General features: G+C 37.5%; 20 protein-coding genes across 27 annotated transcripts; 11 read left to right on the top strand and 9 right to left on the bottom strand.

Moving 5' to 3' along the window:
- The first annotated feature begins 3,827 nt into the window (after positions 1–3,827).
- On the top strand, positions 3,828–7,697 carry LOC113773287 (probable protein phosphatase 2C 27). Its single transcript, XM_027317900.1, has 4 exons — positions 3,828–4,268; positions 5,014–5,214; positions 6,148–6,359; positions 6,844–7,697. Exons 1-4 carry the CDS (start codon positions 4,077–4,079, stop codon positions 7,397–7,399), a joined length of 1,161 nt encoding a protein of 386 aa, XP_027173701.1. The 5' UTR covers positions 3,828–4,076; the 3' UTR covers positions 7,400–7,697.
- A 1,008-nt stretch (positions 7,698–8,705) lies between these two features.
- On the bottom strand, positions 8,706–11,289 carry LOC113774928 (putative glycerol-3-phosphate transporter 5). The gene is made up of 2 exons (XM_027319588.1): positions 10,039–11,289; positions 8,706–9,552 (listed from the first exon to the last, which is right to left on the bottom strand). Exons 1-2 carry the CDS (start codon positions 11,066–11,068, stop codon positions 9,008–9,010), a joined length of 1,575 nt encoding a protein of 524 aa, XP_027175389.1. The 5' UTR covers positions 11,069–11,289; the 3' UTR covers positions 8,706–9,007.
- A 6,832-nt stretch (positions 11,290–18,121) lies between these two features.
- On the top strand, positions 18,122–23,041 carry LOC113776346. Of its 3 annotated transcripts, none has more exons than XM_027321480.1 (6): positions 18,122–18,412; positions 19,771–20,721; positions 21,004–21,180; positions 21,934–22,076; positions 22,599–22,709; positions 22,821–23,041. In XM_027321480.1, exons 1-6 carry the CDS (start codon positions 18,257–18,259, stop codon positions 22,906–22,908), a joined length of 1,626 nt encoding a protein of 541 aa, XP_027177281.1. In that variant the 5' UTR covers positions 18,122–18,256; the 3' UTR covers positions 22,909–23,041. The 3 variants fall into 3 exon arrangements, with proteins under 3 accessions (XP_027177281.1, XP_027177280.1, XP_027177282.1); XM_027321479.1 differs by having other exon boundaries at positions 18,122–18,424; XM_027321481.1 differs by having other exon boundaries at positions 18,122–18,424; positions 22,796–23,041.
- A 291-nt stretch (positions 23,042–23,332) lies between these two features.
- Positions 23,333–26,064, bottom strand: LOC113774996. 2 transcript variants are annotated; one of them, XM_027319678.1, is made up of 6 exons: positions 25,593–26,064; positions 24,511–25,329; positions 24,326–24,405; positions 24,142–24,213; positions 23,655–23,965; positions 23,333–23,509 (listed from the first exon to the last, which is right to left on the bottom strand). In XM_027319678.1, exons 1-5 carry the CDS (start codon positions 25,923–25,925, stop codon positions 23,677–23,679), a joined length of 1,593 nt encoding a protein of 530 aa, XP_027175479.1. In that variant the 5' UTR covers positions 25,926–26,064; the 3' UTR covers positions 23,333–23,509; positions 23,655–23,676. The 2 variants fall into 2 exon arrangements, with proteins under 2 accessions (XP_027175479.1, XP_027175478.1); XM_027319677.1 differs by having other exon boundaries at positions 23,333–23,965.
- A 1,405-nt stretch (positions 26,065–27,469) lies between these two features.
- LOC113774997 (E3 ubiquitin-protein ligase RLIM-like) lies at positions 27,470–28,767 on the bottom strand. Its single transcript, XM_027319680.1, has 3 exons — positions 28,372–28,767; positions 28,156–28,271; positions 27,470–28,004 (listed from the first exon to the last, which is right to left on the bottom strand). The coding sequence occupies exons 1-3, from the start codon at positions 28,546–28,548 to the stop codon at positions 27,710–27,712; spliced, it is 588 nt and encodes a 195-aa protein (XP_027175481.1). The 5' UTR covers positions 28,549–28,767; the 3' UTR covers positions 27,470–27,709.
- Positions 28,768–36,978: 8,211 nt separating this feature from the next.
- LOC113775193 lies at positions 36,979–37,932 on the top strand. The gene has a single exon (XM_027319962.1). The coding sequence runs from the start codon at positions 37,012–37,014 to the stop codon at positions 37,627–37,629; it is 618 nt and encodes a 205-aa protein (XP_027175763.1). The 5' UTR covers positions 36,979–37,011; the 3' UTR covers positions 37,630–37,932.
- Positions 37,933–43,823: 5,891 nt separating this feature from the next.
- LOC113775695 lies at positions 43,824–44,701 on the top strand. The gene has a single exon (XM_027320675.1). It carries the CDS (start codon positions 44,091–44,093, stop codon positions 44,565–44,567), a length of 477 nt encoding a protein of 158 aa, XP_027176476.1. The 5' UTR covers positions 43,824–44,090; the 3' UTR covers positions 44,568–44,701.
- Positions 44,702–45,327: 626 nt separating this feature from the next.
- Positions 45,328–50,570, bottom strand: LOC113776070 (homeobox protein knotted-1-like 11). 4 transcript variants are annotated; one of them, XM_027321140.1, is made up of 6 exons: positions 49,649–50,570; positions 47,670–47,790; positions 46,954–47,147; positions 46,736–46,867; positions 46,512–46,648; positions 45,328–46,434 (listed from the first exon to the last, which is right to left on the bottom strand). In XM_027321140.1, exons 1-6 carry the CDS (start codon positions 50,333–50,335, stop codon positions 46,395–46,397), a joined length of 1,311 nt encoding a protein of 436 aa, XP_027176941.1. In that variant the 5' UTR covers positions 50,336–50,570; the 3' UTR covers positions 45,328–46,394. The 4 variants fall into 4 exon arrangements, with proteins under 4 accessions (XP_027176941.1, XP_027176944.1, XP_027176943.1 ...); XM_027321143.1 differs by having other exon boundaries at positions 45,328–46,426; XM_027321142.1 differs by having other exon boundaries at positions 45,328–46,342.
- An 8,523-nt stretch (positions 50,571–59,093) lies between these two features.
- Positions 59,094–61,614, bottom strand: LOC113774697 (peptidyl-prolyl cis-trans isomerase CYP28, chloroplastic). The gene is made up of 2 exons (XM_027319299.1): positions 60,849–61,614; positions 59,094–59,687 (listed from the first exon to the last, which is right to left on the bottom strand). Exons 1-2 carry the CDS (start codon positions 61,522–61,524, stop codon positions 59,479–59,481), a joined length of 885 nt encoding a protein of 294 aa, XP_027175100.1. The 5' UTR covers positions 61,525–61,614; the 3' UTR covers positions 59,094–59,478.
- An 11,040-nt stretch (positions 61,615–72,654) lies between these two features.
- LOC113774989 lies at positions 72,655–73,658 on the bottom strand. The gene has a single exon (XM_027319670.1). It carries the CDS (start codon positions 73,349–73,351, stop codon positions 73,016–73,018), a length of 336 nt encoding a protein of 111 aa, XP_027175471.1. The 5' UTR covers positions 73,352–73,658; the 3' UTR covers positions 72,655–73,015.
- A 453-nt stretch (positions 73,659–74,111) lies between these two features.
- LOC113773469 (uncharacterized PE-PGRS family protein PE_PGRS46-like) lies at positions 74,112–76,600 on the bottom strand. The gene is made up of 3 exons (XM_027318116.1): positions 76,587–76,600; positions 75,159–75,563; positions 74,112–74,415 (listed from the first exon to the last, which is right to left on the bottom strand). The coding sequence occupies exons 1-3, from the start codon at positions 76,598–76,600 to the stop codon at positions 74,112–74,114; spliced, it is 723 nt and encodes a 240-aa protein (XP_027173917.1).
- Positions 76,601–81,837: 5,237 nt separating this feature from the next.
- On the top strand, positions 81,838–87,979 carry LOC113775196. Its single transcript, XM_027319966.1, has 8 exons — positions 81,838–82,150; positions 82,272–82,450; positions 83,062–84,013; positions 85,144–85,235; positions 85,768–85,842; positions 86,612–86,673; positions 86,875–86,944; positions 87,036–87,979. The coding sequence occupies exons 1-8, from the start codon at positions 81,997–81,999 to the stop codon at positions 87,762–87,764; spliced, it is 2,313 nt and encodes a 770-aa protein (XP_027175767.1). The 5' UTR covers positions 81,838–81,996; the 3' UTR covers positions 87,765–87,979.
- A 1,597-nt stretch (positions 87,980–89,576) lies between these two features.
- On the top strand, positions 89,577–92,314 carry LOC113774836 (transmembrane 9 superfamily member 11). The gene has a single exon (XM_027319469.1). The coding sequence runs from the start codon at positions 89,973–89,975 to the stop codon at positions 91,941–91,943; it is 1,971 nt and encodes a 656-aa protein (XP_027175270.1). The 5' UTR covers positions 89,577–89,972; the 3' UTR covers positions 91,944–92,314.
- Positions 92,315–93,787: 1,473 nt separating this feature from the next.
- On the top strand, positions 93,788–101,174 carry LOC113774946 (adenylate kinase 5, chloroplastic). Of its 2 annotated transcripts, XM_027319611.1 has the most exons (19): positions 93,792–94,131; positions 94,600–94,701; positions 94,792–94,920; positions 95,015–95,149; positions 95,243–95,389; positions 95,947–96,021; positions 96,119–96,209; positions 97,098–97,141; positions 97,264–97,392; positions 97,540–97,575; positions 97,644–97,724; positions 97,823–97,961; positions 98,652–98,731; positions 98,834–98,899; positions 99,664–99,693; positions 99,770–99,879; positions 100,516–100,653; positions 100,757–100,786; positions 100,874–101,174. In XM_027319611.1, exons 1-19 carry the CDS (start codon positions 93,928–93,930, stop codon positions 100,896–100,898), a joined length of 1,791 nt encoding a protein of 596 aa, XP_027175412.1. In that variant the 5' UTR covers positions 93,792–93,927; the 3' UTR covers positions 100,899–101,174. The 2 variants fall into 2 exon arrangements, with proteins under 2 accessions (XP_027175413.1, XP_027175412.1); XM_027319612.1 differs by lacking the exons at positions 100,757–100,786; positions 100,874–101,174 and having other exon boundaries at positions 93,788–94,131; positions 100,502–100,647.
- Positions 101,175–102,224: 1,050 nt separating this feature from the next.
- Positions 102,225–105,203, top strand: LOC113773243 (sugar carrier protein A-like). The gene is made up of 4 exons (XM_027317842.1): positions 102,225–102,764; positions 103,300–103,619; positions 103,718–104,344; positions 104,646–105,203. Exons 1-4 carry the CDS (start codon positions 102,620–102,622, stop codon positions 105,081–105,083), a joined length of 1,530 nt encoding a protein of 509 aa, XP_027173643.1. The 5' UTR covers positions 102,225–102,619; the 3' UTR covers positions 105,084–105,203.
- Positions 105,204–107,423: 2,220 nt separating this feature from the next.
- LOC113773048 (sugar transport protein 7-like) lies at positions 107,424–111,383 on the top strand. The gene is made up of 4 exons (XM_027317568.1): positions 107,424–107,945; positions 108,647–108,966; positions 109,293–109,919; positions 110,661–111,383. Exons 1-4 carry the CDS (start codon positions 107,801–107,803, stop codon positions 111,099–111,101), a joined length of 1,533 nt encoding a protein of 510 aa, XP_027173369.1. The 5' UTR covers positions 107,424–107,800; the 3' UTR covers positions 111,102–111,383.
- Positions 111,384–112,414: 1,031 nt separating this feature from the next.
- LOC113773260 lies at positions 112,415–113,770 on the bottom strand. Its single transcript, XM_027317867.1, has one exon. It carries the CDS (start codon positions 113,611–113,613, stop codon positions 113,014–113,016), a length of 600 nt encoding a protein of 199 aa, XP_027173668.1. The 5' UTR covers positions 113,614–113,770; the 3' UTR covers positions 112,415–113,013.
- A 2,450-nt stretch (positions 113,771–116,220) lies between these two features.
- On the bottom strand, positions 116,221–117,844 carry LOC113773468. The gene is made up of 6 exons (XM_027318115.1): positions 117,511–117,844; positions 117,324–117,368; positions 116,990–117,139; positions 116,757–116,898; positions 116,409–116,581; positions 116,221–116,306 (listed from the first exon to the last, which is right to left on the bottom strand). The coding sequence occupies exons 1-6, from the start codon at positions 117,842–117,844 to the stop codon at positions 116,221–116,223; spliced, it is 930 nt and encodes a 309-aa protein (XP_027173916.1).
- Positions 117,845–120,228: 2,384 nt separating this feature from the next.
- LOC113776466 (protein ENHANCED DISEASE RESISTANCE 2) lies at positions 120,229–133,683 on the top strand. Its single transcript, XM_027321638.1, has 22 exons — positions 120,229–120,577; positions 121,786–121,860; positions 122,121–122,174; positions 122,255–122,320; positions 122,539–122,597; positions 123,026–123,102; positions 123,588–123,713; positions 124,424–124,458; positions 125,070–125,170; positions 125,241–125,336; positions 126,207–126,271; positions 126,860–126,931; positions 127,525–127,695; positions 128,433–128,635; positions 128,722–128,788; positions 128,897–129,072; positions 130,108–130,209; positions 131,073–131,120; positions 131,763–131,906; positions 131,993–132,088; positions 133,046–133,147; positions 133,395–133,683. Exons 1-22 carry the CDS (start codon positions 120,329–120,331, stop codon positions 133,485–133,487), a joined length of 2,277 nt encoding a protein of 758 aa, XP_027177439.1. The 5' UTR covers positions 120,229–120,328; the 3' UTR covers positions 133,488–133,683.
- Positions 133,684–135,285: 1,602 nt separating this feature from the next.
- Positions 135,286–136,206, top strand: LOC113776310 (putative B3 domain-containing protein At4g03170). Its single transcript, XM_027321440.1, has one exon. It carries the CDS (start codon positions 135,485–135,487, stop codon positions 136,139–136,141), a length of 657 nt encoding a protein of 218 aa, XP_027177241.1. The 5' UTR covers positions 135,286–135,484; the 3' UTR covers positions 136,142–136,206.
- The last annotated feature ends 1,896 nt before the right edge of the window (positions 136,207–138,102 follow it).

The following is a 138,102-nucleotide window of genomic DNA, read 5'->3' as shown; positions in this document are numbered from 1 at the left end:
TAGGCTTAATGGGTAGTAGTTTCCATATAGGAGTCAAAGTCCTCTTAGGGTTCGGAGTCCTTCTAGGGTTTCATATGACACCCCTAAAGATCCGGAGGCGGCGGCCCATCAGGCCCACTTCATGGAGAGGCGGCGGCTACGGCCGAACTGACCTCCCTCTACTCCGAGCTGCTCTGCCCGAGCTGCCATATCACAGTATCCGTAGATTGGTTGGCCGAGCTGACAGGTCATCATGTCCGAACTGACACGTGGCTACTGGGAAATTTGCCCCACTACACTAGCCCCCCTTTGAGTCTAGAGTCATCGAAAAGTCGCATGAGTCTGGACCAAGTTCCTTGGCGAAGAGTCAGTTCGGTATGAGACCCATGATTCCACGATTGCGGCCCTTGCTCGAATAACTCGTAAGACCGAACTGAGTAGGACCAGTTCGTTTTTTGTATGAACTCCTCCTTTGTAAGTAGACTCTTGTCGAATGAATAGATCTTTGTTTCTTCTATACTTAGCAAAATTTTTCATTCATGTCTTTCTTATCATGCTATTTAAATACACTTGCGCGAGCAGACCCTGGGTTAGCGCACGAACTGACTTCCAAATAGTTCATATATTTGCACGAAAAGATAGGACCATGCGCGACCAAACAACTTAGGTTATGTATGGACAGAGTGAGAGTTTTAATGAAAGAGCTTCATACTCGGACTCGTTATTGGAAGCCCTGAAGTCGAACCTCAAGGCGCAAGCCAATTCTTCCTCCGTAGGGCTGATTAGGAGGGGTCTGACTCCACACCCTTGCTTGATGCTCTATCAATATACGATGTCTAGGTTGGGATGGCCTGTCCAGCAACCTACCTGGCTTCTTCGACCTGTACGACCTGTTTGGCCTCGACAGCTTCTCCGACCTGCTCGGCCTCAGCTGTGTCTCTGGCCAGCTCGACCTCGTCGGCTCTTACGGCCAGTATGACCTCGGCAACTTCTCCGGCCTGCACGGCTTCAGCTGCGTCTCTGGCCAGCTCGGCCTCGACAACTCGTGCGACCTGTACGACCTCGGCAGCTTCTCCGACCTGTTCGGTCTCGGCAGCTTCTCCGACCTGCTTGGCCTCAGCTGCGTCTCTGACCAGCTCGACCTCAGCTGCGTCTCAGGTCAGCCCGGCCTCGACAAGTCTTGTGGCCTGTACGACCTCGGCAGCTTCTCCGACCTGTTCGGTCTCGGCAGCTTCTCCGACCTGCTTGGCCTCAGCTGCGTCTCTAACCAACTCGGCCTCAGCTGCGTCTCAGGTCAGCTCGGCCTCGGCGACCCTTGCGGCCCATACGACCTCGGCTCGCGCAGGAGCCTCTCTGGCCTGTTGGGCCTCAGCTCGGCCTCAGCTCGCGCAGAAGCTTCTTTGGCCTATTTGGCCTCAGCTAGCTCAACGCGAGCCTCTCCGACCTCTCTTGTGCGCTTTTCAAGCGATTGGCTTCCTCTGCATTAGCTTTCTCGTAAGCTCGATTCAGCATCTCCCGAACTGACCTGGGAGGTCTCTCTACGAATTCGGTGTATAGTTTCTGCTTGCGCAGTCCGTTGATGAAGGCGGCCATGACGACCTTATCGTCCCGATCCCGGACCTGGAGGGACTCGTTGTTGAATCGGACCATGTACTCGCGCAGCGATTCCTCGGACCTTTGCTGAACTGTCATCAGGTGAGCAGTACTCTTGGAAAAGGCTCGCGACGAAATGAACTGAGCTGAGAACAATCGCGCGAGCTGGCTGAAGGACCGAACTGACCTGGGGGGTAGTCCCTGGAACCACTGGCGTGCCTTTCCCTCCAGGAACATTGGAAAGGTCTTACATCTAACTGCATCGGCGGCCGTTTGTAGGCGCATTTGTGTCAAGAATGTGAACAGATGATCTTCCGGATCCGTAGTCGCGTCGTAGGATTTCATGGTCGGTATTTTGAACTTCGCAGGCAGCGGGTAGTTCTCAATGTCAAGGACAAAGGGAGAGGCGATGTACCTGTCCGCCTCAGAATCCAACAGCAGGTCCAGCTCGTCCCGCACCTGGTGCGGCTCTCTCCGCTGGGAGAGCTCTCCTCTTGAATACATTCGGAAGAGCTCCGGGTGCTCAGGTCGGGAGTGTTTGTGAGAAGGCTCCACGACGTCGACCTGTTCACGCGTGAGCTCCCGGCACACCCGCTTGGGCCGGGGGTTAGGGCTCCCTGTTCGGGATTCTGACAGCCCTACCCCTTCCTCTCCTTGGGACTTGAGCCCCGGATCATGATGACCTCCCATCTGCCCCTTGAGGTAATTCATGATTGCCTCAAAGGTAGGTAGGTTTTTCGCCACCGTCTGAACCAGTTGTTCAGGCGGGATCCGTGAGAGCTCAAGCCTTTCATTCTCCAAGATTGGATCTTGACGGGGGTGCGGTGGATTACTCTGTTCGTTCCCCTTAGATCCGTCCACATTCCTCTGAGATCTAGTTTTCGGCATGTTTTCGCAAAAGAGAATACTTGCTTCCCACAGACGGCGCCAATTGATGCGGCTGCCAAAAACAAGATCCGAGCTGAGCTGCGACGGGTTGAGCGAGCTGAGTGGGAGCGAGCTGGCGAGCTGGTTAGGTGAACGAGCCGACCTGGAAATGGGCAGACGGGGCTAGTTCCCCGAGCTGGCCAGCTGATGCCGAGCTGGTCGGGAGCTGCTGAGCTGACAGGGGAAGACCGAGCAGCCTGAGCTGCGAAGGGTTGAGCGAGCTGGCGAGCTAGCCTGTGAGCTGCCAAGGATGCAACCCGAGCTGAGCTGTTATGAACCAAGCTGGCTGAGTGTAGCCGAGTTGAGAAGAGAAACCGAACTGACTATCCTGCGAAGAAAGAACAACGGCGGGACTAGAGTCCCCGGAATAACTCCGATGGTCAAGTCAGTAGAGCTCAAGAGTAGAACAACAGTAGAGAGAACTGTAGATGGTGTACCTTGTGTCGTCTTATGGTGCTGTATATATAGGCTTAATGGGTAGTAGTTTCCATATAGGAGTCAAAGTCCCCTTAGGGTTCGGAGTCCTTCTAGGGTTTCATATGACACCCCTAAAGATCCGGAGGCGGCGGCCCATCAGGCCCACTTCATGGAGAGGCGGCGGCTACGGCCGAACTGCCCTCCCTCTACTCCGAGCTGCTCTGCCCGAGCTGCCATATCACAGTATCCGTAGATTGGTTGGCCGAGCTGACAGGTCATCATGCCCGAACTGACACGTGGCTACTGGGAAATTTGCCCCACTACAGTAAACATCATAAATCATTAAAACCTATTGTCTAAAAGTCCTTTTAAAGTACAAGGACAACGTGAGTACTTACCTTTTCAAGTTGTAATCTACATTTGGGGTAGTTCTTAAATATGATCAAACTACTATTTCCTTTAAAAAAATTATCCAAGGAATGTATGTCTTAAATTTTTTAAACAAAAAATAGACACTTAAATGACGCATGAGGATGACAATCTTTACGTTTTAATTTTCTTTTAAATAAGAAAGAAGTAAGATTTAAGAAATAGAGACGAGACAGAGGATTTGAATCTTCCATTTCTAATTTGTAACGCCTCAACTTTGTTGTGTTTGATGACTAGAACTCATAAAGATAAAAATAAATTCAGAGATGCATTCCCTACGAAGAGGGAAAATAGAAGGGGGACGAAAAAAATGAAGGCAGTTTGCCGAAAGAGAAAGCAATGAGCGAGAGAAAGCGTAGGACCGACAACATGGAAAAATATCAGCATCCCAGCCCTCGGTAAACACCTGCTCACGTACAGGCTACAGGGGAGAGGAGCCTTTGTTCTTTTAATTAGCCTCTTTTTTTTTTTTTTTAAAGAATTAATCCTCAACAAAAACATATTCTGGGAATCTTCTCTTGAGTCCCATAGTCTATCAATTTTCAGATATATTCTCACATATCTCTGTACCCTTTTCATCTCTTCTTCTCAAGAACCCAATCCTTCCTAGCCCAACCAACAACTTGCATTCACAAGACAGTGCAGCAAGTAGTCTACAGCTTACCATTCTATTTCGGCACAAAGTGCATTTCTCACTACAACTAGAATAATTAACTTCCAATACTATTAACATGTGTGTTCAAGATTCAGAGCAAGTTAGGGACGGAATGGAGAACTGTTCCGAGAATCAGGAAAATTCCAAGGCTTGGCCTTTGCATTCTCCTTTGGTATTTTCTCCCAGTGAAGATGATACCTCACCCCAGATTGACAATTGGGAGAAAGGCACAATTTTGGATCATGTTCCGCTGAGGAATTCCTTTCCAGTAAGAATTAAGAAATGGGATTTGTTTTCAAATCGACGTCTCATATTTCGCATTCTTTTGTTTCATTTTCTGTTAGTATTGTTTGTATGCGTACTGAATTTTATCTTTAAGTCCATTTCTGGGTTGTACGATTTCTTCAATTGAATTTTAGTCTGCGGCTTTATTACTCTCTCTCTCTCTCTCTCTCTCCCTCTCTCTCTTTTGTGGTTATTGCTTGATATGAGAGGTCTAGACTTTTGGTGAGTATAGAATTTGTTTTTATATTCCTTTCTACTATCTGAGCTATTATAAATCATGAGGATGATACGAGGACTTGTATATTTCTCGTCGGTAACTGTTTTTTTGTATGGTGAATAGGATAGGGAAGGCTAATTTTTACTAGACTGAAATTTAGCTTTTTTAAGGCTACTGGATTTAAGATCACAAGGATTTTTCTTTTTTAACCCCTTTAGGAAGATACCCTGATATTCTTAATCGCCCAAAGTTCTTGACTTTATGATTTAGAGAAATGATGAACTAACCAATTAGATTTATTGTTCTGGATAACTGAAGCAGCAGAATTTCAGAAAAAGGTCCCTTATGTTAAGGTATGTAAAGAATTTTCATTTTCCCAGATGAACAAGAACGAACATAAGCTTGTTTAGGGCCGTGTTCATTGCTGTAACTGGAGAATAAATTAGTGTCCTCTTTGAAACTTCAAACATCCTATGTATTCCCTCTCATGCGTTTCTCTCTTTTGTGTCAGCTGGAAAGCATTGGTGAGGATACCGCTTTTACAGAAAGAAAACAGATCTCCATGAATAACTTTTTTCCTGCTCTTCGGTCAGGAGAGTTCTCTGACATTGGACGTCGTCCTGATATGGAGGACACTCACATCTGCATTGAGGACCTAGCTAAGAAATTTGGATGCCAGAAAATTGGTGAGGAAGCTATCTCCTTGTATGGTGTAAGTTCTTTGACCTCAATGAATTAATGTCTGCCTGCAACATCACTTGTAGAAAAAATGAGGCAGTTGACTGGAATTTGAGCTTTAGCTTTGGTTTAAAATATAGATTTTCAATTGTAGGTCACGTCTGCCATTGTAGTTTTAAACATTCATTGGTTGGAAAAGCAATACCATGTGTCTAGTGTAGCCATTTTAGATTGAATGTACACAATTGCTGGAGTAGTTTGGTACAATCCTACTTTTTGAAATGTTTTCAAGTTTTAGATGATTGATTTGTGGGGTTAAAAGTTAAAATGAGCTTTATATTAGTCAAGTGCAAACTTTCCATCTTCTGAAAGTGAATGTGTTTTAGGATTGAGGGAAACAGTCGAATGATACTGAATTGAAATGTTGGGAGCATCGTATGAAAAATTAGAATGCTTACGTTAAGAAACTGCTGGGCTGGTCCCTACTCTTTAGTTTACCTTATTTATGTAAATGTTGAAATATATATAGTGTACTGGACACTGGTAAGCCCTTGAGGGCTTTGCTTGGCTCATGACAAGGGCCTCTAATCCCTCCTGCCCCAAAATTTCCTCCCTCTTATGTACGTACTTATCTTCTAGTCAAGTGAAATTATAGCTTCTAGAACATACTTATCTTTCTATATACTATAGTTATCTATAGGTGTATGGGCTTTTGTGTTTAGAGTACAAGTAGATGAGTTAGCCAAAGATTTATTTTGTTGTGGTCTATGTGGTGCTGAATGGCTGTGTGTCATCTAAGTACCCCCATCATATTAACATCCTATTTAGTTTGTCTGGTTGTTTTGTAGAGCTCAATTAGTAGTCATCATGTCTCCCTCTTGTCCACTTGTCCATTGTCTACTCTTTGTGGATGCTCCTGCCTTTTCTTTTTAACTTGAGATACCTGATGCAGTTGCACTAAAGACAGGTATTTGATGGACACGATGGGAAGGATGCAGCACAATTTGTACGTGACCAGTTACCAAGGGTTATTGTGGAAGATGCAGATTTTCCTTTAGAACTTGAGAAAGTGGTTACAAGGTCTTTCTTGAAAACAGATGCTGCATTTGCAAATTCATGCTTTCTTAAGCCTTCCCAGTCCTCTGGCACAACTGCACTCACTGCAATGATATTTGGGAGGTGAGTTGATATACTTAATGACTAATTGTCTAAACATTTTATAGCATTAACAAGTAACTCACAGTCCTCTTTTACTGCTTAATCTTGAACCTGCTGAGTGGGTTTCATGTGCTATTGGGTTCAAGTAAATGGCTTGACTTCAGTTTTTGCCACCACATAACATGGTATCTCACCATGATCGGCTTCAAAGATGGTTATCCATCCAGGCTTTCACATGATAACATATTTGATAGCATAAAATCAAGTACATTGTACTTCCTTCTTCATGTGGTCGTAATTTGATAATGATGCTCACATGGCTGATATTCAAAAATAGGGTAGGGCTGTAGGACTAAAGTAGAAGTATTATATCAATATGAATAAAGCTTTTGCACAAACTAGACTGATCTGACCACCTATTTTCCGGTTAAATTCGTCTTTCATGCTGAAAATTATGCTAGTAAAATCACGCTTTCATTGTTTGCATTGTGGGGGTTTTCTGCAGATCATTGTTAGTAGCGAATGCTGGAGATTGTAGAGCTGTTCTTTCTCGTCGTGGAGTGGCTATAGAGATGTCAAAGGATCATAGACCTTGTTGCATGAATGAAAGGATGCGAATCGAGTCTTTGGGGGGGTATATTGTTGATGATTATTTGAATGGGTCATTAGGTGTAACTCGAGCATTGGGTGATTGGCACAAAGGTCTGAAGGAAGGTGACAAGGGTGGTCCATTGACTGCAGAACCAGAACTCAAGTTGTTGACACTGACTAAAGAAGATGAGTTCCTGATAATCGGTAGTGATGGTATATGGGATGATTTTAGAAGCCAGAATGCAGTAGATTTTGTGAGGAGGAGATTGCAAGAACATAATAATGTGAAACAGTGCTGCATGGAAATGGTGAATGAAGCAAAAAAAAGGGGGGCCATAGACAACTTGACAGTAGTAATTGTTTGCTTTCACTTGGAGCCCCCACCTTCAATAACAGTGCAAAGGACTAGATTCAGGCGGAGCATTTCGGCGGAGGGGATTCAGAATCTTAAAATTCTGCTAGAAGGGTAGAGCCACTAGCTTCTAACCGTCTGATTGATTAGAGGTCCATCATACCCAATATATTACGGTGCTGTTGCTGATGATGATGATGATGATGATGATGATAAAATAATTGCATCTGTAAATACATTTTTACTAGATAGGTACTTTAGTATCGGTAAAGTTCTAGGAAAAGAGTGAATGACATTATGGGGAGATGACTTCTCTCGTGTAGATGAGACAACCATTGAGATGTACACGAGTCCAACGATTCTTCAACTTTACTGTCCTCTAATCATGTCAATTTCCTACGCGTGCCTTGGATTTCTTCTTGTCGTGTGCATTGAATGAACAACATTACCATATGGTATTTTATCATAAAACTGTACATTACCATATGGTGCCTTCGAAACTCCAAATTTGACGTGTTATTAGTAGACCTTCTGCTTCTGCTTCAATCATAAGCGCACAAGTTAGACCACCTGCTTCAATCATGAGCACACAAGTGGATCAGGTTTTTTGTGGTCACCAGTAGTGATGGTGGGGTGCAGTGCAGACACTAACTATAGTAGAGACGCCAACTCAAGAAATGTAGATATTAGCACAATAAAATGAAAAAATATAATAATTTTTTTTTTCATACATTGAAATTGGTACTCAGCATTTAATCTCCCATCCAATTCAAAAATACCTCATTTTCACCATGAAAAGTAAACCAGTGACAGCAGAGAACCCTGATCCGACGAAATTGGAGCCGGATTAAAGAAGCTGAGACGAGGCTCTAAACGCTTTGGAACACACTGCATGTCACGATGCGCCGACCAGCTTCGTGGCTAGTTGCACTGAATTTTGGGACACTGGGGGGGATTTTCTTCAATTATTCTTTTTGATGGACCAATGTTACATGTTGAAAGTCTGAGCAGTAATCAGGAATTTCATCCTGTTTCCTATCATATATACACAGATACTGACAGTGTGAAGAATTACAATTGCAATCCTCTTGTTTCCATTTCTCGATACACCTATAGGGCTACAATCAGCGACAAAATCTAAACTAGCAACGGATGGATTGAAAACAGGCATTAGCCATCTTACCCAAGAAAAGCCAAGAGCCGCTTCTTCCCTTGATCCACTTTTTGGTTTCCAATCTCATCATTTTCAGTCTTTTTTCTTATCAATGATAAGTTGGAAAGATTAGCTTTTGTGAAACAAACAATTGCCTTATAGCTAGGCAAGAGTAGTTCCGTTTATCTTCGAAGCAAAATCAGAATTAAAGAACCAACATGGTAACAAAAGAAGTCAACCATGTGCATTCTTCTAAAAAATGGGGTACGAATTACAAAGTACAACATTTCTCTAAAAAAGGTAACAAAATTTCATCTCATAGATTTCTATACTCTTCCGCCAATACTACAATATGATACAAAGGAACGACCAAATGGTAGCTCAAGAATGCAAAATCATAGTACAAGAATCATATGATTTATCCGGCATACTAGTATACAATGTAGGAATCCTTTCTCTGGTAAGATACACGAACTATCACCGGAGTAACCGTAGTCTCAATGGCAATAAACAATCCTGTCTCTCACATAATAGACGATAAATGTGTATAATACTGTAGACTAGAGTTTATAGTTAATGAGTAATCACATGGAACCAAAGCCATTTTCCCTCATTCAGCTTTCCTTTAATCTCATTCTTTACAAGATGAATCAATAACAAGCTTGCCAAGAATATTGAAACAATGAGCATAAAAAACACGCTGTTCCATCCTCCAGTTGATATGTAACCAGCCAGAAGGGGCCCAATTGCTGCCCCAACAGAACCAGTACCATCTATGATTGCAGACACCGTGGCTAAGGCACGAGAGTTACCTTTAATCACACTCTGGGTACCAAGATCAGTGGCAACAGCTGTGGTAATTAGCGAGTACGGCCCATTGACCAGCAACCCAGAAACAAACATTAATGCAATATTCCATACCATAGACACACTTCCATAAATGCGATACAAAACAAGGGCTGGAATCGATAACAAGAAGAATAGAAGAGAGCTAACAGCTTGAGCTTCAATTAGGTCAGATATGAATCCAGCCAGAATGCCACCAGCAACACCTCCAATATCAAAAATCGTTGAAAGGATGCCAGCAGTTCTGTGAGACACGTGCACCCCGCCAATGGCTTCAAAACAAGACCAAACATATCGTTGTGAATATCAAACAGTTTGATCAGACAAGTAGATGAACTGAACAACATCAGCTCCAGGAACACAAATTCCAATATTGAAAAAAAAAAAGTTAACATAATGCATATTTAAGTCGAACGATTAGGATTTTCTACTTTATAAATTGTCTGAAAGTTCTCTTTCCCACACAATAAATATGGAATCTAATTTCTATAAGATTCAGACACTACGCAATGCATTTCTCTTTGTGTAGCATATAAAACTTAAGCAGCTATAAATGGCAATGTAACAAGTAACATAATCTGCGATCTCATTTGATAGTCATTTGAACGGAAAATCATTTAAAGCTCTAGTACTCTCAGCTCTGGATAAAACCATAAGCTAGACATACAAATAAAAAGACACTTTTTCTTCCCCTTTGGGTTACGTTCAAAAATCAAAATTTGCATAACAAATTGAAAATATGAGGATTAGACAATTACCTGTGTGCCTTAGGTAAAAAGGCAACCAATAAAGAAAGGTATAAGCAACAAGCTTGGAGAAGAACAGGGAGAAAGCATAAGGGGCCACTCCCGGCAACCTCCAAGCTTCCAGGAATCCAATTGCAACTGAAACACCCTCATCCACAGAACCAACAAATCCCTCTTCTCCTGATTCAACTTTTTCTGAATCCACCAACGCAACTGCCTCCACACTCATCTCAATCTCCATTTCCGGAAACTCAAATCCAACATTTTCAGGACTGACAACAAGAAACAAATACACCAGAACTGCCACAATTATAATCAAAGTCCCAGGTAAGACGAAACACCAACCCCACCCAAATCCCAGCACTGAAGAAGCTACTACTGAACCAATAATGTTACCAACCGAGGCCTGAGAATTCCATATCCCCATGATCAACCCTCTTTTGGACTTCTCAAACCAATTGCCTACCACTGCAACCACACAAGGCCAACCAATGGACTGAAACAATCCACACAAAATCTGAACAATCACGAAAAATGCGAAAGAATGCACGTCAAGAAAGTAGCCTAACCCGAAAAATATCACTAAACAGCCACTGCCCACCATTCCTATAGTCAAGAACAGCCTCAAATCAAAGCTATCACCAATGTGGCCAGCGAAATACATCCCAACAGAATAGGCCAATAGGAATGAAAGATCCAGCTCCCCCAGACGGTGGGTTCCACGTAGGTCATTAAACGGAGCCCACCCAGTGGCATTTTTACCTAGGTTTTGGCTGGATTGAAATGGGTCGGAGTTAAACACCGAAGCCACGACGTGGATCGTGGTGTTTGCAGTTTGGACTTCGGGGCCAAGTATGGATTTGACAATACTTGGAGGTTTACGGGAGGCATGAAAGGAAGAGTAGGCAGTGAAGGTGAGGAAGAGGACCAGAAATTGGTGGAAAGGTAGGGTCCTATGCGGGGGTTTGAGGTTGGGGAAGACGGTAAATCCCGGTGGCCATGGTGGTGGTGGCGGATCTAGGGTTTTAACTTGCATCATCATTTCAGGATATGTATACGAGTATACATAGTTTTCTTTTCCTTGTTTGTTGCACAACCATCTATTCACAGGAGGACGTCTTTCACCGATCTATTGTCTGATCCATACAGTAGCAATTTGTCGTACAAGCCTGCAAGGAAGAAGACGAATAGTGCGGCCTGAAAAAATGCAGCGGTCTTTCGCAGACACAAGAACATCTAGGCAACAAGTTTTCGGCCTAATTTGATAATGTTATAAGTTGTCTGACTTTTTTCTTTAGCTTTTTCTGTGTACTTAGACCTGTCTAGAAGCATGAAGCAATAACCAACATTGCTTTAAAATCCTTCCAAAAAAAATTTTGAAAATGAAAAACTAAATAGAAAAGAAGGAAAATTTCACACTAAACGACTTTATACTACAACACTTCGTGATTTAAATTTGAATGACATCCCACCACCTTGATTTATGGAGTTTTTATATACGTATCTATCATGCAGACACAAGCACGTCCTGAGTTTCTATCCTTGTTTTTTTTTCAAAGGTAAACTTAGAAGAGTAACATCCTTAATGTGAAGAATAACCAATGTTATTAAACTCAAACTGAATAGTGACTCGGCTAAACTATTGGGTCAGGGGGTCAACTAGTTAGATTGGTCGAACCGTTCTTAAAAGTCCGATGATGTCAGTATGATATTATAATTATTTTATATTTTTATAAGTTTCAGAAATATTAAAATTAAATTCTCGGTTATATTTGGCCAATTATGAAAAATGTTCCAAAAATTATTAGACTTGTAATCAAATATATATACCTATTAATCATATATAAAAGTGTAAATTCATAGTTAAAATATGTACATTCTCCAAAATTACTTGAAAAATTAAATTAAAACAAATTAATACAAGTTCGAATAACTGATGCTAAATTAATGAGATCATAGGAATGAAAATATCTTGATTTAGAGATCATTTAGGAAAACGAGTGATTTTGATATTTACACTAAATGGGTGACGTTTTCTTATTCCGATTAATAAATGAAAGTGTTATAATTTAGATAACTCAGATTATGTTTGGGAAAAAAAAGAAAGAAAGTTTGAGAACCGGATCAACTAGTCGAATCAGGTCATTAGTTTAGCCGATTTTGGATGATTTTGAGTGGTTTTTTACCAAAGTAATTTTATATTACAAACTAGGGCCCCGTTTGGCAAGTGAATTTTTTCGGTGTTTGTCTAAAATTTTAATGTAATTTACTATAGAAATTGTATAAAAATTTTTGGGAAAATGACCTGTTTCATCCCTTACATTTCGCAAAAATATTCTTTTCGTCCCTCACTTTTAAAATGAAGCAAATTCGTCCTTGATATTTAAAAATTAAAACTATTACATTTCTGAACCTAATTTTCAATCTAAATCAAACCATCCAATAACCCAGCAATAAATTTCGAAAATAGAATTGATAGATCATTCGGTCAACTTCATCATATTCACATGACATTTATTAAACCAAAAAAATAAAAATTATAACATAAAAGGCCATTCTTTGTCTTGGAATAGTAGAATTTTTTTTTTGATAAATCTTTTTATGCACCGTTAGTATATCCGCTTGCGAATCTAGATATGTATTATAAATATAAAATTTGGTGTTTAAATTTAAATTAAAATGATATGACAGTACATAAAACCGTCAGTGTAAACAATGATAATGTAGAAAAGATTAATCTTTATTTTTAGGCTCATTAAATTTCACATGAATATCAAGTTGAGTTAACCAAGTGATTTTTCAATTACACCCCCAAAATTTGTAATCAGGTTGATTGGTGATTTGATTCAAGTTGAAATTTAGGTTTAGGGATGTAATAATTTCAATTTTTAAATGTCAAGGATGAAATTGCTTCATTTCAAAAGTGAGGGACGGAAAGAATATTTTTGTGAAATGTAAAGGATGAAACCGATCATTTTCCCAAAAATTTTTGAAATGTGTGAATTTTTGAATATTTTGAAATGCATAGTTTAAAATTTTTGAGAAATTTTTTGAGATTACTATAGTTAAAGTTGTTAAAAAACTTGTAACTGACAAACTTGACAAAAAATTTGCTTACCAAACAAAGCCTAGATTGGAAAGAAGGCCGATTCACGGTTAGACTGATCGAGCCAGCCGATCCGGTCTGGGTCTAACAACATTGAGAATAACACGTTAGTTCAAAGCTAAATTCAAAAGAGTTCAACAATTTTATTTTTCTTGTTTAAGAATAGACCGCTGGATCCTGATATTTTTATCTAATGAACGAGAAAACTTACCCCTCACAAGTAATGCGACTGATTCCGTAATCTGATAGTTATCAGCAAGTCTCGTAATTTACCTCTATGTGCTACCTTGCTGTTTATCTTTGAGAATAAACTCTATACAATTTTAGGAAATTAGTCTGGCCGAAAGGTTTGAATACCCCTGAGTTAAAAAAAAAAAAAGAAAACTTGGTTTAATTGCACACATTTTTCTATCATTTATTGATTTCAATCAAAATTTGCCAATGTGATTACTTTTATATTGCTAGCCTTTAATATGTTTTGCAATAATTATTACTCTTTTTTTTCATATATCAATTGTCAACTTCTATCCCTATTTAGGACTATTAATAGTGTTGGATCAGTCCGAACTTAGCCCATTTTGCTCAAAAGAAAAGGGGTCATGCCTGTTATAATTCTAGACAAGTAGAGTTTGGGCCTAAATTTAAAGTTCAATTAAAATGTGAGCCAAATTCGAGCCTCTATGGTTCAATTCGATAAAAGCTTGGCCCATTATATATATTTATATATATATATATACACACACACACATTCACACACACATATATATAATATGAGTAAATTTTATATATACTGACAGTGTATACACTATTACCGTTGGATTCATGACATGTGTGCAAAAGTTGAATTTCAAATTCAAATTTTATATAGTTGTCATTTATCCAACGTTATACACTGTCAGTGTAGGAAAGATTAATCCATATAATATATCAATATTTTGATATATAATTATATATATGCACCCTAATATATGTAACTATAAATGTATTATTTTTAAATATGTAATGTATAATTAAAATACGGTAATTAATAGAAAAAGAATTATTTTCATTAAATAAATATATTTTTCATGTATTATTATTATTTTTCATGTATTTTAAATGAAATAGATACAATAGTATTTTTAATGAGCTTTTTACTAGTTTATGTGTAATTATAATGTCGTAGATTTCAAATTAACTTTACTACTTAATGGTTATAATAATTATATTAAGAAAATTAAGTAGTAATAAATGAGTTTAGGATAAACTCGAATTAGATTCAAAAGCCGAATATATTGTGAGTCAAGTATGAGTTTCACATATATTACTCCAAGACTCATGGTTAGAAATTCAAAAATTTTACTAAGTTAGACGGGATTGAACTTATTAAAACTTGTCGCAAATGGGCCGACTGTCAATTGCACTCTAACTTGTGCTAGAGGAAGGCCCAATTGGCCTAAAGGAAACTAGAATAAAAGAATCTCACTCGTGCACTACTACACGCGCGTGGACACACACGTGTGCATGTGTGTATATATATATGAGATTTAAGAATTGCTGATTTAAAAAATATATGAATAAAATCTTCAAAGAAGATATTCTAAAAAGAAACTTATTTCAAAATTGAATGGGTACAAAAGAGAGACATAGCTTGAAAACTTTATTTAAGAGGAGAGAATCATTAATGAATTTGACTATTAGAGTTGAAATTTGAATAGTCCATCTTTCATAAAAATAATTTTAAAGAATTTTTTCAACATATTTTGTAATTAATTTTCATCTCAAATACATCATATTTTAGAACATATTTTTTCTTTTTAAATACTTTTAAAGAACATGGCTATGAAAATTTGCACCAGATGGTTCAAAATCATCCTATACTTCCGTCATGTGAGTTTGGATCATGATGAGCAAAGAAGCAACAATCTTGATTCTTAACGCTGAAATCTAGACATATGAACAGGAAACTCCATCTTCCGGGTGTTAAAAATTTTCAAGCATGAAAACTTATGATTTCTTCAGTTCTTTGGTAGCTAAGCACTTTCCAGCTTTGGTTGTTAAAAGGACTGTTTCCTGCGTCCAGGTTTGACATGAGTTCTGTGTTGGTAGCAAAAGCAAGAACTGAATAAATGTTGCTTCTGCATCAGAGTTTTATTGTAATAGTTCTAAAAAACAAAAAAGCATCCATAACTTTTCTTTTTATTTTTTATTTTCAAGTACATATTATTACACAGAAGTAGATGCTTCACGCCCAGGCGGCTAAGGAGCAGCTGGTGGAGCGGTTGCAAACCTTAAACATCATAAACAGTAGTGGTAAAAGTAGTAAAACGTTCGCATTAGGTTCTAGATAGAAGTAGCTAGCTAGCATCGTCAGTGGTGATGATGTCCAGGAGGAGCAGGGGGTGATCCATGGGGCGGAGCGTGACCATGATGGGGTGGACGTGGTTCGTTGTGTGGAGGACCGGGTGGGGGTGGTGCATGTGGCTTCGGAGGTGGTTCATGAGGGGGCGGGGGGTGATGGTGATGGCCAGGAGGAGGAGGAGTCGGTTCGTGGTGTGGAGGAGGATGCGTGTTTGGCGGTGGCGGCGGCGGCGGATCGCGCATACTGATGGGCTACTGCTGAAGGACAAGCGGAATGGTAGATGTAAGATGTCGTAGTAGCTTAGTAGGGAATTTGAGGAAACGAACGTTGAGCAAGAGTAGTATTTATAGGTCGAATTCTGAAAATCTGGAATTGTGTTTGAATTGTTTTACGTGGGATGAGATTGGATATTCACAGCTAACTGCCGGTCAGACCTCAAGCTACGAGCGTTAGGTTTCTAACCAACATTCACAGAAAATGATTACTACTATCTACAAATCAAGATTCCGATGTTGAACGTTCAATGAAACAATCTTCCCTTTGTCCTATTCTTCCATTGACGATTGATCTGGCAACCACAGATGCTGAGAATGCAAATGGCTTAGATATTAACTGTCCAATTCAGTGAAAAGCAATTCTAAACACACACGCAACGGCCATTGTAATGTAATGTAATGTGGGCTAAATCTTGAAAATCCCGAGTGTGGCATGGTGAGTGCAGGACCAATGTGTGTTCTGCACTGTCCACTGAATGGTGTTGGTTTGAATCTTCAAATGGCTCCAAACAATAAAATATAAACCCTCTACTGAGTTTGGAATCCTTGCAAAGTTTTTTTTAAAAAAAATAAAATCCAAAACCTCCTACTTATAAATTAGGGATAATTTCAGAAACCTCCCCTGACTTTTGTAACAATTTCATTGAGCTCCTTTGAGGTTTTCAATATTATACTTACCTCTCTTGATGATAGACAATAACTATAATAACCTTCATAATTTTTTCAAAAACAAGTCATTGATAAAAAAGATAACCAAAAAAAAAGAAAAAACAATTCTTCTTGACCAAGTCACATATTGTGACCAAACTGTTTCACCCATGTCCATTAAATTATAACCTTCTATCACTCACAAAAGGAAGAATTTGGTAATTGAGGGGCTTGGCTATATGAGTGGGAAAAAGATGAGAATTGTGAATTTTATGACTGACAGTTTGGTCGGCAGTATATGGAAGAAACCTATAAAGATGTAAAGATTATAAAGGTAAAAATTATGATGGTGAATTTTGGCATTTAAAATAAAGAGTTTGTTCGGAAAAAGAAAAAGTGATAAGAGTTTGAAAATTTGTGTGGATGTAGAAAACCATGGGATGGAAAACATCAGGACATTGACTAAGTAATAAAACTCATAATTTTGTAGTATACAAGTGTATTCATAATTTTTAAAAAATTTTAATGACTATTCATATTTTGAAAATTAGATGAGGGCAATTTTGGGCGTTCATATACTTTTTTGGTCTTACATTATTGAGGTGAAACCCAAACCTATGTTCTAGAGAAAGTACGTGTAATTTTCAAAACGTAAGGGGATCGGAGTTGTCTGCAATTGTCAAAAATCTCAGGGAAAGTTTCTAAAATTACTCTTATAAATTATAATCTCTCCCATCTTATTAACCAATTCAGTCTTTTTTCAAATCTTCGACAGTTGTCACATAATACGGGAGCAAAAACATAGGCCGTGCTTTACTCCTAAAGATATGCTAACAATATATTGTATATATGTAACCCGATATTATGATACTATCATTCACAATTCATCATAAAACAAAATAAATGGGGAAAAAAAAAATCTAACAATGGTATTGCAACGATTGTCAATGGCACTCCATCTCGCTTGTACTCTTATGCAGAATTACATGCAAAAGAAAAAAACAAACGAAGTTTCATTAATAAATAATTTAAATGCCATTAACATTTACTCTATCCAATTCTGTCATGTGCAAGATTTTGTTATATTTTGACACAATCCCTTTCAACTATCAACAAGACCATCCTAACCTACTAAAATCTGGTTAAAAGCTTAGATGGAAAGTCTATATCGAAAAGACAATTAACCCTCAAGTATCATCCTAAAATTTGGTCACTTTCCGCAGTCATGTGAAAGCAACGAGATGGAGAAATATCGCTACCAAACACATACTCCAACTATTTACTATTTAGTTCAGTTATCACGCAACTAAGGTTCGTTTGGGGTTGTGATATTTTTTTTTTTAAAATAGCATTTTTAGGTGTTAAAAGCATTTTTAATACATTTGATAAATATCATTTCATAAAATTAAGAATGGTGTTTTTTTGTGTTAAAAACACTTTTCATAAAAGCTCAAATTTGATATTTTTAGAATAATTTTTGTGATTTAAAAAATAAAATATTAAATTGAATCATTTTATTTTACATTATAAATTAAATAAAGAGATAAATATATTTAAAATTTTTTAAAATTATATATTATCGTACTTAGTGAACTTTTCAATTCGTTTTCAAAACAATGGAAAAAAGGAAAAAATAAAAATGAAGCAAAAGAGACATCTCACCCGTACACCTTGCCACTGACTCAGCCCTCCAATTTCATTTATCACCACCGTCCCCTCTAAGAATCTGAAAAATACAGAAAACAAGAAAAGTTTAGAATGAAAAATGTTAGAATAATTTCACATCGTCCCTCTCTTCCCTCAGGATTTCATGATGGGAGAAGAGAGTTTTCATTTGATTACCAATTTTGATCGATAAAAATGGGTTCCAGTGGTAGCCGTCTAGGGGGCTCTCGCCCACCCCCTTCTCGGCTCCCTCAGCATCATCATCGTCGTCGTCATCGTCCCAGCTTCAAACGCGTCCTCTCTTCGCTCTTCATTTGTGGTGCCTTGCCTTCCTCTCGCCATCCTCATGAGGTGTCTCCACAGGTTTTATGTAATATGAATCATTTTCTTTTATACATGGATTTTGGTACTTCATATTTCAGGATTTCAGGATTTTTTTTGGTTATTTTAATTTTTAACTTAAAACCGTTGGAAAGTGATTGGCATGTGGTGCATTTCTTGATTGGTTTATATTCTAGCTGATAAAATCATGCATTTTTAATAAGGCCCATAAAAATTACATAGGTTGCTTAGTTGAGTTCCTCTTCAACGGTAAAGAGCTTTTCCGGGTGGGGGTGGTGACAAATGTTGTTGGTGACGGCTGATTTAGGATGATGAGCGCGGGGAAGAATTACTTTTTGGTTTATTTTATGGGTCTAAGAGTCTATTAGATTCTGATCGGAAAATTATAGTGAAAAAGAAAAATTGATTTTCGGAACAAAAGAGGAGTTTGGGCATTTTTTTATTGTAGAAAACTTGAAATGGCTGGATATATTACTTGCACATTTGGAATGCAATGCTATCTTTGCATATTCTGTTCGTGGAATTAAATGATTGGCGTGCGAAACTAAACGTTGTTTGTTGAGGAGCTTGTAATTTTTTTTTTCTGGTGAAGTTGTTAGGTTGTAGTGAATTGAGCTTCTTCTCAGTATGGGAGCTTGAATTCAGAACTTGATACTGAAATAACAGTGAAACTGAGGGAAGAGGAGAGGAAATGTTACTATTTTGAGTAAACCTGAGAGTGAAAGAGGAATCGGTTTTTTATTATTATTTTTTTATTTACTTCTTATTTACTCTATTAGGTGTATGAGCAGATACTAATATACGATAGCAATGTCTGGTTCATTTGCAACTTCTGAGATCTGTATGCTTGATTTGAAGATAATTCTTGTACGTGCTGCCTTTCCTTCCAGATTGGAGCATGCAAAAGTATTGTGTGGATTGGGGCAAGTTTGTTTGAAACCCTCTCTGCTCTTCTGGCTTTCTGCCAAACCTTTCTTGCGGAAATATTATTTTAATTAGTGATTTGATGTATTTGTCTTCTGGAAGAGCCATGTGAGGTGTAAATCTCATATGCAGTTCTGTAACAGGAAAAGGAGAGCAATATTATCATCAACTGTGATTATTTAACTCTCGAGTACAGCTGATAAAACCAACTGCAGTCAAAGCATGGTTTTACGTTTGTTTGCCGGTGTGGTTGGTGTGTTTACTTGTGGCCTTTTTGTGTCAATATCATTTAAATTTGCTGAATTATTTTTTTGTTTTGTTTGGAGCAAAGAAAGACTTCCATGCTTTGTTGGATTGCATTTTTTTGAATAAAGTTTTGAAATGGGCTAGGTAGGTTAGGTATTGAAGTTTAAGTTTTTTTTATTGGCCATTGTTTTCTGTAGATGGAAGATGATCCAGCTGAAAAACTGGTAAATTCTGCTGAAGACGATGGTCTGGAGAAGATCCAAATTCCACCTAAGAGTTCTTCTTTTCACAGTGGTACTGAACATCCAATTCCTACAACTGAAACTGGAGCTGGATCTCAAAGAGGCACATTGCCTGGCGATAGCTCTTCTAGAGAAGATTCTCCTGGAAATGTTGAGGCAATTGATAAAGGGAAAAGGTTGTATGAGAATAAGGAATTAGCGTTTAATTCTCAATCACTTCTTACTTGTAGAAGCTATGATGCTAGTACATCCTATGAAGATGAACCTTCTACAGAAACAGAATCTGCAAATGCCAGGGCGAATGCAGATGCTCTTAACCGGGGTAACAATGTGATGAATGAGAATGTGCCTCATAGTTGTGCTGGCTTTATGCTTTCTAATTGTCCATCTTCTGTTGGACTTGGAGAATCTTCATCAGATGAAGTATCAGTTGAAAATTGTGCAAATGAACTGATGCTTTTCCACGACTGTGATTCTGGTTCAGCATCTGTTCTTTCTGAATCTCCAGTGGGTGATACTTCTCAGCAGATTACTCCTTCGAGTCTAGGATTCCTGTTGACAGAGAGAGATCTGGGTCATACAGACAGGAATGTACTTCAAGTTGACATGGTGAGTGTCTCCTCCAATATGTCACCTAGTAGTTCTGCTGGATTGAGCAATCATGAAGCAAGACATAATAGCAGAAGACTTTTCTGGGATGCTTTCTCAAGACGCAGTTCTAGAAGGAATGCAGAGTCCAGATCGCATCTTTTTACAACAGATGACTCCGATGGACTTGAATCTCATGACAGATGGCTTCTTGATTTTAATGGCGATTTCTTTGAGGATGGGATTGGAGGTGATTCACGACCACATCCAAGTAGCAACCAGAATACCAATGAACGTCGGTGGGATTCCAGTTCTGAGGTTATTGCTCAGATACTACTGGTCTTCCATTTATCAGAATACTTCTAGCTACAATTAATTTGTTTTGTAGTTACGACACTATGTTTTCCATCATATCATGTAGATTGCGCCTCTATCCTATTGGTTCCATTAGTCTATGTGCCAGTCCTCCTCAGCGTTAAAAGTGATCTAGAATCTAAGTTAGATTTTGACTGCATGTCTTGATTTCACTGTTAATTTACTAGTAGTATCCCATCTGCATGGTTAAATCTTACTTTATCAAGCACCATTATTCCCTAACAGATATGGGAACGATTTCGTGATGTTGGTCGAAGTGGGACTGATCGACGGGCAGCCACCTGTCCAGCAGGAATTCACCCTGATGGTGCATGCTCATGTGGTTTGATGTTAAGGGCTGAGGAGTCTGGTGCTCGTGCAAGCATTTCACGAATAGTCATGCTTGCTGAAGCATTGTTTGAGGTAATTTACCCTTTCATCTTGGGCTGGTTCCCCCCCCCCCCCCCCCCCGGCGGATTTTGAGTTATCCAAATTAACTGTCAAGAATTTAAGTCAAGTTCCTGAAATACCTTTCCATTAATTTGCCACTAATTTTGGTTGTGCTTATTGTGCTGAATGCATGTTTGGGAGTTGAAGAGGTCCTTTTGTTTTTTGAAAAGTATGCTATGTCTTTTAAAGAATTACCATACCTCTGCAGGTCACTGGAATTGACAAATTTCAATTAGGATGCTGTAAAAGATTTAGCTGTAACAGAAGGATGGTATATTTCCTGACATTACCTTGGCACCAGACTCATGGAGAGTGAAAAATGTACCAAGTCATAGAATTAGATCTTAGGCTGTAGGCTGTAGTTAAGTTAATGAATTTTAGGCCAAGAACAACCTGATAAATATGGAATAAGAAACAAGTTAACCAAGGTATTGCTGTAGTATTGGGACGTACTCTTTCAAGAATTGAGGGCTCTTAAAAATGTTTTATGGAGACTCAGTGCTTTTCTTAGTGTTCTAAAACAAATTTTGCTGATATTCCATGACTTTACTTGAAAAAGTTTCTTTGATCACAGGCACAGAAATAACTTTGTTTTATTTCTTTATTGTTCAACATGCTCATATCTTACCATCTCCTAGAATTTTTTTTTTAAATTTTTTTCTAGCAAGGGAAGGGCTATCTCCTAGAAGTTGCTAATGACTTGTCATTTTATTTTGAAATATCCAGGTACTAGATGAAATACATAGACAACCCATGTCACTACCCTTGTCTGTGGTCTCAGTTCCAGCTCCAGAGACAGTTGTTGACTCTCTACCTGTGAAGATTCATAGGAAGCCAGAAAGACTGGAAAGTGGAGATGATGTTATACAGTAAGTTTCCCTGACTATTTTATGCATGTTTACTTTGATGTTGGAGTTTGCACACTAGAGGTTTGCTGATGGGAATATGGAAGGACAGTAATGAATAACTTTATTGTATATAGAAAGTTCTGAGAAGGTAGAAAATCTTGTCTTCTCTCTGGCAATTCCCCCACTAAAGTCCGAGCAAATGATGTTCAAACCAGAAACTTTGCATTTTGTCCTGCTAAATAACTCTTTCCTTGTATGCTGAAGTAAAAGCTACTTAATTTCCAACTGAAGCGGGATAAATTAACATGGATTTTTTGTCGCATAGCCTTCTTTGTATCTTTCACTTTGGGCTTCTGCAAACAGAACTGTTTTCTGAAAGTGGTTAATACCTAGATATTTAGTTAACTATTGCAGTTAATGGCTACACATACCGTAGTATAAAGTTTATTGTATGTTTACAGACTTTTTAGTTGTTCCATGTATGCCATGCAGTCCCTCTTAGCTGGTACTTTACATGCTGATACCCATTCCTGTTTTGTCTAGGTGTTATATTTGCTTGGCAGAGTACGAAGAGGGGGACAAAATAAGAATTCTCCCTTGCCACCATGAGTATCATGTGGCCTGTATTGATAAATGGCTTAAAGAAATACATGGGTACGTACCATCTGTTTTCCTGCAAAATCTTCCATTCATTTCTTTTTCTGTTTCAACTTAGCTCCGTATTACTTGCGTTTACTCAGCATTGTTTCTACTCTAACACTCCAGCGTATGCCCCCTCTGTCGACGAGATGTTCGTGAGGGTTTAAGCTTGACAGGAGGTGCTATTTCAACCTCTGGAGTTCCTTCTTTTTGAGAGGTTTTCTATGTACACATGTACATAAGCCAATTTTGTTCTTGAGCTGTTGTTGCATGTAGCCTTTCGAGAAATATGTACCTCACTTAAAATTTATTGGACCATTGCTTTGATTCAAGGCAAATTTCTTATATATTTCAGTTAAATTCATAAACAAATCCTTCTAGGTCTTCTTTAAGAGTTAATTTTCGTCAAGTATAGGGTCTGGCATGGATAGTTCGCGCGTGCTACAAAGGGAAGCAAAGCGTGTTTTCAATAAATGTAGCAAGCAGAATTCAACTCTAACCGGTATCGACAGATTATAGAAAACTTTGCCAGAAGTTATAACCGTCCTTGCGGTACACAATGCTAAAATTCTCGCTCTTATCAAGAACTAAAATTTGGTATTTGTATTCATGGCTGCGGGTTTACCAAGACAGTGATAGACAGCGTCAACTGCTGTAGATGCGATTTTCGACTTTCATCATACAGATCTGGTTGCGTCACATATATTACAGATTCAGAACTACCGACAGTTCTACATTCAATCAACAAGTTGAGGTTTCTTAATGAAGAATTCTATTAATAGTTGATTATCACAACAGGATCACAAACTGTAACTATACTAGTACCAGAAATACATAACAAGATAGTGCCTGTCTTTTAGCAAGGGCTTTGGAAGGAGCCCAGCTGCCTCTCCAGTGAGAGTCCAGAGAGGATTCTGGCCTCAGAACAAAGCTGAAGAAGGTGATGGTTATAAAACTTCTCTTTTATTAATTTGAAGCAGGCCTAAATATCAAAGAAGGGATTATATTTGAAGCCTTTCTCAATACTGCTGTTGGCAGCAGCAGCAGCATACAGATGATCCTTCTTCAAAGCATTGGATTTGTCTTGCTTCATGTGGAAGAAGTTTTCCTCTGGAGCAAAGAGATTGGGGTGACAATTTTCATCATCATCAAATGTTGTCCATCTCTTGGAGCTGTGCTTTTCCCTACCAACACTCACTTGTCCAACATGGTCCTTGAATTCCTTCCTCACCACATCCAAAACGACATCACCGTACTGATCGCACCATGACCTAAAACAGCCAAAAAGAGAACAAAGATTTGCATAATTACCTAAATTGCAAACAGAGTTATCTTTACCTCCAAATTTACTGGAAGTTATTTCAATTCTCTGAGTGTCATAGCTTCCATCATGTGAAAGGGGAAAAAAGCATTGTGTGAAGAGAACTATACAAAAGGTGAGTCTTACTTGGGAAAGAACTGTTTTAGATCAGCCTTGTCAACTGGAAGCCTAGTAGAAACTGCTTCAATTTGGTCATCTCTGATCATCACATAAAAGAATCTATCAGACGCCATCCCATACAATACGATTAACTGAAGATGAAGAAGCGCATTGCATAAACATCATCAAGGACTAGGAATGAACTGCTTACGACAAATGAACATTATGATTTTTGGCATCAAGTTCTGATCGAATTTGCGACAGCTTCTTTTTTATATTATCTTCCAAAACCTAAAATAACCAGAAAAGCAATTAGATCAACAATAAACCTCCAAAGAGAGCCTTTTGACTTTCTTAGTTCGTTGGCCAAGAAAAGAATTACGCGATATACTACACCTTATCAACAAAGAAATCTGAAGGTGCACCATCTGGGTGCAGCTTCCTCTTAATTTGCTTGGTGTCTGGTCCCTCGCCAACGGGGCTTTGGACAAGTTGTGAATTATAAATTCCACAATTTGACTTCTCATTTAGTGCCAATGGAGCAGTTTCGTCATCAGAGTCATTTTTCTTCCATTTCTTGAATCCTTCAAATCCCCATTGCTTCTTTCCTGATTTGGTTTTTTCCTCAGAACCACAGCCATTATCCCCGTTAGTGCTCACATGTCCCTCTTTTTGCTCTCTCTGAAATAGAGTTCTGAAGGGTTTTCTTTTCCCTTTGTCACCTCCACTTTGCTTCTCAACTTTTTCGGATTCATTTGGCAAACTCTCTGACATGAGAATAGATTTTGTTTCACTTTCTTTCTCCCTGAACTGACTATTCCAGAAAGGATTCTCCGTAGAAAGTTCAACTTCATACCTTCTATCAGCTGGTCTACTGTTTTCACCACCCGGAGCAGTTAAACCCTTATCTTCCTTAGTTGTTGCACCTTTATTTGACGATCCAAAGCCCATTACAGATACAGCCCCCCCTTTGATTTGCTTCATCGCTGAACCTTGCTTTTGTTTTTTCTTCAAATTTGAGCCTTCTTTGCCAACAATACACTTCTCGTCTTTCAAATCTATCACAGACCACACTTCATCTGAACTCTCTTTCTGAGCACCAACAATTATATCTCTTGCCTCAATTTCAGCTCCTTGAACTGCTAACCTCTGTAACAAAGGCCTTTTCGACGAATGATACTCATCTTCTGATATGCATTTTGCATACAGTAGCTCCTAGAAAGATAAAGGAACACTTTTTATTGGGGTGCATTGTGCATTAATTTTCCATTTTCTAATCAGATATAGTATCTAATCGTCAGGCTTCACATCTTTTGTTTTTGGATATCCAATTTTTGAAAAGCAATCATCCCTGTCTGTCTAAGGATTCAAAAGTGTCACCATATGAATCTAAATGGGCATTAAAAGAAGAACCAAAAGCATTGCAATTCAATCAAGCTATCAAGACTTAGAGGGGAAAAACAGCAATAAGAACTGACCTGCAAGAAGAGCAATTTATCCCTCAAAATTGAAGAATGTTCATGGTCAAGTGGTGAAGCAATAAGGGTATCTAATAGATGTGATCTAAAAGCAGAGACCTCTGTTTCGGGCAAAATCCCTTCCTTGCAGAGGCCCATTAATTTGAGTATCTGGTGGAATGAATCTTGCTGCCATTTCAAGTTGTCAGCCTGCTGCTTTGATAGCCTCTGCTCAGCTGCAGCGATTGCAGGCAACCGCCTTTTCTTGAAAGAAAATGGAAGGATATTTTTGCACAAAGAGGCTATTGAATCTTGGAGTGAACTGTAATATGTAGGAGTGTATGTGTAAACCATTTTGGAATGATTATCTGTTGCAGATTTTGTAGAGAAATTTGAGACGGATTTTTTGGCTGAATGTTTGTTCTTGAGCTGAGGATTTTGTTTATAATTTTTAGGGATTTAATTTGTGGGGGCGTATTTTTTTCAAATGTCTGAAGAGAAATGCTTTTTCTTGTGAATTTCATGGGGAGGTCGCGCTTTGAATTATTGGTTTCAAAACGGTCATTCTATAAACTAGCCGTTGGATTTTAAACGTTAATTTAGTGAGAAACGACGACGCAGAACGTCAGTCGCCCACCGGTGGTGGGTCGTCTGTTTTATACATCATCAATTGGGCTGCATACCATCGTTGACTCGCAGAAAATTTTCGATCACTGGGGTACGAAGAGGCCTGATTTCAGAAAGGCCAATAATGAAGTTGGGCTCTCAAACTTGAGAGGTCCATTCCCATGAAGGCGATTAAACTTGGACTTAACTCATCAGAGCGGCAGTGAAAGTCAAAGCCCTCTTGAACTGAAAAGGCCAAAAATAAGCACATAGTACATAACAAAGCGTAAAAATAATCCCGTGCTAACTCATAGTAGTGATCGATTCATTCAAACTTTTATATATGAAAGGGAAAAAAAAAAATCAAGGATCCAAAAAGTTATCCTTGGAACTCAAAGATCAAAGAAATACAAACATCAAGAAGAGGCATTTATTTGCCAATAGCAAATTTTCCTAGTTTTAAACACGATTATAATAACAATCGGGTGGGTGGATATATATATATATATTTTTTTACTTCTGGGCGATTAAGCAAAAAACGCACATCGGATATGCATAGTGGAAATGGTGAGATGGAATCCACTTTATAAAAGTAGGCACAATCTTTTTTGAATCAATAAATTAACTCTTTTTTGGAGTTTGGTTTTCGAAAGGCTGCAATTAGCTAGTACTACAAGACACAAGGAGAATAGAAAGTAAAAGCAGCAGCATCCACAGATGCAGATGATGGTTTATCCTTAGTAGGTAGGTGACCTGTTCCTGTTCTAATAGCAATTCATACAAATAATGGCGAACCGAGCAAGTTAATGATAAGAACTTGTATTTTCCTCGAAATAGTAGTGAAACTAGAGGATTAAACTTGAATTGTTAACTATTCCCACCAAACATTTGATTCATATTTTGTTAAACCAGAAGCTGAAATTGGAGACAGCGCATCATGAACCGACAGAAACCAATAATAGAATGTCATCTTTCATTCAGGGGAAATATGTACAAGGAATTTTGGGCCCATCAGAGACAAGAACTGATGCATATTGTTTCAATTTTCCTATCATGACAGCGCAGAATCAATCACGGACGGTGATCTATGGAGCAACTCAATTCACTTGTTTCGATCCTCAGCTGCTACCCATCAATTCATCAACAGCTTTAGGGACAAAATTTATGATCGACTCTTGCACTGAAAGTGAACCTACCGAGGTGAAAGGTTTTCCCATTTATGATTTACTACTATTTCACTCCTGAAAGCAAGCGAGATTGATTTGACAATAAAGGGAAAGAAAGAAAGGCAATAAAAAAAAAATCCCTAGTATATGGAAGAGCATCTTTAAATTGTTTGTTCAGATGTACGATACAGAACCAAAAAAAGAGAGAGTATTGTTCGGATGCACGACAGTAGTGAATGAATCTATGTAGGTTACAGTAGTGATTGTTCAACCTCAAACTTTCATCAAGAAGTTGGGCTGCTAGAAGCTAAAACTAATGATTGATAGTAGTTCATGCCCTTTATTGACTGACTACCCTCCCACTAGTTATAGGACAATTTCCGTTCTGCAACAAGGACAGTGGGCATTGTTCTCGAGCCATGGCACCAAACATCCTGAATGGAACCTGTGGGCGCAGGCTAACTGCATTAGCTTCTCCTCTGCCCTAAATTCCTCCAAACACACAGCACATTCGTCCTGTTCAGATGACTTCCAGCTTAGCTTCACCCAACTGAACCTCTTCGATCCGCTTTTCTTTACCCCCGACACCTCTGTTTGCAACTCTCTTACCTCTGTAGGCCTGTTTTCCGATTGTCTTGATCTTTGTCGGCCGCTATGACCCCTGAACATGATCACAAATTTTGAGAAACGAGGGGAAAACAATATTCCGGTGAAATTCCACACACACAAAAAAAAGAGCTAGTACTAATACATTTTGCACATGAATGTGTGACTGGGATTATTTCTTTTCCCGAATTTGGAAAAAAAAATACCTTTTGGTTTCTGATTTCCATTGTGCTCTTAGCCTCCCATCCAACCTTTGTTTGGCTTCTCTGGCTGCATCATTCAGCTTCTGATCACAGTATGCCTGGCTTATTGAGCTCCTGGGCTGCAAGCAATTTCATGTATTACGAAGTTATATATGGCTCTGATATTCAAGAACTCATGCATTCATACAACCAGACATCCAAAATTTAGGAGGTACCAACCACAATAGATGTGCTTGAGCTGAGAGGGGATTCATGGTTGCTGACATATAGACAAAAAGAAGACCTTCTAGTTGAACAATGACCAGAAGGTGAAGCACTGGAAGAATCAAGCCATCCTCCACTTTGATGAAACCTCCTCCTCCTTGCAACTTCTACTCCAGGAAGCATCCCAGCCATCTTCAATAATCTTGACCAAAGATTTTGCAGTTTCTTTTGAGTGATTGAATCTGGATACTTGTTTCAGGTCTCCAAAGATGAGATGGCACCGAAGAAAAAACGGTATGCAAAAGGGGGCACGAGTCTTAATACTATTTATACGAGAGAATAGTATGACCGTCAAGCGGAAGTTTCTGTGAACGAGTGCATAAGCTGATAAAATGACCTCTGAAGCCCTGATCAGATTGAAGCTTTTCATTTTTTTTTTTTTCGACAATCAGATTGAAGCTTTTCCTTTTCCGAAAGAAAAACTATTACGTTCTCGTCAACCACTTTTTTAATTCACATACGTTAAATTGCTATAATTATATACTTTCTTTAAATAAAAATTTTAAAAAATAGCAATTCAAAGATAAATATCATTGGACTGTCACCCGTGTAAATAAATTACTTAATAGACAATCAGGAATGGGGAATTACTTAATAAATTACTTAATGAAGTTTCAAAAAATAGCAATATAATGTGAGGCAAAATCAGGAACGGGGGACGGACCCCGGACCCCACAGGGTGGTGGTGATTCCATAAGTCACTTTCCTTTCGTACCCTACCATTCTCAGCTTCCTTGCAATGTTAAGAGTTTACGCCATTAAATAATGCACTTAATCAAAGTACGAAGATACAGAGCAAATGCCAGGAAGGAGATGAGAAATTTCCTGCATGGCACCTTCGGCCTGCTGATTTTAGAGGATACCAGGAACAAGCTATTAGTTTTTTTTCAGAGAAGCTACTAGGATGTTATACTGCACTTAGTAATTAATAAATCACATAGTAAAAATTTAAGACTACAAGATTTTCAGTTCGATCGAACTCATCAACATGTGAAATCGTAATAGAATAAAAGGAGGAGAAAGAAATGAGGAACTGAATCGCATTATATATATATATAGATGATACAGTTAGTAACAGAGAACAAAAACAAATCGTTTCTTTTCTATTGAAGAAAATAATGGCAAAAAGAAACTATGCCGACCATGCATAGTATTATTAGGAAAATGTTTGGTAATGCTGAAATATTTGGCTTACACCAAGGTTGCACGTTGGAGTTTTGGCACCAGCACTCTTTCCATTCCCATCTCTTGACTCGATAGTGCATAATTTATCACAAAAGAGAAAATAAATAAAGATAGCTGTTAAAAATTGTACTCTTAGTTAATTTTTTTCAATTTTCAGATGAAAAAATTGTACACTTAAAAAGAAAAGTTGGTATTCCAGTTTACTTTAATTCCATCAGTGGCTAATATTAGGGGCTAGAGGATGAAGGGAATATATGAAGAGAAAGATTGCAAGACTGACATGACAAAGTCACGAAGTAGAGGAGAAATAAAGGCAGAGGCAGAAATCAAATCATGGCTTAATAAAGTTGTTTTGCCCAACTGTCTCTCTTTCCCAAACTTTTCTCTGCTACTCCTTTTCTTTGAATTCCTTCCGCTTCCTCTTCAAGAGAAGAAAATTCCTTCCGCTTCCTCTTCAAGAGAGAGACCACCATAGTCTAGTCTCCCTGATCTCTCTCTCTCATATATTTTATTTTTGTTATTTTTCTAATAAAGTCTCCCTCAATTTTCTTAGTGGGAGATCTCTGTTTCTTTTAGGGCTTCTAGTGAGAATTTTTGTTCTCCTAAAAGTTCCTAGTGAGATTTTGTGTTATTTTTCCTTGTTTTGTTATTTAAATTTGAATTCACTTCAGATCTAGTCGTCAGACCTAAATTTATTTCAGATTTGGGTTTATGTCGGCAGATTTCATCATTTTTATTGGAATTTACAACTGTTAATTAGCAAATCTGACGATTGTAACATGCACAAAGTGGGTTGCAGCGATTTATTTTATAAGGAGATGATTTTAAAATTGATGATATTTTTTTAAATCTATTCTTAATTTCCCAAGTCTTTTGTGTCTATTAAATTACAAATCTATAATTTTAGTGCATATTTTATCTACCTTTAGGATAACGATATATATCAACAATTGTGCGAAACAATTTTCAGCAATCCGTTAATAATATATGTTTCGTTATAAAAAAAAAAAAGGTAGAGGTAGAGGTTGAATTAAAAGTGCAGAGACAGTGGATTTGCGGGTGGGGGAAGTGGAAGGGAGGAAAGGAATTAGGTGAGTGGCATGATTGATGAAGTGAAATTGGAAAAGTATTAGCAGGGCCACACAGCATGGGAGCTGGATTGGGTGTGCAAGGTTCGAGGTTTGTTATATTGGTGCATTATGTGATTAATAATGAATATTGTAACGACTCTTCTTAAGAATTGAGGAGGACAGGACAGGCGTTATAACTTCAAAAGTTAGTCCAATCATTATCATTTTCTAAACGAATAATAATTATGTAAAAGTTGAATATACATGTTATGAATGAATCAAACTGATAATGTGTAGATACGGATGGCTACCATTACATACACATGTCATGAACCAACAACCCATGGCTACCACCAAGTCCTTAAGACTTGATTGGACAGGAGATCAATGGTTCAAATTTTGTCTCCTACCAATTGTCATAATATGTGATTTCTGTAAAAAAATTTATACGAGTGCGTAGTGCACCTATCTGATCTAATGGTGGTTTAGTCCCCATCGGTCTCCCGTACGTTCAATTGAACATCCCCTTTACATTAGGATAGAATAGGATAATATAAATAAAGTGACGATAACAAAAAAAAAACTAATAGTGTATATATGTATAATTTACTTTAATAATAATAATAATAGTAATGTAATACTTCGAGGCATACCCCGCTATACATCTGTCTACGGAAGATTTGATAAACCAATCATAGAATCAAGGACCTAACACAACCCTGGATTCTGGATCTGCAATTATGAATAAAGAAATTAAAGAAAAGATCGCTGCGTAATCAAAACAATTCGCTTTAACTTCCAACATGATATATATATTTTTTTTTTTTTTTGAAAAGTGGTTTAGTGGAAAGGGTTGGAAAGTTCGTGGAGAAGTCTGAAGCATACACAAAAGTCAAGAGTTCGGCTTATCTATCCCCCTCTCTTCTCTTCACTTATCAAATCTCATCCCTCTCTGCTAAAAAAAAATTTTTTTTTTTAAGTTCAGCTGATCCTATGAGTCTTGAATTTGACAAGCAATTGAGAAACTTTCGTCCATATTAGTAAATAAATTATCACAAAAAAAAAGAAAGATATTCAAGGATAAAATTAGTTTGAATTGGAAGCCTATATATGGCGGTATTATTGAAATAGATATCCGAAGCTGGAAGGTTAGGTTGTCTTGTGGAGTTCTGGTGACCTAGTAAAACATTTGCTTCTACTTTTTTTTTTTTTGGTGTCAAACTTCTTCTTGCAGATAATTTCGTGGAAATGCCACATGAATGACTATGACCAAACCTGACATTAACATCTAGTAGTAATAAGTAGGCCAATTTCAGATGACTGTGATAGCTACTTAATTATTTAGCTGGGAAAAAGAAAAAGCAAGAGAACCATGACCCTGTACAAAACGATGCACTCCTAAAATCTAACAGCCGTTTCGAAATTTTTTAACAAGGAATTAGTTATTTGATGGAAAAAAAAATATATATATATATATATATAAAAGAAAGAAAGAAAGAAAGACTATAATTACATCTTGGATTAGAAAGACCCAAGTCTAAAGTAGTTGCTTCGTCTGAACTTTACCTACGAATCTTGAATCGTGGAACGTGGAAGTCATGCACACAGAGTTTGGGATTAAAGTGGAAGCTACAACACACATTCACAGAAGATGCATAAACCATTAAATTAAGACAGTTAATTAATTGCGTACGTTGAATTGGATATTTCCTAATTCCTAGTCCGTCCACGGTTTGGAACATTTTCTTTACAAACAAAACATGAAAACCCGAAATGACTGAGAAGCTGCACGGTGTTGGAGAGAAGAAACAAAGAAGGAGAATACTTGATTTTCAGAATAATAAGTATAACTATGGAAATTCTAGCAGACGACATGACCCCGAATGACGAAACAATTGTGGGATGGAGGAGGGGTTGGAACGGTTGTCAGAGACAACCGTTCCGGAAGGTTCACGGCCATGATTAGGCCAAAAAAATTTGTGCGGCTCAGATCACTTCTTGTAACTCGATTTTCACGCCGTGTGGGACCCACAAAAATGTTGTTTTGGTGTTACTCGCTGTTGTTCTATTGTTACACCTTGTACAGATGATGTTACACCGTGTGCAAATGATGTGTGCAAATGATGTTACACCTTCCGGAACCCCGAATCCGGGTGGGATTAATGAATGGTATTGGTATTGATGTCAGTCCCCATGTGGGATTATGGAGGTTTTGTGTTGGTGATTGATTATGAATAATGTGTTTGAGGTTCCTTATGTATCAGACACCTATCACTGGAATGGAATAATGCTTTATTTGTTACGTTCAATAATTGGACACAAAATGAAAACTTGGATTTCAAAATGTCCTAACTAAGAATATCACTATGAATTCTGTCTTTGCGCCAAGGTTTTGTAATTCTTTTTTCTTTCTTGATTTAGTAATGCTACTATAACTTTGTAGATCAAGATTCCCTTTTGTTGCATTTCCATCCAATAATTGATGGAGTTTAAATTTGGTTTCTTGTCATGGTAGTCCCAGTTATTCTGCTATCGACATAGTCGATGAATCGACAGATTTGGGCTCTATACGAGCATAGGAGTATCCATCGCATAGTGGGCTACCGGCTACCGGCCAAGTCCAGAGTTTTCTAACGGGCCAATTTTCGAGTTTGATCTTGCATCCAGAATCTTGTACTTACTATCCCTCCTCCCTTACAATTCAACCCAACTTGTTCGTCAGGAAACAAACTGTACGAATGAATTAGTATGCAAAAACTCTACATCAAAATTCAAGCTGCTCACCTTTAGTGAAAAGATTCTGTACCGAACTTTTGATGCTTGACGAATTCAATCTTGACATGCGAAATTGGACGAACTGTCGTTTTGGTCTAAACTCTTCGATGTTGGCCCGAACCTTGATATCCTTTACATCCGCCTGAGGCTGAGGCCCGTTTAAGCTGCAAATTTGGGGTTGTGAGCCGAAAGACAATAATGAGACTCTGCTTTGTCGTTTTAGGCAGCAACTCTGGTATTGTGCAAATAAAACGATCATCATATCATCGATATGGCTAGTCAACCCAAAAGGGTAAGTAGCCCGCTGCCGATTGCCATCCGTTTGCTTCTAGCATCAGAATTTTCTTGTTCCTATTTCATTTTTTTTTTTTGAAACGATTGATTATACTGATAGATAGTATCACGCATCGAAATTGTTGAATTGAGGAAATCTATTACAGCTTCGTTGCTTCTTGAATCGAAAATAGATATTAGTAAGGATTCAAAATGGAAGCATAATTGGTCGGGACTTTCCCTACGCTGGAGATGTAGAACCAGACAACCAGTACAGCTTTTTATAATAGAAGCTGCATTCTATATGAATTGCAAGCGCCGTGAACTTTATGCCGGCGGCTGAAGCTTTAGCAGTTTTGAGTTGGAATCTTTGATTTCTCTCTTTTCGCTTCTTAAATTTCATTCTTCTTTTGTTAAAAAAAAAAAAAAAAAATTATACAAACACTATAAGCTACAACTATTGCATGCCATCCCAAATAATCCAATCCGAAGCCGACAACACTATCCAAAGAATCCAATCAAACGTATGATAATCCTCAATGAATAAACCCAAAGCATGCACAAAGAAAAGGTGAAAAATCGTCAATGAAGCCTTGATCAGTTGTTCACATTCTCACTTTACCAACTTTCAGTATGTGATCTTTATAAGTAGAAAAAAAAATATTTTTTTAGTAAAATGAGCAAAATGTATATTTTTAAAGTCGAGACTCATAGTAGTAAAATGTGATCATCCTAAATGTTCAAGGGGCTAAGTATTATTAACCCTTTTTCTTTTGCGACTTGGTGTATTTGTTTAAAATCGAAAGGATCATGCAATTAGTTGAATGTGATTACTTGGATTCCATAAGTAACAAGAGACTTGTTTTCTTAAACAAAACTAACATCGTTAAATTAGAAACGTTCAAAATTTTGAATCAGGAATGTCTTACAACTATTATTTTGTTTTGACTGAGAATCAGTCTAGGTTAAAACTACTAATGAATCCCTAGAAGATCTCAAAAAAATCCCCTCCTATTCGGATAGGATAGGGATAATATAGAAACCTCCCCTGAGATTTTTCTTAATATCACCTGACATTTCTAAGTTTTAAAAATATCACTTACCTCTCTTACTTTTGTTATTTGTGTAACAAAATTTTTGAAAACCCTAAATTACCCTTCTACTTACTAAAAAAAAAAAATGCTCCGACATCACTTTGTTTACTTCAAGAAAACCATCATTTAAAAAATAATGCCTAGTGGTACTATCACATCATAATACTATAGGGTCCGTTTGGATTAGCTGTTTTTGGGGTTGTTTTTCAAAAATAATACTGTAGCATTTCGTTTTTCAAATATAAGTCCGTTTGTATTAGTTGTTTTTTGGGTTGTTTTTTAAAAACTATATGAAAAACTTTTACTGTAGATGTTTTATGGATTATTTTTAGATGTATTTTTAAAACATATTTTCGATTATTTTTATAATTTATAATTTTTATTTTTTTATAACAATATACATTTATAAATATATTTATATTATGTATTATATATAATATAATACATTTATATTTTTTTATATAAATATATTTATAAATGAATGTAAATGAATATTTATATATTTATATAAAAATATATAAATGTATTATATTATATATAATACATAATATAAATATATTTATAAATGTATAAATGTATATTATTATAAATGTATAAATTATAAATGAATATTATATAAATGTATAAATGAATAAATTTTATATTTTTATATTTATATACATTTATGCATTTATAATACATTTATAAATAAATATATTTATATATTTATATATAAATATATAAATGTATTATATTATATATAATGCATAATATAAATATATTTATAAATGTATAAATGTAAATTATTATAAATGTATAAATTATAAATGTATATTATAATTTATAATTTTTATATTTTTATATTTTTATATTTATATACATTTATGCATTTACATTACATTTATAAATATTTATAAATAAATATATTTATACATTTATAAATATATATATATATAAATGTATTATATTATATATAATACATAATATAAATATATTTATAAATGTATACATTTATATTATTATAAATGTGTATAAATTATAAATGAATATTATATAAATGTATAAATTAATATATTATAAATATATATTCATATTATGTATAAATGTATTAATATAATAAATATAAATGTATTAATATTATGTATATTAATATAAATGTATAAATGTATTATATTATATATAATACATAATATAAATGTATATTATAAATATACATAAATATATATTATGTATAAATGTACATTTATATAAATGTATAATATATATAATATATATTATGTATATATTAAATATTAAATATTTAATATTTATATAAATGTATAATTACATATTTATATTATATATAATTTATATAATATATAATATATATATATTTATAATATATTTATATAAAATAAAATATTTATAATATGTATAAATAAATATATTTAAATTAATATAATATATATATATTCTATACATAATTGAAATATACAAATTGAAATAAACATATTAAATATGTATTTGGAGTTGTTTTTGATATATTGTTTGGATATGGTGTTTTGGGAGTTGTTTTTGAAATACGCATTTACTGTTGTATTTGGAATGTGAAAACAGTTTTTCAAAAACAGACCCAAAAACAAGGAATCCAAACGGAGCCATAGTCCATAAAAATATATATTTAAAAAATAAAAAAGATATTTACAAAGAAATACAATTGACTAATTTAATTCTACATGCTAAAAACTGATTTCTTATGAACTTTATCTTTTTTTCCCAACTTCTTCTCAACTCGTATCCAAACTTTTAAAATGTACTAATCATTATAAAAAAATAACTTAAAATAAACAAATAAATTATACTCCACTCTATCACAATTATGAAAAGTAAAAGATAACAAATTTCAATTTATTATAGTTTACAAATAGAAAATTGCATGGTCATCCAAAAAATGAGTAAAAGAGAATATTGGAAAAAAGGGAAAGTGAAGAAAGTGACTTTTGTTTCTTTTTTTTTTTTTTTTTTTTAGCTCCATATGTGAATTATGTTTAGTGAGGATTAATATAATCTTTTTATAATTATTAGAGGAGGTAAGTTATATTTTTAAAACTTAAGGAGAGCTAGGTGATATTAGGAGAAACCTCAAGGAGGTTTATGATATTATCCCATTGGGATACAACTAAAACCGCTTTTCCACCTCCATCCCCACGTTCTGCACTCGGTTGAATTAGCGCCGCGGTATGCCAACCTCTCCTCGTCTTTTTTCACTTCCTCACTCTCCAGACTACACGTATCTCTCCCTCCCAGTATATCAGCATCGCCACCGCAACCTCTCTAGCTGCATTTTTACACACACTCACACACTAGAAGAGAAAATAAAGGAAAGAAATTCTAGACTAATGGAATTGGATGACGATCACAACCCAGCCTCTCCACATTCACTCAAATCCAAGCTCAAAGACTCGCTCTGCTTCTACTGCTGCTTCCGCCGCCACCACCACGGCCATCGCCAGGTTCTAGACTCTCCAACGGGACCGCCAACACCTCCTCTGCCGTCAGATGACAAGCCCACTTTGCTCTGGCTGAAAACAAGGAAGGCCCATGATTTGAAAGACGATATAAAGGACAAGTGCATGATGGTTTTCGGCCGCGTTGGAAATGGAATCAACAGGCATCATAAAAGACACCCGTCTGCTGAATTCAGATACGACCCGCTGAGTTATTCGCTGAATTTCGAAGATGGGTTCGACGAGGACGATGAATATCCGTTGAGGAATTTCTCCGCCAGGCTTCCTCCTTCCCAGCCTGTTGAAGCCTTGCCTGCTGTAAGAGAAATCGCAGCTATTAGCTGCAGATGAAATACTAGCAGTACAGAGTAAAAAATTTATGTTTCTTTTTCTGCTCATGGAAACATCAGAGTGTTTAATATATTGAATTTGATAGATATTTCTGTTTCCTACTAAATTCTTTCTTCGGTGTTTTGGTAGTCGGTTTTCATTTATGGTCAGGCTCAGCATCAAAAAGTCCCAAAAAACAAAAAACAAAAAAAAATTGGGCAGGCTGGGTATGCCGTACACACCTGTACGGAATGTTCTGTTCGACATTCCTTCGTTTTAGTAGCTTTCTGTAGATTTATGGCGTTGCTGGTGAAGTTTTTGGGATCCGGGTTCTTCTCCAACTTCCAAATTTTGGATTGCGAGTTTCAACAAGCCTTATACGTGCGTGTGTGTGTGTGTGTGTGTGTGTTTTTTTTTTTGATTCAGATAGGAAGTGTTAAGGCCATTGGTAAGTGGTCACTGGCCAGCCCTTTGCTGGAAATAGAGTACACAGGAGAATGAAAGTGCTGGTGTAGTGCATATAATTTTGCTTGTAGTTGTTTATGAGCCAATTGGTGAAATTTAAAAGATCAGCTGTATTTGTAAATCTGTCGAGCTGGAGCCGACCGCCAGTTTCTTGCGGATCTAAGGACATAAATGGTTCTGAGCTGTAGGATTTAGTATTCAAAGCCGGGAACCATGATCAGTTTGTGTGAATCTAGTCCTTCAGCAGTCTTATCTGGAATGACGATCTTGGCCGGGGCTGCTTAGCTCAAATTTGAAACTCGGACAGATAACAATGCAGAAAGATTCATCGCAAGGAGGCTAAGTGGCTGTACAAAGTAGTGTTGGACAAAGTATCAGGTGATCCTACTGGCTTCAGTTTGGCATGAACATCTCGTGAAATAAAAAAGTGTTAGAATACAGGATGCATTAAATGTGGTCGGTCGGTCAATTCACTTGTTGAGTTAGTTCTAGACTAGTTTAATTGTGTATTAAACACTCGTAACAAAAATCCTATGTACTGTGTATTATTAGAGGTGAATTTTAGTACGATTACTTTTTAAATTTTTCTCATAAACTAATAAAAAAAAAAAGTGTTTTCCTAAAGAAAAAGAATACTTGGTGCGAGTTGCCAAGTAGGTGTAACAAAAGGTTGTAGCAAAAATGGCAAGTCTAAGACTCTTTTAAGTTAGCTAGCTGACTGTATAATTAACATTATACTTGGATTTGGATCATGTACAAAGATATTATTTGTACAAAGATACAGATTTACCGACCAATGCGAACCAAGTCACCGACACCAATGTTCAATAAACCAAATGTTGTTTAAAGTAGCATATCTTATAAGATAACCCTCCTGATTTCTTAGTAGAAATAAAAAAAAAAATAATAATAATAACAAAAAAAGGTGATAAGTCTTGTTCCAACAAAGATCAAAATTCACGCAAGCAAAAGACACTTACTACTGCTTGAAAAGTAGTCAAATTTCCATGACTTCATCTCGGCAGCAAAAAGATATTATTGTGACTTTTTGAATTTGGGGTTTTGTTTTGTATCCTAGTACTATTATTTTGTCATCCAACCTTTATCCATTTCCAAACAAAAGAAGAAGTGACATCATCGTCATACAATGGACGGTACTTCAATTAAAAGTAAAACTGCTTTAAGCCATAATTACTATATAATATTCCTGGAGTGGAAAAGCAGCAATATTAATATATTAATTAGAAGAAGATATGGAGCCTAAAAGCCACATGGTAAAATGGGATTGGAAAAGTTTGCTTGTAAGCTCAGCACGAGTTGGTGGCGGCACTAAATAGGTAATTTTCAGAGAATGGGAAGTGGACAAGGAAAGGGAGGCAAGGATATGAATCATGGATGAGCAGCATGGTTTTTTTTTTTGGTGAATCGTCACTTTTTATGTAGTATATCTTACTCTTCTAATCTAATCAAGAGGGAAGTGCAACGGAGCCTATCGGAGGCGATCGAAACAGAATTACCGCCGGACGGACCAGATGGGCATAATACACCCATATCATATGATGAAGAACCATTTAATGGCTTGAGTACGATGTGAATAAGCATATTCGAGCCTATCGACGATGGCCGCGTGGGTTCAGTGTGTGTGGTGTGTGCGTCCCGTCGTTTTTGTGGTGTTGTCATCAGCAGTGGAAAAGAGTGCAGGGACAGATGGCCCCCTCATTCACATAATACCAGCAGCTAAGATGTCCGCCCCTTCCACCGAGTAGCTAAGAGCGCAATCCCTTGTTCAGCTTCTGCTCTTCTTCATCGATCCCTAGCTCCCCACCTACCTGTCAATGTGCTCATTTCTGCGTCTGTAACTCTCAAGCAATTCATCTCATCCACCTAAAACAAACAATGAGAATACTATTAGATTTCAAAGCAAACAATTAATTGTGACAGAATTTAAGACATACACACACCAATATCTCCACTTAAAAAGAGGGATTTTGCCTTTCTCGGCCCCCAATGTAACTTCCCCGCTGTAAAATGGCATTATTGTCCCTCCAGCACAACACCATCCATTTGTATTTCGATGTTATGGGATGTTGCCGCTGGTGATGGACTTTCACCATACCAATTTTGATTCTTCCATACGCACAACTCTTTTAAGTACTTATTATTACGAGTGGCTAATTGTGTTCTTCCATTACTGCCAGCTGAAGAGTGTGAGTTTAATAATTAAAGTGCAATCATCATTACTAAAGAACTTCACCCAGTTGTGCTCTTCACGTAAAGGTGAATTGTTTACTGGATTGTGATTTTTGTCAAAAAAAAAAAAAATTTTACATTTTTCGTGAACATATTTTTCAAATTTTTTTTTGTTTTTTTGGTCTCAAAGTTATACTCTGAATAACTGTAATTTTATTTATTTTTTGAGGTGAAAATTATAATACTAGAACGCATTTTCACTGAGGTATTACGCGGACCACAATTCCCGCGGGAACGATATTCAATCTGAAATTGTTCATGTAAAGGTACGTAACTGGAGTAAATGCAATTAGAAATTCCGCAATCCACATGCTTCTTGGTTGGCCTCTAGCCGAACTTAGATAGTGGGCTCATCACTCATCAGCAATGCAAACCATTGTGGTGCTCCATAATCCAATTGAAACAAAAGCTCGCAACTTGTTTTCCAGGCCCATCCTAAATAGTAAATAGGCCATCTGCATCTAATGTGGAATCAATCACACACAGGCGAAGTATCCACGGTCGTCCAGGCAATGTACTTACTGAACTTTCTTTTTTGTCTTTTGCCTTCTCAAAATGTCGTCTTTGCTACAAAATTAGGTTACTTTCAACTTTGATATGCATTTCTTTTTTATAGGTTAGTGAGAAAGGATCAGGAAATTCCGGGTCCAATTGGTATGTATATCCTTGGTGTTCTTTTCTGGCAATATGTAGAGTGTTAATGGCAACTACCGTACAACTTCAGCCGAATATCATGCATGGATATGATTGCTAGTGCGGAAGGTGGTGGGAATAAAATTTGCATTTTTTTTTTGTGCCTTTCATTTGGCGAATAATAGCCTTCAGCACATCTAGTCTGGCATGTCTTGCTTTGTACATCACTCTAGATGTTTGAAACGTGGCTTTCAAATGTATAGATGCAGTTCGCTGACTGCTGTTATTGAACAAGGGTTAGGACGTACATGAATAACTTTGCTGTCATATCATGTAACTGCTGTTTTGAGTACGTAACATGAATATTTGTCGAAATTCATTGTGGGTTGCGTATAATCGCCATTATTAGTGGACATATGGTCCTTTTGTTCTGAGATTTTAGAAGTGGGGTGCCTTGCTTAGATTTGCCATTCAATTGCAGCCCACAGGTCGAAGTGTTGGGGCTCAGATTATTATTGGAGAAAGGCTGTGCTGCTGCTCTTCGGATTCCAAGAATTTTTGGAGTTGCAACAGCTGCGTTATGGAGGATTATATATACGGAACCAAGTCTCCGAAATAAGTTGCTTTAAGTGACCAAGAATACTGAGGAAACTTCAGGATCAGTGGCACAAACAAGAATTATGTCACATTGCAAATCTGCCACAAGATTGTGGTAGTAAAGTAAACTGCGATACTTGGCACTTTTGAGACTTCTTGTCAGGATTTTCAAATCCCCGTTTCTCCTCACAGCTTCTTAAATTCTATCCTCATCTGCTAGAAATTTTTTTTGTTTTTAATTTTAAAAACAAACCTTACATTGAGCAAGCAAACAACAATATATTTCATACCAGAGACCCCTGCTAATCTGAGAAAGCCCTGATTCTTGTGTATTACTAGTAGATGTTGATGTAAAGACTGGTCCTGTTGCCTGCTAAGCTAAGGCAAAAAGTTGTTTATGGTTTCGTTCAAAGTTTTGATTATTCATGCGAAAGGAACCTGTTACCTGCTAGCTAGCAATTTCTAGCCTCCTTCCATGACTAAACCCAGAAATTGATTATGTCTTTTAGTGGATGTTTCAACATTCAGCCACATAATTTAAGTCAATCCTAATTCCACACTCGTCCGCATGCGTTGACGTCAAGTAAGGTTTTGCTGGTAGGCCTTTTTTTTTTTTCCTTTTTTTTCAAAGGGCAGCAGGCAGCTTTCAATTTTTAATCTCCACTTGATTAAACTAATAAGTAATGATGACAAGATAATTTTATCTTAGTGATTTCTCAGGATTTCTCAAGGTTTCTAAACTCTACCAGTCTAGAACTACTGATTAACAATAATAGCTCTGAAGCCGTTAAGCAGTCGGATTTAATCACCAGAAATTTTTTTTAAAAAAATGTAGAGTCTCTCTTGAGCCAAAAAAAAAAAAAAAGATGCGTTCTATAAAGTCCTCCAAAATTTGTTGCTAAGCTCATCTGAATTATTAATATTTTACCAATCAAATTCTCTCTGAGCATTGAACGTCTTAATTAGCATCCACTAATTGAAATATGTTCTTTATGTTCCCTCTGATATAGAAGATCAGGTTGATTTGACCTACGGTATGAGAGAAAACAAGAAACGTATTCGGATATTTGAAGGCTAATTTTTTAGGGCTAAATTTAACACAAAACTGAAATATTGTGGAGGCAAGGAATGAATGTCAGTGGTCTTTCCAGTCATATTCGAAGTAATCACATGAGAAGGATCCAGGTAAGGGAACAGACCTATTGATTTGTAAACATTCATTCACATATTCAAACACTTTTTAGCATGATGCATATGGACGTGTTATCTCAGCAGCAGCAGCTAAGATTTTCTCTCTTCTTCTTGCAATTTTCGTGTTAATTTTTAACGCGTCGCAGTCATATCAAACACGACCTTATTACTTAACAATTCAATAATTTAATAATTTTAAATTTCAGACTTTAATTTTAAAAAAACTTCAGATTTTTATCAAATGCACGCACCCTAAGACGTGTAAGATTTTATTTATTTAAAAGTTAATTTTTTTTTTGTGTCGGATAAGACGTGGAACTTGTCAAATGAAAATCAAAATATGAATACATATCCTCCCACGCATCGCAAAAGCAGGTGGCAGCAGCCTGTACTAAAATTATATATATCTTCGCTTGGAAGATAAATTGGGTAATGCGCCGGCCTCCGCCAGTGGTATATATTGGAATTATTATGGATGAGGGATCACGCCATGGATGTAAATGAAGGAAATATACAAAGACTTCTAATCTGGGATTAATTAACTCCGTTGAAATATATGATCAGTTAAGCAACAGTATTTGAGAATTGCTACTATACATGGAATGTATCCAAAAACGGATGTTGATGCAAGCAAAAGGGACTTGCATCCCTTAATCTTGAAATTTCAGGTTCAAAACTCATGGAAATGGAAGAGACAATATGTTGAGAGAGCTTCCCCTGCAAGAGACTCGACGCGGATCGAACAGAATTAGTCACAGATCATATAACGGATGTGAATTCCTGTGGATTATTAAAAAAAAAAAAAAAACTATCATTAAACTCTAGTTAATCCTTATCCAGTCGTGAACGGAGCCAGTTTTACTTTCTTTTTTATTTTTTTTTAATAATGAGCCAGTTTTACTTATGCGCGCTTACATTCTTAAAATAAATAAATACATTTATTGACTATTGACTACTGTATGATTGTTGTGTCCCTATCTCGTAGAAGAGTCGCATTTACTAGTCAACGCCCGCTTCTCAATTCATTTAGTTCCATTTCTGAAGTTCTCTTCCCTGGCGCGGTTGCTTCCTTGTAGTGCCATTGAAATTAAATTTCCAAAAGGCAAGTTAGAGATGGATATTTATTTGCCGGCCCTTAGCTAACGCACAAATCACACGCATGACACGGCCACAACTACGAACCACATGCAAAACTTAAAACGTATATATTCTCAGGTCCTCCTCCTCCTCACATCCGACCATCGGATATCAGCTACAAACTAGCTTCATTGTGATCAAATTCTCAATCACAAGGACAAGAAGCCCAAAAAAAAAAAAGAAGAAGAAGAGTAGCTAGAGTTTTATATATGGCCAGAGCTGAGCAGAAACAGGCCTTTACTAGCTCATATTCAGCGATAAGAGAGCATGAACAAGAAGGCCTGCATCATGACCGGGTGGAGGAGGAGGTAGCTTCCCCAAGTGGATGCTGCTGCTGCTGCTGCTTTGGATTTGGAGGTTGGAAAAGAAGCAATCAAGAGAGCAAATATTTGCTGCGAGAGAATAGCGGCCATGAGGAATCCTGGTTCGTGGACAAGCTGAAGAACATGAAGGAATATTCAGAGGTTGTGGCGGGACCTAAGTGGAAGAACATTGTCAGGAAGATCGGAAAGTACGTCAAGCCCAAGAAATCTACGACTCAATCCATGTACACCCCAAACAGCTATGCACTCAACTTTGATGATGGCGAAGAGGAGGAGGAGGAGGATGATTTGTTCGTCAGTTTTTCATCAAGATTTTCTGCTCCTTTATCTAGCAATCAACAGAGAACGTCTGCGAGTCCTTGATGATCATCAAATGTGCGTGTGAAATATTATTGTATTTAATTATATTACTGTCTTACAGAAATGCAGCTTCTTCTCTTTTGTGATCGTTGGTTATTTAGTGGTTGCTGGTTTTCTGTTAACTCATTGATTGATAAGAGTTCCCTTCAATTCACGTATCCTTTCCTTTTTCCGTCCCTTCCATTCCAGCAAAGGTATCTACAATTTGTGTTTTCTTCAAATTTTTATCAGATGATAATGGTGCCATCGCGAATAGTAAAAGATTCCTGGTGCCTGTCTTGGAATGTTAGTAGCATTAGAGATCCTCACGTTTTATTGTCTGTCCGAGTCGATTTTAGCGCTCCTGGGCCCAGACCAGACATAATTAACATATGCGTTGCAGCCGCCTTGTTTGGACCGGTCCAAGGTCTCCCTCCAGTTGTCTCCAGCTAATAAATTGTTTGGCCAAATCCACGGCGCCCACTAAACCCATTTTTTATTTTTACACGGCAAGAAAGTAGAAGTCGACGGCCCCTGCCCAAAAAATAATATATATATAAGAAAGAAGAAGAAGACGTAAATTGACAAGCAACCATAGTCTTGGCGGCATATGCCACAAGACGCATCATCAAGGAAGCTTGGCCCTGGTGGGGAACGTGGTGACAAAGAAAGGCATAAGTAGGTTATCCAATCAGCCATAAACAAAAAAGGACATATCCTGGTATCAAAAGTACGTTTATCTTGTCTCAGGTTTTAGTAGTATTATTATTACTCATGATTCATGAAGACAGATAAATAATTTATTTGGAAGCGAGAACAGTAGCATCGAAGCAACTAGTACAAAACAAGCTTTGCTTAGTCAGTCCCTCAAACTGGGGACTTCTCGTCAGATTTGATTGATTTGCGCACGCTGTAAAGGTTACTAGCTTTTTGAGCGACCAGCGTCTTGTGAAATAGTTGGATTCTCCCGGCAGAGATTCCATCATCCACAGTTGACGCTCTCATATTCCGTGTTTAATACTGACAATTTTTTTGCAGCTGCCTTCGAGATCCTGTCTTGTTTGGGATCGCTGTTGCCTAACATGTTACGTAAAAAATTCAATCCAAAACTACTAGTATTCTACGAAGTCCTCCGTCCTCCTCCACGGCAGCCTAGTCACGGTCAAGAATTGCAATAGACATGCACATCACATGGCAACCTAGAAATTCCGGGCTTCTAGCAGTTAGCTTGCAAAAGCACGCCAGACCGCAGCGGATTTAACTGAAACAATGAAAATTCAGTGCAAAAACCTTTGGGGGTTTAACCATTCCGTCGCTTCCTGATTATGTCCCCCGGCCCTGCATCTAATTCTTGAATAATTCATAGCATGATCTTGAACAAGCTCAAGACTCCGGTGGTAAAAGTCAGATTATTTCGTACAAGCGCCTTTTTGTGCCAGCTGACTTATAATCTACACGAAACCTCCCGCAATTTCTATTCACAACCATCACGAGCTGGAGCAAAATCACAGTGCCACCACTACGTGGTACAAAGAAAACAAAACTGATCTGAATTGAAACTGTACGTCTACAAGAGACACAACGTTCACCTACGCAACCTCCAAAAAGATAAATGCTACAACAGAGAGCATGTGCCCCGGTACCTGTATTCCTATCTCATATTTCACGTCGTCGATCACTACTGAGTTCTATCAGCTTGCTATGCTTGTATAATCCTGAACAGCTTCAGACATATGGTCAATTGGATCAGCTCTTCAATTCAAAGCTGGCTATCTGCTGGAGCAATTTAGTCGATCAACCTGCTAGGGCGAAAAGATGCAACATTTTTTTCTTCAATACGAATTCCTTGGTTCACATAAATTGCTCGTTGCTGGATTTTTCACCTGCACTACTTTTCCAGATACAAGGTTTGACAAGGCGACCTAAGAAGCATGAACTATGTAAAAGGATGAAAGTCAATCGGTGTACCTCTTGCGCTTGCTCTTTTGAGAAGAGGATGAAGAAGGGTTGCTATGCCAATTCCTTTTCCTTTGGTTGATGAACCAATTATTTATCTGCTTTAGTTGCAACCCAGTTTCCTGCACTAGCCTGGCTTTGTCTTCCTCCTACAAGAATATTATAAAGTCTCAGAGCATTGCCCAATAGACCATGGTTTTCAAATTCATAGCCAGGAGAGGTTTTGCAATCCATACTGTTGGATAAGGCCATTTGGAATGCGATTGCCACCAAGCTTTTAAGAGGGATGTGGTGTCACCAGGCAGCTTTCCCGCCCTTCTTTTACGTAAAATTTCTTCTCTGATGTCCACGATCTTCTCCTTGTATCCCTGTGAAGCAAATAATTGTTTGGTGGCAGCCAACTAGGTAAAGCTAAAGTATGACAATGGCAAATCAATGTACTCCACCATTTCACCTGTTTGAGTTCATGTTTCAGTTCTTGTCTAACTCGCTCCATCAGAGACCTTTCACTTTCAGTAGGCGTAAGAGGACCAAATCCCATGCTGTCTTGGCCATCTAAACTTCCCTCAAACAAATTTGTGTCGCTATCTGCCTGATCATCATCATCATCAGACATAGTAGCTCCCGTACCTTCACTGGGCGCCACCCCTATGCATTGCATGTTTTATGTCAAGACCACCCAGTAAAGATTCAAAAGCAGCTTTTCTGATGTTCTCAACACAGAACATAGAATGAAGGAACATCAAGAAGAACATAGCATAATTGGGCAATATAAATGATCAAAAAACCAGAGACTTCGCTAACTAGATTGGCATAGCTTGAGGACCGAACTAATGAATACCTGGATTTGCTAGTTCTAAGTCGAAAGATTCATTTTGAAGGGTATGAGGTATTGCCCTCCTCACCCAACTTTCAAAATGGAAAATTGGTGGAAATGCAGGTAGATGCCATTTGCTACTTTGCATCATAATTTATGGCATACAGGATCTGGTGAATATAAGATTGTTTCCAGTGCAAAAATTACAGTAGAAAGGATCACAGAATGAAGTTTAAAGGCAAACCTCACACATAGTTGAAAGCTGATAAAGCGTCTTTTGGTAAAACCTCATATTGGGATGAGTCAACGATTACAGGTAAACAATGAGGAAAAGAACCTTAAATAAATCATACCTGTTAAGCTTTGCAAAGATTGCTCAAGCTCCCAACAAGCCATGACTGCTTCCATTGCATGAACACGGACATGTTGTTGCAGTTGTTCTTTGAAGGAAGAGAGCAACAGAACATAATGTGTCTACATCAGAAGAAATCAAAGAAAACGAAAAAAAAAAGAACGTGAAGGTTCATAAAGAACAAATCAGACATGAATTAAAACATAAAGTAGATACCCAAGGCCAGAGGACATGTGAAAACCATAAATTGATTCCTGGAAACATAAAACACCAAATAATAGTGGGGTATGGCAGAACATCAATGTATGAAATGATATAGGTGGTGGAGCAGAAAGAAGAAGATAAAGAAAGCAGATAAAACCAGGAGATTTCTAAATTTAAATTAGCAGCTTAATTTGCATATTCTGGTCATTCATCTTTGCGCTACATTCTTGTTGGTTATCATTGGAAAACATCACAAATTATTCTTAGACTTTTCACATTATCAAACAAAACAGAGATATTTACAGATTATTTACATTTACACTTTTTGGGTAGTTTGGTCTTTAAAAACATGATTCCATCTGGAAGTATGGCATTTACATCATAGGAGAAATTCAGTAATCTAGAATGAATTTCATACTTGAATCTATCCATCTGTTAAATTTTGTGACGGAAATGCTTTCCATATGATAGTTCTCCTTGTAGATATTTCGTGCTGTCCATTTTCAGATTTCAAACGATTTAAAACAACTTGCACAATACAATAAATGCAAGACAGGAACATAACTGACAAATTACATCAACAAAGAGATTCCCATAACACTGCCAAAATGAAGCTTCAATTATTGTTGTACTGAGAACAACGTGATTCCTCTTTTGATGCGACACTTAGATATTCCAATTGGTGTCACAACTAAAACCAGTAATATTCCGACGGCAATCTTTTACTCCCATGAATATCTTTCATAGCATAAACCATAACCATCATAAGTAACTTCAACCTTACCCAGAATTTGTTCTCCCACACACTTATTAGGTCTCTCCCCCCCCCCCCCACCCCACCCCCACCAAAAAAAAAATCAACAGAAAATGATAGAAAGCAAGAAAGAAAAGGAAACGGCCCACATGCTGAGCAGTCACAAACAGAATTGCGGACATAAGAAGATAATTATGCAACATTATACATACTAATACTAGGACTAGAACCAATACAGAGGAACCCAATAAAAAATGAAAACTTTACAAGTTTTTCACCTGAATCTGAAAGACTCCACGATACAGAAATTCCAATTCTCCTACTCGTGTTATCCTAAATGAAAAGGTAATACTACCTAGATAGTTAGTCCATTACTAAGCTCACTAAATACGAAGGCGCTCGTTATAACAATCAATGGACGGACGACAATCTCAACTCTTTGAAAACCAACATACTAGTAAATCTCCAGAAATTAGGAGCTTCCAATCATTCAATTATGCCTGTTTTCCAGACCACAACCGTGCTACAATTCAACAGAAGACTAAAAACTAAATTCAGAAGGAAAAAGTTCTACCAAAGATCAAAATTTTACCAGTTAGTTCTAATCATTAGGATCACAAATTAACAAAATTATGTGTGCGTAGTAAATCTGTTTCTCTCACCTAATCAGATGCATGCAACCAAAAACTCAAGTTATGATGATCAATCACACAACATCTGCAACCTATAACAACTCGAATAACATAATGGAAAAAGAAAATTAGGCCTTTAATCACCCCTCTGCCCCGGCCGAGCAGAAGGAGGAGGAGGGCGGGCTTAAGGGAAGAAAAAATCTCTTTTTCGAACTTTAATGAAATTCAAATTCTTGAAGAATAACTTGGCAAGAATACCGAGAGTTATTTGAAATCTTAATCCAAAACAGAAAAGTTATGTTTAAATTTAGACAGTCCAGTGTCCACATAGAAGAGACATGGGTCAACGAAGAAGAAAGGGGGGAAGGAGGAATGGAGCATGGAGTGTACCATGAAGTGATCGAGGTCTTTATCATCAAGAGCCTGTTGGTGAGGATCGTGACCCCGGAGCACCGACGAGTACTTAGCGACGACGTGCTGGGACTGAGCGAGCTGAGCGTCGATCCTGGGGAGCTGGTCGACCGGGGTAGCGATCCTCAAGCACGACACGTGGGCGGAAAGCAACTGATCATACAAGGGATGGTTCAATATCTCGGCCTTACACTTGTCCTTCTCCCACTCATCATTCACCATTACTGCCGGGGCTTGATGATCGCTGCCGTTGTTATTGTTAGCGTGATTATCCTTGAGCCGCTTGTGTACCATGCTCATGGCGGCCGTGGGGCTGTGGTCGAGGTGAGAGACGTCGTCGTTGGAGGCCTGAAGCTGGTGGAGGAAATTACTGGTGGCGGCAGCGTCGGGCTGTTGCTGCGAGGGGTGATGGTGCGGCCCCCTGAGAATCGAGGAGTTGAGGAGCCAGGAAGGGGGAGGAGGAGGGTTGCCGGCTACAGCGGCGGAGGTAGGGGTGTCGGGAGGGGAGTGGATGGAAGAGCGTAGGACGGAGGAGGCGGTGGGATGGTGATGGTGATGGTGGTGGTGGGGGTCGGTTGTGGTGGTACTAGTTGTAAAGTGGTGGAAGTGGTGGAGAGCCATTTCTTCTTGAGAAGAATGGGAGAGGTGGTGGTCCTCGTACGCCATTTGTACATTACAATTATTACTCTTTCTTCTTTTTTCTTTCTTCAGAGTCCAATTCCCCTCAGCTACCTGCTCCTGCTCGTTGCTTCCTCTATTTTAATTACTGAAGTTCTTTTTTTTATTTGCTGCTGCTATTATGGCAGTCGTAGAAATAGGTAGTACAGGAGTTTGTAGTTGTAGTAGTTTCTTTTTCCTTTTCACCTCTCCAGCACCTCCTCCCTCCCCTGGTTATATACATTCACACACTGTTAATGGATGGGATGGGGTGGAGGGGGGTGGGGGCCTATACATATACATGTATTCATGTTTTCTACTGTTTATTGCAACGCAATACTTTAGCTTAGACGTGGACGTAGGGATTAAGACAGCTTTCTTACAAAAAAGAAAGACTTTGGTAGTACTTTCCCGGAAATTTATTCATATTGCAGCAATTACCAAAAAAAAAAAAAAAAAGGTAGAAACTGCAGTCTTAAATGTGTACTGTTGTTTGGCACAGCATAAGGGGAGACAAAAAAAAGGGGTTAGTAGTCTCTTATATACAAACACATTTAGTTGCATGTTACGTGCAAAAAAAATGAAGTTTAAATTCAAATTAAAATTGACTAGTATAAATCTGAAGATGTGAATAAATACAGTTTAAGTTCAAATTAAAATTAAGTGGATGACGTGAATCCAAATATGTTGATATATATACTGTTAATATATATAAGATTAATTTTTCAGAAAAAAAAAAGAGAAAGTTTCATGAAGTATCATGCTCTCCGAAATATTAGTAATTATTAGGGTTTAGAATTTCTCTATTTATATGGAAAAACGTAATTTTTTGACGTGATTTGTATGGCTAGTTAGACATTATTGTTATACTAGTATTTTTTACGATAATCATCAATTTTGTAATTGTGAAGGTTCTTTGCCTCCATCGTTGGATCCAAAAAACTACAAGTCAAATCTAGTAAAATATCATTAGAATGATTGATGGTCTCGTCATTCCGTATGATCAAATGCCAAACAACAAATTTTGCCACTTGGTCTACTGTGGTGAATTTTGTTGCCAGTTTTATGCATGTTTTTCGGTTCAAAATTTATGTGCAGGTCTTCTTATAGGGAGTAAATGAATATAATCATATCAAACTTCCTCGCATTCATGTTTGTGTGTTCCATCAATTTGTCAAATCGAGTACTAAATTCTAATTTGAACTCGAGTTTTTACATAGAAATATCAAATTTTATCTCAATCAAGTTGAGTTTCAAAATATTTCAAATACGACAAACATGTTTTTCATGTTTAGTTTGATTAATTTACGAATTAAATTTGGACGAACTCTTGTCAAACTTCGACCTATTAGAGTATTAATTAGTTTGATTTGTCGTTCAATCATAATGTGTTATTAATGATTCTTAAAATTTTTATTTATGGGTATCTAAATTTGCTCAAAGAATTAGTAATTTTTGTAAAACATTCTGTAATTACGTATCCAACTTTTAACCTTTTCTTTTTTCTTTGCATTCCTATCCTTGAGCTCCTTTTTTTTTTTTTTTTTGAATGGTCGCTCTTTCCGTTGTCTTTGGAAATTAAGATAAAAGTTGGGGGCTTTTGGTTTTGGGGGGACAAAGATTATAGGGAAGGTCTTCCATATTCACATAATTATTAATTTGTGACATCAATTACTGGCGAGGGACACGGGTAGGACTTTGGAGTTAACAAGCGTGGATTGTTGAGAAGGAGGGCGGATTAACGCCACGTGGGGTTTGTAGTAATTTCCTGATAATTTTATTTAAATGGTTGTTTGGTGCGGGGATGGGGTCGACATTTCCGTGTTTCTTTTCGATGGTTTCGGAGATGCAAGAATGAGACAAAAATTGATCATTGATGAGGGTGGGAGAATGTACGCGTGAATGTCCCCGCCTTTGCGCTTTGACATTTGTAATTTTCTTTTGTCTCTAATTTTTTGGATCCTTGTCTCTCGCACCAGATTTGGTGGTGTGTTGTACGTTTGGATCGGAGATTATTTGAATAAATTATTTCAAATGACACCACTGTTGTATATTTTATAATACGGTATATGTAAAACAATAATAATAATTTAATATACAAAAAGATGATTAAAAATAATCTACTGTATAAAATTTTGATAGTAGATTATTTCAAATAATTTTTTAAAAAAATATTGTAACGCTTTTTTGATGTAATATATGTAAAATAAAAAATGGTCAGAAAATATATTGATATGCAAGCAAATAAACCGCTATCCAAACAAAACTATTAATTAAACAAGTTAATATGGAAAAAGTTGCATTTATAGCTAGATCTTGAAGTTGATATCAAAATTGACTTTTTAACATGACGTAGGCATGTTTGAATAGGAGATTATTTGAAATAAATTTTGAAAAAAAAAATTTGTAACGTTTTTTTAAATATAATGTAAATGAAATAAAATAGTTGAAAATGTGAGTATGATGCAAACAAATAAATTTATACAAATAATACACCGTCCAAAGAGAAGAAGAAAAGAGGTTGTGATTGTATGTTTATTATCCACACCAAATATAGATGATCATTGATTGTAGCTAAAACTAATAGTCAATCCATAAATAGCAACCCATAATGAGTGTGTTTCAATAGCACTTATATACCAGAATATTATTTACTTGCATTATAAACATATCTTTTAATACATATTTTTATCTTTTTAATTACCTTTTTATTTCGTATACATCATAACACAAAAATGATATAATTATTATTTTAAATAATATTCTGCGCAATCTACCACCCAAACACACTGACTAGCGTTATTGTAACTTGAAACACCAATAATATCTTTTATTTGAATTAATTGTACGGCTGCAATTTTTAGTTTAAGGAAGCTCGATTGTTATGCACATAAATTATGTAAAACCGAATTCAAAGGTAAGATTTGCTAGCACATTCATATCTTGTTATTTTAACAATATATTAATGTTAAGAACATTAGGGTCAAACATTTCAGGAAATGGACAGCAATGGTTGTATTGTCAATGTAGTGGTTCCTGAACAGTGTAATCTATTGCACAAGTAGTTACATTATTTAGGAATCAAAGGATTCTTCCGTACAACCATTTCCACTCCTGCCCCAAATATTTCTACGTGTATGCAGTGTTTGAAGTAGGTTGCACATAAGTCGAGCAAATCGAGTTAGAATTCGATTCAAGCTCAATCATCATTGAGTTTGAGTCGAACTCGAGAAAATTGTTGTTATAAGCGAGTCGAGCTTGAGTGATACTTTCGTAGGCTCGATAATTCGATGAACTCGATCAGTTTGAGTTCATATGAAATTACATAATTGACCTCTATCAATTATCATTTACAATAATTCCTATTTTCTAAATACAAATTGGGGCTGACTTCGAACTGCTCTCGATTCAGAAAATTACGTGTAATTCAAGCTGTTCAAGAGTCAGAAATCTAGTTTTAGTTCGCGAACCTTGTCGACTCGAGTTTGAACCTGCATTTTCCTTGATTAAGTCGAGCTCAAACTCCAATTTCTTGACTCGTTGATCTTGAAACCTAACTTGAGCCCACACAAAAAACAAGTCGAGTTATGTGCGATAAATTTAAAACTCGACTTGATTCGAGTCGTTTTTTTGGTGCATGTGATTTATATTAAAACTTACTACTATTTAAATACACATAGTCGCATTCATTTATTTTTTTCCACTTTGTTTAGATACTGTTTCGATTTAATTTCACTTTGTCCTCGTAGGAAAAGGACCAAAAAAGAAAAGGTGAAAAAGCACGGGTTCAGCTGATGTTCCAATTTCCTGAATTCATTAAAAATGAAAAAAATTATTTTCTTTTTTTCAGTAAAAGGAATTGGTTGGTAAATAAATTGCTGAGTGTAGTAGTGGATGAAAAAGTAGAAGAACCTAGGAAGATGAGAGGGACAGAGGCGGGAAACAGCGATAATACTGAGGAGACTGGAATACGGCACAGGAGAGCGAGGGAGCGTACAAGAACAAGAGTAATGGGGGCCCGGGGAAGGGGTGGGGCGGTGCCCGCTGGCGCTGGCCATTGTTCTATTCTGCCGTAGTGCTGGGCTCTGCTCTCCTCTCTTTCCGCCAGACGTTAGCAACCTTGACAATGACATCAACTCCGTACCCTTTCTCCACGAGTCGCCCTCTCCTTTCATGGACCACGGCACTCCCATCATCTCCACGTAGTAGGGACCACGTTGAATCACGCGCCAGGACAATTAATTCGTTTTCAGCAGGGACAGCCAAGTCAGCCAAGACACCCCCCTCCCCCAGAAAACTCCCAGCCACCAGGGGCCCACACACACCTCCCAGCTGGCTGTAAATTGTGGGCCACCGCGTCTGAACAACCTCGCCGTGGGGACTCGCCTACGACTTTTTTGGCTGTCGTCTCGTCTTGTGTGCTGAGAAGGAAGGAAGGGGGGGTAGCGCCGGCGGCTGGCTAAAGTTACTTTGGCGGAGGGGGAACGGTCGGTACCTGCTGCTGCTGTTCAGTTTTCTTTCGCCTATTCTCTTCGACCTCGAGCCCACACACAATGGTAATAAAGTAATTTTCTTTTTTTAAAAGGGAGGGATGTAGTGGTAGTCAGTGGGCCTAACAAAGCTTTTCTTTTTTCGGTATTGCTTTGGGTTTGAGGTTAGCCCAGTTCTGGTCCTGCACGTCGTCGGTCTCACCACGTGTCGCGACTTGCTTTGGTCCCCCACCTATTCACTCCACGTACCATATGCCTTGCCGTCACCCCGACGGCAATTCTTTTATGCTTTCTTTACTTTTACTTCCATTTATTATTTGGTTGTCGTATCATTTTTTCTCTTTTGGGTAACATTTTATTAATCGTGATACTTTTTCTTGGATGCCCATGAAGTTAACTGCTTCTTCTTACTTTTAATTTAATTGTTGTTCTTGATATAAGGTTCACGTATCCAGTAATCACTCGTTCACTCAAAATGGTGATTTTTTTAGGATAGAAAAAAGTCAATTCAGGTAAACATAAGTCCCGTTTGGCAAATGAGTTTTTCGGATATTTATTTAAAATTTTACTGTAATTTACTGTAAAAGTTGTAGAAAAAACTTTTGAAATGTATAATTTAAAATTTTTGAGAAGTTTTTTGAGTTACTGTAGTTAAAATTGTTAAAAAACTTGTAGCAGACAAATTTAACAAAAAACTTGTTTACCAAACAGTAAAAGCTAAAAAATAATATACTATCGTAATAAAATCAAGGGGTGATATAATAAAATTGCTTTTTTTATTTATTTTGTTAGTGATAACTTGTAAATTGAAATTTTATAAAATAATAACTTTATGTAAAAAGGGTAATCATTCTAAACTATCCGAATGAAGGTTGGTATAATAAAATATCGAATGGTAATTTTAATAATAATAATTAATATGGTAATAATATATAATAATTAAAATAATAAAATAATAAATAATAATATTAAATAAAATAATAATATAAAATAATAAAACCAATAATAATAAATTAAAAATAATAATAAAAATATAATTAATAATAATAATAATAATAATAATAATAATAATAATAAATAATAATAAATAATAATAATAATAAAAAAATAAAAAATAATAATAATAATAATAATAATAATAATAATAATAATAATAATAATAATAATAATAATAATAATAATAATAATAATAAAAATAAAATAAAATAATAATAATAATAATAATAATAATAATAATAATAATGGCTTGCCCAGCAGCAAAAAGACTGAATGAATTTCAAAAGCCTCCAATTTGATCCTTCGATTCTTTATTACCAAACTGCCTGGTACCTTCGCCTCATGCAATCTGTTCTATTCGCGGAGCGAGCTGTGGACTCTTGACAAGACTCTGCATAACTAATTAAATTACTTCTCAATCTGCAAGAACAAAAGGTCTTTTTATTAACAGTTATAACCGTCAAAGAAAAATGGTTGGGGGAGGAAAGTGATGGAGAGAGTCTGGTTCAATTCATTTGTTTTAGTACCTTTCAATTTTGAGCGCTATGTGTTCCGCTTATATATATATATATATATATATATATATATATATATCTCTCTTTAGGAGTAAGCTGATTAAGGCGTACTTTGACCGATTCTACGCGAAAATGTAGAACGATTAGCTCAGCCTGGAAATTTGTCATCTTCTTGGTGTCCTTAATTTTTGTTTGGTTGAGATTTGTGGGGTTACAGAGGATCAAAAATAATGCTTGATACTTCGTCATTATCTACTTATTCTACACCTATATTGGTTGAATTAGTAACCTACATTTTCCCTTGCCTTTCATTTTAATTTGGTGACAGATCTCATGCGCGATGGTGACGCACAACTTCGAACGTAGAGATAATTTTTACTTAAAAAGAAAAAAAAAGGGGAGGGAAGATAATTTGTCTGGAAAGCTATCTTTCCTAGTTAAGAATCGTGATGATGGAATCCTTACGATGAAACATTTGTTTATGTAATATGGCAGCAGCACCCCATGCATGGCCGAACTATACAGATCGTAGATTATTGTGTAGCATATGCGCTAATGAACAGTTATTTTCAATAACAAAATATCTTCTAGGCGTAGGGCATTTGTGTTCTATTTTTCTTTTTCTTTTTCTTTTTTTTTTCAGACGCAGGGGTATCCCGGCCTTGGACCCGACTAATCCCCTGCGATCCGAGAGGAGATGCCCCAACCCCTCGAACACGGTCATCATGAGACGCGAATCCTGGTGGGACTGGACAACGGTTCCTAAGGAGGCTTTCGTGACCAACCGAGCTGTCCATAAGGGGCACAGGACATTTGTGTTTTAGATCAAGCCAAATTTGTTGTATAAGACTGGAAAATTGGGCCCATGTGAGGAGGAAGTTATGCACTTAATACCGGTACCGTGATTTTGTTACTACAATCGCTGAGTAAGACCCGTTGCTTGACTGCTTGCATGTTTTCTAGTATAACACTACCATAACCTATGAACGATGTTGAGACAGGGTCATGGTTCAAGTTTAAATCGTAAATGAAACCTGGTGCTGGGTGGGAGTCGAAGGTTTCAGAACCGTCGTAACTGTAACCATTCTTGTAATGCTCGGTTCTGGTTCTACCTTTTAAAGAAATCAAAACAAGCAATTTTCGAACCGGAATCGGTGGCCTAACAAAAGAAAAGAAAACTATGATAGATTTTCTCCTGGGATAAAAGAATTCAGCAATCATATTACGACGAAGAGGTTGGTCTATCCGGACCATAACAACATCCGGGGAAAAAAAAAATGAAAACCAGCCGTTCAAACCAATCTTTTTTTTTTTTTTGGCGGAAAGATAAATTAATATTTAAGCATGGTCATACCATCTCCCAGAAAAGTATAATTAGCCCTTTGATGTCATCTTGAGTTAAATTAATGAAAAAACCAAGAAAAATAAAAGATATATTATAGGAGACGGCTTAAATGAAACAAGCAGTATCAACTGAAACCACTATCTAACAAATGTCAGTTAAAATTTTGGATCTCCTCTCTCATAATTTCCCAACTGTCATCAAAGCCTTCATTCTCCCACTGTTGAAAAAAAATTTTGAGAACAGTTAAAGCTTCTAGTGAAACCTGTGTTGCCCTTCATCAAATGCCAGTTTGATGCAACTAATAAATTGGTGAGCACTTGGCGATTCCTGATCGTCCTCGTTTATAACGATCGCCTTTACCTTTTTAGACATATCTAGCAAGGCCCCGTTTGGCAATGTGTCAGTGGTCCCCTTCTTGTACTTTCTGAATCTTATCTGCTCATCAATTACTCATCCAAACTTTCATCTTCTTCTTCTTCTTCTTCTTCTTTTTTTTTTTTTGTTGGAGGGGGAGGGTCGGTGGAGCCCCCTGTTAGTATTTTCTACAGACTCACAAGGTCGCGTGGCAATGGTCACAACTCCACAGGTGTTAGACCAGTGTTGGGCTTATTGGGCTACATATTTAAATCAAACAAGAACTGAATGTATTTTCTTCACCGTCTATTCTCTTGATTCTAAATCTACCGTCAGATCACTTTCATATCAAAATCTGTAACGATAACTAACTAAGGGTAATTATAAGAAATCTAAGCCATAACCATAAAGAGCCAAAACTGGAACCGTGAAGAAGTAGAATCGAAATGGAAACCGCAATAAGGGGTTCTGAAACTGTAAACAAGAGCCGTCCTATGAGAGATGTCATAATCAATAATTCTAGGACTGTAATGGTTCTACCCTTCCAAAGAATCGCACCTGCAATTCTAGAATTGTCGCCTGTGTCTACCTCACAGTGCCTTGGTTAACGTTCCTACCAAATAAGTTAGGTTTTCGGGACCAGTTGGACATTGTCACGGGCACATATTTTCTCGCTTGAGGGGCCAATTTTGTTTCAGAAGCTACAAACTTCGTTTTAATGCACTTATTTCTCTGCTTCAAAGTCCGCTACCATTAACAGCAGACTAGGCCCGCCAGTCCAGTCCAGGAATGGACGTGACGCAGATGGACGGTGTTAAATTTGACTTGGATGCCTTCAGCACCTCCACTACTCAATGGCAACCACAAAGAAAAGATGGTCAGAATAAAGAAGATAATGTAGCAGCTTATCTTTGGACTTGTCAACTCCTGGTTCAAAGTTGCGGTTACGGTTGCCATCGCGGTCCGAATCGTTCCACGTCAATTTCGGTATATCAGTCGCAGTTTTGGTGATATGCAAATTTTGAATCATTTAACATTCTAAAAATTGTGAATAATATAAAATAATATGCTAAACAAAAATAATAAAAAATTAGCAAAAGAAACAAAATAATATAAACAAAATGTGCTAAACTCGGGGTGATTCGACTGTTTCTATCCGTGTTGGAAACTTTTTGACCGAGTTCTCAGTGATTCGGCCGAATTCTCGGCGATCCATGTATCTTGCAGTCATCTTGTCTTGGTATCGGAATGGAGAGCTCCATTCTGATGATTGACTCGGCCGAGTTCGTCTTTGAACCATGGTCAACTCAAAGAGTCTCCTAGATTTACATTATATTCTTCATTCTGTGAATTGTAATGTACAATGAATTTGATTGAGCAGAGAGTATTAACAACGAATGAGAAATGCGTACTCTGCATGCAAGAATGGAGACAGACCAAATAAACAATGTGCTAAGGAAGACTACGGAAAAGGGTAGGCTTAGTGACATTGAGTTCTCCACAGTCACTGATATAAAGGGTCTTCAGGGGTCTATTCCAGATTGCACGAGCAATCTTTGCTCTTTCATCTCCAAGGAACTGCGCAAGATCATTGTATTGTCGGATTCTTTCAGCTGGTTTATATGTAGGGATTGCTGATATTGTTGTCACCACATCCAACCCTAGCATGAAACTCAACCACTTAAGCTGAAGCAATAGAATTTTGGGGTCGTAGTTCATTAAGTGACTACGTTCACTATTTTCAATCCACAGACAAGAAGTACGCATAATCTTCTAGTGAGCAGGAAACATGATGAGAAAATAGTTCATTCGGGAAGAAAATGGTAATGCATAATGGCATATTACTTCCAATCCTTCTCAATAATACAAAACCTTTGTGAACAAATAACACAAATATTTATGACTAAACAGGAAAATTGATAAGAATCAGTGTATTAGCTTTATACAGACTACTCTAGGCAAAACTACTGACCAAATTACAGAAAAGATTGGAAAACTGTTATGCATTTTCTACCTCCGAATTCTTGGCATTAGTATACACAAATTAACCAATAAGGCATGATCCCACGAAACCAAATACAATGTGAAATAAGCCTTGCAATTAAACATGGTATTCGACTCAAAACTCCACAGTCCACAGATAGAGACTTCATTGCTTTCCTCATACCTTGTATGGGGGACTAATGCAGAGCAGGAATAAACTCTAGTCTCTAGAAGGATCACAAATCACGTAGATGAGTCTTGATAATTTCATCAGTGCGGAGGGAGTCCTAGTATCTTTTTAAGGATTACAAGGATTCAAGCAATATGCCTTCATATGCTACTGCATTGTTTAAACCGAAGTAGCGCATATCTGCTTCTTCCCAAGTTATTAGCAATTGGATGTTAATCAAAAGCATCCCTCCCCACTCCCTTCAATATCATATTTCGACAGCACTGGGGTTAACGGACGAGCAGTGTAACAGTACTCATGCAGGCTCGAATATATCTCAAAACAAAGTAGCACCTAAATAAAATAGCCCATGCCACAATTTCATATTGGAAACTAAAATTAGATCCCTCAAATTTAGTCATTTTTTCAAATAATAATATACTGTACTAGTAATATATAAACTGCCTACAGCAAAATGTCACAAGCACTGCAAAGTAGTTAGTAGCCCATGCCACAATTTCCACAAAAGCAGAACATGCATGCACACCTAAAAATTCCTTTTATCCCAGCATTATACTAGTACTGATCATGCAGGCTTGATTATATCTCAAGACAATTGAACGTTCAGACCAATGGATTGAAGAATAAGAGATAGAGATTGAGAACTGACCTTCAAGCACAGCTCCAAATACAATGTTCTTGTAATCAAGCTGAGGGCAAGGTCCAGGTCCGGTAGTAATCATAAACTCAACATTGTGATAATTGGGGTCCAGCTTAATATCATCCTCCTCGTCGTTCTCGGACAAGCACAATGACAAAATACCAGGTCTCGTATGTTCCAACGTGAAAGCCTTGGACTCAACTGTTTCAGTATTCCTAGTCAACTCCAGAGGCGGCTTGACCTCCCCTTTATCTTTCCGGCCTTGCTTCCCTGCAAGAAAGAATTGTCCCGGGAATATCTTTTGGACTAAAGTGCCCTTGTAGCTCGAGCCGCAGGAGCCGGTGCACATGGCTTTGAAGTTTGAGACGGTTATGGGAACGTGATTGCCGTAGAGGCCGAGGACAAGGCGGCCCACTGGCTCGGCGTCGGTGCAAAGTGAGAGCTCGTCGCCCAGATTTCGGTTGAGGAAGTAAGAGGGGCATATGCTGAAGTCCATGAAGACTCTGTCGGTGATGGTGGTGTCAGGTGGCGGTGGAGGGGAGGTGGAAGAAGAAGAGAGGGGTGTTGGAAGGGATAGAGAGGTGGAGAGGAAGAGGAGGGAGCGCCGGTGGAGTTTGTTGACGGTGGGTTGGTGGTGGTGGTGGGGAGGGAGAGGTGAGGAAGAGAGAGTGGTGGAGCAGCCCATGATGACGACGGTGCTGCATGGTGGGATTGAAAATGTGGGAGGTGGAGGGATGCGAAGGAGAGGAAGAGAGAGGGACTATGTGGAGGGTCTTGATGCCACAGAATTGGTTGAGGTGGGGACTACAATGGTGATCTTCTCCTTCTTCGGATGAAGTTTTGGATAAGGGAATTTGGTGAATTATGATATGGCTCTCTATGCTAGAAAAAATCCCGAAAAAGAAAAAGAAAAAACTAAGATTTAATTTGACTCGTGAAGGAAACGTTGGATTATTCTGCGAATTGAGCTCATTTGAGTAATTTAAATGCTTTAACAATGATTTTCCAATGTTGCCAATCAAATTTCGTAACAATTTGGCTCTATTATCATGATTTATAGTGTTGCGAAGCTAATTAATATCAATTAGCCCACTCTTTAATCTCGCAATGCTGTCCCAGAAGTTTTTTATTTTTAATAATAAATATTGGGAAGTTGCTCGCTGCTGCGATGCAGAACGAGCCCATTTTGGTAATTCGATGTCGGTAAATGGTTCAAGGCCAGTAGCTGATACAGAGCTGTCTTTTTTCTTTTTTTTTCTTTTAAAAGCCGGAACCGCTTTGATAGTGTGTTAGTGTGGACTACGTTGTGCGAGAAATGTAGTCAGACCTGGACCTGACTATGCTGATCCCATTAGCTAAAGCTTTCAACTTCTGATGCGTTTGGGCTCCTCTTTAAAGGTCAAACGATTGATTTTAGACCTTCAATAGTTCTTGACACGAGTTTGATTTAAACAACAAATGCAAATGTTATTACCAGAAATCAGAATAAGTTTACACAAACTGGCAATTGCCTTTCTGGATATGATTTCGCAAATCAGAATCTCAAGGAGCGCCTAGCTAGTTAAAGAACTGGACAAAGACTCGAGACTTCCACTGAAACCAGCTTCTTCCTTCCTACTCTCCTTTCCCAATAGCGCAATATAATCCAGGCTGTACTTGTTCTTCTTCAGATGACTTCGTTAACTTCATGTCTGTTCTTAATTGATCTGACCCTGAGAGACCTATCAGAAAGAGCTTTGGTAGCTTCTACAGATAAGTTGCATTGGCTCCAAGAGTTCTTTCTTGGAAATGTTGCGTGATCACATTTGGGACAGATATTCACATTTTCATGCTTCAACTTGTGCAATGCACAACTGCAATTCCGATGGTACGGTCTCCTCTCAATCTCCATGCTGTACGCTGGTATGCTCAAGGTGCACTGAAGCATCGTCTTAGTCAGCCTCAGCCTCACTGAGCTAGGAGAGGTGCGCGAGGTATGAATTTGGCGAAGTGGTGAGCAATCACCCCAAATTTATATATCGTTGAGATTGATGTGACTGTATATGGAGCAGGAATTTGAGGGGCTTATATTCCAAATTTAGGTTCCAAGAAATATGATGTTGCCATCTTTACTTCCACAATAAGGTGTAGAGCAGTAGTATGCAAGTCTCATTTTCTTTGAATACCATTTAATCCAGGGGAGCCAGGTGGCTTCATTAGGCTTGTTTTTGTTCCGACTCCAGTACGGCTTGGATTTTGCTGCAGATGGCTTTAGACTTCAAACCTAGTTTTTGCAGGAAGACTGTTCTCAGATAGTTTTCAACCCAATATTCCTGGTACTGACCTTATCTTTCATTTATTTGACTGGCCATCTTCCACTAACTAGCCGTCAGTCAACTGTTTTGTTATGCACGAAGAGCAAATGACCTTTTTCTATAGAACAAAAGATCTGATATGAATCGCATGAAGCTCACAAAAAATGCAAGTCATGATTCCATTTCACTGGCTCCATCCATTTGGCGATTTGAATCAGCAGTCCATATCATTTGCCGCTTGTTCAGTCTAATTTTTTTTTCGACAATTGACAATAGTTTATTCTACACCTACTCTGGCCTATTCTAATGGGGAACCCAATTGGACCAATAGAGGGATCGACGAGAAATGAATCACCATCGGACCAAACGAGTGTACTACACACCCGTCTGAATTTTTTGAAGAGCTACATAATGTGGCAATCAAACCTTGCCTTCCACCCCACCAAGCAGGCCACCAGCCAGCCCAAAGGCTGGTGGTTTGTTCAGTCTAATTTACTTGGCAAAGACACAATCGGAACACCGGTGTAATTATGCGTACTGGTGTCAGGTTCTTACACTCAAAAACACATTTTAATAATTGAATATACTTGAGTAGTTACCATCTCCCCGACTGTTTTTAATATTTGCTTCTTCAAAATCACGATATATAACTCTCTGGAACTAAATATTGTGAAGAGGATTTAACGTACTCTTCTACAAACTTTGCAGAAACAAAAATTCTCTTGCACGTTCAGAAGTACTTGAAAGTTTCAGTGGATCAGAAGTGGTATTCAGCTTTTGATCCACAGAGGACAATCCAAATATAACCACCATCACAAATTAATTATAGCATTTTTTCCTTTTAATAGTGCACTGGATATGCATTCACTGCAGCAATTGTGTGATCAAGTGCAACCTTTAGTTAGTGCAGAAAAAGCTCGGTACCACAGACCATTAGCAAAAGCTCTACATGCAGGGATTGGCATTTTCTAAGATTCAGTTTTGACTCTACATCGTGACATTGGAATGGAAAACTATCTTTACGGACATCTTTGTCCAAGTCCTGTAGCTCTGTGCTTTAGATATCAAATGTTCTGCAACTATTATAGCTTGTTACAGAAAAGGCTACAATAACTGTTGGTTCGGGTAACCTTTTGCGGTGAACTGCCTTTTAGAATTCAATTACTACATCTAATCTCTTTTGCTTACTTTCATCTTCACTTCTCTGCATCTCCAAGCCATAATTCCAAACTATAATTCATGGTCTTGCATTATAGTTGGAATACTTGTGATGGCGCTCTCCTGACGTAATTCACGAATAGAAATGCAAAAGCTTGTAAACTCAAGTACGAATAATTTCCTACAGTTCCTTGTACCAATCTACTGAACTTATCATAGATACCATTCTGTAAAAGATGTTCCTCGAGATCTTTTGTCATCTTACAACCAGACTCTCGAAAGGCAATTTTCAGCTCTGAACTTTTTATGGCTTGCAGTTAGAGAAAATGTTAGATGTAGCATTTAGTTTCAACTAATGAATCTAGAATCATTTGCACAACAAACATATTATTACTACTATTCATCTATGACATGTATCTTTACAAGACAACGATGATTCCAAACCAAACTGTTACATGTCTGTAATTTTATAGGCCTCATATCAAACCTCTGAATTATCTCTTTGGCAAAGCTCCAAATCTCATTCTGCCATATCAAACTTTGGTGCTAATTATCTTTATTTTTACCCAACAGACGGCTAGCCAGAAAAGGTTGAGGAGACAGCTTTGGGGCTGAAAGGGACAAGGAACATTTACTCCATGATATTCTTCTCAAGAATGAAATGTTCCTGTGCAGACAACAGGCGTTTGGAAAAGCCCTTTTCAAGTTGTGCAGTGCACAGCTGCAGTTACGGTGGTATGGCCTCCGCCGAAATTCCGTCTGGTAAATTGATACACTTCCAGCTATAGCACACCAAAGTAAGATGCCAATGGCTCCAATTGTCATATCTCTGGCTTCCCTTTTCGTCTCCTCTATTTTCCTGAATGCTGGTGTTGTAGGGGCTGCCGCTCGGTCTACCTGTATCTGTGCATCTTGGAGATTGAGAAGTACCCTTTGTTGATAGTGGTCAAAGGGGTTAAATATGTGGAGGTCGCTTGTATACATCTTTTCTGTCAACAGTTGGTAAAAATAACAAAAAAGGATCTTAGCAATCATCGTTTAGGCACGATTGCTTCTCGAAACACTTGGAATAAATTAGCCAACTTTGTAGTTTAGACTACGGAGGTTTACGATGGTTTCAAGAAATCCTTTCCATACTAAATCTCCATGGATTTGGGGTGATATCATGTAACCAACAGAAATTTCAAGAAATTGGCATTGTTCTAGCTGGCGTTCTGTTGCGTTGAGCGGTGGTCTCTGTGACAGCCCCACCTCCCCCTAAGGCGAACCAGAGGGTTCGGCGGGCCGCCTGCCCGGCTCTCGCCGGGACTCAGTCGTTCACTAAAGTCCTCAAATAAATTGCAATATAAATCTCAAATATTACATCACATTCTCCAATAATTACATATCACAAACCCACTCAAGTCCAAACATTCATACAATCACTACTAATAGCTATTACACAAGAGGCAATCCAAAAATCAAACCGTACAAGATATAATCCATTCATTCACATGAATAAGCACTACAATCCTTTCCTTCGCCTTGAGACCTGTGGAGGGGAATAAAACATTTTGGGGTGAGCTAAAAGCTCAGCGAGTAACCAGAAAATCAGTAAGCAAATCAGTTTCACAGTCGTTCATTTCAGTGATGTCATGATTCCAAGATCAAATATACATTTATTGCTCTCGTGAGCCAGTGTAATCGTTGTACTTAAACACCCAACGCTCCAAACAAACATTTAACAGTAAACAGTCAGAGGGGGAGCCATTTGCTCCAGATGAACAGTACACAGAGGTGGAGACGTTGGTGTTCAGCACAAGACTTTCCCAGAACTCATTGAAGCCAAATCATGTCATGAATTCACATGCAAGCACGCATGAGATGCAATCGAGTACATAATGCAAGAAACATTTCACAAGTACTTTGGAAATAGTTTAGGGTCACTCACCTCCACGGCTCATAATCCTCGTCCAATATAGCCAATTTCATCATTCAAGTCCAAGCCCTAAAGCACAAACGCAAAGCAACCAAGTCCTTTAAAAGTTCGGACAGCACTTCCCCTGAATTTGCTTACTTTTCCAGCCGTCATGGCTTCATGATTTCCTCATTCCAACCCAAAGGTACACACACAACAACAAGTTCATCCAATAGCCATTCAGCAAACTCCAAGTAGTACAAAGACAAGTCAAGCTAGGGAAAAGTCCGGCAATGAAAGTTAAACGCAAAACCAGAAAAACAGTTTTGACGTAATTTTGCGGTAATGGTGCCAAAAGCACTACGATGGTCGGATGAAGGTGCAAGACCCACCGTTTCGAAGCTAAGAACCAGGGCTACAATAATGTAGAAGGCCACTCAGTCCAAATCCTAGCACAACTAGGTCAAAAATGCAGAAAACCAAGCCAGAACCGTAATTGCAGGTTCCCAAATCACACAAAACTGTAATCAATCCAAGTCAGTCTATACAGGTCCAAATGCAGAAATTCCAAAGGCATATGGTAGCTAGGACATCAAGCTACATTTCATCAGAAGACACTAACATCCAACTCCAAAGCAATTCCAGTCAAAACAGACGATTACAATCACAGTTCGCACATTCTGATCACCCAGAACAGCAACAGTAAAAATGACATATCTCACTCTACAACACTCCAAATGACCTGAAATTTTGTAGGCACCTTTAAAATGTTATTCCCTACAACTTTCATGTTCTGAGCTAAGGCCAATTCGGCCTCCATCTAGGACTAAAATTTCGGACAGAATGTTCATCACAAAACCCTTACTTTTCAATTTTTTGGTCCAAAACAGAAATTGGTTGCAATTACCAATCATTTACATCCACTAGAGTCATAACCCCTCATTACCAACCATCATAAATAACCACAACATCATGATCACATTAAACCAGAAAATTCCTCAATAAAATAAAAACTTCACCAATTCATCTCAAACCAAGAAACAAATCACAAATTTCAGCACTTTAGCCACCACTAGGCACAAATTAAGCATCATTAGGTGTAGGAGAAAGTTCATATACCACTCACCTAGTAAACAAGAGAGGGAGAGTTGTAGGACACCTTAGCTTCTCCAAAAAAACTTCACCAAATCACTCACTAGCACCAAATGGAAGGATTGTATGGAGTAGAAACAAATTTCAGCACTTGGGTTGGATGATTTGAGCTAGATGTTAGCTAAAATGGTGAAGAGATCTCTTCCTTTCTTCCTTAAGGTTGGTCGGCCAAAGAAGAGAAAGAAATGGTGATTTTTGTGGCAAATTTGAGATATTTAATCAACAATTAGTAAGAAAGGTCAAAAGTCAAACAAGTCAAATAAGTGGCAACCTCTCTTAAAGTGACACATGTCACTTCATTAATGCAACTCTATCCTTTTGTCTCTCCAATAAAAATATCTTAACACTTTGTAAAATAATATCACTTAATACAAAATTCCAACAAGTGGTTAAAAATATAATGCATTTACCGCACTAGCGGGTCCCACGTCCAAAATACGCTTTTAATTTCTCAAAAACTAACCGATACTAGAAAAATCATCCCAAAACTATATCTGCTCCTTAAAAATATCTAGAAAATTTCCCTACTAAAGAAAACGCAGAAAACAAGCCATTAAATAAATAAAACCCTAGAAAATTAGAAAATTTCCGGGTTCTCAAACTCATTTTTTTTTCGGGGCATCACAGTCTCTATGCAAAGAGAATCCCTGTATCGAATCATGTTGCCAACTGCATATTTCTACTCATCATTTAGAAAGTTTTTTTTTTTTTTTTTTTTGGTTTTCGGATTGAAGAAATAATTTTTGTTTTGACGATAGATGATTAGGAAATGGATTTGTGACATCGTGCCTTTTAGAACGCATCGAGACTTTGAATGGTCATTGGACATTCATTCGCAATAAACTAGGAAAAGTGCATCAAGGAGAAGACTGAAAAGTCCCAAGATTGTGAATTTTGTGACGGTATTGCTGCACTGATGTTGTGAAGGTTTCAATTTCCCTTGTGTGATCTTATTGGAATTCTATCAGAATTAGGCAATCTTAGAAGAATATTTGTAATCATTGGAAGATTAGAAGTGAGTTCCTTCCCGCCTCCCCCTCCCCCGGCGGCGCCGGCGCCGGCGCCCCCTTTTCCTTTTATTGGTGGTGATCTTAGTGAAATTCTCCTAAAATTAGGCTTTCTAGAAAGAGTGCGAGTGTCTTGGTGTGCAGGTAGAAACACGTTTTGACTGGAACTTGTTCTGTCGATTGCATAAACGCGACCCTCATTTTAACAGCGTAGGCCCGAAGGCCTTCACTGAGACACTTAGAGGCCGACTTGTAGACCCCCAAGACTTCTTTCTAGCTTTGCGACCAAATGGGGCCCACTGCCCGCTGCTTTGGCATCCAGACGACCTTGGGCGGCCCATTTAAGCCGTGTGTTTGTGTGTGTGTTTTTTTTTCCCTAAATTCTAAGAAGACATCATGTTGCGTTTTTTAAACAGAGATGGTAAAAATGTTTGAATTAACTTAAATGTGATAGTGTATATATTGTTAGAGTAAATTATATATATATATATATTGACAATGTGTATAGTATCTTCATTGGATCCATGATTTATATGTAAAAGTTGAATTTCAAATTTCAATTTTGCATAGTTGTTATTTACCATTAGATCCATGATATATGTGCAAAAATTGTATTTCAAATTCAAATTTTGCATAGTTATTATCTATCCAACGCTAACAATATATATACTGTCAGTATAGAAAAAATTAATCCATATTATTGATGTATAAAAAATTGAGTAAATCTTATATACACTGACAGTACCGTTTGATTCATAATACATGTGTAAAAGTTAAATTTTAAATTCGAGTTTTGCATAGTTGTCATTCATCCAATACACTGTATGTTTTAGAAAGATTAATCCTAAAAAATGTTCACCTTGCGTAATTTGTTAGACAGCCAAAGCAATAAGTTAGTGCTGAAAGAGTTAAAAGAAAAGAAAAAAAAATTAGTGCTCAAAGACTCCACTAAACCTAATTTAGTGTAAAGGGCTTTTCTGAGTATGGGATGGGATTAGGGATGTACGCGAGCCGAGCTACTCGCGAGTAGCTCGGTCAACGACTCGGCTCGAACTCGGGTTGACCGAGTTCGAGCCGAGTTTCGAGTAACTCGAATGAAAATCGAGTCGAGTTTCGAGTTGAAATAGCCCAACTCGAGTCGAGTCGAGTAGCTCGACGAGCCGAAGTTATTTAAATAATATATTTATAATTTAAATAATATATATGTATTATAATTATAAAATGACCATTATGGGTATAAGTTATATGAAATTTACAATATATCCTTCTTTATAATAAAATCCTATAATGGCAAAAAAGTAATAACATAATTGTAAAAAGACCTAAAATGAAAAAAAATTTCGAGCCTCGAGCCTAAAGGAAATTTTTCGAGTCGAGTCTCGAGTATCGATTTTTTGGGCTCGCTCGAGCTCGAGTCGAGCTCGAGCTTTGGTGTATATGAGTCGAGTCGAGCTCGAGTATAGCAATACTCGAGCTCGACTCGGCTCGATTACACTCCTAGATGGGATGCGACCTTAACTGAAGGATAACTGGGATGAAGGAATATATTAAAAGAAGATTTAAAAAAGGTGAAAAAAAAAAGAAAGAGAAACTACTCAATGCTCAACGTGTTTATATTTCTGCCTCTTTTTTCTTTGAAGATCATGCCTTCATCACATTCTTTGGATCAAATTGGTCTGCCATGTCCTGCTTTTGAATGCAATGTGAAGAAGTAGCATCCGTTCCCTGGATCTTTTCACTCCCATTTATTACCCAACTGTTTTTGAAGCTTCGCTCGTTGTTAGTAGTCTTTCAATTCTGATGTGTGATGGATGCCTGACATTTGGACGCTTTATTGGGCCATCAAGGCACCCCATTCTAGCAGTACTCTTCCTTACCTATGCAGCAAAGACGCTTCAATTTGTAACACACAGCACAAAGTCACTGAAAATACATTCTCAGAGGTTTTCTTGTTTCCCTTCGAAAGCAATTTTTCCTAGGAGAACGCAGCTCTAGACACTCTAGACTCTAGAGCACACTTGCACCACTCGTTTCCACCATGTGCTAACAGATAAGACGAGGCTTGGGAAATGAAGAGAGCGTACTTAATGACTGTACTTTATGAATCCCTCTTTACTTGTTACCTTTTTTTTTTTTGGCTATATATACTAAATATGATATTACTGTCATACTTTATAGTATACCATTGTATTATCTAACTCCTTGATTACTTTTATCCTGTCTAACACATTAATCGGTCGAACTCTCCCTGAAATTTATCCTTCATGAACCCTGAATCCAAATCACTACCTTAAAACAAGAGGTATTGAAGTTGTACGGGTGTGAGCCATGATATATCCCTCAATCAAGGCCAAAAAAAAAAAAGCAAGAAAAAAAGAGATAGTATGCTGCTTTATGTACTAAACATGACCAATCAACGAGAAAGCAAAAATATTTTTAATCCCCGGGCACAGAAGGAGAAGGCAAACTCTATAGTAGATTTATCAAACACTGCACTTGATGGTGTCTAGTGTAAAAGATAATGAAAATGGGCTCTTTCTATCGATCATTTCTGGTCAAACAATCAAGCCTAGGCAGATATCCAATCCTAAAAGAGGAGGCATCTTCGTCAATTGATATCATTCTTGCTTAAGTTATTGAAATGAGGGTCGCGTTTTGAATTGGATTTTGGAGAATAGACTTCCACAAGAAAACTACAGTTTCCAGTGGGTAAGTCAATATGATAGGTTTGAAATCCATTTCATGGGTAAAAGACTTCTTCAATTGAGACTTGAGAGGGTTTCAGCTAGGTAGCTGTTTGGCATGTCTACAGCTTTGGTTCTAACCTCTGAACATGGCTTCCAAATGGCAGTAGTAATATATATGGCGGTTGACTTTTCTTTCTGTTCATTCCTTTCATTTTGCTCCCTTTTTTTTTTCTGTTTTTCTGTCTATAGTATTTTGGAAAAATGGCACGGTATAACATTTTTTTTTTTTTGCAAATGTACTATTCTTTTTTGGGTATGCGGGTGTAACTTTTTTGGGCCAGTAGATTATTCAGTCTAATTCGTTTGGATTTTTTTTTTAGTTTTCGTAGCAAAAGTAATGCAACGATCTGATATATATATATATATATATAAGGTAACAAAATAATTAAAAAATATATTCATAAAAAATATAAATTTTTTTGTAGAAAATAACAAACCAAACAAGGCGCTGCACCCATTTGGATTGCATTTTTCTGGAGAGTTTTCGGAAGATAATAACTATAACACTTTTTAAAGATATATTATATATGTAAAGTAAAAAAAAAATAATTAAAAATTAGGTTGAAAGAATATTCACGGAAAATGATGAAATTTTTTCGCAAGAAAAACACAATCCAGTCTACCCCAGCAATCTAAGTAGTGTCGCTAATCAGGGACCATCATCTTATAAAGGCCTCATAATAGTCGAAAAGAGAGCTTTAAGAGAGATACCCGTCAATCTAATAACCGTGGAAAGAGTGATGACCATCATTATTACCATGATTAAGTTTTAAACGGGACCCATGGTAGGTTGGCTGCTGATAAACAAATCGGGACAATTTAATAATTTATGTGTTCGGTTTCAGTAAAAGGGCAATGGGGCCGACATGGGTTATAGTTTTTCCCACTAATTATATTAAACTAATTTTGCTCGTAAACTAATAAAAGTGGAAACGGAACAGACAAAAAAAAAAAAAAAAAAAAAAAACGTGGTCCTCCCAAAAGCACAGGGGTGAGTGCTTCCCATCACGGCGTTACTTCCCTCCGTCCACGTCTCCCCGAACTCCTATCCCGTGCACACCAGAAATGTTTTGGATCGTTCTGTGGTAAAAACGCTCCAAGTGGGACACCTGTAGGTAAAAATAAATTAAAAAAATCAACAGGTAGTTTCAGCTTTCAAGACTGTATGCCTGCTGAATTTTGAATGCCGATACATGCATCTTCAATTCAATTTCCCTTATTAAACTTTGGTTAGATTAGATATATTTGTTTTCTTCATTTTTATATTTTTTTATTTAGTAATAAATATATTTCAGTCGACATGAATTTGCACTTGCCACGTTTTCTTTTCTTTCTGCCGTTCTGCAGCTGGAAAGTCGGACTTGTGAGATGTCGCATTGAAATCTGGGCTTCTTCAACCATGTAGAGAAAAAGGTGGAGAATAAAGTGAAACGAAAACGAGTGAAGAACGCTTTCTGGGATGTTTCTAGTTGCTTCAATGCCAGAGACGAGTATAAGGAACCTTGAGGCTCTAAACAAACAGACAAGTCAAGCCAAAATATTTTGATACGTTTGTACGAATCGAGATGGAATCCTCTTGCTCATTCATTACCTGAGATAGATAGATGGGATGAAACGACAAGGAAATTCAAGAGAAAGCTCTAAAATAATACATGCACGGCATTAACAGAAATTAATTTTTGAATCTATTCCTTTTTTTTTTTTTTTTTTGCTCTTTCTCTTGATCATCAACATTTTTGTCTTGCCCGATTCCAACTTTCCACCGCAAAATTACAGCATAAACCAGATTTGAACAGCCCAACGACATGCAATGCAGTCAAGACACAAAATCTGGCAAAAAACAAAGAACAAACCTACCCACTAGTAGTAATTTCTTAATGTCAACCTTCAGAACATCTTATTTCAAAGAAACGAAAAACTACTATTTTTCGTGATCATTTTCGTCTTCTCTACTCAAAACCAACTGGGGTCTCTTAGCCTCCGCCCCAAACGCCGGCGAAGTGCAAGGCGAAGGGGAGGAATTGTTGTGATTACTTGCAGCCCCCATTAGAGCTAGACAACCCTCGCTCCAGGAACGCCTAATAGGGTACGAAACATTGTTGTACTTGGACGCATGGCTGCAGTGACCCCGGGATTTATGCAAAGCGCAGCTACAATTGCGGTGGTAAGGTCTTCTTTGGATCCCCAAATCGGAGCCGGAAATGCATCCGTCAAACATACCTCGGAGGATTCCGTCACCAGCTGCTCCTGTGGCCATCCCCTTCCGCTCCTTTTACTAATTCGTCTACTCTTCTCTCCTCCCTCTGCTCTCTTATATGTGTGAAATCTGATCAAGGGTGAGGAGGGTGCGAGCTAGAGGGAGAGACAGATTTAAAAGGTGGGTGGAAATGGCATTTTAAAAAAATGGAGGAGATGAAGCTTATAAATGACGAAGGACCAGAAGAGCACAGGAGGGAGGAGTGATGACAGACGAGAGAGAGAACGGAAACGGATGCAACAGCGCCTTACGCGGAATTATTATACGGTCTCTTTAACAAACCCCCACCCAACAAGTTGTGCAACCAAGCCGCATACTCCTGGGATTCCCACACTCATTAAATAACCCGGTACAACTCAACCATACGCGCTATGGGGCCTCCCTTCTGCCAGTCTACGATATTAACACTCCTTGGCGGTTCTTTATTATTATTATTTTTTTTATGCAAATCGTTTGGTGTCCGAGGATTATTTTGGATAGGGAAAATCGCCAATTTAGTCCCTAAACTTTTTTTTTCCGTCAATTTAGTCCCTATACATTATTTATAGCCAATTTAATCCCTAAACTTATATTTCGATTCCAATCAAGGAACTTAGCGGCGGCGCCACCTCATAATTTCCATCGGCTTCCAGATCTAGGAACCCAGAAGGGGTATTTTAGGGACTTCCATATTTTTCATATTTCCCTTTGACTTTCATCTTATTTCTATATGGTCTTCACCTTCAACGACACCTCCCTCTCCTCTATCACATCAGAGCGTCTACTCCGGGCTATGCAGAGCGTCTACTCCGTCCTCTGCTCCCTCAACCTCCAGGACAAGGTCTCCATCACCACTGCCCACTCCCTCGCCGTCCTCCAGACCTCCTACCTCCCCTTCGCCTGCAGGTTCCACCCGGACCTCACCCCCTGCTTGACTGCCATCCTCAACTTCCATCTCAAGACCGGCTCCCCTTTCCTCATCAATGCCTACCCCTACTTCGCCTACAAGGCCAACCCCAAGCAGGTCCCTCTGGAGTTCGTCCTTTTCCAGCCCAACTCCGGGATCGTCGATCCCGCCACCCCTACTGTATTTATTCCAGTGTAAACAATTATAATAAACCCCAGTTTCCTCGAAACTTTGTAAAAAAATTAAAGAATTTCCATCTTTGCCTCCTCATCATCGGGATGAATTATGCAGAGTTATCTCCTTCAAAAGCTTGTTAAAGTGCTGGGAAGAAGATCAATGGGGTGCGTGCCATAGCTGCTTTGGCATTGTATAATGTATAGTTCTAATATATAGTATATCCAAAGCCTTACTCATCATTACGCACCACATACAATTTGTCTGGTGCTCAGCGAAGAAGGGCCGGCTTAGATTATGGGCGCACCAACTACGAATGCTTTGCAAAGTTGAATTCCTTCAGGATTCCGCTATAGGAAACCCGCAAGCGGGTTTCAGGCTATTTAACAAATTACTTAAAAAAAAAAATTTTTTTTTACATGCAAGCTGCGTTGAGTTGCACATGCCCATCGGAGGGCCCTAGGATGCCCAGCAAACCTCCCCTCTCATCCTCACCCTTCAGGTGAGGGTTTGAGAGTATGTGTTTGATATAAATAGAACAGAAACGCAGCTTTTAGTCATTTTACATAAGGGGGAAACCCGCAAGCGGGTTTCAGGCAGGCTATTTAACAAATTACTTAAAAAAAAAAAAATTTACATGCAAGCTGCGTTCTTCAAAAGGGTATTTTCGTCTATTCACTCAGGAAACCCGCAAGCGGGTTTCAGGCAGGCTATTTAACAAATTACTTAAAAAAAAAAAAAATTTACATGCAAGCTGCGTTCTTCAAAAGGGTATTTTCGAGACCGGCTGGCCCTCCAAGGGGGACACCGACGAGGCCGGAGCCACTCCGGAGAATGCCAAGAAGTACAACGGCAACCTCATCAACAAGCTGGTGTGCGGGAAGAAGGGGACGCCCATGAGGCCCAACGCCGACTTGAACATCTATGTCTTCGCCCTTTTCAACGAGAACATGAAGTCCAGCCCAACCTCCGAGAGGAACTACGGCCTCTTCAAGCCGGATGACTCCTCGGCCTACTACATTGGCTTCAACAGCACCGGTCTCCTTTCCACTTCCTCCAATACCTCCACTACTCCTAGTAGTACTGGTAGTAGCAGCAGCAGCAGTAGTAGTGTTCCTCTTGGCTCCTCCTCCTCCTCCGGTAGCACCACTTCTTCCACAGCAGTAGTAGTATCATAAGATGAAAGTCAAAGAGAAATATGAAAAATATGGAAGTCCCTAAAATACCCCTTTTGGGTTCCTAGATTTGGAAGCCGATGGAAATTATGCGGTGGCGCCGCCGCTAAGCTCCTTGATTGGAATCGAAATATAAGTTTAGGGATTAAATTGGCTATAAATAATGTATAGGGACTAAATTGACGGAAAAAAAAAGTTTAAGGACTAAATTGGCGATTTTCCCTTTTGGATATGATATTATTTGAAATAATTATTATAATATTTTTTATGATATGATATATGTGAAATAAAAAATAATTTAAAATATAAAAAAAGTAATTGAAAAAAACTTATTTATGATACAAATAAAAAAAATTTTGATGTATAAACATTAAACACGCTCTATATAATATCTGATTAATCCAAAATCGAGCATATTAATTTCTATTGAAGCATATACTGAGGGACCCAGCAGACACAAACGCGACTCGAGAAATTGGGAAGCTTACTACTACTATTACTTTACCTCGAAGTAGCCACTATTACTATTTAAGTTTGACTTGAATTCCTAAGGTAATATATTGACTTAATTCTTAAGAAAAATATCAACATAGAGTTATACTATACTATTACTTCACCGCAAAGTAGCCACTATTACTATTTAACTTTGACTTGAATTCCTAAGAATAATATCAATATAGAGATATACTGTGCATATTCTAGAGGAGGGTTAGATTGAGTGGTAAGATTAAAAAGATTATAATTAGAATATATGACAAATATCGTATTTAAGTTTAAGTTTATTGCATTGATATAAAGTAAATATAACCCAAAGAAAACTATTAATTCCCTTGTGTGTACATAAAAATTAAAAGAGTATACTAATTTCGTAGAAATATAATTCAACTTTTCCAGAAAATGGGTCTGATCAGTTGATGCAGTCTGTCATAGAAAAAGAGCGAACGGTTGTGGTCATAATCTTTGCATGTAATTGATCAGACTCATACACGGTTTGACTGACCCAACAACACTCATGCGTGAATGCATAAGTCTGTACTCACACAAATTTGCCACAATTTGTGGCGGTCTTAATTGACCTTCATCGATGGAGTCTGTACTCACATCGAACCTCCTCCCCTTCCCCTTAGACTAGGATAGATTAGGTTATAGGACATCTATCGTTGCGACCAAAAAAAAAGAAAAAAAGAAAAGAAAACAACACTCATGCGTGAATGCAGCAGCTTCATGCCTGATATCACTTTTTTTTAATGCCTGGCATCCCGAAGCCTGAAATTATGAGGATTAAAATATAGGGATAATATCATAAACCTCCTCTGAAATTTCTCTTAATATCACTTAGCGCCCATAAGATTTTAAAATATCACTTATCTCCCTTACTTCTATTATTTGTGTAATAAAAGTTTGAGAACTCCTAAACTACCATTTTACTCATTCTGCTAAATAAAAATACTCCGAAACCACTTTGTTTATTCCGGAAAAAAAAAACACTACCTAAAAAATAATTTCTAGTAGCACTATCACATCACAAATCCATGGCCCATAAAAATATAAATTTGAAAAATCAAAAAAGTATTTATAAATAAATACACTAGCACCAACTTAACTCTATTTGCTCAAAATCGATTTCTTAAGAATCTTATTTTTTTCCTAATTTCGTCTCAATCCATGGCTCAACCCTTTTAGCTGTACTAATTATTATAAAAATCAATTCAAAATATGTGAATTATCTATCAAGTGAGTGTTAGTATAGTTTTTTTTTTTTTTTACAATTAATAGGAGAGGTAAGTAATATTTTTAAAACCTCAGAATTGTTAAGTGGTATTAGGAGAAACTTCAAGGAGGTTTCTAATATTATCCCTAATATATATATAGAGAGATATATATATATAGAGAGAGAGAGAGAGCATGTGTATGCTTTTTAGTTCGCAGTACATGCATTAGATATTTATTTCAATCTTTATTCTCACGTTCTTTGCACACGCCTTACGTGTGGCGTTAATAATGAACCTCGATTCCTTTGAAGAGCTTGTCGCACTCTACATATTCACCAAAAATTACCGCTAAAATCAACTTTGTATAACGTCATCACAGATATATAAATTGAAAAGGGCTCTAAGGTATCGGTGAAATTTGGCAGGAGGTCCTTTCGGTCATACAATAAATTATTTAACGTGCCCACCTTTCTAGACACATAGTACTAACGATTTATGATATTTCAAGTCTAATGAGGAAGAAGAAAAAAAGAAAACGATTTGAGAGTCGAATCAGTAATCTTGAGTAGCATTTTTGCTAGCTAGCTCCTTCCTTCCAAACTAGCACTTATCATAGCCAAGAGCACTAAGCAAGCGCAGACTAGAAGATGCTATAATCTTCCACCAATTTAGCTTAGATACAAGTAATTAGCAATATGGCTTAGATTTTTCCTCCAACAACCCTTGTGGAGACTTGTACGAGTTGGCAAAATTGAATATGAGATTGCTTTGGGGCAAGTCAGTGGAAACGTGCAATTAACAAACTTCACCAATTTCGTTTTCGAAAGTTTGCGAGAGGAGTTTTACTCTTGTGATGGGAAAGTCAAGATTCTAGAATGTAACTCCTACTCAAAAAACTAGCTAGTAGCATCCATATTCGCAACTACTTCACCAGTGTACGATGCGTTGCGCGTTTGGAATTTGGAAGAACATACAAGACATCATGTATGTGTGGAAAATAGCAAGTGATGCACCAGTTTGTGGTGATGATCCCATATTGAAAAGTATCTGGAAAATGAAAATATTAATAGAAATTTGTGCACCAATTCAAATAAATTTGAATAGCAGGAAATTTTGGAAGAAAATTCTAAAATTTCAATGTGTTTGTCCTATAATGACTATAAGGTTAAATAAAAAGCTGGGCATTTAGGGCACCTGGCCCTTCACAACCTGAAATTAATGTTTATTAAGGGTGTGTTTCGATTGCAGATTTTCAAAGAAAAATTGCTACGTTCTTTGTGGGCACATTTTTCAGTCACCATTTTACCTCACAAATATCAAATCGTTACAGTAATTTTTCTACAAAAAAATTCAGAAAAATGCAATCCAAACAAAGTCCAAGTTGGTAACTATTGTTTTATTTCAATTAACAGTTATATATGTTAATTGATTATTAAGAAGTTGTGTACGATACAAAAAACTGCTTACTATCAAGAAAGCGTCTATCCTCATTAGGGATGGCAACGGGGCGGGGTTGGGGCGGGGGACCCCTCCCCCACCCCCCGCCCCGTTGCCTATTAGTTCCCCCCGTCCCCCGCCCCGTCCCCCGCCTCCTGCTCCCCCCGCCCCGCCCCGCCCCCGCCCCGCTTCCCCCGCGGGTGCCCCCGCGGGGTTAATAAAATTTTATTATATAATTTTATTATAATTAAATTTTAATAAATAATCAAGTACTAAAATATCAACACATCACCAAATTATTATTCATTGTAATTTTGCAATTGAAACTCATAAAAACAATCAAACAGAAGTTATTTGAATACAATCCAATATGATGAAATAAATATAACTAAAATAGTCAAGTTTTCACTTTTAGTACAAATGCAATCACTAATTCATTATTGTGTTTGTGGTTTTTTTTGAGAAAAAAGTGTTATTCTATTAAGTGTAATTAGAAATTTAGTATAAATATATTAGTAAATTTAGTATAACTAATTAATAAATTCTATTAGTAGACATGTAGAATTATTCATATAATTGATAATATCAATTATATTACATAAACTAATATACATTATATAATACATCTAACTAATAATATCATTATCATAAGTTTATAACTAATTAACTTACATGTTATATATAATTATATATATACTTTTTTTTGTTTTGCGGGGGGCGGGGCGGGATGGGGCGGGGGTATACTCCCCCGCCCCCCCCCTTTCTAAGCGGGGGGAAAAAATTCCCCCCCGCCCCCGCCCCACCCCCCGCCCCATCCCCCGCCCCGAGAGCCCCCCGCGGGGCGGTTGCCCGCGGGCACCCGCCCCCATTGCCATCCCTAATCCTCATAAACCTGTTAATTAAGAAGTATTTTTATAAAGACATGCCTAGTCACTTTGAGGGTGTTCATAAATAAGAGGATTCAGGCGTCTAGAACACTACATTTAATTCTTCTTCTCATCAAGTCTTCAACACAAACTTGGGAGAGTTCCTTATATATCCGTGTAGGGAAGCTCTAGTTTTCGACTTTATAAACGTTAGAAGGAATTGCCATATGCCTACTAGCAAGCAATCATAGCGGGGGCAAATTTTCTTAAAGAAATTGAATTAAATCATGTCAAAATCATAGTTCATACTTATTTTTTTAACGAGTGTCCGATAGCATGATTATACCCGTCTGATATATTATGTATATCTATACACATCTAATATTTATGGGGTGAGAAAATAAGTCAGATATATGTACAAATGTTCGTTGTAAAACTTTTTCATATGCACAATTAGGAATGTATAATCTCATTACGAAGTATTACTCGGAGTTTATGAGACAAAATGTTATACATTTGGCAGATTCGCACAAAGTTTTTTCTTTGCGTGCACATAAATTTCAAAGTACGTGCGTCTGTACATGTTGGACAGATAAAAAAAAATTTTGCCTTTTTTTTTTTCTGGGTTAGATCATGTTAATAAATTTTTTAAAAAAAAGAATGCTTCGGACAACCATTATAAACGAAATGAATCAAAATTTGAGTTGTGATGAGGAAATATTGCTGAGTTTCTATCATTGAAAGCATCGACTCCACTTTCTGTGTGAAAGAGATGATCCACACTCTTCTAACTTCCACTTCCAGCGATATTCGTCTCAATCGATTGGTACCGATAGCGATGGGAATTGATATGTATTCCATGCTTCCAGGAGAATTGTTGTAGCGCAGCCTTTGGAGCGACTCGCTCCTCCTTTTTATGCCTCGTGCCTGTCAAATTGTCAGTCGCACGGCAAATTTGCTTTAACAAGCTCCGAAAATTGACAGATTCAAATGCTGCCAGCTACGTAAATTTCTTTCCCACTTAATTCTTCGTGACAATGCTTTTTGCGACATTGCAACGTAAGAGAAACCTACGACGATCCACTGGGGTTTAGTTTAGTGGCCCCTTTTTGCAACATTGCAACTTAAAAGGGATTTGGAACTTCGAACCCCACCACTTATAGAGAAAAAAAATCCACTTATAGGATTTGGGTTATAAATCGGGGTTTCGAACCCCATCACTTACAAAGAAAAAAATTCAAAAGAGATGTCAAAACATCTTTTTGATTTAGTTGGATCTGTGTATCTATTTACCCTTTATATCTCTTTAGGCCTCCCTCTTTATAAGATAGGATAGATTATTAGTATAAGAATGTCATCGTTCTACAACTTCTTTAGACCTCCCTCCTCGTAGGATCAAATAGATTATTATAAAAATATTATCGTTACCGTAAAAAAAAGAGAGTGAAACCGATGACGTCCAAATACATTTTCAGAATTCATTGTTAAAAATCCTTTGCGTGAACCCATGAAGCCCGTATTCTGATCTTCCCCCCAATTGGAGTGTCCAAGACTACAAGAACTAGCGTTGCAAGAGTAAACTCCTGAGGTGTCGAGTCTCCGAGCCCAAAAGAGAGTTCTCTGAGTAGACTCGTAGAGCATGCCTCAGGGATAACCAAGAACTCCAACAAAAATATGTACAGCCGGATCTGAAGTCATATGTCTGGATAGCTCTGCCACAAACAATGAAAAAAAATGTAGAGCATTTAAAATGAGACAATGAATGGTCTCGCTATGATCTTAAATGATGTGTTGGTTGGGCGTAAAAAGCCCAAAAAACAAATGAAAGGCAAAAAAGAAAAAGAAAAACATGTTGCAACGTTTGAGGTGGCTTGTGATGGATCAGGAGCCCAACTCGTGTTTGGGTCTTCGATCCAGGTTCTAGCGGTGGCGGTGCCACAAACACAAATTCAAAGAAACGACATCGTCCTGGACCGTGCACCAGAAGCGTTTCTGAAGCGGTGCCGTTTCGTAGTGTCCTTTCCTTGGGGCATAAGCAAAAGAAGAAGAGCCGCATCTACAGGAATGATTCCCGGATGTTACTAGTGGGAATCTATCTTCTACAATCCCACCAAATCCATTTCTCGTACAATCGCTCCAGACAGCGCAAAATATAATTGTACCCACCGGTCCAATTTCAAAAGGTACAATAATGTTCAGCCTCCTAAGTCCTACCCCTACCCCATGAACAATTATCATTTTCTTCTGATCCCTCCAGCCACATGATCTCACGTCCTCACCATCAACGCCTCAACAGCACCGCCTCAACCCACGCGTTCTACCACCACCGCCGCCGCCGCCCAAACCACCTTACCTCTTTCACAAACAGAACTACCACGAGTGGACTCAGTGAAGGATGGGAGGAGGGAACAAGAAAAAGTTTAATGGTAAATCCAAGAGCCGTAAACCACATAGGAACTTTTCATCATCAGCTCGAGGCCAAGCCCTTTTCGTGGAAGGCGGCGTCTTAGCCGATTGGTCTTCCTCCTTTAATTCTTCTCCCTCCAGAGGTCTTTTAACTTAGCGACACGCTTTAAACAATTGTTTGTGCCTCTTTTTTTGGGTCTTCGGGTTTCATTGATTACAAAAAAAGTAGGAGTACTAATTAAGTTTATATTTTCGAAATTTCAGAGAAGAATTTGAATGGTGGGAATGGAGTCTCTGGTTCTTCCAAGAGGTCTAGCAATGGAAAGGGGAGGAAAGGTTTGAACTCGGGTTCGGGTTCGGTCTCTGGGTCGGGTTCCAGAAGCGAATCTAGCAAGACTAGAGGAAATGCTATTGGTTACGTGTATCCTTCCCTTGACGCTCAGGTACATTTGCTTTTGGTACAAGTTCTTTTGTAAATTTAGAGGGCTAATATCTCCATCTTTTGTTGGACATGCAGTTCATCTACCTGCTTCTTTTGAAATTTCACTGCTAAAGATTTTTTTACTGAGTACTAGGAAGTTTTTAGCAGTATTTGAGGTCAAAGAAGTTGCTTTAAATCTTGGGATTTGTTCATAAAGAAAATAAAGGTCTTTTTGAGCTGGGCCTGAAATTTTGGATGCAGACCGTTTTGGCTCGCAGAATAATAATAATATGTATTTGGTTCAAAGATTGGATTTTCATTTCAAACAAAGGTTATCCATTGTTCGCTCCTGGATTGTCGGGCGTAGTGTTGGTTATGCGAAGTGAAGTAGAATACGTTCTTTAATGAATATTGGTAGATTCTGTCCTATGATCGTTACAAGTTGGATTTATATCTAGCTCCGCACTCAATTGAAATGAAAGTAAAGTCATATAATCAATATAAGTTGTTTGGTCGTTAAATTGAATGGTTTTTGTGAAATTGCATATTTCATTAAGTCTTTTTTTTCTATGCCGTTGTGATTCTGACATTTTAGTCTTTTGTTGATTTAGAATTGTTTGAGGCTTTTTTCAGGAAGGTTCATTTGCCAATGGATATGAGGAACGAGAGAGCAAATTAAAAAATTCATGTCCAATCGTTCTGGTTGATTCTGAGGATACCCCGATTGTTGCCTATGTAGATGAGGGTCCCTCCAAGCATATTCAATGCTCGGAATACAATTATGATTACACTATGGGTTTCACATTAGATGAAAGCTCTCATAGAGGTTTAGGTTTCCATAACGAAGCAGAAGAGACTACAGCTGGTATTGGAATGTCTGCCAACGCAGAGGAGAAAGAAGATTTTTATGATTCATCAGCCTCTAAAGAGGAGTTGAATGTTGACGATGAGAATGCCAGTGGTGATGTTGAAGACGAATTTCTTGCTGAGACATTGTCTACCGCGGAGAATCCGGGATTTTTATCTATAGGTGGCTTGAAAATATATACACGAGATATCTCAGATGATGAAAATGATGAAAGTGATGGAAGTGAAGAAGAAGGATTGCTGGATGAGGAAAGCTTGGAGTCTTCTGAATCAGAGGATACCACCGAAACATCTGATAGTGAAGAATCATCTGATAGTTCAGATATTGATGATGAGGTTGCTGCAGATTACTTTGAAGGCATTGGTGGGAGTGAAAATATTGTAGATGTTGATCAGCTGGTGGGACGAAATCGTCGTTCATCGCTTGATAATGGTCTTCTCATTGATAGACTTGACGACACCTTGGAAAAGTTTGGAGGCATTGCCCTTCAAGAGGCATCACGAGAATATGGCATGATGAAGCCTCAATCAAGTAAAAGGTCTCGTGTCAAAGATAGCAAAATTTCAGCTGGCAAGTCTGCCTGGTCATCAGCTTTGGATGACATAATGGCTGTAAAGGATCCAAGAACTATTTCTGGAAGAAAGAAGCATGATGCCAAATTTCCAAAGTCATGGCCATTTGAGGCCCAAAAGAGTAGAAAATTTCGGAATTCTCCTGGTGAGGAACTCCATTTATTGTTAACTTATAAGACTAATGTACTTCTGGTTGACTGTTCTCATATAATTGCTTTCCTCAACCACCAGTTTTATGTGGTTAGGTTTCCTTTCTTGCTTAAATGCATCCATACTGCCGCCTGGTCCAAGGTGTGGTAAATATCTCCCATTCTGTTAGCACCTTAAGTTGTGTCCTTGCAGCTTGAATGCAGCCATAAAGCTGCGAGAAGATGCATACTTCTTGTCAAATGTCTTGACACACTACCTCAATGAAAACCTAGTTGACACGGTTGAGTAACTGGGAGAAAGACTTTCCTCCTTGCAAGTTGCTTCATTTGGCTCCTCCTCTTGAAAATAGAACTCCATGGAGTGTTTCTTAAATGAGCTCTTTTGGAAGCTAATATTCTATACCCTGACGTTCCTCTGATGGAAAGATTTTTACATCCCATCAACCATCCAGTGGCAGATGTACACTTTTTCTACTTTAATCCAGTCCAAGATGTTCTTTTGTTTCATTTTGTCTAGCCTTCTCTCAGACAAGACCTCTATTGTTGAATGTATGGGGAATAGACACTGTTGGAGAGACTATAAACATTGTTCTTTGGAATGTTTTCCAAATAATTAAAATAGAAATGATAAAATTGCTTATCGTAAGAAACATTGGGGAACAAAAGGTCATATAGTTTTGAACCTACCAACTCATTTCTGAAAGGAAGATAAGTTCCTTTTTTGTGCAAATAAAGGAAGAAAATTTTCATTTTCTGCAGTGTCATAGAACATTGTCTTTCCTGTTTGATGGATATATGCATCTTTTGGTTGTGATATTCCTTGTTTATTCCACATAAACTCTAGTGTCCTTCACCAGCAGATCTTCCATTCGTCTGTTGATGTTTTAAGAATTCGATGCAGCAAAGAAATTAATCTGGCAAAAAAGTAACCTTGATTATTTTTTTGGTGGTATGGTTAGTCTAGGTCCAGCTTATACTGATAATAAAGAGTAAGCTGAGATTCAATGTAATACATTTTGTGGACACAAATGTTCCATATGCTTCTTGTTGCAGTGGAGCACCCTTCATGATGTGGATTGAGGAATAACATTCTAAGCCTCAATAAACATCTGATGCATAATTTCAGGTGAGAAGAAGAAGCATCGAAAGGAAATGATTGCAATCAAGCGTCGGGAGAGAATGCTGGGCCGCGGGGTTGATCTCCAGCAAATAAATTTGGTAAGATAAGTGCCTTTTTTCCATCCTTGATGCTTTGTTGTCCAAGTAATTTTCCCCCTCCTAGTTGTGATGGTGCATGTTAGGGGAGCTTGTAGTCTATTAACAGTGAATTTTTGTGTTTTCAGTACATTAACACCCTCACTGCTAAATAATGGGGATAGCGCGGTTGATGCTGTGATATTCGCCATTAGTAATTAGTCAGTGGTTATTATGCTTCTTCTAAACTTATGTAGTTCGGTTGTGGAAACTACATTTGTGCCTACTGGATCCTGAGCTCATGCAATTTTGTTCATTGCAACAACTGACTTGGATTCCTCATATACTCGTTGCAAAAAAAAAAAAGAAACTTACTTTCCAAATTTTTTGTTTGTTATTGTTTTTATGTGTAGTTGCTCTTAAGTGAAGTACTAAATTCAATTAAACTCGGAAAGGTCATGATTGCCAGGACTTTGGAACCAAAATGATTACTTGTTATATTATAACAAAGATAAAGAAAAATGATAAATGATTGCTTTTTCTTCTTATTCTGTAGAAACTGCAGCGGATGGTTTTGGATGGAGTTGAGATTTTATCATTCCAGCCAATGCATTCTCGAGATTGTTCCCAGGTATCTTTGGTTCACCACTTTGTCCGCCTTGCATTCATAAAAGGGAAAAAAATGGGAAATAGAAGTGATATTTCATTGCCTTTTGGCCTTCTGTAAGTATAGCAGTTTGACCAGTCTTGTGGATCTGCAGCTATAAGAAATAAGATTCTCTACATGATATCCAAGTTTCAAATTCTGTTACTTCTAGATAATTAGATACTTGGAAGCAGTGAGAGGATTTTGCGCTAGATTGTTAGACATTTCTAGTGGCAGTCATTAGATTTCTCTATTACAGTTTAGAAGTTGGTGCTGGTATAATTGGTTTCAGGATTTGCCCCTGATGCCTTTCTCCATCATCATCTCAACTTTATTCAAACATTCCTGTAACTCTTTTTGGGTGGTTAGTATAGGTTATCTTTAGACTAGTTGAACCTCGCCATAGACTACCGTTCACGAGTATATTTGCCTGTGTTATAGTTTAAATGTTGAATAGGCTTGCAATTGCATCAAAGGCATTGCATGGCATTGAGTTGTCATTTCGTTGCGGCAGAAACAGATTTATCTTTTCCACGGGGTTTCAATACAAAGACACAAAAGTGATCCATTTCCTTCACAGAGATTGCACATGCAGCCCTAAGTTTTCAAAAATCTAAATTTTTTCAAGTAGGGAAAAAAATCAGCAGATCATTAATTTAAACTTCCTAATTAACCGTAAAAAGGGGATAACTTTGCAACTGTCAATTGTGGAATACTATTTATTTCTATAGTAACTGGTTCTGCACATAAATAGGTCCAAAGGCTGGCATCAATATACCGCTTAAGAAGTGCTTCTCAAGGTTCTGGTAAGAAAAGGTACATCACTGGTTTCCACTTTTTTCCTCCCCTCAAGGGTAGGTTTAGGGTTCAAGCATCTGACTGACCTTTTGTTCCTGTAATAATTCTAAGACCATGACATACAAAAGTGGATTGGAAGTTTCATCTGCTTTTGAAATCCTATCTACAAAATAGAAGATGGAATTTGTGGAAACGAACTGATGACATCTGTTTTTGCAGATTTGTGACAGTTACAAGAACACAACATACTTGTATGCCATCTTCCAGTGATACAGTTCGTTTAGAGAAGGTATCCTGACAAGTAAATTTAGCTTGGAAGTTGAGTTATTATCTATAGGAATTAAAATTCCAAATTAATTTTGGGGGCTTTTGATTATCAGTTGATAGGAACTAATGACAAGGATTTGGATTTCACTGTCTACGACATGGACTCAGTGAAGAGAGATAGGAAAACTCCTAAGAAGACTTCAAAAGGAGCCAAGTCAACTCCGGATAAATTGCAATCTGAAGAGAACAAAAAGAAACGAAGTGGGAAACGGGGCTCTTTTGCTGCTCAACCTGTGTCCTTTGTTTCCAGTGGTATAATGGATTCGGATATGGTTGAGCACTCGGCAATTGAAACGAGCGAGACAAGTGATAATTGCCAAGAAAAGAAACATGCTTCCAGTTCAATAAAATATGGTGCTTTTGAACTGCATACTACAGGTTTTGGCTCGAAGATGATGGCTAGGATGGGATATGTAGAAGGATGCGGCTTGGGAAAGGATGGCCAAGGTATGGCTGAGCCCATTGAAGTTCTCCAACGTCCTAAATCGCTTGGATTAGGTGCTGAGATTCCTGAAACAAGTGATAAATTGGCAAAAAAGGAATGCCGACCAACAGTATCAGGGCTGTCTTCTGAACTCCCGGGGACGAGTAATAAATTGGGAAAAAAAGAATCTGCACAATTTGCATCTTTTGAGAGGCATACAAAGGGATTTGGGTCAAAAGTGATGGCAAAGATGGGTTTTGTTGAAGGCATGGGCCTAGGGAAAGATTCACAAGGTATGATTAGACCTCTGGTTGCAGTAAGACGTCCAAAATCCCGAGGATTGGGTGCCAATGGTTAAGAGTCCATGCATATGTATATTTTATTTCACAAGGAGAGTTTGTTTCCTCCTTGCTTTGCTATATTTCAAGGGTCAGTTCTAATTTAGTCTATTCTGTACGCGGTCTGGCTACAATGTGCTGATAATATTTATTCTCTTGTTTCCATTATCTTATTGGAGCTCTTCAAGAAGTAAGAATAAAATGAAGCAGCAGCATCCCGAGTACCTCTTATTAATTGTCGTTGTGCTTCTATTTTGTCCAACCTATTGGATGCTCTAATTTGCCAAAGCGTTCTTTGCTTTCGCGTTGCTGCTGCACTATGAACTCTTCAATTGCATTGGTTTTATGTACGAAGAAAATTAAAGGGCGTGTGTAGGCGTGTAATGGTGAGAAAAGTGTCGTTACGGCCCACCGGTTGTAAGTTGTAACACTGAAGGAAATGAAAACTCAATGCACGTGCTTTGTAGTTTTGACTAGTCTCTTGCTGCTTTCATCATCTCTCTCTAATTGAGTTGCTTCATCTTTTTCTTAGTCTGTACCTTTTACCAGGAGCATTTTCCTCCATTTCTTCACTGAGGAGGAGGGCCTCAACTAAAGCAAACACAAACCGTCAGCATTTGGGTTTCTCCTGGGATTCAAAGAAACTCCTTATTCCACACGCACAGACACATTCCTTATCAAGTATTGCACCCACGGCCCCTATGCCTGTCTGTGTTTTTTTTTTTGGTATAATCCATAATATTCGCATTCGTTTTATGATCTGCGATTAATTTTATTCAAATCGATTCGAGCCCCTTTCCGGGTAGAAACTCTTCCAACATTGTCCTTTTCATCTCATGTATTTCGAACCTGAAACTTCATGATTAAGCAATGCAAGTCCTTTCCGCTTGCACCGGTGCCTGTCCACGTTCTAGAGGCAACAAGTATACTGTTTGTCTCTGAACATATATAATGCTAAATAACTAGTAGTAATGTATTGCAATGATTCAGTTATAGCCTCCGGCCCTCCGCCTGCTTTGAGAATTGAGGGTACGTGCAATCCTTCACTTTTTTGAGTGCTTTTGTTATCCGCTGTTAATCGAGGCTCGTATGGTGCCACTCATCAAGCAGCGCCTCATGCGTCTTTTCAATTGCCAGAATAATTACAAGATCAATTAGTAAAACGATCATTGCAGGGCAATCAAGGATGGTGTGATGTTCACATCCAAAGTAGTAAAACGATTGGATGGTCGATCCACTTTTGTTACTGAACGAGCTATGGTACTTTAAGCTCAGATTAAATAATTCTTATCTAGTGGAGTTAAAATAAGCTGCTACATTTATGTAACTATCGTGAGAAGCAAAGTTACTCAGCTTAGTGGTCAACGGGTTGCTTGCGGGAACCTGTTACCTGTTAAGTGTCACATTCACCATTTTCGGAGGACCGAGGAGCTGCCTTTTTTTTTTGGTGTGACAAAACATACAATTCTTTCTAAACTCTGGAGTTAGGTACAAGTCAAATGTGCTTGCACACTAGTTAAACCCATGAAACATGAAAAGGGAAAATGAATTTATGATAATTACGTTTTTTGTTTAGAGGGACAAATAAAAAATAATAAATGTCTGTAACCTAATTTGCTCCCACCCAAAAAAAAAAAAAAATATATATATATATATATATACACGCTAAGAAAAAATGAGAAAAGGAAAAGAAAAAAAAAAAGGAACCGACAAGAAAGAAAGGATCCTTAAGACTGTTCCTTTTGCCATTGACGGGGACACAATCGTCATTTACCGCGAGTGCCAGCAATTTTCGTCTCAAAGTCTCACCGACGCAGAAGGATACCCCATATCATCCCAGTCTAGTAGTATAAATCTTCCAGCCATAAGTCATCTTTTTGTCATACAAATAAGCGGTCTGTTGCTGCTCGATTCTCATCACACCGCAGCGACTGCCTATGTTCTCGATTGTGATTCATGATTTTACTCACATATAAGGTCAGTAATATCTACTCTTTTGTTCTACAAATCCCCTGTTTGAACCCTGAGCGGTCATCTTTTTGTTAATACGTTGCTGTAATCTCTGCACTCGATCTGCTCTAGCACTCTTACAAAAACCTAATTTTGTCGACGAAATTCATCACTATATATCGAGGGGTAGTTGTAATTGTATTGAATTGAATTGATCTTGGCATATTAGTCATTGTTCCTGATCTGGTCGTCCAGATCTGTAGTCTAGAACAGTAAAGATGGAATCTTCTCGAAAAATTAAGATCTGGGTTTTGTTTATCTGCATGATATCTCAACTGGGTCATGGGTTTTACCTTCCGGGTAGTTATCCCCACAAATATGGGATTGGTGACTTCTTGAATGTGAAAGTGAATTCACTGACTTCAATTGAAACTGAGTTGCCCTTCAGCTATTATAGTTTGCCTTTCTGCCATCCAAAAGAGGGTGTCAAGGATAGTGCTGAAAATCTTGGTGAGCTCCTTATGGGTGATAGGATAGAGAATTCTCCCTACAGGTTTAAGATGTATAACAATGAGACAGAGGTTTTTCTGTGTCAAACCAAGCCTCTGTCCGGTGAAGAGTTTAAGCTTTTGAAGAAGAGGATTGACGAGATGTATCAGGTTAATTTGATTCTTGATAATCTGCCTGCTATTAGATATACTAGGAAGGAAGGTTATTTCCTGCGATGGACTGGGTACCCTGTTGGAATCAAGGTTCAGGATGTGTATTATGTGTTTAATCACTTAAAGTTCACGGTTCTTGTTCATAAGTATGAAGATACCAATGTGGCTCGTGTGATGGGGACTGGTGATGGTGCTGAGGTTATTCCATTTGGGAATGCTGGATCAGATGCACCTGGTTATATGGTTGTTGGATTTGAGGTGGTTCCTTGCAGCTTCCAGCATAATGCTGATTCACTTAAAAACTTGAATATTTACGACAAGTATCCATCTCCGGTTAAGTGTGATCCATCAATTGTTTCAATGCCTATTAAAGAGAATGAGCCTGTTGCGTTCACATATGAAGTTTCCTTTGTGGAGAGGGACATCAAATGGCCATCAAGGTGGGATGCTTATCTTAAGATGGAGGGAGCAAAGGTCCACTGGTTCTCAATTTTGAATTCACTCATGGTGATCACTTTCTTGGCTGGAATCGTGTTTGTGATCTTTTTGAGGACAGTTAAGCGAGATCTGACTCGGTATGAAGAGCTTGACAAGGAAGCTCAAGCCCAGATGAATGAGGAGTTATCTGGGTGGAAGCTTGTGGTTGGTGATGTTTTCCGGGCCCCCAGTAATCCAGCACTTTTGTGTGTGATGGTTGGGGATGGGATCCAGATTCTTGGGATGGCAGTTGTGACAATTTTGTTTGCTGCCCTTGGATTCATGTCTCCTGCTTCACGCGGAACGTTGATTACAGGCATGCTGTTCTTCTACATGATTCTAGGAATTGCAGCTGGTTATGTGGCTGTTCGTATGTGGAGGACAATCTTCTGTGGTGATCACAAAGGATGGGTTTCTGTTTCATGGAAGGTTTCATGTTTCTTCCCTGGTATCGCTTTCCTTATTTTAACTGTCTTGAATTTCTTATTATGGGGTAGTCATAGCACAGGAGCCATTCCATTTTCACTGTTTGTCATCCTTATCTTGCTGTGGTTCTGCATTTCTGTACCCCTCACCCTTGTTGGTGGTTACTTTGGAGCAAAAGCACCTCATATTGAATATCCAGTTAGAACAAACCAGATTCCACGAGAAATCCCACCTCAGAAATATCCATCTTGGCTTTTAGTTTTAGGGGCTGGAACTCTCCCGTTTGGTACGCTTTTCATTGAGCTCTTTTTCATCATGTCCAGCCTCTGGATGGGTCGTGTCTACTATGTTTTTGGATTTCTCTTCGTTGTTTTGATCCTCCTCGTTGTGGTTTGTGCTGAAGTGTCCCTTGTTCTGACCTATATGCATCTCTGTGTGGAGGACTGGAAATGGTGGTGGAAGTCATTCTTTGCATCCGGTTCTGTTGCAATTTACATATTTCTGTACTCCGTTAACTACCTAATATTTGATCTCAAGAGTCTGAGTGGACCTGTTTCTGCCACCCTTTACCTGGGATATTCGCTCTTCATGGTGATAGCAATTATGCTTGCCACAGGCGCAGTTGGGTTCCTATCTTCTTTTTGGTTTGTGCATTACTTGTTCTCGTCAGTGAAGTTGGATTAAGAAGTTTTGGCTTCAAAGGGGGCTGTCTTCCGAAGGGCAGCAGCAGTAACGGCATAGGAGAAACAGACAGCCATTGTAATGCTTCTTTTGCCTTTCATTTGTCGTCAATGTCGTTTCCTAGAGAATATGAAATACACAATCATCCTTTCAATTTTCGTTGAACTCTTTATAGCCAAGGACTGTTTCAGGGCAGCATGTTGGGGTGAAAACATAGTTGGGTAGTTTGAATATCGGTAGGGGTTGGCCTGTGAGATCACAATAGGCATGCAGTCGGTATTTAGAATTTTTCATTACTGCTTATTACATGTTAAAAGATTTATGACATGAAGGTATTTTTCTTGACATGTATGTATTAACTTTTGACTTTGGTACGATGTTTGGTACGCCTAGTTCAAAATGTTGATGTGGCTCGAATAACGCTCGATTACTGTCAAAAAAAAGAGCACTCGATTTCGGTCATTGTGTTCGAATTGGCCTGCAATGGAACGTAGCAGCGGTTCGATGCCCCAATGTACCATATCCATGTCTGGAGATTATTCCCCTGAAGAACCGACCATAAAGAAAGGCGTTGCGCAAGATCCCTCACCAAAATGACTACTCAAAAAGGCGCAAATATGATTCAAAGATGCGCTAAATGAAACTGACATCAATTGTACATGAATAACAGGTGTTAATGTAACAGGTGGCACTTACGCCAAAAGCGTGGATGTTGTAATGGAAGTATTAGCGTGGGTACCTTCTACTTTTGATGCCAAAGCCTATATAAGCTTCTCTACGTTTTCCAATTAGGCCTACCTAACCCTGAAGAACTGAGATTAGGTGCTATAGAGTTAGGCAGCAAGTGAAATTTAGGAGCAGCCCAGTACGACATGGACTAGAGCTGCAGTAGCCAAAACTAATGCCGCCATATTATATTAAGTTTCCATTGGGGAAACAATTAAAGGAATGGGAAGAAAAAAAAAGAGTCACCATTACTCGTTGAAAGATTATTGTAGGTTGAGTAGCTGGTAGTGGTGGCACTGCTGACCAGTAGGTAAACTTCAGTTTTATTATTTATATTTTTCTTATTAAGCTTCTAATCAGGGCAATCTTGTGATTTTTAGGTGAGATAATATTGAACGAAAATGTGATAAGTTCTCAGTTCTGCATTGAACGAAAATTCTTTCTGCGTTGACTAAATTTCATCTGCCTGACTAGTGTATAGGTTCTGCTTTGAGAAAGGCTGCATCAGGCTTCCTGCAACTTGTAGTCCAATTCCCTTTCTATTCACAGCTACAAAGCCCAAACATGAAAGGAAAACAAGGGTTTGGGGCAACAAAAGTTCTTGTGTAGTTGGCCATTTCCTTTTCGCCACTGACTCGTGCCTTCAAATATATAGGCTGCAGGAGGGACTTGGCTGCCTTAAGCGTTTTACTCTCGGCCACAATATTGAAGAAGGAGATTTATTGATTTATTTATTTTGTTTAATGCGGAAATCCTCCCCGACCATTACATATTTACATGAGAGATGTTTAGCATTGTAAAACTTGGGACCTAAATTGGACCATTATCACTTTGCTACACTAAGTACTCAAACAAAAACAAACAAAAAAAACTTTGCGACACTAGTAGTAATAAAAACTGTAAGGAAACCATCAAATGACTAGGAGGGAATTAGTTCATTCTCATCATGTCAATATTACGTACCCTAAAAAAAATAAATTGGAACAAAGGAAAAGAAAAAAGAAAGAAAGAGGTAAAAGGGTATTGGTCCAGCAGGGCATGGGCTACAGGATCCAGCAGGACAAGGGGAAGGGGACTCGGGGCAGGGACGGTTGCGGGGTGTGTGGTGAGCATCGTTCGTTAATTCTGGCGCTCTCAAAAGCTCCCCTGCTGCTCTTCCCAGTTTCCTCTTTGCACCTTTAAAAAAAAAAAAAAAAGAAATCTGAAACTGGAAGTGGAAGTACCAGTTACCAGTTAGATTGAGTTCACTGCTTCTGCTGTGATGATGTTAAACTGTTCACAGTCTCTTCCCCACCGTCACAGTTTCCCTTCTTCAACTCCCCGTCTCTCTACTTCCCCCTTTTGCCTTTCCCTCTCCTTCGCATCATCACCATCGTTATCCTCTTCTTCTGCTTCTAAGCTGAGACTTTCATCGTGCAGCTTCCATGATGCATCTATCAATCTCAATCCTAAACCCAAGCATAAGGTTAGTACATACCACACCGCAGTTCTTTTAATAGCATTCTTCTTCTTCTTGTTTTTTTTTTTTTTTGGGTAAGCAAGCATTGTTGTTGTTTTACTAAGACTGAAAGACAAACTAAGCTTACTTGATCAGTACCATGAGGTAGGTGTAGTATTTGGCTCGTCTAATGATCAAACAAAACCCGAACAAAATATCTGTTTGGTTAAGTATTCAAATTAGCTCCTTAATCTTTGCTGATTACCCAAAAAAAAAAATCTGAGTTTGGCTCGGGAAAAGCTTGTTTCAGTTCAGCGCGAATAACAATCAAGCCCAACTCGAACCGCAATTTTAATTAGTTAAAAAGAATGTAGTAAGCAGGTTTGTCCCTTTACTTCCAGCTTTGGTTTGCACGAGAGCAATATACTATTATACAAACACGTTGGTTTTTGAAGTCCATTTTATTGATTGCTGAACGCTTTCCTGGGGGAGCAGGGGTTAAAGGTCATATGCTCAAAAGGTGAGCCCTTGAAGGTGATGATATCTGGGCCTCCTGGGTCTGGTAAAGGGACTCAGTGTGAGATGATTGTCAAGAAGGTGACTTGATTTTCTTTATTCATTGCTCTGAGGAAATTTTTTTTTGCTTTGTTTTCCACCATGATTACATTCCCCTGTCTTGTTCTTCAGTTTGGATTGGTGCACGTATCAACTGGAGACCTTTTACGTGCTGAAGTAGCAGCTGGCAGTGACAGCGGAAACAGGGCAAAGGAGTACATGAGTTCTGGTCGACTCGTACCAGATGAGATTGTGACTGCTGTATGACAGCGGAGGACATGCTTTTGGTTGTTGCCTGTTTCGTTGCTTTCTTTCTTGTGAATATAAAAATGTCTTGACACTTTTTGCCTTCCAGATGGTAAAAGCACGATTAGCACAGAAAGATGCTAAAGAAAACGGTTGGCTTCTGGACGGGTACCCCAGAAGTTTTGCTCAAGCGCAGAGCCTGGAGGAAATGAAGATTAGACCTGATGTCTATATTGTGCTTGATGTATTTTCACTTGCTCGCTAATTCAATATTTTGTTCACTGCTGGTTTGTATAGTTCCAAAATTTAGCAAAGAATCTTACCTCGTTGCAATTAGGTTCCTGATGAGATTCTAGTAGACAGAGGTGTTGGCAGAAGGCTAGATCCTGTAACGGGAAAAATATACCACATTACTAACTTCCCTCCAGAGAATGACGAAATTAGAGATAGGCTTGTCACTCGACCTGATGATACTGAGGAGAAGGTAAGTTGACCAGGTTGCTGCACTTTTACAACAATGTGCATATAGAGACCTTAGCCAAAAAATCACTCTAATTAGGATATCATACTTGATGTTCTTAAACTGAATCCAGTCGACAACTTACAGGTTTAGATTCCTATTTGTAGTTTTCATTATAGCCACCTGCTGGCAACTTTTGTTGCAAGAGTTACTAGTACCTGTGAACATTTGTGGGTTTTCAATATGAGAGAAGTCTGAAATTACTAAAATTTAACTAATCTCAGCAATTCTTGAGTCCAAAACTGAATAGATTGTAGAATCTAGCATATTGTATAGGTATGAAGTGAGAAGAGATTTGCAATTATCATTATGCAAGTGTTTTCTAGTTACACTTTATTTACGTTTGAGATGAATTAATTATCTTTTTACCCCATGCCCCCATTTTGGACATGCTTTGACCTGCAGATATTTTAATAGGCGTGTATGTGTGTCAATACAATTTGATTTTTCTATCAAAGGATTGATGACTTCTCAAAACCCCTTTTTTTATTACATCATGAATTGTAAATGTGTACATTCAGGTCAAGTCACGTTTGAAAATATACAAGAAAAATGCAGAAGCAATCTTACCGATATACAGGGATATTCTAAAGAAGGTACTTTTGCTATTTTAATCATGTTCATCGAGCTTTTTTCTTCAGTTTTGACCACAAGTTCTTCAGTGATTTTAACTATTTATACCATGATACATAGGTTGATGGAAACCGTCTCAAAGAAGTAGTCTTTAAAGATGTAGAAACTTTGTTGTTGCATGTGAAGGAGAATGAAGAGACTGAAAAATTAGGTAACCTTGTTAGTACCAAATATCAAATATTACATGCTTAAATACTTTTCCCAGGTTTTTTGTCCAAATGTCTATGATATGTATGCATGCAGTAATGTTGTTATTTCTAGTAGTCTAGTATATTTCTCATATTTGGTTTTCATAGTTTTATTTCTATATCAGTGATTATCTGTTTCCCTCAGTGTTTATGGTCATAACATGAAGTAGCCAATTGTTCTGAGCCCATTTGGATACATGGAAGTTACTAAAATGAAGATTACATAATATTGTTATAGGTGTCTGCATAAATCTCTTTTGTTATCTTTTGATCTTGGATCCTGGAACATTGGATCTGAAAATTTTCTACCATACTCAGCAGAAGGCAATTTTTTATTGCATTTTCCATTAGTCTTCAATCCTAATTAAGAATTGATAAATGAATCACAATTGTGAAGCTGCTGCCTGGCAAAGCTGGAAACGGGCCATCAAAAATCAAATCTGTCACAACCAGTCAAGTTCCATTCAACTTGATATCTCTCTGTTATGATTTAGCATGGCTAATGCATAATAAATAAAAAGAATAAATCTTCTGCAATAAGAAATTGTTATTTATAAGTTTTCCTGTTGTATTTGGAATCTGAACATTCCTACCGTTCATGTTCTGTTACTTAATAGAAATGTCATCTGTACTGTTAGCATGTAGAAGCAGGAACATTTTCGCATCATCTTTTATCTTTTACCCGTGGCATAGAGGTTTTATGCGATGTCTGTAATTTTTGGATACCACATCCTGATACAATTTACCTTAACCAGACAGTTGTAAGCTGCTACTTGTAATCTACCAATAACAACCTTTTGTTAATGTAAACTGACCTGCTTCTTGATTCTGCTGCTTGTCTCTTGAAAAAGTGGTTGGGAGTGACAACTATCTGGTTAGGCCAACATCAAGCAAGGTATCTTCTTGCTATTTATGAAACTACAATGTACGATTTCTGAAAATTCCATTTCATTATCTAATTGATGAAGTGTAACTAGCTCCATATTTGCATCAATTATTTGATTTAGCCTTTGACAGGAGAGTTGGAGAGGAATTCCAACTAGATTGAATAACATTCCTCATTCGCGAGAAATCAGGGAATACTTCTATAACGATGTTCTGCAAGCTACAACAAGAGCCATAAATGATGGGAAAACTCGATTAAAGGTACTTTTCTGAGATAGTTTGAAGATACGAAGTAATGGTTAGTTTGGAACTTTTTACTGTACAGTCCTCCAGAGCTACTTCCTAGTGAAGTTAGTACTGGCTACATATTTGGGTGTAGACTAAACACTTAATTGTGCTACTTGACAGGTGGAGATTAATATTCCTGAGCTGAACCCTGAAATGGTAAGGCCCTCTTGTCTGTTTGATCGCACGTTTATTGTCTAGATTTAACCATATCTTATGATTTACAGGATGTTTATCGAATAGGTACCTTGATGGAACTTGTTCGGACTGTTGCTCTCTCATTTGCTGATGATGGAAAACATGTTAAGGTACACCTATCATGCTTATTTTTGTACTTTCAGGAATCAAATAATTTTTAATGGTAACCGGTTTAGATATACTGAAGATTCATGGGTCCTTTTCTAAGGTTTGTGTTCAAGGGTCAATGGGACAAGGAGCACTTGCTGGTATGCCCTTACAGCTTGCAGGAAGTAGAAAGATCTTGGAGTTCATGGACTGGGGAGAATATGGTGCTAAGGATACCTTTATCAAGATTGGTTCAATCGGTAGTAAATAAATCATATAATTATTACTTAAAATTCTGTAATCTGCTAACGTCTTTCCTTTTTTTTTTCCTCATGCTCTGCTCTAATTAGTTTTGCTGATACATTCTGTGGATTCAGTCGGCTCCCTATGGTCGCCAAAATAGTATTTGTAACCCAATTTTCCATTATTTTCATGCTCATTTCAAAGTTTTCGAAAAAATGCGTTTCATCTGGTACTTGCAATACAATTTTTGCGCTTATTCTGGGTAATGAACAACACTAATTTTGCCAATATTTTTTATGCGACCCATTATGAAAGACTTAAGTAAGCCATTCCTTTTCAGCTGCATTCTAGCTGAAAATTTTGCCCCACTTTGTCAAAATCGACTTCTAGTTATTTAGATTTCACACGTCTGATGGTCAATTTAGACATGAATTTTTATTTAGTTGTTGTGTGCTTTTGTTTCCTGAAGATAAGACTCTGTTTGGTAATGTAGACTGGACAGTCTACAGTTTTATTTCATCCATCCACTGGTTTGGTGAATAATCTGCCAGAAATTCCTGAAGTCACATATGATTACCCTACTTAGTGGTGTAGTTAGAGTGCAGTTCTATAATCAATACTTGCAGCTTGTCTCAATTGACTTGGTTAAATATGACTTACGCGTGATGATTTTTTAATTCAGTAGCCGTGTTTATTTTGTGTCACAGGTGCCAAAGAGGTTGATGAAGAGGATGATATGTACATTTTAGTGGCACCTCAAAATGCAGTAGGAAATTGTATTATTGATGTGAGCAGATCAAGAGGAAATGAGTACTTGTTTTTCATTTGCACCATACATAGATGATTTGTCAATTTCTATTCATCAATCGTGTGGAATTGAATATTGCAGGATCTAAAGGCTATGACTGATGCAGCTGGTACCCGTCCAGTTGTTCTTGTAAATCCTAGACTGAAGGTTAGACGGTACAGCTGACTCATTTTGTTTAAATTTGTGGTTGTACTTGTTGTTCGTAGGAGGCTAATTAAAGGATGCCTGAAATGAGTTTAGAATCAAGAGTTTTTAACAGGACTATACTACGAAGGAAAGGTACAGATTGAAATCATATGTTTTCTGTCACAAACTTTGGAATCAGATGTTTTCTGTCACAAACTTTGATTTTGACTCATCTGGAATGGTTTGAGTAGTTTTGTCTTGATGGGAAAAATTTTGCACACTTTGGCATGTCTCCAAGATATACGAAATTGCACAGACATTTCAGATCCTAAATCTCCAATTTGTCCCTGCTGAGCAGTCTTATAGACTTACAATCTCATAAATGCTCGAGTCATCAGTAAATTGTGTGCCTCATTTCTCATTGTACATTTGTTTTATTTTTTCTATTTCTCCTGTTAGTTCTATCAGATGGTAATCGACTTTCTGACGTTTATTGAAAAGTAAGTTAATACCAACTAGATTTGTCATTTATCCTAGTGTCACTTTCGTGCTCATCTCCAGTAAAGTAGGAGGGCTGCTGAGATGTTTGTGGTATTTAAAATCCTTAGCAAATGCAAATACTAATAAACAAGTACTTGCTTGTATTTTTCAAGTGGATGATATGAATACCGTGCAGTAGTATGACCAAACTTTGGATCCATTTCTTTCTATTGCACCATAACGTGGTTCCATTGATATCTTGACAAAAAGACCTTATTATGCATAATCACTGACTTCAATATCAGGATGTGCCTGGCTCAAGCGGTATCATGCAAGTAAGTGCAGACCAGTAAATCTCTTATTTAACAAATTACTAGTCATCATCTAACACTGGATTTCATCTTCTGCAAGACAATGGGTCGAGAAAAGAGGTTGGAGTATGCTGCATCATTCGAGATATGCTACGTCTTTCGGTTACTCTATTATGCAGGAACACAGTATCCTATTATGGGTGCTCTCCGGTAAGATCCTTGCTCATACAATCACACTAGCACATTTATAAAGCCAAAACAAATTTCTAAAGCTCAACTCAGCAGTATTTCCATTTATATCTCCATAAATGCTATGATTAGCAGCACCAGTGCAGAAAGGATATCACTACAGAGGGCTAGATGTAAACATCCATGTTTTGAAATTTGTTATGCTAGTAACAGTGCAAAATAAAACTTTACATATCTATTTTGTATGCGATTTATGACATGTCCGCACAGAAATTCTTCAAACCATTTCAGTGGAATGGAAAAAGTGTTTTATGATTATGAAACCGAGCCACGTACGCCACAGTTCTAACGCAGTAGTTTCACCCCCATAGATGAAATACGCTACTGAGTCTTTAGCTTTTCTGCTCCTACAGTTACTTTAACTGAATGGAGTAAATCTTATCAGAAACAACGATGAAATAATTATTTACTTGAGATGAGTTTACCCGAGTGCCTGTAAATCCATCACTTGTACCTTTTGTTCTTTTGTATAGTGAGAGGGTCACTTCATCAACAGTCTTGTGTGGCGGCGGATTATGGATTTTTTTTTTGGAAAGGTATTTCTAGCTTAAATTTCGTCGAATAAAGTTGACATCTTCAGTAGTAATGATATTTCAGGATGTCCCATCCATATGCTTACGAGTTATTCAAGAGGATAGATGAGTCACCTGGCAAGGAGAAATATGTTGCCTTGGCAAGCTTCCCAAAAAGACCGACTGGGGAGGAGATTAACGATGCATTTGAAGGAAGGGATAGGTAAACAGAAGAATATACTATTGTTGTTGGATTGTGATGTGTCCGCTGGTATTATCATTGTGCTGAAGTAACTTATGGACCGATTTCGCTTGAATCTTTGCAGAAGTAAAGTCAAAAGGGCTTCAGGGATTTGGTAAGGATTCATCATCTGAACTAGTTAGTACCAAAATGGCTGGCTGCTTAATGCTACTGATTCATTCATCAACTCGTTATCTTTTAGGGGCCTATTGAGTGGTATCTTTTGAGCGTTGAAGGAGAAAATGGATGACAAAAAATGCACTCAAACGAGACATTGTACTTTGTCCAAGGAAACGGAAGAGAAGGGATCTTTATCAACCACTACTATGATATAGCATCGGAATTAACTCTCTCAGCCTGTGACAGATTGTTGGCAAAGGGTAGGGTTCCATGAAAGTGAAAATTTGGTCCTTAATACGGTAGTTCATGTTAATGACACTTGGTAATGAGGTGGGGATTTGGAATAGACAGATGACTTACATCAACATTGAACATGCATGACCACCCACAACGTTAATAAAATAATGGAATTACGTGTCCAAATTTCGTCTTCTTAATCACAGGATAATTCATCTTCTAAAAAAAAAAAATCACAAGATAATTTGGTAAGAATGCAAGTAGCCCGGAGGGGCCTTTCATAAGGAAAAGTAAAGAAAGTAGTAATTACTTGGGCTTTGAATTCGTTGATAAGGGAGTGATTACTGATGACGACCAATTTGGAATCAATTAAAGACTTCAAACCATTTTTTCTTCTGCATCGTAGTCATGTTAAAGTGTTAACTTTATTTAGTGATCAATTAGCTAACTGGTGAGATTGAGATTGGACACCTTTGCCAAATACGTGATGCTGATTGGGTGAGAGACACAAATATGGAAAGCAGCATTCGTTTCAAGTGCGCTGCTTCCCTTTCATAAATAAAAACTTCTTAGACCTGCAGATCGCAATTAATGCCTGGCATCCACTTTCTGGTCTGGTACATTTAATTACATAAAATCTAATGATTTTTTTTTCTTTATGCTTTTATCATTCAAAACCCAGACACATTATTATGATTATGATTATTATCACAGCTGATGTCCACTTTAATTAATAAAAAATAAAAATATATAGAATTGATACATACAAGTCGATCATCTTGGTTCCGGGCCTCCCACGTAATCCGTGCTTGCTCCAATTTACCCAACAACCCAGAGAGCCTGTCGATGCTTTCTGATGTGAATGCAAATGATGCATGAGTTGTCTTTTAGGAGTAGTATTTTTCTGAAAGATTGCTTGTGCAGCGTCTCTTCATAACATAACAGACCTCCCTTGTGTCAGTTTGGTCATTCATTCATTCATTCATTCCCCTTCTTCTTATGTTCTATTCCACAAGACAAGAAGTGGGGAAAAACAAAAGGGTAAAATGAAAAGAAGAGAGTTTCCAGAACTTTGTGCAGCATGCGATGATGGTATTTTTTTGTTCAGTTATATATAAAACAGAGAGTAAATTTCCCCAACAGAACAGAAAAGCCTACAAGAATCAAAACCCATCTTTGAAACAAACGTATAGAAGATCCAAAAATGATAATAACTACACACAGAAAGAACCAACAAAAAAAAAAAAGCTGATTATTTTACATCTCTTTGGCTAAGTGCAAGTCTCTTTTTGACACTGAAATTTCCAGAAAAAGTGAGAGCTGTGCTATGTGGACAGATGTATTGACTGAGAGAAATAAGTGATGCTGAAGAAAGTCAATTTGTCAGACTTGTAGTATTAGACTAAAAGAGGTTCATCTCCAAGATACTATTGCTTCCTGCTCGGAACTAGTTTTTAGTATACAATTTGGGATCTAAGTGAAAACTTTGGCATACTCACTCAACATTTGAAAGAAAGACCAGTTTTAAAAACTCCTCTCTCTTTGTGCCTTCAATCTCCAGTTCAGCTAGGGACAGAAGAAAGAAGCGAGCATGGCAGGGGGGTCACTTGTTCCAGCTGGGGTGGCCAAAGAGAGAGCTGAAGAATACCAAGGGAGAGTCACCCCTTATGTGATCATTGCTTGTCTGGTTGCTGCTATCGGAGGATCCATATTTGGATATGACATTGGAATTTCAGGTGATTCATTCTCTTTTCCTAGATTACATTATCACATGTTACACATTGAGTTTGCTTACTACCGGAGCTTAAAGATGGACAATTGATCATTTTTCCAGTAATCAGGGAAGATACAAGAGTATTAACCTTTAAATAAGCTAATGATTAAGGAAGAGGTGGATTAGTCCGTTCGGCCACCAACAGCTTAGCATAGATCAATTAGGTTATCACTACTAATTCTAAGAGATCAGACAAGTCTTTGTGGTTTTAACTGATTATATGCCCATTGAGTACTTAGAGAAGTACAAGCAAGACAGCATCTGAAAACCAACTTCGCCAGCTTATGGATTACTTCGCCAGCATTGCCACTAAAACCACTGATCCTGGAGAAAACTATTTTTGGAAATACAGCCCTCTAGGCTAGTAAAAGCAAACACACAAACTTTAAAGAGTTTCTGGTGCAGAAAAATTAGCTGCATGGTCATCAAGAATTTCTGAGCATGCCGCTCGTCAAATTAAAATGGGTTAGTGAATGTTTATTCCTTTACATGAACAGGTGGGGTTGCATCAATGGATGAATTTCTCCATCGATTTTTCTACACCGTGTACAAAAACGAAAAGCATGCACATGAAAACAACTATTGCAAGTACAATAATGAAGGTCTTGCAGCATTTACCTCATCTTTGTACCTAGCTGGTTTGGTTGCATCTCTTTTAGCCTCGCCTGTAACCAGGAAGTGTGGCCGTAAGAGAAGTATAATTTATGGTGGAATCAGCTTCCTGATTGGAGCAGCCTTCACTGCCGGAGCTATCAACCTTGCTATGCTTCTTTTGGGCCGTATCATGCTGGGCGTTGGTATTGGCTTTGGAAATCAGGTGCCCCTCTCTGTCTTTAAATATTTCCTATAAACGTGAACATAATCCATAAAATCACCTGCACGCTTAAAAACATTAGCTCTCTGTTGCTGCTCAAGGCAGTTCCGTTGTATTTGTCTGAAATGGCACCGGCACATCTCCGAGGTGGGCTAAACATGATGTTTCAATTAGCAACAACTCTTGGAATCTTCTCAGCGAACATGATTAATTACGGAACTAATAAGATCCACCCATGGGGATGGAGGCTTTCTCTTGGTCTAGCTGCAGCACCAGCTTGCTTGATGACGGTAGGAGGCTTGCTCCTTCCGGAGACACCAAACAGCTTAATTGAACGGGGGTTGGAAGAAAAAGGAAGAAAAGTGTTGGAAAAAATAAGAGGAACTCCAAATGTGAGTGCAGAATTTGAAGACATGGTGGAAGCAAGCAAATTGGCTAACTCCATCAAGCATCCATTCAGAGACATTCTAAAGAAAAGGAACAGACCACAGCTGGTGATGGCAATCTTCATGCCAATGTTCCAGATTCTGACAGGCATAAATTCAATACTCTTCTATGCCCCTGTCCTGTTCCGAAGCATGGGGTTCAAGGGAAATGCTTCCCTGTACTCCTCGGCTTTGACCGGAGCTGTTCTTGCATCATCAACACTGGTCTCCATGGCAACGGTAGACAGATGGGGTCGAAGATTTCTATTGATTGGTGGAGGCATTCAAATGATCACATGCCAGGTAAAAAGCTCACCAATGCTCCATGTTGCACACCCATATCCTCAATAACAAGTATAATTACAACCAATATCCAACAAATAATCTTTTCCCAAAACGAAAAGCGTCCAGATGTGATTCAACTGGGCAAGAACGATAATAACACACTCTTATCCTCCTCCATTACCCAACACCCACCCACAGGTGATCACATTGTTCAGGCAGGGTACACTCGAAGATTCAAATGATGCATGTGAAACAACTTTAGTAAGCATTTCAGCATTGACCTTTAACTTTTTATGCCTACATTCTGCTCTCAAAACAGATTATTGTTGCCATAATATTGGGCCTCAAATTTGGCAACAACAAGGAACTGTCAAAAGGCTTTTTAGTCCTCGTGGTGGTGGTCATTTGCCTTTTTGTTGTGGCCTTCGGATGGTCTTGGGGTCCGCTTGGTTGGACCGTGCCAAGTGAAATATTCCCATTGGAGACGCGCTCGGCAGGACAAAGTATTACAGTGGCAGTCAATCTTCTCTTTACTTTCATCATAGCACAATCATTCCTCGGGCTCCTCTGTGCTTTCAAGTTTGGGATTTTCCTCTTCTTCGCTGGCTGGATCACCATCATGACAATATTCGTTTATATATTTCTACCAGAAACAAAAGGAGTGCCCATAGAAGAGATGATACTGTTATGGCAAAAGCATTGGTTCTGGAAGAAGATTGTATCTGAGAATCCAGAAGTTGAAAAGAATAATGAGTAATGACAGGAAGACTAGTATAGTTTCATGAAATCACTAATCAGAAAATTAAGGTGAAAAAAATGGAATGCATCAGAACGTCAATGAAAGCACGAGACAATAACAGTTAGAGCTGTTTCTTCAGCTTCATGCAACATTCTCTGCCCCATTATGTATCCCCTGTATCTGGTAAAGCTTGATTACCATGCTTCAAATAAACCATATTATAGTGCTTTTGAAACAAGCAACTGATCTGAGCTGTGTTTCATGTATAGAGCATTTCCCTGATTAGCTAAAAATAACACATCAAATTCAATATGCCAATAGGCAGCATCAGCTAAAGTCCAGAAGCATGAAAGAGATAAATTACTCCTCCAAGTAAAGAATAATTTGCCTTGGTATTTAAGAAACATTTTCTTTGGTTTGTGTACAACGAGTCCAGGGACAAGTATTTTGCAAGGGTACAGATATTAAATTTCCCACTGGATAAACTGTTTGTAATTATAAAGTTTTCAGCCAACATAGCAGCTGAGGGAACCCAAATTAGGGAATGCAAAATCATATGCCATTAACTTGCTCCGTGATGTACCCATCAAAGGAAAGGAACCGCTTGAGGAAATATGGAAAAATTGAGATTTTAGTTCTTAATCTTTAGTTCCTATGCGGTTCCAGCCCCTTAAAATTTTGGCAAGAACTAGTCTAGTCCTCAATGTTTAGCACATGTACAGTTTTAGTCCCTAAAATTCAGACGAGAGAAAATTTGGTCCCCAATGTATCCAAATGATTTAGGCATCTGAAGAATTATTTTACCAAAAACTAATAGAATTTAGTCACGTCTAATCATGTGTCCGTTAAAATTAAATTTCAAAATACAGAAGCAAAATAGTAGCTAATTTTAAATAATAAAAGTAAGAACTAAAAACTCATGTGCTAACTAAATAACTAGAAACAAAGGAGGAAAATTTTAAACTAAAAATTTAAAATTAGTTGGAGCACCCAATTCATCGATCCAAAGTTGATTTTCACTTTGTATTCCCACTGCCCCTAAGCAAAAAATTGTAATACTTTATTTTTTCCAGATAGATAAACAAAATTTCTCTCTCTCTCTCTCTCTCTCTCTCTCTCTCTCTCTCTCTCTCTCTCTCTCTCTCTCTCTCTCGGTTAATTATTAGTTACTAACGTGCCATCATGTTAATTATTCTTATTGTTCAAGATTGCTAATTATTTTTTAAAGAAATTTAATTCAACAAACATATAAATACACGTGACTAATTCCTTCAATTGACTTAAATCTACTCGAAATTGATAACATTAGGGGCCGAATTTATTTTTGTCACGGACTAACATTGCACCAAGTATTTAACATTGGGGACTAGATTTATTTTTTGCTGAAATTTTAGAAATAATAAAACACACAAATGCCACGCATGGAGAACCAAAAATGCATTCCTCCAACTCCATGGAAATATAATATAATTCCTGGCTTCATCGTGCCTACTTCGATGCATGCATGGAACAGTGATTAAATACAAGTAAAAAGCAACCGCACCAAAAAGCTCGTAGATACACCATAATATGAGTACACAAATCAATGCGGATTCTCAGAATTTCTGAGTCAGAAATCATGAGTACTTGTCCATGACAACCTCTAATCTGGAAAAGTGCGCCACTCTACAGCAAATGGTAGGTGTTACTGATGTATGGTTTTTTTTTACTATAAAAGCTGATAATTATGCACGCCATTAATACGCACTAACCAAGTTAGCAGATTTTTAGCATCGCGGGCTTCTAGATCCAGCAGTTTATAGTTTTTTAGACAGACGATTTGAAAGACTAAAGAGTGCTGACCAGATAATATCACATTGCATATTTATCCAAAAGATTAATTTTTTATACATTGATAATGTATACATTTTTTATCATTAAATATATAATATATAAATTAAATTTTAATTTTAATTTTAAATTTTATATATATATCATATATTCAAGTGTAATAATATATATATCATTAGTATATATAAAATTTACTCATAAAAAAAAAGATTTTTTTTTCAACCTACAACACATGAATGTCAATGACGTGGCGGTATAAAAGACGAACATATGAATCAATGATGCGTCTGAATGACATACTGACACGTATTTCATATCGCCTGAGCGTACCAAAAAATTCCGATGGGAAACATCTCAAGAAGAAGGAGAAGAGGTCCTCCCCTCTTAGTCTTAGGAGGAGTCCAAATCCAATGTCACAATTTGGCGCGTACCGGGGAGAAATGTAAGGTGCAAACAAAGTCAAATACCATGAAACTCCCACCACCTCAAAACACTTGACAGCACAAACTGACAATTAAGAATATTCAATTATCGACAGCCGACGGGCCTAACTGGGATTCTTCGCAACTTGCATACACTTATTAATATAGTCAGATACAGACTTGTACAGAGTAAACCAATACTCCAGTGGCCGGGGACCGGGGTACAGATAAAAAGAGACAGAGAAAAGCACACCGGTTCAAGTTGAACAAAGAGAGGACACAGTTCCCAAGATGATGGCCAACAATTCTTTAAGAGTTTAAAGTAGGAGCTACAAAATACTAGCTGGAAACTTTGCAAGTCAACCGCAGTTCGGTTATATAAACAAACAAGCATATGAAGACGACGATCTCCCCCGTTCCTGAGTGAACAGTTCCCCCTTCATTGTTTTCTGTGCTAAAACTGTGAGAGGAAGAAATTCGGCAATGGCTGGTGGCTCGTCAGCTCCCACAGGTGTGTCCAAGGAGAGAGCAGAGCAGTACCAAGGGAGGGTCACAGCTTATGTACTCGTCGCTTGCATTGTTGCTGCCGTTGGAGGGTCGCTCTTTGGATATGACATCGGAATTTCAGGTAAATCTTTTTTGTACATCAAGAACTTGCAATTTCAAGTTCCCAACAGTACACCATCATTTTCAGCACAATCAAAAGAATTTCTTTTTGACTCTTGCGAATAAACAGGGATAAAGGCAGCCTAACTGCAGAAACAAAAATAGGGTCAGGAATCAGGATCCTCGAGTTCACCATACGGTTAAAGCTGCATATTCTATTTGATGTTCTTCTGTAGCAAATGATTTCTTTACATGTTTATATCAGAGATATCGAAGATAAGAAGTAATTTCTCAAATTACTACCATCGGAGTCCCGAATTTCATTATATCATACTTGGATATTAAGAGATGATCCACAAACTTGCTTTTTTTTTCCTAAACAAGGCTGCAGCAGGAAGACCTGATCATTTATATTTATAGTTACAATTCCTTCCTATGTTTCAAAGTCAACCACTCTTGAAGGTGTCGCTAAAACACATAACCAGAACTCGTTAAAGACAAGATGATACAGTAGAATGATTTGCAGAACAAAAGAAATGCACTACTTCATAAATCAATAACAACTAGAAGTGCTGATTCTAACAATATTACCTTTTTCTTCCTTTTTTTTTAAAAAATTTAAGTCCGAAAAAGACCAGAAAACATGTCGTTCGAAGTAGTGTACACGACTGACTAATGGGAAGTTGATGAAGGAAACCTGACCTTGTGAATTGCTCTGCACAGGAGGAGTAACTTCCATGGATGGATTTCTCTCTAAGTTCTTTCCGACAGTCTATAGACATAAGATGCATGCCCATGAAAACAACTACTGCAAGTACAACAACCAGGGCCTAGCAGCGTTTACATCTTCTCTCTATCTTGCGGGATTGGTCTCATCTCTGGTGGCATCTCCAATTACAAGGAAATATGGTAGACGCGGAAGTATAATCTGCGGTGGAATAAGCTTTTCAATTGGAGCAGCTTTGGATGCATCCGCTCAAAATCTAGCAATGCTAATTCTTGGAAGGATAATGCTTGGTTTTGGCATTGGGTTTGGAAATCAGGTGAATTTACCCAACATCTTTTAACTTCAAGAAAGACTAGCATAGCATGTGAAACTCTATCTATCATGGAGTTCCTAAAGTAATGCCATTTGAGACTTCTAAACAAATCTCCAGAGATGGCAGATAAAGTTTACTTACAAACTTCACAATTTACAAAAATAAAATAAAAGGAAAAACCTCTATATACATTCCAATCTTTGAATAGCAGTTTTAGCGTATCACTTGCCTGTTTTTATGCTTACATACATGAAGTTGGTATAATGCCACTTTTCGTTGCCAAACACTTACCAGAGCTGCAAACTCCTTTTCTTCTTGTTTTTGGTAAGGCTGTTCCTCTTTATCTGTCTGAGATGGCTCCCACGCATCTCCGAGGAGGGCTCAACATGATGTTTCAACTTGCAACTACTCTTGGGATCTTCACAGCAAACATGATCAACTATGGCACTGAGAAGCTACGGCCATGGGGATGGAGGGTCTCTCTTGGCCTGGCAGCTGCTCCAGCAATTTTAATGACTGTGGGAGGAATACTACTTCCAGAAACACCAAACAGCCTAATTGAACGTGGATCAGAGGAAAAAGGAAAAAAAGTTCTAGAAAAAATCAGAGGGACAACAAATGTCCATGCTGAGTTACAAGACATTATTGATGCAAGTGAGCTTGCAAACTCAATTGAGCATCCTTTCAGAAAAATTCTTGAGAAGAAGCACAGACCTGAGTTAATAATGTCTATCTTCATGCCAACTTTCCAGATTCTGACAGGCATAAATTCAATTCTCTTCTATGCCCCAGTATTATTTCAGACTATGGGTTTTGCAGGCAATGCTTCTCTATATTCTTCAGCAGTGACTGGAGCAGTTCTGGCTTCATCAACATTAGTTTCAATTGCTACAGTTGATAGATGGGGCCGTAGAGTTTTACTGATCGGTGGGGGAATACAAATGATTATTTGTCAGGTAAGAAAAACAACATCCTGCACAGCAACAATTGGACAGTTGGCAGCAAATTGAAAACCTGAAAGAAAAATGAGTAGCAAAATGCAATCACATACTGTTATAAAGATAGTTATATCACTGCATGATCTTTTAACTCTGGAATCCTTTACATCCAACTAAAATAGTTCAAAAAGAAGTAGCAGAGATCTATGTTGGAGAATATGCCAAAACACCAAAAACAACACAAGGATATGATAAGAGTAAAAGGTTTAAAAGAATATGCCTTTGCAGCATAATCTCCTTCCTCACAAGAATTTCACTTGCAAAAGTTTCTTAGTACAACTCCTGTTGGTTTGTCCATCTAGTAAAAGGTAAGTAAAAGGTGGCAAGATGTAGATCAGTAAAAGGTTTAAAAGAATATGCCTTTGCAGCATAATCTCCTTCCTCACAAGAATTTCACTTGCAAAAGTTTCTTAGTACAACTCCTGTTGGTTTGTCCATCTAGTAAAAGGTAAGTAAAAGGTGGCAAGATGTAGATTCATTTTGATCCACACAATCAAGGGCCACCAATCAGCAGGGTGACCAAATCATTGTGTTTGTATAACCTGCAATGCTAAACTAATACACAGGAAAAGGCAAACCAGTACACCATTATTCAAAAAGATTAAGTTGCGCAAAAACAAGTGACCCACAAACTATCGAATCAGTTGTTTCACAATTACCTCATACTGTAATTGATTACTATGTCTCATGGTGAAACAGGTCATAGTAGCAATTATCTTGGGGCTAAAATTTGGCAGTGACAGGGAACTCTCTAAAGGCTTCTCCATTTTGGTGGTAGTTGTGATCTGCCTCTTTGTTGCAGCTTTTGGGTGGTCATGGGGCCCACTAGGGTGGACCGTGCCAAGTGAGATATTCCCATTAGAAATTCGGTCAGCTGGACAAAGCATTACAGTAGCTGTAAATCTCCTTTTCACATTCGCAATAGGCCAGTCCTTCCTCTCCCTCCTTTGTGCCTTCAAGTTTGGGATCTTCCTCTTCTTTGCGGGCTGGATTACCATCATGACAATCTTTGTTTATCTTTTCCTACCCGAAACCAAGGGTGTTCCAATTGAGGAGATGGTATTCCTCTGGAGAAAACATTGGTTTTGGAAGAGGGTTCTCCCCAAGGATTTGGAGTCTTCCAAGAATGGAGCAGAGTAAGGCATGTGTAACATAGCAATTAAAGAAATGCATCATGAAAATACCAAGTTTTAGCAATTAATTTATTTATGTAAAGCACTTCATGTAATGGAGTGCCAAATTAAGTAGGCCTGTGTTTCAATCAATTCAAAGGAGCCAAAAAATGTAAACCAGTTCTCATGATGTACAAGACTCTAGCCAAATATTCAGGCTTACCTGATTATTTGATCTATATTTGAGAGTCTAGTGTCAATCCATGGTAAATCATGAAACCAAGATTCAGTGGATAAATTCTACATAACATATCGTTGATGTTTTTCTCTACAGATGAACTTCCAACAAATTCAGTTTGATCTCAACCACGCTTAAGATGCAGAAATAGAAATGAAGACAGAGTCAATGAGCCTTAACAAAATTACAAAATCTGTATCACTTACATTGTGACCTTTAGGGTCATTTTCAGTGGGCACTGCCGACTTACCAAAAAGGTGCAACACTATTTAGAATACCCAAAAATTGCAACACTATTAGACCTACTAGCATTGGAGCAAAATGAGCAGCACAGCCTCATGTTAAAACATCTAAGAATAAAAAAAAAAATTCAGTAGACAGCAAAACAAAAGTTTAAAAGGTGTCTTTCGCTTAAAATGCCAACTATCCAGCAGTTTCATGTGCTCATAGTGAACATACTATTCTGAGTTAATAAAGAGCTTATTAAGGTCATAAAATTTCAATGTAAACATCAAAGTCGAGTCCGTACTTCAATATCAACAAACACTACCTTTCACAGGAACATATTCAAAGAGATCAGAAACAAACAAATTAGATGCTACTTGCTTATTGCAAAGACATACCTGTAATGACGGGTACCATGATTTCTTTACTACTTCACCCGAAAGTCAGTACATGCCATGAAACGTCAACTCTTCCAACAGACTAATGTCAATTTGCTGGTAGGTTCTGCAACTCTTCATAAATAGAAATTTATCAACTCCAACCATTTTTGGTCTCAGGAAATGAAAAAACCAAGTCATTGGGCTTTTACGTTTTTTCTTTTCTTTTATTTTTATTGTTTCTAAAGTTGCAGGAACTTAGAGATACCATTTCGTAGCAAAAGTTCATTTGCATCTTCAACCAGATTCAAGATCTTTTCGCATAAGCTTCGTTTGCTTTCAGACTCTTCTTTGATCTTGCCACACAACGAAACCCACAAACGTTTGACAATACAGGGCACACGTCATTCATTTGTAAACTGGATATAATGAGTTACACAACCACAATCTAATCAGCCAAAACTTATGAACTTAAAAACTAAGTTGAAGGCAAGCTACTCATATTCACAGATAAGAACTTTTATTGCAATTGGATAAAACTTACATATCAGTAGTACAGGGGCTAAACACATCAACTAAACTCCAGAGTACATCACGTTAAACAAATTCATAAAAGCCCTATTAAATACTTCACATAGGCTTGGGGAAGTAAGATACCCCAAATCCCACAAACATAACATAACTTCTTTTTCCGTCCAATCATCTACCATTCCATTGGAGTACCATTAAATGCTATTAGACTAGAAGGATATACAATTTTATACTAATAGAGTACCATAACTTAATCTCCAAAGGCACAAATTTGCTCTAAACCCAAACACACAAGTAAAGGCCTTGATTGCTCCATTTTGATTGCAAAAGTACCCCTCGACATTTTAGCTTAGCTTTCCTCTGCAAGTAGACTGCAACAACACTGCCCCATTAGCTTGTTTACTTCCTCTAATCTCCCTCTTGGCAAAAAAATATCGAGGAAGAATAAAGAAAGCATAACCCACCCGATCTATCCACTTTCTTCCATACGAATTAGCCACGCAATTCGGATAAGATAACAAGGGTCGCCCATTCACTCAGTAACATACTTTAAAGGAAGTAAGGAGGGCTCACGGCAAATCAAGCCTCAACAAACGAAGCAGATCGCTGGTAGCCTCATCAAACTTCTTCTCCTTCTTCGAAAAGAACGCAGGAAAGGGAAGCGAACTCGGGGGAGGAGAAGCCACTATGGGACCCGATCCAGCGTAAAAATCAGAAGCCCTAATTTGCTTCTGAACCATCTCGGGTTCCGGGCCCAACCGACCCGTCGAACACAAAATCAAATCATCCTCATCGCGGCGACCCACAAGCCCTAATTTCTTAGACGCCGTCGCTGGAATTGGAGTCGAAATGGCCTTCTTGCTGCCAGTGCGATTATTATTATTCTTATCATCATCATTCACTGGCAACGGTTCGCCGCGTTTCAGGATCTTAACTTGGCCCATGACGAGATTATTCTTGGCAGCAACAGAAGTCGAGGTAGGAGCTTTGCGAAGATCTGGGTTCACAATCCTAGATCCATCGTGGACGTTAGTTTCGAAGCCAGTGGGGCTCCGTTTTCGGCGGCGAGATCCGGAAGGGTTCGGGTTATTATGACTAGTGGTGTTTCGGCGAGTGTAATAGGGTTTGCGTAGGCAATCATGAGATCGGAGAACGGCGGTGGCACACATCTTTCTGGTTGGCCGGGGAACAGACGTTGGGGAAGATGGTGAGGGGCAGTGATCGATCGAACGAGGAAAGAGAGAAAAGGAGAGAGAAGGAGAGGAAGAGGAAGAAGTTAGTATTTTGTCGCTGTTACTTTACTTGTGGGGGAGTTTGGGGCATCTAGATGAGTGAGAATTGGGGGAGTGCGTGACTAATTTATAGGGGTGGGTTTGTGTGTGATGCGTAGTACGGAATCCTATTTGAGGCTTTTTCTTGTCGGTTTCCAACTTGGTTATATATTTCACAGGGCTCTTGCTTCGGTCGAAAGTATTCTTCTTGTGTCGCAAAAGTTCATAGCATTAATAAGGGTCTAATTGCTGCATAGAGCGTAAATTAATTGAGACTTACCTGTTCTTTGAGATAAGGACTTCTCATGTAATTTAGTATTTTTTATATATTTTTTAAAGCGAGATAATTTAAATTCAAATACATATCTTATCATTCAATTCAATTATCTCGCTCGTTGGTACACTATTTTTCAACTAGTATCTTTTAGAGTAAAAGTTCTATTAACCAATCTTAATTTCTGATTGTTTTCTAATATCAATCACTCTAATTGACATTGGATGGACCTTAATCAAAACTTAAAAAAGATGGAATGGTCAAAACGCAAAATTGGCAACTATGGTAGAATTGCATGGCTAGCGTTATTTGTAGCTGTATACACCAAATAGCAAGATGTACAAATACAGCTACTGTATGTACAGAGGCAAATGGCCGCAAGTGGTGGGCTTTATCTGTAGATACTTTTTATTAACCAATTGGATCAAGTAGGGAAAGGGAGAAAGTTGACAGGCCACGAAAACTGTGCTCCTAATTTGTGGGCTTTTTTTTCCTCGAAAGAATAATTCGTGGGCTTTTGCCTGATGCCTAGGCATCAATGATCCAAGAGGGCGGTGATCTTATGACATCGTCCCAATTATGGGAATTTTTTTAAAAATAAGTTTTAGAGAATGCAGCTACGAGCAGGCTCTTTTCCTTTTTATTTTTTGGCTTAATAAAAGCATTACTTCCACAATAAGAAATCTCTACAACACAAAAGGAGTAGGAGTTTGATTTGGCGTAAACAATTTAGTGTAATTTTTTTAATTTCAGTTTTACTCTTTAAATTAATTATTAATCAATAAGCATATATACCACAGTTCCTTAAACTATCCGACTTCAAAACGTCTTATCCAAAAAAAAAAAAGGAAAAAAACTCCTTCTCGCCCCCATTATATATCAAACTAAACTACTAAAGATTACACAACTTCTAAAAATTTTCACTCATTTGTCATCTGTCATGACAAAATACTTATTCCGCTACTATACTATCATTATACCGCCTATTATGGATTTACTTGTTACGTTTTGTTGGAAGGAAGATCTTTCATCAATCAATAATTCTTTTATCTTTCATTTTTTTTTCCTTTTAACATGATGTTTCTTTTGTCTTTTATTTTTCTTTTTATTTTCATTAATTTTTGAATAACTAATAAAATTTTGGATGAGTCACGCGCACATCATGTGTATTTCTTTTTTTTTTTCAAAAACGATAATACTTATATAACTTATTATATTATATATTATAAGGGAAAAAAGAGTCTAAAGAGACTTTTGTTAAATACTAACAAGTACACAAATTTTACTAGATCAAAGAAAGTGCCTTGACACTACTTTTAAATTTTTCTGGCAGTAGCAAGTTCACATCGCATGTATCTCGATGGCTAGTAACAAATAAATGCACTGAAAAAGATAAGGATGGGAGGTTGGTTGATTAAAAGGTCATGGACCCACCAAGTCGGTTGGGGCAATTCCATTTGTCCAAATATCAGCATCTGTTTTAATTGGACCAAGTCCAAATGTCAATGATTTAGAAGAGATTTACTTTGACTAAAATTATGACCAAATAATCAATTGCTTAATGAATGTGATTCGGGATTAGAAGTCCAAAACTACAATTTCGTAACATGGATACGAAAGCTAAACAAATGTCCCTGTAAGAGACCGCTGTTCCTGGTCCCTGGCATTTGTGTGTTGACTTCTATTGCCTTAAACCAATGTTTTCAAACCCGGACCGTCAATCGAACCGGTAAAATGAAAGAGTCGAGATTCAATCGATCGGACCGGTTCAATCGGGGTTCAATAAATAAATAAATAAATAAATATATATATATATATATAGACACACACACCTATGCACATAATAAGATATAAATGCTGAACCACAATAAATATAAGAGTAATATCCAACAATTAACACACACACAATTAACATAGTTATCAAACTTACATGTTCAATTGTCTAAATATTAGAATTAACAAAAAACAATACAAATCTAGAAAACAATCAAAAGGTCCAAACGAGTCCAATTTCTGAGGCTTCTATAATCTTCTTCATAATTCTGGGACAACAAAGCTTCAAAAAAAGCCACATTGACAAGTCATCATCATCATCCAAGACCATTATATGAATCACTGACAAGTGATAAAAAGTATAAAATCATATTAGTTTCATCACACCAACTGATACAAATCTTAAAAATAAAAATAAAATAGTACAAATAATTCTATACCAATTTTTATTTGAATATTTAATGCCAATCCTCATCTTCATCATTAAAAAAGTTTCGACACTGAAATGTTTCTAAATCAACATCTTCTGCTTCATCTTCATCATCTAAAAAATCAGCATATTTAATTATATACATATTCAACAATTGAATATCATATCATACTAGCTTTATTTTTGCATCAAACTAATGATTTATGTCAGACTAACCTTCAAGTTGTTCAAAATTTGAACATTGACCATGAATTGGTGGTTCTTCAAGCTCTTCCTTTAACTTCTCATAATCAAGCTCCCCTTCTTGTTCTTCTTCAACCACCCAAAATTCTGTTTTATCAATTGACTCGTAATCAACGGGATCATACGATCTCTTTTGCTGATTATGCCTACAACATATATATATACGTATATATACAACATATACACTTAGTTAGTACTAAAATATTTTTCTTAAAAAGAACGAAATGTCATTTATAAAAATAAACCATTTACATATACCTATACTGCAAATGCAAATTGTAATGCACATATACAAGATCATTGAGCCTTTAATGCTCCAACCTATTCCTTTTCTTAGTATGAATACGTTCAAAAACACTCCAATTATGCTCACATCCTGAAAAAGAAGCTGTTTGACTCAAAACCCAAATTGCAAGTTTTTGTAAGTTGGGAGCATCACAACCAAAGAGTTTCCACCAATTCTCTGTCATATTCAAAATTTAAATATAAACAAAATATTTACAAATTAGATATATATTTTAGAAAGATTTAAATGCTAGAAAAATATAAATTACCTGGTCTATCTTTCTTGCTAGTAAGAATAGCAAGTTTTCTGCCAAAACTTCTCTCCCGCTCTCGATACATTCCAATTTCTTTTGTTAAATTTTCCTCAATGCACCAATCCACCTTTGATTCTATGTAATCCAACAAACCATTTGTAATTTCTGGATGTGTAGAGAATGTGACAGTGTCATATTGAAAAGCAGGATTTAAAACTATATGCCGTAGCATGCAAATTTGTCCTCAACATCCTATCCCATCGGTCATTGATGATATCAATGTAAGGCTTATATAGCCTTTCATTATTCCTGAACAACTTCTTGATTCCAGTAATTGCTCTAAACATACCTTCATACACATACCCCAAAGAAGGCCTTTCATCAGTGTCACAAACTAATAATAGGACCCATTATTCTCACTGTAATCAAACAATTATTCCAAAATCTATCATCCAAAACAATTTGTTTGACCTCTCTTCCTTTGTTCATTTTCAAGAACTTTTTGTAATCTCCACTAGTGACTAAAGCTTGTAAACTGTCTTTGCGATCATGTAAGTTTTTTAGTGCAATAAAAGTGGTGACAAATCGAGTTTCCCCCGGACGAATAATCTCCTTCCACCCATCAATTTTTCTCAACCAATTCAGAACATATTTATGATTATACACAAAAACAGTTACTGAAGAAGCAAGAGACACTAGAGATTTAACAGTACCCATTTCACCAATATCCTTCAAAATCAAATTGATACAATGGGCAGCACATGGAGACCAGCAAATAATTGGATATCTTTCATTTAATAAAGTTTCTACGGCCTTATAATTGCTAGCATTATCAGTGATTAAATGCACCACATTTTTGGAACCAACCATTTCAACAATTTCAACAAATAGATTGCACAAATTTTCTGCATTTGTCACAATGTCCGATGCATCTATAAACTTAATAAAAGATATACCCTTAGGACAATAAACTAGAAAATTAATCAATGGTCTTTGTCTACTATCTTTCCATCCATCACCTATTATAGTTCTTTGACACTACTTTTAAATATTTCTTGGCTGTAGCTAGTTCACATCGCTGGCTAGTAACAAATAAATGCACTGAAAAAGATAAGGACCGGAGGTTGGTTAGTTAAAGGTCATGGACCCACCAAGTCGGTTGGGGCAATTCCATTTGTCCAAATTTCAGCAACTGTTTTAATTGGACCAAGTCCTAATGTCAATGATTTAGAAGAGTTTTACTTATGACCAAATAATCAATTGCTTGATGATTGTGATTCGGGATTAGAAGCCCAAAACTACACAATTTCGTAACATGGGTACGAAAGCTAAACAAATGTCCCTGTAAGACGCCGCTGTCCCTGGTTCCTGGCATTTGTGTTTTGACTTGTATTGCCTTAAACATTGGAGACACTCACATCCTGTTTGGATTCTCATTTTCCTAAAAAAAAAATTACTTATTTTTTATGAGAACATGATTTTATATGACCGGAACATTTGTACATGGAGTTCCAAATTTACACCGTAAGAAAATGTTCGAATTACATTATTTGACAATTATATATAATTTGGCAATTTGAACGTTAACAATGAAGGGGGAAAATTATATGAAATGACTGCTCAAAAACTCCCGATGTTTGAAATCATGGCAAGTAATTGCAAGCTTGTTACAACTAACAATTATTGCAGCAACTCTTATTTTGTAAGTAACTTGAATTTGAAACCGTGAGTTAATAAACTTATTAATAATCCATTATCAATGACCTTGAAGTCAAACCATTTTAATGCATTCTTTAATCTTTACCTGCCATGTAACTCAAAGCTAAACAAAATAGTGTAGAAATACTTAAAACTCAGCACCTTAAAAATGAATAGTACCACCAAGTGTGCACAAATGCTGGAGTCCCATTCTCCTACCTAATGCGTTATTATACTAGTTCAGTACCATTTTCTAAACTAAAATAAACAAAACCATTTAAAAAAAAAAAAAAAAAACACCAGATGGTTCCATCTTTGCCGACAATCCACCGGTCCCAATCCCATCCCCACCCCTACAATCACTCTCTAGTCACAACTTCAACAATTTATCATTAATTTGACAAAAAATCAAATAACAAAATGGAAAAAAAAAAAGGGTTAATCACAGGAAGTCCACCTCAAGTTTGGTATGTTTTGCAGTTTATTCCCCTAGTGTTTTATTTTTCCCAATTCATTCCCTTTGTCAGTCCATCTTATCAAATGGACCGTTAAAATCATTGCAGTAAACAAAAATACTCCCCATTTTAATCTTTAAAATTTCTGATGAAAATAGCACTCTTCATGTTCTATAAAAAAGAAGCAACCCTCGCATATTCTCTCCTTCATCCACACATTTGCAATTGAAGCAGAAAAAAAAGTCTCAAAAATTTTCAAATTCATTTTATTGCTTTTCCTCTAAATGTTGTTTATCACCCCATATGAAAAAAATAACCCAAAAAACCTATGGATGTGGTTAAATAATATATTTAAGAAGATTTTGGACATTCAAAAATCCAAAAAGTAGTTTTTTTGAATATTCAAACTACAAGGTTTGATTTTTATGATAAACTAATTATTTTTTTTGTACTTTTTTTAAAAAAATAACTTTAAATTCAAAATATTTTACTTCATGCATGTAATTACTTGGAGTAGATAGACCAGAAGCTTTGTGTGAAGGAAGAGAAATATGTGCTATATTTGATCCAAAATTGTGGACATTATGTCTGTTCTTATTATTCATTTAAGGGAAAACATTAATATTGTCCTTTTGAGCTGTTAAAAAGAAAACAAAATGTTAGGTGACAAACTGCAAAACACGCCAAAAACCCAATATTAGGGAACTTGAAAAAAATCCAAAATCCAACGGCACGGATACGGGGCACAAACGGTTGCGCGTAATATTGGTTAAACACGATGTAACTTTTTTTTCACAGGATGTATTTTCAGAACAAATAGTGATGGGCCCCACACTTGACACGAAAATTAAGTTACATAGTGTAATCTCAGCCGCACAAAATTTTGAGGGCAAATCTTAGCCCTTAACCGTGCAGGACGGTCATACTGATGACCGTCCCTGCCCCAAATCCCAACGGCACAGTCATATCCTCCACTGGGTCCACCCTCTTTCCAACTCATTTCTCCAGAATACAAATTGCCACGTCAACCAAATCTGACAATAATGAATTCCACAGATCAAACACGCACTACACACTCTTTCTTCGTTGTCCCAACGCAAGTCAATTTCTTATATATGTCTCCGTCCTACCTACTGATGATCAGATTCAATTAGCTCATTCATCGTCGTCTTTTATTGTTTCTGGAAGTTAACGAATTGAAATGGCCAGCTGGGGGGGCGCATTGAAGAAGGTGGCCAGCGAAGGAGGAGGAGGATCCGAGAGTGGAGGCTCCGAGAGCGGTGCCGACGACAGCAGCGGCAATAGCAGCAATACTTTCGAGTATTTCGGATGGGTCTATCACTTAGGAGTTAATTCCATTGGTCATGAATATTGCCATCTCCGTTACCTCTGTATCCGAGGAAAGTACGTCGAGATGTACAAAAGAGACCCTCGCGAAAATCCTGGCGTTGTTAGTCCTCGTATTCTAAATCACCTTCTTTTCTTCGTTTATTTATTTATTTTTTTTGAAGTGCTTTATGGGCTTTGTTTGGTTTGCGAGGATGATTAGGAGAGAAAAGAACCGAAGAGGTTTAAGAACCGAAGAGGTTTAAGGATTTATTGGTTGTTGGATCATGTTAACCGCTTCGCGTGCCCTGGACTTGGCCATTTTTCTTTTGTCTCCTAACCTTAAAATGATGGCACTATACTATAATTTTGAATGTTCAAGCTTTCAGTAACTATTTTCATGGTTATTAACGTCTTAGTTGTGCTGTGCTGAGCTGACTAGAAGCTGAATCCAGGTATCTTATTTTGATGGGTTCATGAGGTGGCGGAATGATGGTAGCGCGTACCATGACAAGTCCCATTCTGAACATACCCAAACACGAGTTTGTTTTTAACCGTGTGTTCCTTTTTAACTGTTGCTTGCGTTGATTGTTTACGTGGATCATTTGATTCAGTTGTTCGATTTGAGTTAGGGAACATTATTCACTCAATTGCCTTCTAGCTGAATTTTGGACTGTGTACTGAGGGATTGGGGATGGTGAACCGTGGAGAAGGCAGTTTGGGGCCTTCTGATTGAAAATAGATTTGTAGGCTGTGGGTGCTGTAGTTGCTGGAGATAGAACTTTTACCATTTAGATTAATAGCAGAGTAGAACACTTGAGGAGAAAATGCTGGAATAATGGTCGGTTTTGCAACTTTAGAAGGATGATAAAAAGCCTCAGAATTGACAGAGCAATTGAAGTTGAAATATCACTTTTATCCTCTTGGGTACTCAAAGATGACATGCCTCCTTTCTCTTGACTTTTGAGGTACATCCACATGAAATAATGTGCTCGCTGATACTTTGGAGGTCTGAAGAAACTTTTGCTTAATGCGCTTGATGTTCTCTTAAAACTCAATCTTAATGCTTTTGTTTCATTAATCGCGTTGCGTTTCACAATGTCCATTTGATTATTGCCAATGTGATGTTTGCTTATTGCACATTCAAAACAGTTATATACTAGACTAGTTTAAGTTCTCAATGTCAATCATGTCCTATCTCTTTTCATCCTTCCTCTATGTGCCCTAGTGGTGTCTGTATTTTCACTTGGAGAAAGCATTTCCATTCTTGAACAGGAATAGTTTTGATGGTCATTGTTTTGTCCAATAAATGTTAGTGGTGCATTATTGCAGAAACCCATTCGGAGGGGTGTTGTCGGTCACACACTTATGGTGGAAGAGCTAGGTCGCCGAAAGGTTAACAGTGGGGTAAGTTTCGTTTTGGGATCTATTCCTAGTTGCTTTTGTTCATGCTTACTTAAAATGCTTTTCTTCTTGTGTGTCATGTTTCTCTATTTCAAAAGTAAGATGTTTGTTGCCCCTTTAGCTTTATTAGTCCCTTTTCACAAGTTCTCCTTTTTTACTTCGTGTTGGGTTTTGTTTCTTCCAAGTGTTTCAAAACATATTTCAAACTCCTAATCGGATTAGCTAAACTAATATAGTAGTGCTTTGCTTTTGCACTTTTATAGGATCTTTACGTTCTAAGATTTTACAACCGGTTGGATGAGACAAGAAAGGGAGAAGTAAGTAAAACATCTATTAGCTGAAATTGAGCTCTTGTTTGTTAAATCATCTCACACTAAGTGATTGTGATTGCTGCAAGATTGCTTGTGCTAACGCTGGTGAGGCCCGAAAATGGATGGAAGCATTTGATCATGCAAAGCAACAGGTATGAGCAATTTTGTTAGGTATGTACTTTTGATTTGCTTGTAACCACTTAATGCATGACCATATCATGTTTTGTTAACGTTTAGCTCTACAAAACAAGATTCCTGGATAAGGTTTTTGAGTGATTTTCAGTTTCCACGTTCAAAGAAATGGACTGATTGAGTGAATCTTATTAATGTTACCTTGTTTTCTGTGAACTCTTCAACTCTTGATTTTTAGGCGGAGTATGAGCTTTCAAGAGGTGCTAGCACAAGAAGCAAGTTGAACGTGGAGAACGAGTATGTACACAATTGCCAAATTGTTCAGTTGTAGAAACTTTTTGTACAATTTTGTGTAATTGATTGCTTTGACTTCCCTTCTTCAGGAGAAAACTTGAAAATATTAGGATATGGAGCAACATATTATGATGGGTATAGGCATATCTGGGATAAAAGTTGAATGGATTGTCCAAAGTTTTTTGTCGTTATCCTTTAGTAGTTTTTTGTAGTGCTTATAATCAAGTATAGTGTACATATTAACATGAAATTTCTTTCATATGACAACGATACTCTTATTTTCCTTGCAATGCTTGCTCTTAAATATGGTTCACTTTATTTTTCATATCACAAGTTTTTTAAGTGCACTTCTGTGGAATTTTGTGTATATTTTTAAACTTGTTTTCTGAAAATTTATGAAGAAAAATAACAATACTTTTTTTTGTGTGAAGGATCAATCTTGAAGGGCATCGGCCTAGGGTAAGGCGGTATGCACATGGCTTGAAAAAGCTTATAAGAATAGGACAAGGTGAGCCAGTTTGAACACGTTTGCGTATTATTTCATGACATACTTTTTGAGATTTCTTTCATTTTACAGTTAGATTGCGTGCTTCTGTGTGCCATTTTTTTTTTCTTTAGTTAATCTTAGTTGATGATGTAACTGCTCAGCTCTGAGGAACAAAACAGTATATGGCCAAAAAGAACTTTAATTTTTTGTGCTCTATACCTTTATATCATTTTTCAGTTGTCTAGGTGTCTTGTGAACAATGTGGTGGTCTGTCTTATGCTTGATCATATGCTTAAGCTTGAAAGATATGGCTCTGTAGGTACAAGGTAGGTTGAGCTTTAAATGCTAGTAATTTTATTGTTTCATGGTCCACAGGTGCTGCGCAGTGTGTTATTAATGTTTCAGTTGTCGTATATGTCTCCATGATGTATATATAACCTTGACTGGTAAAATTGAAACAATCTTCTTTCAAATTGTCCGTGATCGGTTCTGTTTGTTGGACTTAGGTCCTGAGATGCTATTACGCCAATCATCAAGCTTGGAGGGGAGAGGCAGAGCAGATGCATTCTTTGATGCACATGGTGGAGATGCAGTTGAAGCACATGAATGGAAATGTGTCCGGACAATCAATGGTATCTTTTTTTTTTTGTAATGGCCTTTTCTTTTTCTTTAGTTCATGTTATTAGACATTGTGAAGTAATAAATGACTGACTGGAACCAGTATAGCAATTTTGGCTTCCTAGGAAATGAACCTCTGATCTTCTGTTATTGATTGCTGAGGCAAATAGAAGACATGGCCATGAATGTCGAATGTTCCATACCTCTCATACATTATCTGTTCGCATGGTTGTGTATTTCCAGTAGCCACCATGATGATTATGGTCAATTGATTTTGGTTGCTTACATCATACATGATTTCAGATTTCTCTGTGTGCATGTAGCAGTAAAGTAGTGTGAGTACTTTATGCTTCTCATCATTATGTTGGTGCTGCTTTATGGCACTTGATCATCTCACATTATATTGTTCAACATTAAATGAAGTTCGGGCTACCCTTTATTATATTTTATTTTCTTAAATGGTTATCTCCATAGTCGATACTTGCATAAAAGTTGACTTCGTCTTATTTTCATATATGATGAGATGATGTTTAAAATGATTGGACTGTTGTTTCTTATTAGTGTGTGTGCTTGAAATATGCTCAGTCTTAGTCATGCAAGAGGCTAAGAATAATTTCTTTATATCATGTTATTCGAAAATTTGATATTTTACCAGACAATTTCTTTATCTGGATGTTCCCGCTTTTTTTTTTTTAAAATAAATTGTTCAATGTTTATTTTTCAGGTGTTAGAATATTTGAAGATGTAGCTAGCTCTGAGGTATCTTCTATAATTTGTATATAAATTTACAATGGCGTCTATAATGTTTTGTGCTTTGCAATCTTCATAAAATCATTACTTCTGCCTTGCATAGTGTGATGTCAATAAATTAAATACCAAGGTGACGACACTGAGTTTCTCCTCCCCCGGGGGGACGTCCCCGCCTTTCTTTGGAGCCGAGGAAGCTAATTAATCAGGAAATGTTTGGTTTTCTTGTTTCATGTTCATTAAAAGTTAGTGTTTATTCCGAAAGCTGTCAAAGTTTAGGTCTTCACAGTTTTTAGTGTCCTACCTTCATGGCTTGAATACTGTGGAGAACAACTAAACTTCATGAACTTATGAACAATATGTTAATGTATTAAAGGTCTTTATGTCCAATTATTGGACACCTTTAATTTTCATGCGCACTGAGTTGCATATTTAGTCCTTCTGACAAAAGAGGTGTGACGGCAGATCAGCTGGGGATCATGATTTGTGGGCTTGAAATGAACTTCTAGCTTGAAGAGAGTATTTGACAGAGTCCTGAGAGTGCATGTATTCCCAGATTTTTCTGTTTGTTTATCCTCATCTTTCCTCACTGCTTTTAATGGTTATGCATGTTGCTTTTGTAGAGTGGTAAGGGCGTTGTTGTCAAGGCTGTAGGTGTTGTTGATGCCAGTGCTGACACTGTCTTCGATGTGGTTTTGAGTCTTGATCGCCACCAGAGATATGAGTATGTGTATCATACTCTTCTGTCTGTGGATTATCTTGCCACCAAAGATTCACTAACATTTATACTACAGGTGGGATACATTGACAGGTGACTTGGAGTTGGTTAATTATGAAAATGGACACTATGACGTCGTGTATGGAGTTTTTGATCCCAATTATTTAACTTGGTATGTATTAAAGCAGAAAATTGTGTTTTGTGCCTTTCTTTTTCCTATTCTTTTCTGAAACTTCCATTTCAGAAGTGTAAATCAAAAACAGAAAACTTGCCACCCTAAGTTCTAGATTATGGTATTATAGAGTTATTTATAGTTACTGCGCTTGTATTCAACTATCATCAAACTGTTTTGATATATTTTCTGTAATTCTTCTACCATTCTTGAAATAACCTGAATAATGTCATTTTCTCATTCTGCCACTATTATGTCACATGCATTGAATTTCTTCCAAGAAATACTTTAATCTTCATTTTCTTTTGTTTTCTCTAATCCATTATGGACAATAAATTTGTATTTTTCTAAATATCATTCCTCAGCAACAATTCTGTAATAAATAGGTAAGTTGAACAAAACTTGTTGGACTAGTGGATATATTGGTGTTCAATGGACATTATACACTTAGCATATTATCCCAAACTACATTTTTGGGTCTTTGAAGTGAGACAGTGGTAATAGAGCTTATAGAATCAAAGGGTGAACCTCGACTGAGTGTGTTTTCTGCTCAAGCTAGATCTTTCTAAACTCATTCTAGGTCTATATATCCTAACAAGAGCTGTTTGAGTTGGTTATTAGCATGGCAGGCTGAGTATGATGAGTAGGGGAATTCAACCCTTTTGATGTTCATACTTCAAAACAAACACGCCTTGCTCCTTAATTGCTTTATGAAGCAACAGATGTAGATTGCAGATAGCAAAATACAGTTCTTTGTTTGTTGGTTGAATTCAATATGCAAATGCAACTGGATCATCTAGCTAAGAGATTTGAGCTCCCCATTGAACCTTTTATCTTTTCTCATGAACTTCTTAAGTGTTGTGTCTGCAGGTGGCGGTCCAAGAGAGATTTTGTTTTCTCTAGGCAATGGTTTCGTGGACAGGATGGAACATATAGTAAGATTCTCTTTATTTGCTTAGTTTGATGACTGCTCTACCATATACTTCTATATTCTTTTGTATTCTTAAATAAGCAATATTGGAGTTAGGCATTGGCACAAAATGTTCAAGAGAGCTGTGAAACAGCATATAATGGTAATAATACAGAATATGCACATGTTTCTAGTCATCCTCCTGAAAATTTCCCGTGAAAATTAAGGCTACATCAACTATCATAGAGGTTGTAAAATAACAAAGCTATTATAGTTTAGTACCATCTCTTGGTGGAAGGTGGCGTGTTCCTGGAAGGCTATTCACACGAATAGAAAACTTTAAAGATAAAAGAAAGAACGGACCAAAACTGCAAGTCATGCTCAACATATGACAACATTAAATCAGACTTTATCCTACAAGAGTCCATGAAGTACTGGAAAATATTGCAGAGCCCCAGACACTGGATACTTGAAAACTTCCATCATCGTACTGGACTGAAATTATGCAGAAACTGCCAAAGCCAATGACTCTGCAGAATATGCACACAAATTTATTGCGTTTCTTGTATTCTTCAATGTTATTGTGCATGACGCTTCTTATGTAATGATGCAGCAATCTTGCAGTTTCCTGCCGTGCACAAGAACCGGCCACCAAAATCTGGATATCGACGCACCAAAATTAATCGTAAGAGATTCTATGTATTTGTGATCCTTTTGCTTGCTTACTCCTAACCTGTCACAATTTGTGGCGATGGCATAAAACATCATTACTTTGGCACAATTATCTGTCCATTCGTTCTGATTCTTGGAAAAAGTTTTGGAAGCAGACATGGTTCTGCTCTTTAGTTTTATTTCCACAAACCTTTGAGAAAAGATCTTAATCTTTTATTTGAGAACCATTAGACATTCTGGACAAGTTGAACTTTTTCCACGTGGAATCCTTTGTGAGACCTTGTCCTAGGTTTGACAGGGGAAGATGGTCTTGAGACTTTTTAAGGTTTTGTAGAAGTATCAGATCCATTTGTTGCAATTTTAATTGCACTGCATGCAATGTTTTGGAATCTTGCCTTTCTCTTCGTGCTGTTTTCCTTATTTTGATTGCTTGCAACTAGTGGTTAACTCTCTGTTGTCTATATAAATATAATTTTCTGAACATCTGCATTTGTGTGTACATTTGGTATGACTGCTTCTTATTACTGACTAGACACTATCAGTCGAATGACATAGCTTGCCGTATTAAGTTTTCCTGACTCTTTCTTTGTTTTCATTCCAATGTAGCTTCTTCATGGGAGATAAAAAACTTAAATACATCCTCATCATCAAAGGTGGCCCAATGCCTTGTGACACAAACGCTAGAGATAAACACCAAAGGCTGGTTTAAATGGAAGAAGGATTACAGCCCTAAGTTCGAAAAAACTATTCCATTTGCACTGCTGAGTCAAGTGTCAGGTTTCTGATTTCTATACATTTAACAATTTATCATTTTTTCCTCCTTTATGTACAACTAGTAAAAAGAGAAGATTGAGGATATTCATGAACCATCTTCATAATCACCAAAAACTATGCATCTAAAATGATATCTACATTTATCTTGTGAACAACTGAAATTTCTGGGCAGTATATTGCTGCTTTGCAAGTTTGATACAATAACTATGCTTTGTTTTTAAGTAAATAATTGAGAAAGACAGGTTTTGTTGAAACCTAATGTAGGTATTAGTTTTTTCCATGTTAAACTTGGTCTATCCTTATCCTTCAGGAGAACTATGTAGCCCTTTAATGTTTGTCTTGTATACCAAGCATGGATTCCAAGCTTGCCATGCTGTCTTTATCCCCTAGCAATAATGCCATGTTTGCTTATTTTCCACCTACCAACTCAACGCTTATTATTAACTTAAAACTTCTTCTCTTCTCCTGAAAACTTAATGCCAGACCATCTGCATTCGCCATTTTCGATTATTGCTGAAACAATTCTCTCACCTAAATGCTTGCAATGTTCTTGCCACTCTGCTTGTAGGAGTCTTCTTAAACAAATAAAGCTGTTGGTGTCCCAATGGTTGCACAGGCAATTGCTTGACAACATATGGACAGTTTAAGTTAAAACACTTTAATGTGCCCTAAGAAATCAATTGTATTTAATGCTGAATGCACATACGGCTAATCTTAACATACTTGATGACTTTGTTTAGGTTTGAAGGAATATGTTGGAGCTAATCCTGCACTTACAGCTGAATCTCCCACAACTGTTATCCATTCTAAGATTTCCGATGTTTTAGCATCCAATGGTGAATTGGAAGTGGCAGAAGCACCAGATGAATTCTATGATGCAATTGCTGGTGATTCATCTTCAGAAGATGATAACAGCGATGATGACTCAGAAAAAGTCAATAAGGTCCGTATTTGTTTGTTTCATCTCCCTTCCTGATCATACAGCGACTTGTCTTTTGAGAATCTAAACTCGTCCTTTTACTCTACCAGAATAGAAGAATCAAATTGAAAAATGTTTCATGGGCCATAGCAAGCTTGGCATTGCAGAGAATGTCAGGTATCTCTTCTTTTGTGCACATGTGCTCTATTTATACATATGTAACTATTTTAACAGATTCAAAAAGTAGCATATGCACCATAAAAAGTTTATTGCTTGAACGTGCAGCACCAGATGCTAACAAGGAGTTAAACCCAGATGTCACTCCAATCAATCTTGACGCATTTCAGTTCCATGGTTCCATGCAACGAGGGGGGGATGAGACTGATACTAACTGCTGGACTTCTCCTAGTGGCACAGGATTCATGATCAGAGGCAAGTCATACTTGAAAGACAGCATAAAGGTATGTCTCTGTGATATTGATATTGATGCTCTATGCAATGATAGGTGGAGCTATTATTGTTTTTTTTTTAACTGATGCTATATTTTGCAAAGAGCAGAGCAGAAAGTTGATCTCTTCCATATAGCATTGTGCTTTTTCATCTTTCTCCATGCATTGCAATCGTACTGGTTTTTTTGACCTTCTAATCATTAATATGTCCCACTGAATGCACATCATCGATCAAATTGAAGAAAAACTAAGGTTGCCAGGGATTATGATCAACAGAATAGGGATGTCTCATTGATGATGTGGCCACCATGGGAAATGGGGGAGGCCAACATGCACATAATACCCTTCCCTGAGCAATCTGGCTGTTTGCGTTTATCATATGTGTTGCCTTTGGGGCCTTTTTGTGGTATCTATGTAATTGTGAAGTTTTTCAGTCAAAATATTTGCTTCAGTGCAAAGTAAAGTTTTGCCCTTTCAAATACTTGCAACTCATAGCTTAGTAGTCAACTCCTTGAACGAATATGTGATTAAAGCCAAATGTTGGGTAGCATTTTGCATAACATAGCATGAACTCCTGACTTGTTATTCGCCATGTGGAATTGGATTCCTGAGTTATGTGTTGATATAGTCAATCATGTCCTTTCTAGCCCTTCAAAGATTGATTCGCATACAACAATTGAGGCTTACTTGTTGAAATTGTTTTCTTAATATTTATAAAAAAGCTAATCTTGGAAGACTGATCCGCATCTCCAATCTTCAATCCTTTTTCGTACATTTCCATTTTACAGTTATTCATAAAGAGCCGTAAACAGTTGAGATAAATGCCCAGTGCATATACCCGAGTCTGTCATCATTGCAAGTTATGTTTTGTAGGGATCCAAGGCCAACCCCACTCATTACCAAATTAATAGAAAATTGCATGTTGATAGTAAGAAATTAGTCACGATTTAGGTATCAGATTGTGTACAATATGATCTCTTGCATCCCTATCAAAGTTTGATGTCTTCGCAGCTTTAATCTGACAAATGTAGCTCTTCCTCGATGCAGGTAAAAGGGGGTGAGCCACTTCTGAAGCTCATAGCTGTGGACTGGTTTAATGTAGATAACCGTGTTGACAACATTGCACTGCATCCTAAATGCCTTGTTCAGGTAATCAACAGCATCTATAATTATATAAATAGGAGTCTACTCCAGGCAGGTTTAACCATAAGAGTCTCTTTTTTCTCCTGATTTTTTGAAAATAAAGGAAGTTGAGTAAACCTAAAAATAATAATAAAATAAAAACTTAGTAGTTCCCACGTGCATTGTAACAAGCTATGTCACATCCTAGGAAAAATAATGTTTGGTGTTTTTGTGCTGTGCCAAGATATATAGTTGGAAAAAAAAAAAGTGATGGCATGAACTCTTCTCACCTATAATGCCTTTGAATCTATGTATGAAGAATCTGATACTCTGACCATTCCCCCATGCCGCATCCCGCAATCCAAAAGCAGAAAAAGAAAATAAGAATAATCTGACAATCTTTGAATGGAAAGTTGAAACTTAATGGCATTTGGCAAAAGTTCGGTTACAATTATGCAAAACATTGCAGAGAGTCTTTTGAGACCTCTAGGAAACCCTCTCGATACCTTTTCCCTTATATTGTGTTAGGAGAAAATCTCAAGCAAATGGGTGTTTGTTGTAATTTAAAGTGGTCTTGTTGCCGAGTTGTCTTCTCAGTCTCACAATGGATTGTCTCCATGGTCAAACACAAATATGGAAATAAATTCTGATAAGAACTCTGGATCTCAAATTTTGCAATCCACATTATATATTTGTTGGCTTTCTTGCATTTCTATACTTAATATGGCCTTTAATTATGTATAAGGCTGCAATGCGTTTGTTGTCATCCTTGTCCATGTGAGTTTGTGAAACAGGAAAGTTTGGTGCTTGTAGGCTCCTTCCATCTTCATGTCACCATCTGGTGGTGTGGTAATTGGTTCATGCTATCTAACATAGTTTGGTGATTACAGTCTGAAGCAGGGAAGAAAGTTCCGTTCATCCTTGTTATAAATCTTCAGGTGTGTGCTAGGATTTATTGTGGCTTGCCTCTCTGTTTATGGATGTTATGAGAATGTCTTTGCATATACAAGCAATTAATTTTCAAGGGACTGCAAAGCAAAACATTTTCCAATTCTGCATTATAAAAGAGGATTTCTCATCCTCTATTCATGCATCCTTCATCTCAATAGACTTCCTTCTTTACCTGAGAAAAGCCATATGCTCTGCATATGCTAAAGAGTTGTCTTCATATACTAAGCATTATGCAAGTTGAAACGTGACATTCACCACATACAAGCCGTGGAAAATACTGGTTAATATTGATATTTGGTTAATCTACATTTGACATTCAACTGATTTTCAGGAATATGGGCATAGCTGAAATTAGATTGAGAGCTGAGAAATAATCATTATTTCATTAAGTGAAAAAGAAGAAAAAGGTCTCAAGAAATCTAATTTTGGAGTGACAAATGTAATCTGTTGCTGATATTGTTCCCTAATATGTTTTGAATTAGTTATGTTTCCTTTTTTGACGGAAATCTTGTAATGTTTTTAACAGAGGAGTAGGAACCACAATGAGATACATCATTTTCTTTATTTTTTGGGTTAGCATGCACACCTTCTGAGAACAGGAGATATTCTTCCTGGTTTAACTATGTCAGGTTCCTGCCAAACCAAACTACAGCATGGTTCTTTATTATGCTGCTGACAGACCAGTAAATAAAAATTCTTTGTTGGGTAAATTTGTGGAGGGGACTGACATGTTCCGGGATTCAAGATTCAAACTGATTCCAAGCATTGTTGAGGTATGGATTGCAGACTGGTGTCTATCTAGTACATGTGGTATTCATGAGCTTTTGACGCCAGTTCTCTTTGGCAATTTGCATGACAGGGATATTGGATGGTCAAACGTGCCGTTGGAACTAAAGCTTGCCTGCTTGGGAAAGCAGTAACGTGCAAATACCTTAGACAAGACAATTTTCTGGAGGTAGGACTCAAACTTGATAAGAATTTATACAAGTCTTTACTAGGTTTTCCAATGATGAGAAATTATGGGTTTTGTTTACATCATTTTTGAAGTGCAATCAACTAGAATCTGAACCATCAAAAATCTTTGTTAGTTCCATGAGCTTGAATATGGTATGTGAGAACCCAATACCATTGACAGATTCACCTATTGATTCATATATTGTTCGCTATTTGAGCAAGATCCGGTAGTAGTTCCTGAATCATGACGTGCAAAAAGGAGATTTCAGATGTCAATAGTGACTGTGTCTTATGCATCTAGACTTTGCTTGTCTGAAGAATCTTATACTGTCAAGTGTAGGAAACCTTAATCCTATTTCTATTACTTTCAGTGATGTGCAAATTTTTCTTAGGTCAAACCTTAAAGTCTGCTATTCTCGAAATTATTTATGCATTTGTCACTTGGGGCTATTTAATCTCATATAATACTAAAACGTAATGGTTTTGTGACTATGTTTAAAAATTTGCCTTTTCTATATGAAGTTTTCTTTTTCATCATTGGCATCAAACAGTTACTAGTCAGTTTCATTTCCCTTTATGTGACATTATAAAAGGTTTTTGTATCCGTATGAAAATTGATACAGTAGGAAACTTGTTTTCCCTTTGGTGAATCATGAAATGATTTTCCTACTCATTGCCTTCTCATGATTGAGTTTTAATTTGCTGCTGTAACTACTTTCAACTTGGATATTCAGTGCAAACCATTGCACATATCCCCTTTTCTTTTGCTGTTTATCAGATTTAGAACATCAAAACTGTTGGACAAATTACTAATATCAGATAAAGAAATGTTTTAGTATCTGTCTTAACAGACTTCACCTGTAAGAGGCATCGTCACTTCAACTCTTTTCTGCATAACTTTGCCGCTTGTTAGTCTTTCTGTTCTGTTGGGAAACTGATAAGTGTTCCTTACATGCAGATTGATGTGGACATTGGCTCATCATCTGTGGCAAGGAGTGTGATTGGTCTTGTCCTTGGATATGTCACCAGCATTGTCGTTGATCTTGCAATATTGATAGAGGCAAGTATACTTTCCTCTTACTCTGAAACGCAATAGGTGCATTGAATATTTTATCTCTAAATTGCGCGGAGTGAAACTCATTAGGTGCATTAAATATTTTACCTCTAAATTGCTTGGACTGAGAATGAGTTAACATTCTCGGGCTTAAAATTTTTTTTTTTTTTTTTAAAGTTTGGGAATTTTGCAATTCAAGATTTTAGGTTTCTCTCTATCTTGGCACTAAAACCTGTTTACTTCTGTTTCGTAGGCAAAAGAAGAGGCAGAACTACCCGAGTATATTCTAGGAACTGTTAGACTAAATCGCGTTAGGCTTGATTCTGCTGTACGATTGGAGAATTGAGGTTTTTGATAAGTAAGAGCATTTTTACTACTTATTGAAAAAAAAAAAAATTTTTTTTGACCATTCTATTCTATGTGGTTGAGCTGTTATTCTCCCTGTATTGATTCTGATATTTTACAAAAATCATGCGGAACCGTGATAGTTTACTAGATATCCCTCAAATTGTAGTTTTGTGCTGAGGAAAAGCCTCTACTTTTGCCCCTGCTCTTCTGTGCAACAAAGCCATCTCTTCGCGACTATAAAAAGATTTTGGTGTAAAATAACAGAAATTGGTGAACTACAAAAAAGGGTTGGCGAATAATTATAGGTAAGAAAAATAAGATAATATTTAGTCATATGACTCATGTCCACTTTACCCCTCAAAATCTATACGTATAAATCAACAAAATGAAATTTTTTAAGGAAAAAATGTCATCTATTTTAACACCAAGTTGATGCCAACGCTTTATTCGTAGCAATACTTTGTGACGTTATTAACGTAAACGGTTTCTAAGAAATCGTTCTGAAACTGTAGTTTAAAGGTCTAATAGGTTTTTTTTTAGATTTTTTTTTTATAAGTGAGAGGTCTCGAATCTGAAATCTTTCACTTAGACTCCCTTCCTTTCGTACCATCTAAACCATCTTACCTACTTAATGGTCTAATGGCTTGATCATTTTGAAGAGCAAAAATAATTTTTTTTTTTTTTTTTTTTTTTGGATTTTGAGGTCTAGACCGGATGGAATTTTTTCTAATACGATCAAACAGTCCGAGTTGGGCATTAATGTATAGATAAAAGAAAGTAAAACTTTACATGAATTCAACCAAGCAATTTTGAGCAAAGACCGTCTTCGTTTGTCCTAACTAAATTAAAAAAAAAAAGGTCTTTCTAATAGAGCGTGTTAAGATATATTTCAAATATCATATTTTTTAAAATGTAATATTAATTAAGAAAAGTATATAAAGACGATAGGTAAAATTAAATAAAAAAAAGTATATAAATAAAGAGAGAATAATAATTATTAGTATATATATATAGAGTAAATCTTTCCTACACTGACGGTGTATACACTATCAGCGTTAGATTTATGACATATGTGCAAAAGTTGAATTTCAAATTCAAATTTGCATAGTTGTCATTCATCCAACGCTGATAGTGTATACACTGTCAGTGTAGGAAAGATTAATCCATATATATATAGTATGTTAGGTAAACATTAAGCGTGTAAAGTTGGACTTTTTGATTAATTACTAAAGGAATGAATACAAGAACGGGTAATTTCCTTTTCGTGTCGATCTTTTGCTCCTTCCTTGTCTATATATCGAGATTGGGCGATTTTAGGCATGAGCCTAATTCTTAAACCGCAAGTATGATCCAAGCCGTTTACCGTCTGTAAATATATGTTACACTTACAATTGGAGAGAGATGGTCTTCTTGTTCTATAAGAATAACAGAAAAGAAATAAAACAGAAATAAAAACTTTACCGCAGCATTGAGAACCCATCACAAAACGACAGCGTAGATTGACCTATACTGGACGGAGCGCGAAGACCTGGACTAATTAGAATTACAAAAGGAAACGCGACTTCAAGACAAACGCAAATTTAGGGTTCGAAGGTTACCTTGACAAACTGTTGGATCACGCTTTTGGAATTTTGAAACAAAAGGAAAGTCGGTAACAATTAATCAGATCAGGAAACACATCAACTCCTCCTCAGAATTCTGATGTGATATATATACATATATATATATATATATATATATTTATTAATTCGACGTGCATGCCTTAGGGCTCCAATTTTGTGTCTGGACAGTAAGCTTCATTCCTCTAGTGCAGCACTTTTAAAGGGTCGCTGTGAATTGGGCCCTTCTTGCAGAGTAGGCCTCCCTTATTTTTCTTTAATTTTCTTGTTCTTGGTGGCTTCTTTATAAAAGAATTAATTCTCCTAGCCTCCGTCTGTGTGAATTCAACTCAGTCCCAATTCCCAAAGGAGGGAGGGTTGAATCCTAACTTTGGCAATGGAAGATGAAGAGAGGGTTAAGTTCGTGAAGGAATCGAAGAGAAAAAGAAAATCAATAATGGGGTCGGCAGAAACTTCGGAAGCAAGCAAGATCATCAATGGCTCGATAGTTCTTGACAAGTTCATGGACGCGGAAGTCCAGCAAGCGGCTTCAACTCTATTAGCGATGAGCAAGGAAGTATTGGATCCCAAAACCGCTAATGGGTTGCGCAAGCGAGTAATGAAGACCAAATTAAAATTAGATAGGGGAATTGGAGGGAAATTGCCAAGGCTGCCGCCGGTTGCGAGATTGAATGGCGTTATTGGAACTTGCAGTGAGCCTTTTGAGAAGCAGTTGACAGGTAGTGATGTTAGTGAGTGCCAATGTAGGTTAACGTTATCCAAGGAGGAAGTACTGGATTCGATCTTGCCATTGTTGAATGAACAAGACGAAAACATAGACTCTGGAATTCCAGTTACTGTCTATGATTCTTCAGGGAAAGATTACCGGATGGCGTTTCAGTCTTGGAGCAAGAGAAAGCTTTACGTGCTCAAGTCGGGGTGGACAAAGTTTTGTCAAGACCATAAGTTGCGAGCCCTTGATTGGGTCACCATTTGGATGTTTCGACATATGCATACTAGGAGCCCTTGTTTCGTTTTGTCTTTTAGACGCTAGAGCGGTTACTCGTATAGAATTAGACCAAAATTTCGCTTCAGAACGGAAGACCATCACACACACAGTTTAATTAATTACGAGAGAACTGGTGGTCGTTCTATTATTGTTGTTTAAATTGTTTGCAAGAACAAATTGCTTCGTCTTCTTTCTTGATTTTTAATAAAGAAGAAAAGGGAAAAGAGCAAAGATATAACTCCCGAGCGTGCTGCTATTTACTATGGTTTTATAGAATTGTGGGTTTGACAAAATGCCAACAATATATCCTAGCAGTTTGACTATGGAAGAAACGCATTACATGGACCTGCATCTTGTTCTGTGCATCATCTCATCTTCTGTGTCACAATTATTAACTTCTTTTTTTTTTAAATGTTTTCTGTTTTTAGTGGATGATTGTAACTTCACTGGGACTCGGTGCATTATTGCTTCAATTAACCATAATTGTTACGCATGCAATGATTAGGATTTGAAAGGTTAGAATGAATTACTCATGCGGTGGACATGGCATGTGTGATATTGCTTTTCATATGAAAAGCAACGAAGATATTTCGATAATCTAATCTATCATAATCTAGAAGGAGGGGAGGCTAAGAGTACTTTCTTTGAATTTTTTTTTTCACTGCAGGTGGGGTTCGAATTCCAGACCTATAATCCAAAGAGGGATTTAGTCTCTTTTTGGTGACCACTGAGCCAAAGCACAGTGATTATCACGAATAACAATTCGATTACCCATTTTTGGCTTGGACAGCTTGGTCCAAACTAAGCTTACAAATAAAATGTCGTAGCAGACCAAAATATAAGAATGTGACCGATAAACTGTTTGTTTCTTCTGGTTTGAGAGATTCTTGATTAGTATCTAACAACACTAGGATTTACCCAGAAAAGACCACAGACTAATTTTGGACAACTTTTTGAATCGATCTGGATCTTCTTCTTCTTCTTCCTCCTCCCTTTTTTTTTTGGGTCTATTTTAAGGCCAGCTAATTAAAAGCGAAAAGATTGTACTATGGGAAGGCATTTGCATCAATTTAACCACTTAAACAATCGGATTATCCTCATTGTTCCCAATCCTGAACCACTTGGAGATAGATTGGACTAGTTTTTGGTTGGGCCAATCCAACCAGTATGCTGGACGACATAGACAATGCTCTGTATATTGGTGGTGCTCCATTGCGTCTAAACTAAACATACGAATAACCTTCGGCCTTTGTCAGATTTGCGTGATCCAAGAATGCAATGCTTTTTCGTGCCAGATGAGGTGACATGACTTATGCTGTCGATGCATGGATTTTTGGCTACTTTTGAGGGTGTGTTTTTATCTATGTGGTGACCAGTAGTCTGCGCGAACCGATCTTGAAAAAGAATTGGAAGACAAAGTCACTTTTTCCTAATCACTATCAGGAATCGATCTATCAAATTTAGCTTTAGTATTTTCTTTTTCTTTCCCTTTTCTTGAGGTAAATTTCGCTTTAGTCGGTAGCACAAATTACTTTTTGTTAATGCGTGCGTTCATTGATTGATTGATTCTGATTGATGTATTAATTTCTGTCCGTTTGCTGTTCTTCCAATCTTCCCTTGCACTGTAGTCAGCCGCTGAGTTCTTATCTTCTCCACTGGTTGTATTTTGCAAACTCTCAACTCATGCACATTTGCACGGTTAGCAGCCAGTAAAACCTTAATCTTCAAAATCAGATTGGAATTCTCTTCAAACATATAAAGTTCTTGGCTGCAAGTCACACAGTTTGTGTTTATGTTACTGTCTTTTGATTCAAGTCATATAGTAGCTAGGCGAGTTTTGCAGGATGATGGTTAGGAGAAAAAATCACAGTTTAAACTTATCCTGCTTCATCAGATGATTCTTCTTTTTCCTCTTGTTTTTTTTTTTTTGGTGGATATAAACTACAGGGGCTTGAGATGATATGAATGGGACATCTGGGCTCCTGTTTTCCTACTCTTTTGACTAC

This window comes from Coffea eugenioides, chromosome 6 (assembly GCF_003713205.1).
Source record: "Coffea eugenioides isolate CCC68of chromosome 6, Ceug_1.0, whole genome shotgun sequence".
NCBI classification, from domain to species: Eukaryota; Viridiplantae; Streptophyta; class Magnoliopsida; order Gentianales; family Rubiaceae; genus Coffea; species Coffea eugenioides.
This window is presented reverse-complemented; position numbering and strand designations above follow the sequence as displayed.

What these genes read in the sequence shown, in the direction of transcription:
- LOC113773287 (XM_027317900.1), top strand. Translation starts at nt 4,077, where the DNA reads ATGTGTGTTCAAGATTCAGAGCAAGTTAGGGACGGAATGGAGAACTGT. An exon ending in CGCTGAGGAATTCCTTTCCA is followed by an intron (nt 4,269 to 5,013) that starts GTAAGAATTAAG and finishes CTTTTGTGTCAG; the next exon opens with CTGGAAAGCATTGGTGAGGA. An exon ending in ACTGCAATGATATTTGGGAG is followed by an intron (nt 6,360 to 6,843) that starts GTGAGTTGATAT and finishes GGTTTTCTGCAG; the next exon opens with ATCATTGTTAGTAGCGAATG.
- LOC113774928 (XM_027319588.1), bottom strand. Translation starts at nt 11,068, where the DNA reads ATGATGATGCAAGTTAAAACCCTAGATCCGCCACCACCACCATGGCCA. An exon ending in TTTTTACCTAAGGCACACAG is followed by an intron (nt 9,553 to 10,038) that starts GTAATTGTCTAA and finishes CTTGTTTTGAAG; the next exon opens with CCATTGGCGGGGTGCACGTG.
- LOC113776346 (XM_027321479.1), top strand. Translation starts at nt 18,257, where the DNA reads ATGGGTTCCAGTGGTAGCCGTCTAGGGGGCTCTCGCCCACCCCCTTCT. An exon ending in CTCATGAGGTGTCTCCACAG is followed by an intron (nt 18,425 to 19,770) that starts GTTTTATGTAAT and finishes TGTTTTCTGTAG; the next exon opens with ATGGAAGATGATCCAGCTGA. An exon ending in AGTGGAGATGATGTTATACA is followed by an intron (nt 22,077 to 22,598) that starts GTAAGTTTCCCT and finishes TGTTTTGTCTAG; the next exon opens with GTGTTATATTTGCTTGGCAG.
- LOC113774996 (XM_027319677.1), bottom strand. Translation starts at nt 25,925, where the DNA reads ATGGTTTACACATACACTCCTACATATTACAGTTCACTCCAAGATTCA. An exon ending in ATAAATTGCTCTTCTTGCAG is followed by an intron (nt 25,330 to 25,592) that starts GTCAGTTCTTAT and finishes TTATCTTTCTAG; the next exon opens with GAGCTACTGTATGCAAAATG. An exon ending in CTAAAACAGTTCTTTCCCAA is followed by an intron (nt 23,966 to 24,141) that starts GTAAGACTCACC and finishes TGGCTGTTTTAG; the next exon opens with GTCATGGTGCGATCAGTACG.
- LOC113774997 (XM_027319680.1), bottom strand. Translation starts at nt 28,548, where the DNA reads ATGGCTGGGATGCTTCCTGGAGTAGAAGTTGCAAGGAGGAGGAGGTTT. An exon ending in GCTCAAGCACATCTATTGTG is followed by an intron (nt 28,272 to 28,371) that starts GTTGGTACCTCC and finishes AATTGCTTGCAG; the next exon opens with CCCAGGAGCTCAATAAGCCA. An exon ending in TGGAAATCAGAAACCAAAAG is followed by an intron (nt 28,005 to 28,155) that starts GTATTTTTTTTT and finishes GATCATGTTCAG; the next exon opens with GGGTCATAGCGGCCGACAAA.
- LOC113775193 (XM_027319962.1), top strand. Translation starts at nt 37,012, where the DNA reads ATGCCAACCTCTCCTCGTCTTTTTTCACTTCCTCACTCTCCAGACTAC.
- LOC113775695 (XM_027320675.1), top strand. Translation starts at nt 44,091, where the DNA reads ATGGCCAGAGCTGAGCAGAAACAGGCCTTTACTAGCTCATATTCAGCG.
- LOC113776070 (XM_027321140.1), bottom strand. Translation starts at nt 50,335, where the DNA reads ATGGCGTACGAGGACCACCACCTCTCCCATTCTTCTCAAGAAGAAATG. An exon ending in AAGACCTCGATCACTTCATG is followed by an intron (nt 47,791 to 49,648) that starts GTACACTCCATG and finishes CTTCTGATGTAG; the next exon opens with ACACATTATGTTCTGTTGCT. An exon ending in CAAAAGAGCAAGCGCAAGAG is followed by an intron (nt 46,435 to 46,511) that starts GTACACCGATTG and finishes TATCTGGAAAAG; the next exon opens with TAGTGCAGGTGAAAAATCCA.
- LOC113774697 (XM_027319299.1), bottom strand. Translation starts at nt 61,524, where the DNA reads ATGGGCTGCTCCACCACTCTCTCTTCCTCACCTCTCCCTCCCCACCAC. An exon ending in ATTTGGAGCTGTGCTTGAAG is followed by an intron (nt 59,688 to 60,848) that starts GTCAGTTCTCAA and finishes GTTTCATGCTAG; the next exon opens with GGTTGGATGTGGTGACAACA.
- LOC113774989 (XM_027319670.1), bottom strand. Translation starts at nt 73,351, where the DNA reads ATGGCCACAGGAGCAGCTGGTGACGGAATCCTCCGAGGTATGTTTGAC.
- LOC113773469 (XM_027318116.1), bottom strand. An exon ending in TTGAAGAACGCAGCTTGCAT is followed by an intron (nt 74,416 to 75,158) that starts GTAAATTTTTTT and finishes GAATAAATACAG; the next exon opens with TAGGGGTGGCGGGATCGACG.
- LOC113775196 (XM_027319966.1), top strand. Translation starts at nt 81,997, where the DNA reads ATGGGAGGAGGGAACAAGAAAAAGTTTAATGGTAAATCCAAGAGCCGT. An exon ending in CAAGGTTCTGGTAAGAAAAG is followed by an intron (nt 86,674 to 86,874) that starts GTACATCACTGG and finishes CTGTTTTTGCAG; the next exon opens with ATTTGTGACAGTTACAAGAA. An exon ending in ATACAGTTCGTTTAGAGAAG is followed by an intron (nt 86,945 to 87,035) that starts GTATCCTGACAA and finishes TTTGATTATCAG; the next exon opens with TTGATAGGAACTAATGACAA.
- LOC113774836 (XM_027319469.1), top strand. Translation starts at nt 89,973, where the DNA reads ATGGAATCTTCTCGAAAAATTAAGATCTGGGTTTTGTTTATCTGCATG.
- LOC113774946 (XM_027319611.1), top strand. Translation starts at nt 93,928, where the DNA reads ATGATGTTAAACTGTTCACAGTCTCTTCCCCACCGTCACAGTTTCCCT. An exon ending in TAGGAAATTGTATTATTGAT is followed by an intron (nt 98,732 to 98,833) that starts GTGAGCAGATCA and finishes TGAATATTGCAG; the next exon opens with GATCTAAAGGCTATGACTGA. An exon ending in AAAAGGGCTTCAGGGATTTG is followed by an intron (nt 100,787 to 100,873) that starts GTAAGGATTCAT and finishes GTTATCTTTTAG; the next exon opens with GGGCCTATTGAGTGGTATCT.
- LOC113773243 (XM_027317842.1), top strand. Translation starts at nt 102,620, where the DNA reads ATGGCAGGGGGGTCACTTGTTCCAGCTGGGGTGGCCAAAGAGAGAGCT. An exon ending in GTATTGGCTTTGGAAATCAG is followed by an intron (nt 103,620 to 103,717) that starts GTGCCCCTCTCT and finishes TTGCTGCTCAAG; the next exon opens with GCAGTTCCGTTGTATTTGTC. An exon ending in TTCAAATGATCACATGCCAG is followed by an intron (nt 104,345 to 104,645) that starts GTAAAAAGCTCA and finishes CTCTCAAAACAG; the next exon opens with ATTATTGTTGCCATAATATT.
- LOC113773048 (XM_027317568.1), top strand. Translation starts at nt 107,801, where the DNA reads ATGGCTGGTGGCTCGTCAGCTCCCACAGGTGTGTCCAAGGAGAGAGCA. An exon ending in ATATGACATCGGAATTTCAG is followed by an intron (nt 107,946 to 108,646) that starts GTAAATCTTTTT and finishes TGCTCTGCACAG; the next exon opens with GAGGAGTAACTTCCATGGAT. An exon ending in TACAAATGATTATTTGTCAG is followed by an intron (nt 109,920 to 110,660) that starts GTAAGAAAAACA and finishes ATGGTGAAACAG; the next exon opens with GTCATAGTAGCAATTATCTT.
- LOC113773260 (XM_027317867.1), bottom strand. Translation starts at nt 113,613, where the DNA reads ATGTGTGCCACCGCCGTTCTCCGATCTCATGATTGCCTACGCAAACCC.
- LOC113773468 (XM_027318115.1), bottom strand. Translation starts at nt 117,844, where the DNA reads ATGGTTGGTTCCAAAAATGTGGTGCATTTAATCACTGATAATGCTAGC. An exon ending in TTTGGGGTATGTGTATGAAG is followed by an intron (nt 117,140 to 117,323) that starts GTATGTTTAGAG and finishes CTACACATCCAG; the next exon opens with AAATTACAAATGGTTTGTTG. An exon ending in AAATTTTGAACAACTTGAAG is followed by an intron (nt 116,307 to 116,408) that starts GTTAGTCTGACA and finishes CTGATTTTTTAG; the next exon opens with ATGATGAAGATGAAGCAGAA.
- LOC113776466 (XM_027321638.1), top strand. Translation starts at nt 120,329, where the DNA reads ATGGCCAGCTGGGGGGGCGCATTGAAGAAGGTGGCCAGCGAAGGAGGA. An exon ending in TGGACAGGATGGAACATATA is followed by an intron (nt 126,272 to 126,859) that starts GTAAGATTCTCT and finishes GTAATGATGCAG; the next exon opens with CAATCTTGCAGTTTCCTGCC. An exon ending in GACAAGACAATTTTCTGGAG is followed by an intron (nt 132,089 to 133,045) that starts GTAGGACTCAAA and finishes CCTTACATGCAG; the next exon opens with ATTGATGTGGACATTGGCTC.
- LOC113776310 (XM_027321440.1), top strand. Translation starts at nt 135,485, where the DNA reads ATGGAAGATGAAGAGAGGGTTAAGTTCGTGAAGGAATCGAAGAGAAAA.